At 39.6% G+C, this 105,052-nt stretch overlaps 2 protein-coding genes and 1 non-coding gene across 5 annotated transcripts; 1 reads left to right on the top strand and 2 right to left on the bottom strand.

Annotated features, from left to right (window-relative positions):
* Positions 1-2,394: 2,394 nt before the first annotated feature.
* Positions 2,395-46,407, bottom strand: CPHL1 (ceruloplasmin and hephaestin like 1). Its single transcript, XM_059889888.1, has 20 exons — positions 46,335-46,407; positions 44,803-44,908; positions 43,505-43,755; positions 41,618-41,830; positions 40,956-41,126; positions 39,434-39,676; positions 36,126-36,291; positions 32,674-32,804; positions 32,073-32,213; positions 31,584-31,795; positions 28,490-28,640; positions 27,690-27,902; positions 23,631-23,838; positions 21,495-21,634; positions 19,535-19,663; positions 14,005-14,111; positions 12,791-12,992; positions 10,251-10,390; positions 5,173-5,335; positions 2,395-3,114 (listed from the first exon to the last, which is right to left on the bottom strand). The coding sequence occupies exons 1-19, from the start codon at positions 46,405-46,407 to the stop codon at positions 5,177-5,179; spliced, it is 3,156 nt and encodes a 1,051-aa protein (XP_059745871.1). The 3' UTR covers positions 2,395-3,114; positions 5,173-5,176.
* TRNAS-AGA (transfer RNA serine (anticodon AGA)) lies at positions 18,777-18,848 on the top strand. The gene has a single exon. It is a non-coding gene; the product is annotated as a tRNA-Ser (tRNA).
* Positions 46,408-62,358: 15,951 nt separating the features above from the next.
* On the bottom strand, positions 62,359-87,110 carry TM4SF18 (transmembrane 4 L six family member 18). 3 transcript variants are annotated; one of them, NM_001184724.1, is given in 6 exon segments: positions 62,359-62,756; positions 63,520-63,700; positions 68,693-68,835; positions 83,378-83,467; positions 86,651-86,844; positions 86,944-87,110. In NM_001184724.1, coding segments are annotated over 5 exon segments (606 nt in total). In that variant the 5' UTR covers positions 86,828-86,844; positions 86,944-87,110; the 3' UTR covers positions 62,359-62,741.
* Positions 87,111-105,052: the final 17,942 nt, after the last annotated feature.

The following is a 105,052-nucleotide window of genomic DNA, read 5'->3' as shown; positions in this document are numbered from 1 at the left end:
CATGGGATTTTCCAAGCAAGAATGCTGGAGTGGGTTGCCATTTCCTCCTCCAGGGAATCTTCCTGACCCAGGGATTGAACCCTGTCTCCTGTATGAAGGTGGATTCTTTACCACTGAGCCACCCGGGAAGCCTATAGTCTACTCATAATTATTAGATGGTTGCTGTATGCCAACACAGTGTAAAAAAGCCTTATACATTTTATCTCATTTAATTTTCACAGCAACCAATTAGATAGATGTGTAAAAGTTTTTTATTGCTGCGTCACAAATGGCCATAAACTTAGTGACTTTAAACATATACATTTATTATCTTATAGTTCTGTATGCTGAAAATCTGACATATGTGTCACTGGACTAAAATCAAGGTATCAGTGGGCCTGTTTCTTTTAGGAAGTTCTAGGGGAGAAGCTATTTCCAGTCTGTTCCAGTTTCTAGAGGCTGCCCACAGTCCTTGGCTAATGGCCCCCTCCCATCTTCAAAACCAACAGGGGCAGGGGTGTCTTTCTTTTTTTTTTTTTAAGAAAATTTATTAATTTTTAATTGGAGGATAATTGCTTTACAATGTTGTGTTGGTTTCTGTTGTACACCAACATGAATCAGCCATCAGTCAGTCAAGTTCAGTCGCTCAGTTGTGTCTGACTTTTTGCAAGCGTGCCAGGCTTCCCTGTCTATCACCAACCCCCAGAGCTTGCTCAAACTCCGGGTGCCTTCTCCAGCACCATGGTTTCAAAGCCTTTTAGAACTGAATTGCAAGTAGTGCTAACCAGGTAATTCCAGATCAACTGGATTAAAGTTCCATTCTTGGGAGAAGCCAATGCTTTTATTTTCAGTATTAAGTCCCAGTTTGGTGACATAGGGCTTAGCATATGTGAGTCAATTTGGGGCCTATTCTCTTTCTCTTTTTTTTAAACATCAAGAATATCTTCATTTTAAAGATAAAGAAACTATGGATGAGAGAGATTTTATACTTTGCCCAAGATTCCATGGCTAGTGAGTGGCGTAGCTGGAATGCAATTACAGGCCTGCCTCCCAGAGCTGCACAGTGGACCTAAGGGCATGAGAGCCTGGCTCCAGACTGTGTCAGGCTGGGCCTCCAAGTTGCTCTGCCCTTTGGAAGAATTCTGTTCAGGGTTTTGATTGGCAGTTGATGGATTCAGAACCTTCTTTTTGTCGGTTTACATAAAGATGACCAGGTTCAGAGGGCTAATTGATTTTAAACAAACTTGGAGAATATATCAATATAGTAATTTATACATTGAAAAGTAAAGCAAGATGGGCATATATTATTGGCCTCTGAAAAACTTTGTTTATAGACTTACTCAGAAAATATTTATATTTATACTCAGAAAATAGACTTACTCAGAAAAGTTGTCTTAGTAAATATAGAATTTGAGCAAAAAGGTATATTTCCTTTTTTTGGCTTTAGCACGTGGCTTGCAGGATCTTGTTTGCTCAACCAGTGATCAAACCCATGGCAGTGAAAGTGCCAAGTCTTAACCATTCGACCTTCAGGAAGTTCCCAAGTGTACTTTCTTAAAGCATGTTCCTTTAGTTTTTTAATTTAAAATTTTTCTTTTGTACTAACAGTGTTTCTGTTTAGATACGGTTAGGTACTAATTGTTAGAATAAGAAGCACCTTCCAATAACTGTACAGGAGACACAGCCCACTGACACATTCTCAGTCTTTGACTCTTCCCTGTTAAGACTGCATTGCAGAGACTTCCCTGGTGGTCAAGTAGCTAAGACTCTGCCCTCCCAATGCTGGGTGTCTGGGTTCGACTCCTGGTCAGGTAACTTGATCGCACATCCTGCAACTAAGAGTTCACATGCCACAACAAAGATTGAAGATCCTGAATGCCACAACTAAGATCTGGCACAGCCAACTTAAAAAAAAAAAACAAAAAAAACGCATGCAGACATTTACTCTTCCACTCAACTCCAGTCACTAAATCACACTCCACATGTCCATTAAATCAGGGTTGATTTTAATAGACTATGATTCCTGTCCATCTCTGAATCCCCAAATCTAAGATTATGCTCTTAAATAAATGAATGAGTGCATGAATTAGGGATTATTCTTGGTGAGATCTGGTCAATACTTTTTGCAATTTCTTAAAGAATATTCTAGTTTTATCAGCAAAACTTTTAAAAACTCTGAGTCTTGGATGTTTCTTGGGGTGAGTGGGGGGTTCTAGTTGCCTCTAAGCTTTACATGTTCTTATTAGTTTCAATATCAAAGAGTAAAATAATATTGTCAATTTTGTTTCATGTTACAATCACTTTATTAGTATATTAATTTTTAAAGTCCTCTTCTGGAGACACATATTGGAGTATTTTGTGGTGAAATGATATCACGTCTTGGATTTACTTGATAATATTCCATGTATTCATGCCTTACTTATGAAATTCAGAGGCAAAAAAGTGAAAAGAATGAAAAGTGATTTTGGTTTCAATTCTCATGTTGAATGCTTTTGTTTAACTAATTCCTGCTTGCAAATATTCTTACTTATTTTCTAAGGCAGAGACTTGTTAGCCAAACCACAAGAAATTTCTAATTCCTTTTCCCTGTTATTTACATTATAGAGGCTACAAAGGCTTGTTTCCAGCCTTTTTTGCAGTGAAGAGTAGCCAGATAATAGCTGTTTGACCAATGAGATATAAGCAGAAATTGGCTGGGTCTCCTTGGAAGATTTTTGCTTTGTTGATAAAAGGAAAAGGTGTGGTTAGTTTTCCTTCTTCTCTGTCTTCAACCTAGAAGTAATGTATGGAGTTATAGCAACCATCTTGCAACCATGAGGCAACAGTTTTTTTTTCTACCTGAGCTAGACTTTTATTTGCACCTACCCTTTTTGTCCCGCTTGCCCACTTCCACTGCTATTTATTAAAAGCCTTGTTACAGCCCTACAGATGCTATTCCATGGACAGAAAGATGAAGCAGCTCATACACAAAGTTTACCAAGAAAACTTTTATTTGTAGCTAGTTTTCCTGGCACATTGCCATGAACATCTTTAGACAGCCCCTCCTATACTCCTTCATTCCTAAAGTTTTTCTTCTTCATCAACTTTAACTCTGCTCCCGGACTTGTCAACATTCATAGCAGGCAGATATTTGTGCTATAGAAAAGAAAGTTTCACACAGTTTCAGGGTGGAATGTTAAACTAAAATGGTTACATAAATTTAAGGAAAAAATATTAAGTTTGAATAAGTCTTAAGAACATCCTTAAAATGACTACCAGTGCTTTTGCAAGAAAAGTTTACTCACCAAATCAATAGCAACATCACTGTCACTCTGCCATGTGGACAGAAAGACCTGAAGACCCAACCAAGTTTTGCTTTAAAGTATTCGTAACACAAAAACCTAGTTTCCCAGAGAAACCACGTTAAAAGTGGGGGGTTTGTTTCTTGGACAGCACACCAAAATATCGTTTATTAAGGATGAATATGTTGGGAGTTTGGAATTAACATATATACACTACTATACATAAAATACATCACTGGGACTTCCCTGGTGGTCCAGTGTTTAAGACTCAGCACTTCCACTGCAGGGGACATGAGTTCGATGCCTAGTCAGGGAACTAAGATCCCATAAGCCATGCAATATAGCCAAAATAAAAATAAAATAAAATAGGTAACCAACAAGGACCTACTGTATAACAGAGAACTATATTCAATATTTTGTAATAACCTATAAGGGAAAAGAATCTGAAAAAGAATATATGTATATTATATATATATAATATATATGTATTAAATATATGTATATCTGAATCACTTTGCTATATACCTGAAACTACCACAACATTGTAAATCAACAATACTTCAATTAAAAAAGAATGAATATGAATGATTACAGGAATAAGAGTAATAATTACTATTACTGTGTTAATAATATTATTCTTGATGTTAATATTTTATTGTAGGTAAAAATTATATTTGGAGCTAATACATCTTTGGTTTTGTAAGAAACGTGGTCCTTAAATTCAAAGAGGATCCCAAAGAACTCAAGAGTGGCACAGCATATTTTAAATAGTGTATTACATATATGTTCAATAGTGTTCCTGATTTTAAAAGTAATCTGCTTTTAAAAGTAAAAGCAGAAGTAGAAGCATACAAGAAGAAAATAAACCTCACTCAGAATTTCACCACCTAGAGAAAGTGACCATTAACATTTCTGTTAATGTACATATATCTATTATATGTATATATATATATATAAATTTGGATTATATTTCAAATACTATTTTGTAGACTGGTTTTAACCACTTAGTATTGTATTATAAGTATTTTCCCATTAAAATTTTAAGGCATGATTTTTAAAATGGGATAATACTTCAGATAATAAATGTAGCAAAACTTATAATAGATCATTTCCTAATTTTCAGTTTTCCACCAGCATAAAATTACATAGTGACAAATATTTTTCAGTATTGCTGATAATTTTCTGAGATCAACTGTCATGTAAAATTACTGAGTCAAAATGTTAGAATCATTCTGTCAAAAGACCAAAGGATAATGATTTCATGAATAGTCTAAGTAACCAAGGAACTGATAAAAATCTCAGTAACAAAGACACTATTTTCATAAAAAGTTGCTAATAAAATGTATCGGAGAAGGGGGAGATGGAAATGAGAGAAAATAAAATGTCACTTGAATGTGAAAATGAAATTATTAGAATTGTTACTTATCAATAGTTTCTTACCAGAACTGTGAAAACAGTATACACTTCCACCAAAGTATGTGCAATTACCCTCTCACCACACTGTTATTGATACTATCAGTGAAAAAAAACCTTGCCAAATAGATTGCTTTCTTATTCAAAAGTATCTTATTGTTGTCTAAATACAATTTTAAGTGATTTGATTATAAGCAAGTTTATATATCTTTATAGGTTCAGTAGTCACTTGTATTTCATCTTCATGAACTATCTGTTCAAATCTGGATGCAGATATTATAGGAATCTAGAAATTACATTTAACTCTAAAATATCTTTTATCAGGTTAGACACAATTTACCTAAATTTATAAAGAAAATAAGCTAGATTATCTTGGTCACATCAAAACAGTAATCTTTGATTACTGTAAATGTAAATATTCAGTAGATCAGATATACTTATATAAACATTTTTATATGAATTTATTTAAATATCAGCACTTCTAATGAATTTCACATACCTTTTCACTCGATTACAGTGTAAACGCTTTCCATTCCTGCCCCGATGTGAACGTTGACATGGCAATGAAATAACCATATTCCAACATCTTTTGGATACATTTTTACAGTTTGATAGCTCCCAGGAGGAAGGTCATACACATCAGAGCGAAACGCTCCCATGTCCTCAACAAAAAAGGCAAAACACAATTAAATAGCTTTTAAGAGATATCTGTCATTTACACCTTTTGTTGTCATTCAGCCTCTAAAGCATGTCCGACTCTGCAGCCCCAAGGACTGCAGCCCCAAGGACACCAGGTTTCCCTGCCCTTCACTTGTTCCTGGTTTACCCAACTTACCGTTTGCTATAACTCCTCTCTTGTATGTACTTTATCAGATGATGATTAGAAAGCATTAGGTGCCACTGAGCCTCTCCTCTGAATACAATTGAGAGTTTGGCGAAGGAAGTCCCAGGGCTTTTTAGCGAAACGCCACAGGAGAAACATCTCGCTCTAAAAGGGTGCTTGTGTGAGTATAGGTTTTAGATACCTTGTCAGAGTCTCATACAGAGTGCTACAGGTTTCAGAGAACATCAGTTTCACAAATCCCAAATGTTCTAACTGTAACTAGGGATGTTGGTGACATGAATATGACCATTTCTCAAGATGTGACTAATCAGGAAAAATCACAGTTTCAGGAAAGAGAAGAGCCACATCTCTGCTCTCTGGGGTTGAGCCTGAAGGCTGAGGGCTTAATGGCTAATTTCTCCCCTAAACAGAAAACCTGAGGTTTAGCAGACTATCTCGTCTATAGGCTACTTTGATTTTGATAAATGAAGTGCAAGGCCTGGCTTGGATGGATTAGAAAAAGAGTAAGAGGGATTGAATTTCTCTGTATCATATTGATAGATGGGAGGTGTTTGGAGGGTGGGGGATGTGTTGGAGAGTGCAGCTCATGATGGGGTCCAGAATAATTTGAGGAGAAGAGAGAAGAGAGTCAAGAGAGGAAGAATGCAGAGAAAGAAGTGTTGAGAGTGACAGTTAAAAGCAAGAGAGCCAAAGGTTCATGGTGGAAGGAAAATTAAAAACAGTGACATTTAATGTCAACTGATAACAACAATAACACTTTCACTGTGTAATAATAATAATAAAACCCCTCTAACTCACCCCCAAAATTTCACTTGAACTCTATGACCCACAATGTCCTTGATTTTATACTTGCACAGGTAAATCTTAAGTAATGGGGGTGTATTCCAATTTGGAGCTGCTCAGAGAGATGAGAAAATACCAGCCACCGGAGTTAGGGGAGAAGGCAGAAAGCTGAGCAGATGCAGGAAGTGAGAGTTGTAAATGACTAGAAGAAATTTAGGCTGTTAAGACTCTCTGGAGAAACTGGAAGGTAGAGAGGAGGAAGGCTGAACTATTTCCCACTAAAGGCAGAGTGGGGCCTTAAGTCATTGCTATTTAGGGAAATTAATTTTGCATCAAAGGTGACAATAATAAGGATGACATTAGATACATTTCTAAGATGTCAGAAAATTTAAGAAACAATTTAAATGAATTGACAATGTCAGGCGGTAAAGCATCTGTCTACAATGCGGGAGACCTGGGTTCAATCCCTGGATCAGAAAGATCCCCTGGAGAAGGAAATGGCAATCCACTCTAGTACTGTTGCCTGGAAAATCCCATGGACAGGAGCCTGGTAGGCTACAGTCCATGGGGTCGCAAAGAGTCAGACACAACTGAGCACATTTTCACTTCAAGGCGTGCACAAGGTACTGGGAAATGTACCATATATACCTGGAAATGTATACGAAGGAAATCATAGCTTTAGGGAATAGGAGGTGACTGGCTGGTTTGTCCCAAGACCCAGTTAGTAACCCCAGAGGGCTGCTCTTCTGTCCCTAGATGTCCCAGAGAGTAGATTCCAGCAGCTGGATCATTGCTGGAGTAATTAAATTCAGCCTCAGTACCATTTTTCTAGATTCCATATATACGTGTGTTAATATATATTTGTTTTTTTCTTTCTGACTTATCTCACTCTGTATATAATTATGACTGATTCCTGTTGTTGTATGGGAGAAGCCAACACATTATAAAGCAATTATCCTCCAATAAAAAATTTTTTTTTAAATAAAGATAAATTCAGCCTCAAGAGAAGGGAAAGACTTCTTGTATCCATCTGCGATGAATTTAGAATGGGCGGCTAGAGTTGATAACTGGTGGTACTAGTCTGCATGGTACAAACTGGATCATTCTAAAGGAAGGCAGTTTTGTGAAGAGGTTGAGTGACGGGCTCTGGAGTGAGAGCCAGGGGTTCAAATCCTAAGTTTAACACTTCTTGCTTGTAGGAAAGTTCTTTATCTTGTCCATCCTTCACTTCCCTGTAAAATGGTGATAAAATAGTACGTCTTTCACGGGAAAGTTGTGTGGGTTCAATGAAAAATCCATGCAAAACTCTAAGCATATCATCTAGCACATAAAAACTCAAAGGTTAGCTATAATCACCACTATAGAAGTGTTGCCATAAATTCCACTTAATATGACACCTTATACTGTGATCATTTATGTAAATGTAGCTCCTGAAAGATAAGTCTGATTTCATCTCCACATAGCACTTGGCATGGTTATAGGAATATCACAGGCATTGCTGAACTGAACAATAAGTACACTGTAAAAAACTGTACCTGGGTTTTAATCTCTTTTATTCTAATTTTTTGGAGAAGGCAGTGGTGACCCACTCTAGTACTCTTGCCTGGAAAATCCCGTGGACGGTGGAGCCTGGTAGGCTGCAGTCCATGGGGTCGCTAAGAGTTAAACACGACTGAGCAACTTCACTTTCACGTTTCACTTTCATGCACTGGAGAAGGAAATGGCAACCCACTCCAGTGTTCTTGCCTGGAGAATCCCAGGGATGGGGAAGCCTGGTGGGCTGCCGTCTATGGGGTCGCACAGAGTTGGACACGACTGAGGTGGCTTATCAGCAGCAGCAGCATTCTAATTTTTAAAGTCTAATATAAACATCTAAGAACTTAACAACAACCCTAGGTTTTTCCTTAACAAATATGAGGAGTGTAGATGGAAGCATGGAAATGTCAAGACTGCTGGACCTGGGCAATGGATAAAGAGATTCATTATATTATTCTGTGTACTTTATTATATAAAATTCCCTATAATAAAATTAGTTTTTTAAGCAAAAAAAATTTACAGGGAATAATTTTTTTATTAAAGGAAAGAAAGCAACACACAAATAAAACTTTGTCTAAATTAAGTTGTACATAATAATTTATTTCTATGATAGATCCAAAGCATTAAAGAAACTATGAACGGAATGCATCTAGAATTCAGGAAAGCTTTATGTGAAACTTCTATAAATGTGTAAAAGATAGACTGTATCATGCCAAGCGGTTAGATTGGAAGTTTGAGGTGTCGAATGCAAAAAATATAATTGATCCTGCATTGCACATTAACATTTATATAAGGGATTAGGATGAGGAAATAAAGAGAAAGCTCTCTACGTAAATAAATGATACTAACTTGGAGACAGAGGAAGGATAAAATTGAAAATACTTATAATAAACTAGAGAAATAGCCAGCAAGAATGGTCAGGAAAAACAACTGTAAAGAAGTATGACAGGTGGAGGGATGGGAAGCAAACCAGACAGAAGCTATAAGGAAACTAAGAAATCATAAAGTAGAAAAAGATGGCAATATAATAATAATAAAATAAAGGAACTGTAAAGCCACTTCACACCTAGTTCCATATTTTAATTTTATAGCAAATGTTAAAAGAATGGTAGAATTGGAAAGTCACCATTTGGAATCCCCATTAGAAAAACTGAGTCAGGCAAAGATCATCAATGGATACTTTTTAAACTGTAAGATGAAAAACTGTTGTAATAAACCACATAAAAATCACCTCACAGATTACTTATTAGTTACAATAGGAAAATGATACTTTCAAAATGGGGAGAATGGTACCCATCACCTTCAGAAACTTATCAAACTTTAACCTTCACAGTATTAGGACCTGTTGACACTGTGTACCTCTTGATGTTATATACGAGAAATACACAGCATCCCCTAGGTAGTGTTCTTGCCAAGGGGTTTGACATGGATCCAATCACACGGAAATGATCAGAACAATACAGAATATGGCACATTCTACAAAACTGGCCTGGACTCTTCAAAAATGAAAGATCATGAAAGATCAGGGAAATAAACGTCATATGGTATCCTGATTTTAGGAAAGATATTCAGTTGGTAAAGAATTTGCCTGCAATGCAGGAAACCTGGGTTTGATTCCTGCATTGTGAAGATCCCCTGGAAAAGAAAATGGCACCCCACTCCAGTATTCTTGCCCGGGAAATCCCATGGACAGAGGAACCTGGTGGGCTATAGTCCATGGGGTCGCAAGACTCAGACACGACTTAGTGACTAAAACCACCATGACAATGACAACCAAATGCTAAGTATAAATGGTTAGATCTGGGATTAAAAGAAAAACCATTACAACTAGCATTTTGGGGCCAACTAGTGATATTTGAATGGACTGTATGTTAGATTATATTATCAATGAATGTTAATTTAAAGGGTATGATAATATTATTGTGGTTGAGGCAGGATTGTCTTCATTCTTAGGATACACCTGCTTTAGTATTTAGGAGTGAATAGTCGTGATGTTTGCAATTTACTTTCCGTTGGATTCAGAAAAAAAAAAAAAAAACAGAGAGAAAGCAAATGCAGCAAAAATATATAGGCGTGTTCAAGGTATTTTTATTTTATGTGACTGAGAGTTTGAAAATTAAAAAGATAAGTTGGGAAAGAGGGGTAAAATTAAGATGATTATAGATGTTTTATTTACTTAATGAGAAACATCAGAATAGAGGAAGAAGTGCAATTCATGTATTCAGAAGCATTCATTGAATGTCTGTAGGATACAAAGAGCTAAATGTATAACTATTGCATCAGACATACTGCAGATTGTATGTAATGAACTTGCGTTCTGGTGTGGTCATTTCCTTTCTTATCCTGTTATCTTTCTATGCTACTCCAATAACAAGGTACTTTAGTAATTAAGAGGAGCTGCCCAGGCCTCTTACCGTGAAGACAAAGCTGTGGCCGTGAAAGTGAACTGTGTGCAGGCCAGACTCATCCCCTATGCCAATCAGATACCAATTCACTTCACTCCCCACGTGAAATACCAGGCCTTGGTTATTTGCAAACATTCTTCCGTTAATTGCTGTGGGTGGAGAGGGGGACACAGTTTGTTATATTCGACCAGGATTTGAAATAATGTTTTTTAAAAAACACCTTATAGAAAGCACCATGATGTGTTCAGAGGCCATGAGGGTTTTCAAGCTAGCCTAAGGACGCTGTTAAACATGACCAAGCCACCCTTTCATGGGTGTGTCTGATGCTGGAGAGTTTTTCCTTGCCCGAGGAAATGAGGCACTGACTTTAACATAAGTGGGTTGTTCTAGAATAATTCACAACTAAGGATACTTAAGTTAGTGGATACTTGAATAGGTCTATAAATTTAAAGCATACTTGAAATTATCTCAATAGGCTCAGAACATTAGCAGTGTGATCCCATTTCCTTCATGACCTGTCATGAGTATGACTGGAATGGCCATTTGTTGTTCAGTCACTAAGTTGTCTTGTCTGACTCTTTGCGACCCCATGGACTGTAGCCCGCCAGGCTCCTCTGTCCATGGGATTCTCCCTGCAAGAATACTGGAGTGGGTTGCCATTTCCTTCTCCAGGAATGGCCATTTGCCTGAGGTCTTGTCTTGCCCCCGCTTTAATCCTCACCAGATATGGCTTCCAATGGGTAATAGGAAGAAAATATTAAGATAAAAAACTATATATCCTTCTTTTTCCTTTTCTATTTTGTGTCTGTCTTTGGAAATACATGGAATATATTATCACAGTGACACAAATATATAATTAATTCAGGAAGCCCTTTCTTTGGGCTTCCCAGGTGGCTCAGTGGTAAAAGAATCCTCCTGCCAGTGCAGAAAACACAAGAGACATGGGTTCCATCTCTGGGTCAAGAAAAGCCCCTGAAAGAGGAAATGGCAACCCACTTAAGTATTCTTGCCTGGGAAATCCCATGGAGAGAAGAGCCTGGTGGGCTACAGTCCATGGGGTCGCAAAGAGTCAGACACGACTGAGCACACGGGCACACACATATCATATGTAATTAATAACCATTTATCTGTGGAGGTTGAGCTCTAATGCTTTTAGCTGATGGAGGGAAGTAACAGGAAAAAACTAGGAGACACTGACACACTGCTTTAGATCAGTGCTTCTCAAACTTTAGTGTGTGCATGGCTGGGAATCTTGTTAAAATGCAGATTGTGATCCACTGGGTGTGTGAAGGCTGAAATACTGCATTTCTAACAAACTCTGAAGGGCTGCCACTACTACTGGTTCACGGGCCACACTTGGAGCACAAATGCCAGAATTGTTCGGAACACATACATCTATTTCTATTGTTCTCTAGCTCACTGCTCTTGAAACCTTTAGCATAGTGGTTCTCAACAGGATCTTCTCCTCTAAGGGAGGCAGTGTCTGGAGACATTTTTTTAGTTCTCACAACCTGAGCAGAAGGGCTACTGGCATCTAGGGGGTTGGGAGTATGGCTCTGCTAAACATCCTACAATGCACAGGACAGCTCCCCCACAAGGAGTTATCCAACCAAAAATGTCAATAGTGTCAACTTTGAGAAACCCTGGTTTAGATCAAGTTTAAATTCTTAACAGGGTATTCATTCCCCACACTGATGGCTTTTTCTTTCCAGGTGCTCTGTGACCTAGCTTACCTTCTTCCATCCACCCGGAAGGTCATTCCCTTCGTTTTCCACTAGAGAGGCTCCTAGGCATCTTTAAATACTCAAAGTTCTCCTCACCTTCATGAAACCTTTCTTGACCTCCCAAATAAGAATTTAAAACACAGTGCTATTTATAATGCTGTCACAGCATCCCTTTGAGTCAGCCTTTTACTGTGGAAACACGCTGAACAACTTGAGAGATGATCCACCTTATGGCTTTTGTATCTCCTCAAGGCCTCAGACAGTGCTTTAGAGCATGTAGTTAGACCTTCAAGGAATGTTAGCTGATATCCTCAGTTTTACATTGTCCTCAGGGCTCCAGGGACATTAGAATTCACCACGCTGCTAGGACAGTGGTCTACAGCCTGAGTGCCAGCTCCAGCTCACTCGCTGTCCTTTACTGCTCATGAGCAAAGACTGGTTTTTAAACTTCTAAACAGTTGAACAAAATTAAAAAAAATATTTCCTGATGTGAAAATTGTGTGAAATACTATTTCCAGTGCAGTTTTACTGACTTGAAGCCACTTACATTTGCGTGTAAATACTCACTTACATGTGAGTGTTTTGGTGTCACAAGGGTTGAGTAGAAGAGTTCAAGGCAGAAACGCTATGGTCTACAAGTCTAAAGTCTTTACTATCCAGGCCCTGATGGAAAAAGTTTGCTGGCCCCTAGTCTATGTGATCTGCACCCCAGCTCTATGGATTGCGTTCTTTAGACTGTGCTGAGAGTGACAGATGCAAACCTTTATCTGTTCCCTTTGGGCAGAACCACCTGTAGGCGCCAGTGAGTTAGTGAATGGACATTACCATGCATTTTGTTGCTTCGTTTAAAAGTAATATCATTCCTGTGTACTTGGTTTGGTTCTTGAGCATAGGTATTGATGTTTTCTTCAGTGTACCAGGATTCATTCTCATCAAAAATCAGGAAGAGGAGAACACGGTGAACTATGTTTTCTTTGGTGTCTTTTCGACATACAATCAAAGGACCTACCAGTCCACTATTAAGATCCTGGAGAGACAAAGCAAGATGATGAACTGTGTCCACAGCTAAAAAACTCCCCCAGACAAGGAAAAGAGTGGGAACAAGTTTTTGTTTGAGTGAGGTTAGATCCTGAGTTTTGAATGATTAGGGTTCTAACTCTGAGCATAAGGAACAATATTTGACTTGCTAAATTCTCTTCCTTTTTTCTTTTTTTCAAATCAGAATTTCCACAAATAACTTGCTAAATTCTTGATTGGAAAAAAAAAATCATCATCTCACTCATTAGAGTTGAGGTCCAAAGTGAACAACAAACTCTTGAAAGGGATTTTAGATACATTCCTGAGTAGATTTAGCTTTATCTTTGAAATTTTAATTAAAAAACAGAACTTCGGTTTTAATTAGAATTCCCTTGCATTGGAGTTGGTTGACAGACTTGTCTAAAGGTCATGGATCCTCCCCCACCAATGATACATTTGTTCTTGCAGCCACTTTCAGTTGGGATTCCTGGTTCGTTTGTATTTATTTTCTTTGGGGTTGAATGTCTGTGTCTGCTCTTGGTTTTGGTGGAAAGCAGGCCAAAAATAACTAAAAGGCCAGAAAATGAGCTCTTTTTTTTTTTAATACAAATGAACTGGACCTCAAGTTGAGAGTTTTTAAAAGATAAATACTGTGTGTCCATTAATTTGTAACTAATTACAGAATTTTAAAACTTCATCCTTAATTTTCTGGAAACTAAATCTTATTCAATGAAACAAAGAAGAGGGTATTATCATATAATTATACATATATATGTGTTTATCCCATATATATATATTCCATATATATATATGTACTTCAATCCACAGTAACATGTTGGAAAATATCCTAAATCTAAGTAATCATAATGTAATAATTTTTTGCTCTTGAAAAATGCAAACTTGTATAGAATTAAAACCTAAGCAGTATTTAGAAAGTTTACATAAAACTGAGGTTTTAAAGAAAAATAAAACCTTGCTTTTGTCGTAATTTCTAAGTATAAAAACTGGAATTTGAAGCTTACCTTAACCATGTCCACGGTCGAATAGTAAAACCAAGGTATGCACTCAAAGTCATTTGAGGTAGGACCAGATCTTTCAGGAACCTGCCAAACGTATGTTCGGATCTCTCCTGAAATAGGTAAATGCAATGGGTTTAAACAGAATCTTTTAAATCGCATTTCTTTATGGAAAACCAGAAAATGAACAAACCCTAAAGCTATACAGATATTAAACAGCATAGTCCTCGTTTTCACTCCTGGCTCCACAGCTTCTGGCTTTGTGATCTTAGTCAATGTGTTTACATGGTTTAGACTTCTGTTTCTTCATGCTCAGTCAGGAAGATCCCCTGGAGGAGGATGCAACCAACTCCAGTGTCCTTGCCTGGATGATCCCAGGGACAGAGAAGCTTGACAGGCTACAGTCCATATGGGGTCACAGAGAGTTGAACATGACTGAGCGCCTAACACTTTTACTTCACTTTGCTTTTCCTCATGCACATAAAATGGGAATTTAGGGATTAGACAAGACGGTGAAGGGAAGCCCTTGGTGTTATGTCATCTGACCCACAGGGCAAGGTTGATGTCACTGTCAGGGTTGGTTGTTAGATTCTCAGCATTACAGGATCAAAACTTTATAATGGGGGCTTCTCTGATGACTCAGCAGTAAAGAATTTGCCTGCCAATGTAGGGAACATGGGTTCAGTCCCTGGTCTAGGAAGATCCCATGTGCCAAGGGACAGCAAAGTCCATGTGCCACAAATACTGAGCCAGTGCTCTAGAGCTCTAGAGCAACAAGAGAAACCATCGCAATGAGAAGCCCGCGCACCGCAACTAGAGAGTAGCCCCTGTTCACTGATACTAGAGAAAGCCCAGCACAGCCAAAAATAAACAAGTAAACTAAAAAAAAACCTTTATAGTGATTCTGCCATTGAAAAATATCAATTGTTAAATCTAATTCACTTGTTCAACAAATACTTACTGTCGTGAAGATAACTCAGTCTTTGAAATGTGACAGAATTGTTTTGAATCACAGCTCCGAACCTTCCAATCTGAAGATCACATGCACCTCCTTCCCCTCCCGACCCCAAGGCTGTTTGCATTAATTGAATCTTCTTGACTCTTGCAGGAAAGTTCTTTTGGTCCCCACCCTCACCCCTTGCTGTATCATTCTACATCTCTCCCTTCCAGAGGTGTTTCCAAGCACCTGTGACATAGTCTTCCTTCTCTACTAACCAACCCCATCCTCAGCCTCCCCAGTTCCAAATCTTGAACAATCATCTTAGTATTAGCCCTCTCCTTCCAGCACACTGCACAAGTCCAGGGACACAGCAGGTACTCAGAAGTGTTAGTGAAATGCATGTAATGTGATCCTTTCCTGGCTAATCAGAACAAAGTGCTGACTTGCAAACTCCCTTGGCAGGAGATTCATCTTGGTCCCATGGTAGGACTGTCTACTTTTAAAATCAAAAGGGAATGTTCCACCTATCATCAAAGTCTATCTTTAGTCTTTCTGCCCCACAAATCTTTTTTTTTTCTTCTGAATTTGACTCTTTCTTTGATACCCTTAATTCCCAGAACTACTTATTGTTATGGGCACCTTTAGAGGACATTCTGCTGCTGCTGCTGCTAAGTCGCTTCAGTCGTGTCTGACTCTGTGCGACCCCATAGACGGCGGCCCACCAGGCTCCCCTCTCCCTGGGATTCTCCAGACAAGAATACTGGAGTGAGTTGCCATTTCCTTCTCCAATGCATGCATGCATGTTAAGTCACTTCAGTCGTGTCCGACCCTGTGCGACCCTATGGACAGCAGCCCACCAGGCTACTCCGCCCATAGGATTCTCTAGCCAAGAATACTAGAGTGGGTTGCCATTTCTTTCTCCAAGAGGACATTCTGGATGCCTCTTTTATATCCCCCTTGAAATATACTCCACCAGGTATCAACAGCCATGTCCCCCATGCCTGCATCCAATGACTGAGCAGGGATACAAAGGTGTCAGTTCTCTTACCCCAACTCAGGAGAGCTGCTGCTGCTTCTGCTAAGTTGCTTCAGGCTACCCAATCTTTGACATTTCTCAGAGTTGTGGCTGTGACTTCTGTTGAGGTTACATCTCTGTTAAACCTTTTTTCCCTGTCCAATTTTGCTTCTTTCTTTTTTTATTCCCCCAAAGTTGTTTATCCCAAGACCACTGTCTGCACACAAATCTTCATTTTAGGGTCTCCCTCCTGGGCATTTTTATTAAAAAGCATTCATTTCCTTTGAGTTTAGAATGCTGAGTGGCATGCTGTACAGGGTGATGTCACGATGATTAGCACATGAGGTTTCTCCCTTTTTCTTAGCTGCTCAACTCTTTCCCTTGCCTCCTCCCTCACACACTGCACCTTGTACTCAACTCCTACTTTGGCACTTGAGTTGCAGACATTGAACACAGCATAAATACCTGACAACTGGACAGGTAAAGAGGTGGGAGAGCTGCACACAAATTGTATACACATGGTGCCCTATCCTGGAAGCAAACTTCATTTGCAAAAGCAACTTCTCTCTCAAACTTGTTCTTCAGGCCCTTCTTGCTGTTGTTCAATTGCTAAGTCAGGTTCAACTCTTTGGGACCCCATGGACTGCAGCACTCCAGGCTTCCCTGTGCTTCACCATCTCCCAGAATTTGCTCAAACTCATGTCCAGTGAGTCAGTGTTGTCATCCAACCATCTCATCCTCTGTCGCCCCCTCTCCTTCCTAGTCCACTAATGTCTCTCACCTGGAACTATAATTCTATTTAAGAAAGAACATTAGCCCCACAGTCTTGCATAAAAGCTTTGGGGCTTTTCTTTTCCCCAAAGCAGTTACTTGGCCGTGTTTGTTTATTTTTGGTGGGATAGTTTGTTTTCATTCCAGGAATGGAATATCTTTCCATCTGTTTGTGTTGTCTTCAAATTTTTTTCTCAGCGTACAAGAGCTTTCTGTACTTTCTGAGTACAAGTCTTTTACCTCTTTTGGTTGGTTTGTTTCTAGGTAGTTTATTCTTTTGGTGTGATTGTGAATGGGATTAATTTCTTAATTTATTCATTAATTTCTCTTTCTGATATCTTGTTGTTAGTGTATATAAATGCAATAAATTTCTGTACATTAATTTTGTATCCTTCAACTTTATCAGATTCGTTGATGAGCCCAAGGAGTTTTTTGGTGGTGGCTTTAGGATTTTCAGTGTACAGTATCATGTCATCTGCAAACAGTAAGAGTTTCACTTCTTCTTTTCCAGTTTTGTATTCCTTTTATTTCTTTTTCTAGTTTGATTGCTGTGACTAGGACTTTGAATACTATGTTGAATAAAACTGGTGAGAGTGGGCATCCTTGTCTTGCTTCTGATCATAGAGGAAACACTTTGAGCTTTTCACTGTTGAGTTTGATGTTAGCTGTGGTCTTGTCATATATGGCCTTTATTATGTTGAGGTATGTTCCCTCTGTACTCAATTTGTTGAGACTTTTTATCATAAATAGTTGTTTAATTTTTCAAAAGCTTTTTCTGCATCTATTGAGATGATCATATCCTTTTAATCTTCAATTTGTTGATGATTTGTTGATGTGATGTATCACATTGATTGACTTGTGGAACGAACTATCCCAGGTGACGCTAGTGGTAAAGAACACATCTGCCAATGTAGGAAACATAAGAGATGCAGGTTTGATCCCTGGGTCAGGAAGATCCTTTGGAGATGGAAATGGAAACCCATTCCAGCATTCTTGCCTGCAGAATCCCATGGATGGAAGAGGCTGGCAGGCTACGGTCCATGGGGTCCATGGGGTCGCAAAGAGTCGGACACAACTGAAGTGACTTAGCATGCATCCCTGGGATAAATCCTACTTGATCATGGTATATGATCCTTTTATTGTATCATTGGATTTAGTTTGCTAGTATTTTCTTGAGGATTTTTGTATCTATGTTTATCAGTGATATTGGCCTGTAATTTTCTTTTTTTGTGGTATCTTTGTTTGGTCTTGGTATCAGGGTGATGCTGGCCTCATAGAATAAGTTTGGAAGCATTCTTTCATCTGCAATTTTTTGAAAGAGTTTGAGAAGGATAGGTGTTAACTCTTTTCTAAAAGTTAGGTAGAATTCAGCCATTAAGCCATCTGGTGCTGGACTTTGTTGTTTTTTCAACAGATTCAGTTTCATTTCATGTTTTCAATTTTTCTTCCTGATGCAATCTCAGAAGATTGCATATTTCTAGGAATTTATCTATTTATTCTAGGATGTCTATTTTATTAGCATATAATTGTTTGTAGTAATCTCTTATGATAATTTGTATTGCTGTGGTGTCAGTTGTAAGTTCTCTTTCATTTTTTATTTTATTTACTTGCACTCTCTCTCTTTTTTTTTTGATGAATCTGACTAAATGTTTATCAATTTTATCTTTTTGAAGAGCTAACTCTTAGTTTCATTGATCTTTTATATTACTCTTAAAATCTCTATTTCATTTATCTGTGCTCTGATCTTAATGTTTTCTTTTCTTCTGCTAACTTTGATTTTGTTTGTAAGTTGGAACAACCCATTATGGACAACAGTATGAAGGTTCCTCAAAAAACTAAAAACAGAACTACTATATGATCCAGCAATTCCACTTAAGGATATACATCCAAAGAAAATGAAAACACTAATTTGAAAAGATGCATGGACCCCAGTGTTCATAGCAGCATTATTTATAATAGCCAAGATATGGAAGCAACCTAAGTGTCCTTCAACAGATGAATAGATGAAGGAGATGAATATATATATATATATATCACTACTCAGCCATTGAGTCCCTGGTGGCTCAGAGGTTAAAGCATCTGCCTAGAATGCGGGAGACCCAGGTTCAATCCCTGGGTTGGGAAGATCCCCTGGAGAAGGAAAATGGCAACCCACTCCAGTACTCTTGCCTGGAGAATCCCATGGAGGGAGGAGCCTGGTAGGCTACAGTCCATGGGGTCACAAAGAGTCAGACACGACTGAGCGACTTCACTTCTCTCAGCCATTACAAAGAATGAAATTTTGCCATTTGCAACTACACAGATGGACCTGGAGGGCATTATGTTTAATGGAATGTCAACTACATAAAGACAAATACTATACTATCACTTATATGTAGAATCTAAAAATAAAGCACTAGTGAATATAACAGAAAAGAAACAGTCATAGATATAGAGGACAAACTAGTGGTTACCACTGGGGACAGAAAAGTGAGGAAAGGCGAGATAGAAGCAGGGGATTAAGAGGTACAAACCACTATCTATAAAATAAATAAGCTATAAGGATATATTGTACAGCATAGGGAATAAAGCCAGTATTTTATAACAAATAGAGTATAATTTATAAAAATTTTGAATCACTATGTTGTACACCCAAAACTAGTATAATATTGTAAATCAGTTACTATACCTCAATAAAGAAATAGGCATGGAATATAGTAGGTATTTCACAAAAGAAAGAAACAAACAAAAAAGGGGGAAAAAAGAGCAGATGTTATCCTCACAGTCCTGCATAAAAGCTTTGGGACTTTTCTTTCTCCCAAAGCAGGTACCTGGCTGTGTTGCAACAACAGTGGGGTTGTCTGTTTTCACTCCATGAGCATGAATAGAATATGGTCTTGAGGCTTTATTTTTGAAGACAACATAGATTTTCTCACCAGGGCTGAGAAATATTATAGGACCTAGGAAATACAAAAAGAAAAATGGATGGATAGTTGTTATTTATTTTAAATTATGAGTCATCTGCCCCCTTAAGATATACACAGTGACTTATTATATTCCTTAACATGCAGCCAAATGAAACACAAACACATTTAACAAATGGACCATTGCTGTTTTATGACACATGGTTTTTGCCTGGAAAATTTAAATCATCTAGAATTTTTATAAGCTCCAGTTCTAGAAAACTTACTTCAATGAGCATTAGTTAATGCCTATGAAAACACACAATTTAGAAATGGAACATTTTCTTTCTTGACCAACCTCACCATTTAAACCTTTTGTTCTGCAGCCACCCCCCTTTACCCTAGTGGAAGACTGGGAGAAACTGCAAGGTGTTTTCATTGACCCAGGGCTATTATCTCTCACAAATTGACCCTTCATTTTACTCTCTTTTTTATCCCATGCTAAAAGCTGGAGGTATATAATTCATTATAAAACTTCTATTTGAAGGCAGATAGAATTTGTGGCTCTAAAAATTCTGAAACAGAGATGGTTTTGAGATGAACTAAGGCTTCCCTGATGGCTCAGTGGTAAAGAATCCACCTGCCAATGAAGGAGATGCAGGTTTGATCCCTGGGTTGGGATGATCCCCTGGAGGGGGAAATGGAAACCCACTACAGTATTCTTGCCTGGGAAATCCCATGGACAGAGGAGCCTGGGGGGCCACAGTCCATGGGGTTGCAAAGAGTCTGACACCAGTTAGTGACTAAACAACAATAAAGCAGACAGAACTCTCCTTAAACACGTGCTATAACTATTAATATCAGAACCCCGAAGAGACATGGTAGATACTAGATACTAATGAAGTAAAGCACCTCTTTGCTGCCCATGGCAATTCTACCATCTCAAACACTATGCTTGCTTTTCCTTTTCTAAAAAGTGGGGTTTGTGTGTGTGTGTGTGTGTAAATAAAGGAATCTAGAGGGTCATATTGTGTTATTTATCTTAGTGCATTTGGCCAGAATCCTAGAGAAAACAAATATAATACTGTTACTTTTTTGAAGGGTCCATTCAAAAGCACTGGAAACTGAATACCACAGACCTCCCTCCAGGGGTTGCAAAGCCCAAGAGGCTGACGCGGAGCCAAGAAAAGTAAAAATTCCTCCTTGTCAGCATGCACATCCATCTTCTCAGGGTGCCATGCCAGAACATGGCCTCCAATAGACACACAGATATCAAGACAGAAATAAGATCTGGACGTATGGATATGCCTTGTGACCTCTGGAAATATTATGCAATGTATGGACATGCCATTTGACATAACAAGTGAATACATTGTGTGACTTATGGAAATGCTGTGTGACTTATAGAAATGTTACATGTGGGTGCCTGGGAGCCACTTACTAGTTTTTTAGCTGATCTGTCAAAGGTGGGCTATATTTTTCTCACTCCTAGACAGAAGAGGAAATTAAATCTTGAGCAATTAACTGTTTTAACACTTAAATTTAAACAAAGAAGGCCCACTCCTAACTATATGAGGGTTTCTGGGATTTGTTTTAACTTCAAAGAAATTATCTTTAAATGTTATTTCTAAGGTCCCTCCCAGAATCTTGGGATTCTGTGTGCAAGAAGCCAGATAATCTGAAACTAACCGTATTCATTGTCTATGATATATTTGAATCACTTTTCTTTTCCCAATAAAAGTGTCTACCAGCAAACAAATTAAAGTTAGAATTATAGGCACTTTTCTCCATTGAGGTAGAAGTTGACAATATCCTTATGTAGACAACAATTTCCAGTGGTTGAGGACAAGATGACAAACCCCAAACCAATCTTCTAGTGTATCAATACCTAGTATATCCAGATGTATTTCATCTTCATTTCGTACTGTTTGATTTGTGAATGTGATGTCATCATATTGGCGGTATACGACCTTCTTGTATTTGGACCCAAGATATGTATCAACTCTATCCAAGTATATGTTTGTTTCGCTTTGAGAAAATAAAAACAAAAAAATACAGTTAATTAATTTAACCATTAAATTAGACAAATTCTCGTATGGAAGAACTTATTGGAATAATGAAATTTATTAATATCTAGAGTCTATTACATGAACCGTGAACTTCCAGATGTTCAAGCTGGTTTTAGAAAAGGTAGAGGAACCAGAGATCAAATTGCCAACATCCACTGGATCATCGAAAAAGCAGAGAGTTCCAGAAAAACATCTATTTCTGCTTTACTGGCTATGCCAAAGCCTTTGACTGTGTGGATCACAATAAACTGTGGAAAATTCTGAAAGAGATGGGAATACCAGACCACCTGACTTGTCTCTTGAGAAACCTATATGCAGATCAGGGAGCAACAGTTAGAACTGGACATGGAACAACAGACTGGTTCCAAATAGGAAAAGGAGTCTGTCAAGGCTGTATATTGTCACCCTGCTTATTTAACTTACATGCAGAGTACATCGTGAGAAACGCTGGGCTGGAAGAAGCACAAGCTGGAATCAAGATTGCCGGGAGAAATATCAATAACCTCAGGTATGCAGATGACAGCACTCTTATGGCAGAAAGTGAAGAGGAACTAAAAAGCCTCTTGATGAGAGTGAAAGAGGAGAGTGAAAAGGTTGGCTTAAAGCTCAACATTCAGAAAGCTAAGATCATGGCATCTGGTCCCATCACTTCATGGGAAATAGATGGGGAAACAGTGGAAACAGTGTCAGACTTTATTTTTTTGGGCTCCAAAATCACTACACATGGTGATTGCAGCCATGAAATTAAAAGACGCTTACTCCTTGGAAGGAAAGTTATGACCAACCTGCTGCTACTAAATCACTTCAGTCGTGTCCAACTCTGTGCAACCCCATGGACAAGCAGAGACATTACTTTGCCAACAAAGGTCCGTCTAGTCAAGGCTATGGTTTTTCCTGTGGTCATGTATGGATGTGAGAGTTGGACTGTGAAGAAAGCTGAGCGCCGAAGAATTGATGTTTTTGAACTGTGGTGTTGGAGAAGACTCTTGAGAGTCCCTTGGACTGCAAGGAGATCCAACCAGTCCATCCTAAAGGAGATCAGTCCCGGGTGTTCATTGGAAGGAATGATGCTAAAGCTGAAACTCCAGTACTTTGGCCACCTCATGCGAAGAGTTGACTCATTGGAAAAGACCCTGATGCTGGGAGGGATTGGGGGCAGGAGGAGAAGGGGACGACAGAGAATGAGATGGCTGGATGGCATCACTGACTCGATGGACATGAGTTTGGGTAAACTCCGGGAGTTGGTGATGGACAGGGAGGCCTGGCATGCTGCGATTCATGGGGTCGAAAAGAGTTGGACACGACTGAGCGACTGAACTGACTGACTGACTGATTACCTTAGAAATTAATTTCATTAAAAAAAATATATTTATTTTGGTAAGATTGTTGGATATTCATCCTGTACCTTAAAACATGTTTTTAGAATGAAATTCAGTTTTGATCAAATGAATAAATAGTAAGAGAGAAAAATCAGAGACATATCAAATTTTATACAAAAAGAAAAATTAGTGTCTTCAATTTGAGGTTCAAAGAAGAATAGCAATAGCCGGAAACAAATGAAGACAAAAAAATTCTGACTGATTCCAAATGTTAAATGTAGCTGAAATTATACTTATTATACCTAAAGTGGTGAGATTGGGTAGTAAAATACATAAGGAAGAGAGAAGACAAGAAATGAAAAGAGAGACAAGAGGAAACAGCAAAGAAGAATTATGTTAATATTTGGAAAGGTTAGAAGTATTTATAACTGAAGACATCACACACACATTTTGAAGTTATTTTAATTAAATGTGTCCTAAACTACACATGCCATACACATACCACACACAAAAAAAGGCACACACCACACACACACACACACACACACACACACACACACACACAAGACTGAAGGGAAAGGGTGGAGGACTACAGAATAAACCCTGCCCAATTAGAGACAGAAGTCACTGCCATACTTATGTCCTTGGAGACGATGCAGTTCTCTCTCCCACTCCCTGCTCGGAGAATAATCCCACACAATTTCCTCAGCTGCGATATAAATAATCTTCGCCTCCTGGTACTGTGTTTGATCCGGGTTTGGCTCTGAACACTTCCTTACTTGGTATTTATGTTTCATGCCTCCAATATAGTGCTCTGAGGTCATACAAACCACATCAAAAATGCCTAGAGGGGAATAAGAAAAGAATACTTAAGGCATTGCATTCAGATTTCTTTTCTCTAAGTCATCTATAAGATATACATCCCCCAGAGAAATACTATAAGATGGTTCATTCATTCTTTCACTAATTTGACAAGTATTTATTGAGTATCTTCTTTATGCCAGGCATATTTCTGGGCACTTAGGAAACATTAATGAATAAAATAGGTAAACATTCTTGCCCTTGAGGTTTATATTGCAGGGTGTTGTAGAGACAGATAACCAACCTAGTAAGTAATGTTGATGTGGGTTGGAAGGTGATAAGTGCTATGGATTAAGGAAAATGTAGGACAGTGTAAGGAGTATTGAGAATTCTGGATGAATATGTGGAGGGAGAGGGCAATGAACAATATTTTATAGGATGATCAGGGTAAGTCTTGATGGGTGAGTGACATTTGGGCAAAGATTCACAAGAGGTAGATGGTGGATCCAGAGGAAGGGCAATCCAGCAAGAGGAAATAGAAAGCAAAATTCCCTGCCTGAGGGTCTGCTTGGTGTGTTTGAAGGCCATCTAAGAAGCCTGGGGGTCTGGAGTAGTGTGAGCAAGGCTGAGGGTACTAGGAGACAGGATTGGTGGGGAATGGAGGACAAAGTCACATAGGCCCTGTGGGCCATTGAAAAATCTGTAGCTTTAACTCTGAGTCTATGAGTGACATAGAACATTCTGGCAGTTGTGCTGAGAATAGACCAGAGTGGGCAAGGGAGGAAGGAAGGAGACTTGTTAGAAGGCTATTACAATAACCCACAAGGGATGATGATGGTTGGAGCACAGAGGTAGTGTGGAGGTAGTGAAAGGAAGTTGAAGGAAATCAGAATAATATGCAGAGTACATCATGAGAAACGCTGGACTGGAAGAAACACAAGCTGGAATCAAGATTGCTGGGAGAAATATCAATAACCTCAGATATGCAGATGACACCACCGTTATGGCACAAAGTGAAGAGGAACTAAAAAGTCTCTTGATGAAAGTAAAAGAGGAGAGTGAAAAGGTTGGCTTAAAGCTCAACATTCAGAAAACGAGGATCATGGCATCCGGTCCCATCACTTCATGGGAAATAGATGGGGAAACAGTGGAAACAGTGTCAGACTTTATTTTTTGGGGCTCCAAAATCACTGCAGATGGTGACTGCAGCCATGAAATTAAAAGACGCTTACTCCTTGGAAGGAAAGTTATGACCAAACTAGATAGCATATTCAAAGGCAGAGACATTACTTTGCCAACAAAGGTCCATCTAGTCAAGGCTATGGTTTTTCCAGTGGTCATGTATGGATGTGAGAGTTGGACTGTGAAGAAAGCTGAGCGCTGAAGAATTGATGCTTTTGAACTGTGGTGTTGGAGAAGACTCTTGAGAGTCCCTTGGACTGCAAGGAGATCCAACCAGTCCATTCTGAAGGAGATCAGCCCTGGGATTTCTTTGGAAGGAATGATGCTAAAGCTGAAACTCCAGTATTTGGCCACCTCATGCGAAGAGTTGACTCATTGGAAAAGACTTTGATGCTGGGAGGGATTGGGGGCAGGAGGAGCAGGGGACGACAGAGGATGAGATGGCTGGATGGCATCACTGACTCGATGGATGTGAGTCTGAGTGAACTCTGGGAGTTGGTGATGGACAGGGAGGCCTGGCGTGCTGCCATTCTTGGGGTCGCAAAGAGTCGGACACGACTGAGAGACTGAACTGAACTGAACTGAACTGAATAAGAACCCAAAACAATGACCACAATGAAAACAAATCACCTCAACAACAACAAACTCCAGCATGGATCAGACCAGAAAATTCCACCTAAATTCCAGTTGCCTTTTATTTTGGTAATTGTATGCCCTTCGTGTTCTGACTTAGTTTCTATTAATATTTATATCACCTTCATCAACATCAGCATACTCTTTCAACTCTGTACATATTTCTGTGGTTATTGTTACTTATCATTACACTGCCGTGTGTTTACTGTGGTGGATACTGTTTAGGAAAGAGGAAAAAAAGCAGACTACTTTTTTTTTTTTTTTAAGACCAGGGAAACATCTACAGAGGAAAGGAGAGGAAGAAGTGGGAGGGGAATGGGTGATAACTTGCTACTAGGTGAATGACTACAGCAGAGAAGAGAAAGTAGTGAAGAAAGACCTTTCTTTTCTTCTTGTGATTACTTCTTTTTGGATAATCTTTTTAAAATATTATTTTTAAAGTGTAGTTGATTTGCAATGTTTCTGCCATACAATAAAGTGATTCAGTAATATGTATGTATATCTTTCAGAATCTTTTCCATTATAGGTTATTACAAGATACTGCATATAGTTCCCTGTGCTGTAAGTAGGTCTTGTTGTTTATCTATTTTATACATAGTACTGTGTGTTTATCCCCCTTTCCTCTTTGATAAACATGAATTTGTTTTCTATGTCTATGAGTCTACTTCTATTTTGTAAAGAAGTTCACTTGTATCGTTTTTTTAGATTCCACATATAAGCGATATCACACGATATCTGTCTTCCTTTGTCTGACTTACTTCACTTAGTATAATAAAGTCCATCATTGTTGCTGCAAATGGCAATATTTCTTTTTTTTAAAAATGGCTGAGTAATCTTCTGATTACTCATAATCACCAGCACTGTTTGTTTGGAAAGTAGAATAAAAAAATTTGAAATGTAAATATATAGTCAGATGAATTTGTGATATCACAAAGAGTTAAGACACAAATCCATGGTATTTATAGAGTAATTTGTTTATTGCAGTGCTTCCCGTATAGCTCAGTTGGTAAAGAATCTGCCTGCAATGTAGGAGACCCCGGTTTGATTCCCGGGTCGGGAAGATCCACTGGAGAAGGGATAGGCTACCCACTCCAGTATTCTTGGGCTTCCCTTGTGGCTCAGCTGGTAAAAAATCTGCCTGCAATGCAGGAGACCTGGGTTTGATCCCTGGGTTGGGAAGATCCCCTGGAGAAGGGAAAGGCTACCCACTCCAGTTTTCTGGCCTAGAGAATTCCATGGACTGTATAGTATAGTCCATGGGGTCGCAAAGAGTCAGACACGACTGAGCGACTTTCACTTTCACTTGTTTATTGTATAGCCAGTATTCAACTGGTGTCAGTACTTTTTGACCAAAAAGAGTTTTGTTTGCTTGTTTATTTTATTTTTTGTTAAGGTGGGATGAAAGAAAATACTAAAATTTTAAGTCTAACATATACCAGGCCCTTCACTACATTGCATCTATCTCATATGATTGTGTTTATTGCTTTTTATGGATTGTAAATTATTACAATCCCTGTTTTATAAACGAGGGTATTAGATTCAGAGGAAAGGGGAGGCTCCTCTGATTCCCTTAACAATTTTCTATACAAGGTGCTTTTAAAAAACTGCCAGAAGTAGTCAACCTCGTTGAAGTAAAAATATTTCCCAAGGGAGCAAAACTAGCAAGGAGAGGGATAAGAAAGGAAGGCGAAAAAGAGACGGGTAAAAAAGAAGGGAAAGGTTGATGAAGGAGGAACACCTGGGAAACAAATGGACAGAAGAGTAAGAAATGCAGCAGATAATAGAATGAAAGCAAATTAAAATGCTTCAGAGCATATTCGTTGCTTTTGAAAAGTATGGGTTGATTTAGAGCCTGATACCTGGGAAGAGAAAAATGGAAAGGGCTGAGAGGATTTTTGTGTACGGGAAAATGATATACTAACACTCCTATAAATTAAATGGAGCAGGGCAAAAGTATTCTTAAACATTATTTGGATAGCTTCCTTTTTTCCTGTACAAACAATATTCAGTGCATATGAAGACATTGCTTTTTCATAGTTTGGGCATATTTCAGGCTGATGGAGAAGATCCACAACTTACCTGTGGAATCAGGGGTCATAAGAAGTGTTTGGGAGTTATGGGGATTCACAACTATGGTGTCATCCCTTGATCCTAAGGAAGTGAAGGTATTTCCTGAAAAATATATCCCATGTAAGTCTTGACTTGATCCCACACTAAGAACTTGCCATGAAACATTGTCTCCCAAGCACATATCTAGTCCAGGCAGATTTCCATACATGTATCCATTTATCGCTGCAAGATATTGTGACAAAGAAAAGATTGTTTAATTTATTGGTACTTGACATCTCTTGGAGTCAACCAAGGACTATTCATTAAGCAGTTCATTCATGTAAGATATCAAGATTACCCAAGCCAACCCCCTTTTTTTAGATTTGATGAAACTAAGGTCAGAGAGACTTGTTCAGTGTCATGAAGCTAATGAATGAAAATGTTGAGACCAGAGTCCAAGTCTCCAGATTCTAGACCATTCTTCTTTCCCTCCACACTTAAAAGTCTTCAGAAACCAACCAACCAACTCAAGAAACACCCCACCTATCCACTCCATTACTTTGGCAATAGAGAAATATGTCTTTTCTGTATCATATTTAGTAATAGCTAAAATAATGTATTGCACCAAAAAAGCATTGGTAAACATTTGATAGAATGTAACATAATCACCCTAGTAGGCACTATTTTTATTGGGAAATTATATTTAAAGAAAACATGAAACATATTAGCCAACCATTGAGGGGAAAATATGTTTCTCTTAAAAAATCTGTAATTCTTTAGGCCTAGTGAAATTAAACTGCTTAATACATTTAAGTTAAGTGTTCTCTTACAATACATCTTGTTAGACTCTTGGAAGTTTGGATCCTCTGTATCCACATTTTCAGGCTCTGTGGTAAATATCCTGATATTTTTATCTAAGAGATAACTTCGATTTTCATCAAATATTGTGGCAAGTAGGTAAAATTCTTTGTCTATTCCTTTCTGTGGATGAGAACAGAAAAAATAAACAGACACAAAATATGCATAGTACATATCCAAAGTCTAGTCAAATGGTTGGTCCTCGTATAGGATTTCCCATGCAGTGGGATTTGTATGTTCTTGGAAAAACTGATCAATTAACTTCCCCACTTATGGACTTTTTATACAAATGTATGAATCCCAGTGAATAGATTTATCGCAGAACTAAGAAGTTGGGAGAAATCTCTACCACTGTTTTCATGTAAAGCTCTTACTCTAGGGACCCCCTATATCTTAACTCCATAAAACTAAACACTATAATCACAGATGTTTATAGTGGCTTATCTTGGAAGCTTTGTAAAAAGTAAGTTAAATAAAATGTTTTCAATTCTAGAAAGTCTGTATTTTAGGGTTTCTGAAGAAATATATGTATATATTTATATTTTTGGATAAAATAGAAAAATTATATGTACTGTAAAAATATGAGGCTATATAATTTTGAACTGTGGTGTTGGAGAAGACTCTTGAGAGTCCCTTGGACTGCAAGGAGATCCAACCAGTCCATTCTGAAGGAGATCAGCCCTGGGATTTCTTTGGAAGGAATGATGCTAAAGCTGAAACTCCAGTACTTTGGCCACCTCATGTGAAGAGTTGACTCATTGGAAAAGACTCTGATGCTGGGAGGGATTGGGGGCAAGAGGAGAAGGGGACAACAGAGGACGAGATGGCTGGATGGCATCACTGACTCAATGGACGTGAGTCTCAGTGAACTCCAGGAGTTGGTGATGGACAGGGAGGCCTGGCGCGCTGCGATTCATGGGGTCGCAAAGAGTAGGACACGACTGAGCGACTGATCTGATCTGATAAATACATAGCCATATTTTAAAATAAAATATACACTCAATTTTATATATTTACACTGGGGATTTATAAGGCTTTTTTGTTGTTGTTCTTTAGTTGCTAAATTGTGTCTGACTGTTTTGTGACCCCACAGACTGTTGCCCACCAGGCTGCTCTTTCCATAGGATTTCCCAGGCAGAAATACTGGAGTGGGTTGCTATTTCCTTTTTCAGGGCATCTTCCCAACTCAGGAATCAAACCTGTGTCTCCGGTATTGCAGGAGGATTCTTTACCAACTGAGCCAGCTGGGAAGCCCTTATAAGGCTTTCCAATACATGAATTACAAAAGAACTTGGATATTACTTCACTTGTGAGTAAAGAACAAGGGAAATTCACTCATTAAGCATTTATTGAGCACCTACTACATGCCACAGAAGGACTAGGTTTGTTACCAAAAATTTAATAAAGCCTTATCTATGGTTTCAAGGCACTTAGAGTCTAGTGGGAGAGACAGGCCAGTAAAAATAACTGCCTGGGGACGTGCTCTAACAGGGCTTCCCAGGTGGCTCAGTGATAAAGAATCTGCCTGCCAATACAGGAGACACAGGGTCAGTCCCGTCGTCAGGAAAATCCCCTGGAGAAGGAAATGTCAACCCATGCCAGCATTCTTGCCTGAAAAATCCCATGGACAGAAGAGCCTGGCGGGTTATGGTCCATGGGGTCACAAAGAGTCAGACACAACTGAAGTGACTGAGCACAGTGCTCTGACAGAAACCTACAGAAGGAACTGCAATAACCTGCGGGAACTTGAACTAACTTTAGTTGCAGAATATAGTTTGAAGAAAATGAAGGGACTCTCAATCTGAGTTTTTATTAAAAAGTCTCCCCTTTTAGCAGGTAAAACCGTGAGGAAAGTCCGTTCCAGACAGAGAGAAGAAGGGCAAAATCAAAGAGATGTGAACTAGCCATCCTTACTCAGGACTAACAGGCTAACTTTGCAGTAAGACCAGAATGGAGTGTGCAGGGTTGGGGGGCGGGGGGTGGGGGGGAGCATGGATCTGGAAGGATCCATGGGGTCTGATATGTTGCCTTCTGAGCCAACAGACTGTAGGGTGATTTTTAGGGTTGAGAGTGCTATAATCTGATTAGAAAGGGAGGAATGTGGAGCTATACTGAAGCAGAATGGAAGCAGGGATAGGAGTTAGGAGGTTACAGGAATTCAGAAAGAGATGATGCTGCCTCAAATAAGGCAATGGGATCAGAGAGCCAGTGACCAATGCTGGAGATGAGAAACAAGGATTGTTGATCGAAGTCCTGGGCCTGGTGGTGTCCTTCTCTAAGACACAGGATAGAGGAAAAAGAGATGACTCAGAGAGGGGTGGGACACGCAGTGGCTGTCTAGAGGAAGACAAAGAGTTAAAACAGTCAAGTGGGGACTTCCCTGGTGGTCCAGTGGTTGGTACTTTGCCTTTCAATACAGGGGATGTGGTTTTGATCCTTGGTAGGGGAGCTAAGCGGGGAAGGCAATGGCACCCCACTCCAGTACTCTTGTCTGGAGAATCCCATGGATGGAGAAGCCTGGTAGGCTACAGTCCATGAGGTCGCCAAGAGTCCCACACGACTGAGTGACTTCACTTTCACTTTTCACTTTCAAGCATTGGAGAAGGAAATGGCAACCGACTCCAGTATTCTTGCCTGGAGATTCCCAGGGACAGAGGAGCCTGTTGGGCTGCTGTCTATGGGGTCGCACAGAGTCGGACTTGACTGACTCGACTTAGCAGCAGCAGGGGAGCTAAGATCCCACATGCCTCGTGGCCAAAACACCAAAACATAAAAAACAAGAAGCAATACTGCAAGAAATTCAATAAAGACTTTTAAAATGGTCCACATAAAAAAAAAATCTTAAAAAAGTAACAGAACAGTCCAGCAGAATTAAAGGTGTTTGGAACATGCCCAGAGTTCACTGGGCATGAGAAGACACAGGTCTGAAGCTGAGGAAAGAGTAAAACTGAGAGACACCAGCACACAGAAGTTGAAGGTGCTCACTGCACACTGCCTTTCCCCTGAAGATCCGTTTCAGGCCACCTCTCACCAAGGCATACCCAGACATAGGTCCCATCACTTAACCTGTTTGCCATCCTCTCCAAGACTTCCATTTCTGCACACAAGAAGAGGCCCTATAAGGCCGCTGTTGATGTCTGTTTTAAAATCTACTGAGGAGAAGTATGACCAGGTCAGGCAGTTGGGGTCTGTGGAAGTGGGTCCCACATCTATTGGAACTTCCCATGTATAAACGAATGTTGCACCAGGATTTACATACGAGGAGGGCGACGGGGTACCTAGTAAGAAAGAAACATTTGTGAAATAGGACCTAAGACCCAAAGTACCCTAGTCTAGCTTGTGAGATCTCTGAGATCAAGAACTGTGTCCTGCTCACACTGTGGTACCTTGGGTGACAGCTGAACAGGGCCAAAGGACCCCCTCTGCCACCGTAAGTACACAGATCTGTGATGATGTGAAAAGTAAGCGGCCCAAGGATTTTAGGAGGAGTCTGATTTTCTTGCCACTGTATTGCTGTCTGCCTTGCTTGCGCCTGGGTTGAGCTGTGGTACTTGCCTCCTCCCGGTGTTCTGTAGAAGGAGCCCTCGTTGTTCTTGTTGTAAAGCAATCCATGGGGATGAATGCTGAGCGGCAGGGAAGCATTGTTATAGAAAGTGACCTGGATGATCTGCCCCACTTCTGCCTTAATGACAGGGCCTGGAAACCAACAGAGTTAGGAGTTGTCCTTGGTGTTCATAAATGTCATTGTCAGGTTGTGTTACTTGGGTGAGGTTCTTCTAGGAACAAACTGAAGGGATGATGCCATGAACCAGAAATGTGTCCAATGAAAAGAAGTCTAGGTGATTCAGTATCTTAGAAACTCACATGGATTTGCAGGGACAAAAAAAAAAATGTAGTTTCAAATTGGATGAATCCCACCAGACTCCTCTGTCCATGGGACTCTCCAGGCAAGAATATGGGGGTAGGATGCCATTTCCTTCTCCAGGGGATCTTACCAACCCAGGGATTGATACTGGTCTCCCGCATTGCAGGCAGGCTCTTTACCATTTGAACCACCAGGGAATCCCAAAAACTGTGAGTTGGTGAGTATTCTTTTGATGGCACAGAATATGTATAAATTGTGTTTATAATCCCACAAGCTATGAAATAATTTTACCAAGGAGTCCAAGGTGTGTTGCTTTTGCCTTCTGAGTTTGGAAGGAAGCATCTGTGTATTCAAAGTAAACTAGTTTTTTGTAAGTTCCTCCGATCCTGGTTGGGCCTTGTTCAAAATAGAAGTGGGATTCACTGTGCAGAGAAAGTAGAAACAGAGAACTTTTACACTTACAATAACCATGTGAAAAGAAAGCAAGAACCTACATGTATCTTTTAAGGTATTTGTAATCTAGTACTTGTAATCTATTTGTGGAAAACTCAGCAGTGGCCACAGGACAGGCAAAGGTGTTTTTGTTCCAATCTCAAAAAAGGACAACGCCAAAGAATGTTCAAACTACCATACAATTGCACTCATTCCACATGCTAACAAGGTTATGCTCAAAATCCTTCAAGCTAGGTTTCAGTAGTACCTGAATTGAGACCTTCCAGAGGTACTAGCTGGGGTTTGAAGAGGCAGAGGAACCAGAGATCAAATTGCCAACGTTAGTTGGAAAATAGAGAAAGCAAGAGAATTCCAGAAAAACACCTGCTTCGTTGACTACTCTAATACCTTGGACTGTGTGGATCACAACAAACTGGAAAATTCTTAAAGAGATGTGAGTACTAGACCATCTTACTTGGCTCCTGAGAAACCTGTATGCATGCCAAGAAACAACAGTTAGAACCATACATGGAACAACTGACAGGTTCAAAATTGGGAAAGAAGTACGTCAAGGCTGTATATTGTCACCCTTTTCTTGTTTAACTTCTATGCAGAATACATCATGTGAAATGCCAGGCTGGATGAATCACAAGCTGGTATCAAGACTGCTAAGAGAAATATCAACAACCTCTGATATGTAGATGATACCACTCTAATGGCAGAAAGTGAAGAGGAACTAAAGAGCCCCTTGATGAGGGTGAAAGAGGAGAGTGAAAAAGCTGGCTTCAAACTCAACATTCAAAAACTAAGATCATGGAATCACTTCATGGCAAATAGAAGGGGAAAAAGTGGAAGTAGTGACAGATTTTCTTTTCTTGGGCTCCCAAATCACTGTGGATGGTTACTGCAGCCATGAAATTAAAAGATGCTTGCTCCTTGGAAAGAAAGCTATGACACACTTAGACAGTACATTAAAAAGCAGAGACATTGCTTTGTCGACAAAGATCCATATAGTCAAAGCTATGGTTTTTCCAGTAGTCGTATATGGATGTGAGAGTTGGACTAAAGAAGGCTGAGCACAAAAGAATTGATGCTTTTGAATCATGGTGCTTGAAAGACTTTTTAGAGCTTTGTGGCTCAGCTGGTAAAGAATCTGCCTGCAGTGTGGGAGACGTGGGTTCCATCCCTGGGTTGGGAAGATCCCTTGGAGAAGGGAAAGGCTACTCACTTCAGTATTCTGGCCTGGAGAATTCCATGGACTACAGTCCATGGGGTTGCAAAGAGTCGGACACGACTGAACGACTTTCACTTTCACTTTTGGACGGGAAGGAGATCAAACCCTTTAGTCCTAAAGGAAATCAACCCTTTGCTTTGAATATTCATTGGAAGGATTGGTGATGAAGCTCCACTTGGCCATCTGATGTGAAGAGCTGACTCATTGGAAATGACCCTGATGCTGGGAAAGATTGAAGGCGGGAGGAGAAGGGGACAACAGAGGATGAGATGGTTGTATGGCATCACCGGCTCGATGGACCTTAATTTGAACAAACTCTGGGAGACAGTGAAGGACAGAGGAGCCTGGTGCACTGCAGTCCATGTACTGCAAAGAGCCAGACATGACAGAGGCTGAACAATAGCAATGTATTTATAAAAATAATGCATGCTCATTGTAGAGAATTTGGAAAATAAAAATATATATAACAAAAAATTTAAGATCCTCATAATTCTACCATCTCTATATAATCACTATCAACATTTTCCATGGATATCTTTTCAGTCTTTTGTCTGTGCGTGTATACAAGTCTCTGTCTGATCTATACATTTTTCTTTTGGAATAAAATTTTAAAAACATTAAGACTGATTTTTTTTAAGGCAGGTAGTAATAAACATTGCTTTTAAAACAACTGTGCTGAGATGCTAGAGTACTGAGATAAGAGATGTCATTCTTAACTTTTTAATTCTATTGTAATAACGTAAAATGAGGACAATTGTTTCCTAGGAGGAAATAATGGCTTGCAATGCTGAGACAGCATCAAATTTCATAACCAGAAGAATCATGTGAGCTGAAAGAATCTATTAATTCATACTTATTTTAGTCAATATAAAATGAGAGTTGAATCTAATTTTTGTTCTAAGCCCTGATAGGCTTTTCATAATTAACACAAAATTTCCATTACACAGATTGAATAATTTGTTGATGAGCGTTAAAGTAAGAAAATATTCTTAAATATTAAAGTAAGAAAATATTCATTTGATAGAACATTCTCAGTTTTCTTAAATTTTCTATGAGTAAATTAAAAAAATAAATACTATGGGAATATTATTTTTTGGTGGTAATAGAACTTAATATTTTCTGACATAAAACTTTCATTCAATAGACCAAAAGAATTACAACTCCTGTAATTTTCAAGTTGGTAAATATATTTAGCAGTCAGACTACAGCAAAACTTTTTGTGCACTTCTAAAGGCTGATACCACAGTAATGTATTTTAGTCTTAGTTTTTGGTTATCAAAGAAATAATTGGTAATAAATTCTTAGGTGTTATTGAGTAAATATATATATATATACATACACATATAAAATATGATTTAAGGATGACACAAGAAATGATTGACTATACCCTCAGATCTTAGCAGGAAAGTACAAATTACATGTGAGGAATATTTTTTAATTTTTGTAAAATTGCAATTGACAACATGATTCACTATGTTTTTAAGTAGCTTATAATTATAAACAAATCCATTTTAAAATTTAATGCTAAGAAAAAGATGAGAAGTGTGTTTTTCTTTGCAGTGGCTTCCAAGGCATTTAGAGAAAAATGCTATATAGCAAAGATTCTTCGGCTGAATATTTTCCAATTATTATTATAATTATTTTCCCATCTTTATTTTTTTTTCAATAGCCTCCAGCTGCCAAATGCTAGATTTAATTATTTATCAGGACCAGCGTGTGTTTAGACATACTGCTTGCAGTATAACACGTCAGCATTATTAAAATTGAAATTAGAGATCCAGTAAGACTCCATAAAAGCCAAAGAATGCCAGTATTTGGGGACCTTGGAGATTTTCATTCTATTTTGTTTTTTTTTTTTTTAATTTAAATTTATTTATTTTAATTGGAGGCTAATTACTTTACAATATTGTATTGGTTTTGCCATACATCAACATGAATCCGCCACAGGTGTATACCATCTTTATTTTATCAGTATCTTTTTATTATAAAATGCTTAAGTCCTTTTAGGAATAGCTAGGTTATGAAAAAGTCCAATTATCTTTATTTAACCATGAATATTTTAATCACTGAATATTACCTTCCAGCTTCTGTTAAACTATTTCCACTGAAGAAATCTATGCCAGATGGCGCATAGTCCCAAAAAATTTCTTTAGCAGCAATGTAATAATGAACAACTTGTGTCCCTGTAACATCTGCTGGAGATTTTTGGCAATCCCTTACATTGAAGAAAGCCTGCATACTCTCTGAAAAATAGTAAATCCAAGTAGAGAATGTTATGAAAACATTAAAACATTTTTCTTAGTCCATATATATATTTTTTAAAACTGTAGCCAACAACATTGCAACTTCCCTTTCTTTTCAGAAATTTGAGGTATTTTATTTAAGGAATCCTGAAATGTATGAAGCAAGTATAAGACTCAGGATGCCAAAGTGAATGTTGAGGAGTGGATATTAGTGGAGATTAATAACCAGCACTGGACCAGCTCCTAAGGAATATGGTACCTGCCGACTGAGAGGAATTTGAGTCTGTTTAATCAAAAGTATCTTCCCTTATGGTTCTGAAGTTGTTACCATTAATTACTAGATTAACTAGTTGGCAGGCAGGAAGAAAACCAAGGCAGGTACGTTTTCATAAGAGCATAAGTCCTGTGTTTTGATTTAAGAGCAACATAGGTGGGAGTGTAAATTCATACAGACTTTTTGGAAGATGATTAGGCAGCCTTTTTTAAAATTAAGAACACTTCCATTAAAAACTTTCGCTTCTTTCGGTTAGGCAAGATAAAAATTTGCACATACATAAAAAGATACAAATAAACAGTGGCTAGCTATAACACTGTTAGTGACTTAAATGGGAAAGAAATCCAAAAAAGAGGGGATATACATATATGTATATGTATAGCTGAATCACTTTGCTGTACAGTAAAAATTAACACAACATTGTAAATAAACTATACAATAAAATTTTTAAAAATAAAACACAAAATAAAGGAGTAGCTTTATTTTGGGAATGTCATGGAAAAGATTCTTGCCTGGAGAATTCCATGGACATATTCTTGCCTGCAGAATTCCATGGACAGAGGAACTTAGCAGGCTGCAGTCCATGGGGTCACAAAGAGTCGGACATGACTGAGCGACTAACACACACATACACACACAGTGAACCAAGAAAGTGAAAGCAATTTAGATATCTATCAATAGCGGAATGGTTAAATAAATTAGCCTACATCTCAAACAAACACAGAAAACTATACAGCCATTTAGAAAAGTAAGCTAGACAAACCTATGGATACTAAATGGGAAAGGAGGGGAGAGGGAAGATTGGGACTGACATATATACACTATTGATACTATGTGTAAAATAGATAACTAATGAGAACCTACTGTATAGCACAGGGAACTCTACTCAGTGCTCTGTGGTGACCTAAATGGGAAGGGAATCCAAAAAAGAAGGGATATATATATATATATATATATATATATATGTATGTATATGTATAGCTGAATCACTTTGCTGTACAGTAGAAGTAACACAGCAACTTAAGATAAACATTTTAAAAATAAAACTTAAAAAATAAAAGAGTAGCTTAGAAGTATAGGGAATGTCATGGAAAAGATTTTGAGATATAAGGATGAGTAAAGAAAGCAAGCAGCAGAAGATAGAAAAACCTATTATATACAAATAATAACCTATTTTTTTAAAGTTAATAGTTAAATAAAACCTATTATATGGGGTGTGATCTCCTTATTTAAAACAGTACCTGTGCATTTTTATTTCTAAGCGTTCATGTATATTGTATGAAAATACATAGTAAACAGCTAAATACACATTTGTGTAAACACAAATGGCTTACAGGGATTATTCACTGGAGAGGAACTGGGATGGTGGTGGGGTAGGGTTGGACTAATGGCACATTCTTAAACTATTTCTCCAAAGATGAATGCTAAATCTGATTGTGTGTGTGTGTGTGTGCGCGCGCGTGCACTAATTTTGGTGGTGTAAGCACTTTCCTGTGGCCAAATTTGAAGCTACCACAAGTTTATCACCTGGCTTATTTAATTAATAAGTAGCTTAGAAGCTCTCTGGAGCTCCTAAGAGGTGGCTGTCATATACCACACTAGACTTTCGCTCTTTCTGCCTGCTGCCTTCACCAAATTCTCCCCTCCCTCCACTCCTTCCTCTTTGCTTTCTTCCTTTCTTTCCAGCAAGTCTATTCATGCATTCTTATAATTACTAAAAACAAAACATACACAAAAAAGCCAAAACAACAGACAAACCAAAAAACACCCCAAACTACACCATGGGAAGAGAAGAAACACAGGGGAAAGCTGTGTAGTCCACTAGCCAAGCTTTTTTCATTGTGTCCAAGGTTGACCCTATCTTTACTGCAGAGTTGAAGAGGAAAGACCTGGCTTAAAGGCAACATCTATAAATGAAGTCAAGAGGAGAAGTAGGTCTGGTGTACATTTTAACCTTTAAAACATATTTTAACCTTAAAACATATTTTAAAGCATTATTCCTTTCTAAGTGAGAACTTTTGTATTAATATCATTAAATTCTGTCCTTGAGTTACAACAGCCGTGTGTGGGTCTCCCTTTTCTCACAACCCTGGGAAGGAGGGACACAGCACACGGGAAATCCCAATAAGTACGTGTTGTTTAGTTGTTGTTGTTGTTTTTTTTTGTGTAGTTGTTTAAATAATTAATTGAAGTATGGTGCTAACCAAAGTATTGGACTTAGAAATAAGAAAGGTTTTGATCAGAGAAGTAAATCCCATTTTTGTAAAAAAGGGAGAAAAGTTAAACTCTTCAGTTCAAGTAACAATTGTGTTTTCTGACTGAAAAATAATACAAAACATTTTACATGATTGCATGCAGAGTTTAGTCAGATTTAAGAATAGAGAAGATCAGTAATTTCATAATGGGCCTTTCTATTATTAAATATGAAGTGTGATTGAAGAGGGAAATAAACCAGGAAACCATTACTGGGTACCGGTTCAGAATTTACATAACACTTGGACCTATATAATTTCTGACTCTCACAGGGTTTTGGATTAGTGTTTCAACCTCTTGGAAGTTGTCTTCTCAATTTAAAATAGAAGAGTAATTATATGAACTCTGTCAGACACTCAAGGCTCACTGGATAACAAATATATACTTTTTTTTGATAAAAACAGCAACAAAAATAATCCTATATGACTAAAAGTGCTTATTACCATAAAGTTAAAAGTGTCAGAGACCTGAGTTCTGGTTCTGACTGTATTACTGACTTTGCAAAAGGCAATCCTGTCACCTGCCTGATGGTGACATCTTTCCCCATTTGGAAGATGAGGCGTTTGTTATGGGAGTCCCCTGACCCTGTATTATGTAAAAGGAATAAATCCCTACCGTGTATCCGACAGTCCAGCAGCCACTCTCCAACACCTTTGGCCACCATGAAGGCATCATGCATGGAGGCAGGGAAGACGGTAATGGTGTCTTTTCTATGATTCTGAGATATCAGAGTTTGTCCATGGAAGTAGATGGGGTGTATGTCCAACAGGCTACCCATGCTGATGAAATACCACTTGACCCTGTCTTCTGCACACATGGTGAGATCAGGTAGATTTGCATACAAGTATCCATTTATTGCTGAAAGCAGAAGTAAATTAACCTTTCAAGCAAGCATGTTGCCTCAAGGCCACATGGTATATATTCTATGCATTTCCTTATCACATGAATCTGGCAGTGCCATCATTGTTCTCATGCATAATCTGCAACAGGATTCGGTTTGTTTCTCCCCAAAAGGAGGCTATAAACATTATCTGTGATTAAAACTGAGGACAACACAAATTTAAAGGCAAGAGGAAGAAAAGTAAGCTGCAAGGCAGGAAGCAGTGAAAAGGGGAAAAGAATAGAAAGAAGCTAAGTCTGTGGAAGAAGGAGACAAAGCTGAGGGTGGCTGAGATAACAAGAGCACCTTTTCTGAAAAGTTCTGTGTAGAAGCACATTTCCATAAAAGTTCTGCTCAGTTATGTCTTTGTTCTTCCATAATATTTTATTACCCTAAAATTAAATATTTGGGGACTTCCCTGGCAGTCCAGTGGTTAAGAATCCACCTTGCAATGTAGGCGACATGGGTTTGGTCCCTGGTCAGAAACTAAGATCCCACAGGCCATGAAGCAATGAAACCCTGGTGCCACAACTACCAAGTCCCGTGCACCACAACAAAAGATCCCATCTGCTGCAACTGAGATCTGACACAGCCAAATGAATATGTAAAAAATTACATCTCTCTGTCGTCACCATCTATTTTTATCAATATCAGATGTTAGGGAAAAAAATGCATCTATCTAACTTCACTTGCTATGACACTTTGGAAACCGGCAGGATTTTCTAGATGCCTTCATAGCAACACTGAGCTTCCCTGATAGCTCAGCTGGTAAGGAATCTGCCTGCAATGTGGGAGACCCCGGTTGGATTCCTGGGTTGGGAAGATCCGCTGGAGAAGGGATAGGCTACCTACTCCAGTATTCTTGGGCTTCCCTTGTGGCTCAGAGGGTAAAGAAACCGCCCACAATGGAGGAGACTTGGGTTCATCCCTGGATTGGGAAGATTCCTTGGAGAAAGGAAAGGCTATACACTCCAGTATTCTGGCCTGGAGTAATTCCATGGACTGTATAGTCCATGAGCTCGCAAAGAGTCTGACATGATTGAGGGACTTTCACTTTCACTTTCTTTCACAGCAAAAATGGCATGTTCGTGTCTGACTTTTTGCGACTCCTTGAAACATAGCCTGCCAGACCCAGAATGAAGAACTGGGAAACAGAAACTCATTAAAGCAAACTTAAATGAAAGGAAATCACAAAATAAAGTCATAGAAGTTAGAACCATAGGATATACGGAATGAGAAATTTCTTCATAATCTTACAGCGCATGACATTGCTCTCCTCGAAGTCAGGATCACTGGCATTAACTTGACCAGCTTCAGTGTATGTACGAATGTTGTCATCGATATACCAGCTATGTTTTTCATCAGTTATAGAAAACACCAGAATGAAATACTCATCGATAGATTTTTCCATATCTCCATCCAGGGTTCCTAAAACAAAAACAACGGCAAAACTTACTCTTTGCGAAAATTATTTTTGCTATGAAATAACCTAGTGATTCTGATTCTGATATTCAAAATATAAAAGGTAAACCTTTCACCTCCATAGACAGAACCCTAAGGAACTAAGCGTGCAAGGAACAGGCAGTTTCTCTTCTCCCTATTTCCCCCCACCCTGTGGGTTCAACACTTCTCTATAGGAGAAATGTGGCGGAATTTTGTGTGAGGGTGACTAGGATGAAGATTACTGGGTTTGGCTACTGGCTAGTGTCCAACCTGCTCTATTGGACTTGAATGGAGACATTGGACTCAAGCGCGCCATCTGGTGCTCAGAGGCCAAATGGCAACGTTACTTTTCTGATTGGAGAATCAAGGTCAAGACCGGAAGAGAGTTTTTTAGCAAAATTCTACTAGGAGAGTGAGGCAGACCCTACACATCCTAATTGGCTCTATTTGCTACAGTGAGATTTTTTAAATGTTACCTCTTTTACAAGTCAGAATTGGTCCGAGAAGTCCTGAAGACACATCTCTTAGAGTGTCTATATGGGAGTGGTACATCCGTGTCACGCAGTTACTGTCACTGGGACCAGGCCCCTGATTTTCTTCTACAAACCACGTGTAAGTGTATTCTGCCCCTGGCTCTAGATGGTCGTCTTCCTTTTGCAGGCCCGTAGTGTTGTCTGGATAGAGAGCGCCTAGAAAATGGAACTTGCACTGTGGTCACAGCAACCAGTGGACAACATTTTTCTTAACGTGACTCATGCTTTCTGCATTAAGCCATGAAAGTGTGTTAATTTGTATTTTTAGAAAGTCTGTGTTTCCCCCTTCCTGTCTCCTGCCTCCTGTCTCCCTAGATTCCCCTTAGTTGGTTTCTACCTGAATGCCCAGCTTGGCCAGTTTCCAGACTTAAATTGAAATGAATCAGGCAGCCTATGAATGAACTATCATCACCTTTATCAATAGATTCCACAAATATTCACTGTGCACCATCTGTGTAGGTCTTAGATACAGAAAGTTCCTGAGTTGCACTCTGTATCATCTTCATTGCAAATCAGATTTGGGAATGAGGGCATCAAGAGCATCCAAGCTACTGTTGTTGTTTAGCCGCTCAGTCGAGTCCAACTCTTTGCTACCCCATGGACTGCAGTCCGCCAGGCTCCTCTGTTCATGGGATTTTTCAGGCAAGAACACTGGAGTGGGTTGCCATTTCCTCCTCCAGGGGATCTTCCTGACCCAGGGATCCAACCCCAGGGATCAACGTCTCCTGCTTGGCAGGCAGATTCTTTACCATTGAGCCACCTGGTAAGCCCCATGACCTGGCTTTACCTGAACTACATCTTCCAGAGGGCATCAAGAGCATCCATATTACTGTACACACTGCTATATTTAAAATGGATCACTAACAAGGATGCAGTGCATAGCACAGGGACCTCTGCTCAACATTATGTGGCAGCCTGGATGGAAGGGGAATTTAGGGGAGGACGGATACACGTATACATATGGCTGAGTACTTTCGCTGTTCACCTAAAACTATCACAACACGTTAACCGGCTATGCCCCAACACAAAATAAAAAGTTTTTTAAAAAGAAAAAAGAGCATCTGTGTTACCTACAAGCTGCCCACTGATGCCAGGAAGTGGTCTTCTGCATAGACGACATTACCCTGAGCTACTACCTTTGTTCTGAATCTGGGACCTTGCCCTCTTCTTTTTTATTATCCTGGAATTTTGCCTCAGATCTCCACCATTTGAGGCTGGAATCTAATAAGTATGGATAACATTCCCTCATTCAATAGGAGACTTTGAAGCATGACCAACCTCTCGTCCTTTATCCTCTTTTGAGACCAACCTGCTCCGTGTAGAACACAAAACCCTATTTTGTGTTAGCATTCTCTTCCCTTCCTTTTCCCAACACCATCAAGCAGCTGTGAGTGTGGATGTTTAAGAGAGAAGATACTGTCTGGAAAATAGTGACTTCACCTGACACTGATGTTTTCTAAGAGGCTAACCCTCATTCACCAGAAAATGAGATGACAGGACATGGATATGAAATGGCAGGACAGTAGTTCTGCCAACTTAACACTTAGCTCATGAGTGTCTCCTACCCTCCAAACTTATGTATTTATTTATTTACATGAGAGAAAAGTGTGTTTTCTTTCCCAGAAGTTGAATGGGGGAGGGGGATTGTCATTCATTAATTTCAAATGAGAAATTGAAGAACAATCTGGGATATAAAAATTTGAGACATCTGAAGTAAAAATCTGTATTCACCCAAACGACTCCTTTAGTTCATGACTGCCTTGCTTTTCCTGAGGTTTGTACTCTTCATTAACAAAAACTCAGGAACCTAAGGAACAGGAACTCACTTACCTTCATTATCTTTAGTGTAGGTGAGTCCATGAGGATGGAAACTGTACTTTCTGGAAGCATTATTTTTCACATGTACATGAATGAGGTCTCCAGTCTCTGCTTTTATGATTGGACCTAAAAATCCCAACCAGGATGGTTTTTCAATGGTGGTTTGAAATGTATCATCCGTGTACCCAAAATACAAAGCCTTTTTATAAACAGATCCTATCCTATCTCGGCTTGGTTGGAGATATGTTTCAGATTGAAACTCTCTGTAAACAAACAAACAAGCAAGAACTTTAACAAATTTTGACTGAAAACAAAGCAATGTCAAATCAGCTGAAACTAGGAGTAAGAATCTTTCCAGTCTAATTCTGCAGAGAAAACCCAGACACTGGTGAAAATCTAGAATGAGTCAGAAACAATACCATAGGCAAGGAGAAGCCTGGAAAGTCTGGTGAAGAGACGAAATGCATATGTATCAAGTCATAGGCATGGCATTTCGGTTCTAATGACTTAGAAATTCTTTGTACTGAACCATGTATGGAGGAAGGTTTCTGACCCTACTTCGAGGTTACTTTAGCTCTCAAACATTAGATCAATGTTACAATTTAAGATTCTTTACACATTTCAATGATTCAGGGATTTGTTGGTAGAATTGGGGGCATTTTGGCAGACAAACAGTGAATCAGAAGCCCTGCATATAACCTTTAGATTTCTTTGTCCCAATCTTCTGAACAGAAAAATCAAGAAGAGAGCTGCAATTTTACAATCTCTGCCATAGACTCCATACCAGAAGGAAAAGCGTTGTTTCAGCTCTTGAGTACCATTCATACTCATCTCTGATGCGGGAAAGACTGAAGGCAAAAGAAGAGGGCATCAGAGCATGAGACAGTTGGATGGCATCACCAATGCAATGGACATGAACTTGGGTCAACTTCAGGAGGTGATGAGGGACAGAGAGGCCTGGTGTGCTGCAGTCCATGGGGTCACAAAGAGTCAAACATGACTGAACAACCGCAACAACAACCACTTATACAAAATTGATGATAAATACAGGATTAGAGATGATCCCTGAAATATGTATCGTGAAGGCAAGAGTGGCAGGAATCCCAGGAAGGAGCAATTTCTGATTTATATTAATAGCTGGCTTCCATGTTACGCTTATACTAAAAAACTCAAAGCAAGCAGTTCTAATAGCAAAATGTGCCCTTAAAGAGTCTATCATGGAAACTTCTTCAGCAGCATTTTATCAGTGTATAACAATTACCAACATTTGTGTCTGATAGCAAATTTTTCAACGCGAAGGTATCACTTACTGATCGTCCGAAAAAGGCATTCCATTGAGCATGTTTTTACCAGTAGGAGCATAGTTCCAAGTAGTTTCTTCAATGCCTATGTAATAGTGCCTATCTATTGTCCAACCTAGAGAACTAATAAAAACCAGATAGGTCAGTGAAAAAAGGATCTTCATTTTCAAACCTTGCACCTGGAGAGGCTAACTGAGTTATGTTTCCCTTCCTTTTATAATCCACATAGTCTTCCTTTATTTATTTATTTATGTTTGTTTACATAAGTCAGAGTTGCATAAGAGTTCATCAAGTGCTACGTCTACATATATGTCATTTCCATTTCAAATGCATTTAGTTTTCGCGAGTCAGCTCAGGTGAAATGTTGCACAACACATAGAGAATGCCGGTTCTTGACCCCGTACACCTTACCAATTAAGAGCTTGCTTGAATTACTGAGTAGATGGGCTACACAGATTATTCATTAGCCCCTCAAGATTGTTACCTATTTCTGCATGATAGGAATCACCTCCAGTTTAGTCTAGTCTACAGATATACCTCTCTTTCTCAATTTACTGTGTTACTGAATCAGGTTTATTTGTCCAATGGGCAGCAAGTCAAACACAGAGATGCCAAGGTTTGTGGCAAAGAAAAGATTTTTACACAAAGAGGAGAACAGGTCTCACATCTGTCTCCTCAAAGCTGGGATACCTATGAGTTAAAGAAGCAGAGTGGTCTGAGGCGTGGGGAAAGGTGATTGGAGGTAAGAAAATGGTGAAGTAACTGCTGTTCTGCATGGGTGCAGAAGCCCCTCATTTATTTTTTAATAATACACAAGATCAAAGTATTTTTTTCTGGCTGTTTATATAGATAAATATGCATACTTAAGGACATAATAAACTAAATACAGCTCTGAGAGGAAGAGAAAGGATTATTATATTAAAAATGTTTTTTATGAGAAGAGTACATTTCCATATTACTTGATTTTAAAAATCAACAAAATATTTGCAATTTTTAATCCTTTTTTCATTGAAAAATAATGAAAATATAAGTATCTTCCTTATAAGCAACAATTACTAAATTCTACAAAGGCTAAGACATCTAGGCTGTCATATTACTAAGTTTTTCACATTTGTGAGTGCTCTGGTTAGCTTTAAGAGGAAACTAGGAAAACAGACCACTGCTTTGGGAGATTTATATGTCACCAGCAGATACTAGAAGAAATTCAGAAAAGCTAGGCCTGGAGGAACCATGGTGGGTGGAGAAATCAGCCCCAGGAGAGCAAGCACCCTTTGGGAAGCAGCTGAACAGGGTTGGGGGAGGACCCAGGTCATGGATGATGGGTTTCATGAAAGAGGAGCTAGGGATGGGCTCTCTGGCCTCAGTAAGGAGATCCAACTTGGTTGGAGCAGTTGGATGCCGCAGTCATGCATATTCCTCTGTGTATGGAAAAACCTTACAATCTTCCCTGCCACTGTGTCTTAGACTAGTTGCCATAGAAGGGGCCACCTATCAGGCAGGGGGCAAGATGCCCTTAAAAGGACTTTCAGATGTTCTTTTACCTTCTATTACTTCTTTTCTCTTTCTTTTAGGCACATTAATTTTAGTCTGGAATGTAGATAATAGAAGAGCCATTGAGCTGGCATATTTTTCCCTCAGTAAGTTACCCCAGTAAGTTCAAAGACATCACTTCAAACAGATCTATCTCCAGTTCCCACTCTGCCGTTTACTAGATGTGTGATTGGGAATGAGGTGCACACTCCTTCTGAACTCCCATCCTTTCCTACTTGTAATATGAAGGTTATAATAATTAAATTTCAGGACTCCTCTTCCAGCCTGACACAGTGTACGCATTTAAAGAAACTTAGCATCCTCCCCTGAGACAATGAAAATGATGTTAGTAAATGTCCATTGTTTCTTTGTTTTCTTCTCAACAAATGACTAGAACTGACTTCCATTTTGGGAGTTGGGGTGGGGAACACTTTGTCTTGGGTAATATACTTTATGGCTCATCCATAGAGGGAGAAGGCAATGGCAACCCACTCTAGTACTCTCACCTGGAAAATCCCATGGACGGAGGAGCCTGGTAGGCTGCAGTCCATGGGGTCGCTAAGAGTCAGACACAGCTGAGTGACTTCACTTTCACTTTTCACTTTCATGCATTGGAGAAGGAAATGGCAACCCACTCCAGTGTTCTTGCCTGGAGAATCCTAGGGACGGGGGAGCCTGCTGGGCTGCTGTCTATGGGGTCGCACAGAGTCGGACACAACTGAAGCGACTTAGCAGCAGCAGCAGCATCCATAGGGAAATTTGGCTTCCCAGGTGGAGCTAGTAGTAAAGAACCCACCTGCCAATAAGAGATGCAGGTTCAATCCCTGGGTCGGGAAGATCCTCTGGAGGTGAGCATGGCAGTATTCTTGCCTGGAGAATCCCGTAGACTGAGGAGCCTGGCTGGCTATAGTCCACAGGGTCACAGAGAGTCAGACGTGACTGAAGTGACTTAGCACACACGCACCCATAGGCAAATTATGTTTGCAGTCCTGTCCTTCTCTTCCTGCTTAGCCCTCAGTAGGTCAGTTTTTTGGCACAGCAGGATTTGATGTTAGTCATCATTATTTGACTATATTCTTGGTTGGTAGCCCAGGAACATAATGTGACTGATTTAGAGAAGCTTCACTGAATTTTGTCCCAACATGTGAGCACAAACACCTTGGATAGAATTTGAATTCTCCTCTGGTTTTCCTCTTTCATAGCTGAAAATAAGTTAAAGAAATAAACTGAGCACACAAAACTATGCATAAAGACCCAATGATAATGGAACTTTATGTTTGTAAAAAGCTTTACAATATTTAAAATACCTTACAGAAAAAAAAAATTACCCAATGTAATCTTCAAAACACTGTCCCCTAACTTCCACCCCTCATACTTGTTTCACACTTGAGGTATGGACAGCTCAAAAGTTCAGGTATGTAGTTGCAGGATGTAAACTCCCCAGTTATGGAGCCAGGATTCAAATATAAATCACTGGATTCCAAGTCAAATGTTTATTTCAAGTGACCTTACTTGTCCTCATAATTTAGCTCAGTTGGTAAGGAATCTGCCTGCAATGCAGAAGACCCCAGCTCAATTCCTGGGTTGGGAAGACCTGCTGGAGAAGGGATAGGCTACCCACTCCAGTATTCTTGGGCTTCCCTTGTGGCTCAGCTGGTAAAGAATCTGCCTGCAATGCGGGAGACCTGGGTTCAATCCCTGGGGTGGGAAGATCTCCTGGGGAAGGGAAAGGCTACCCACTCCAATATTCTGGCCTGGAGAATTCCATGGACTATTTAAGTCCATGGGGTCTCAAAGAGTCTGACACAACTGAGTGACTTTCACTTTCACATACTTCTGTATTATTAATATCAACAAATGTTAAGTTTTGCTCAGAATGTATGATGCTAACCATATCTTCCAACAAGGCAAACAAATGGAATATAAATGGTGTGGGGACAAGATGAGGAGTTTAAAAACAAGAGGAATGTGCCAGCAACTTTCATACCCATTTCTATTTTTTCTATTACATTTACCAATAATTACTATTTGTTGAAACGGCCATCAGATTTTCCTTAGCTGCCTTCTAAACACTGGTTCTAATTGTGTCGGCCAATCCGGAAAGGGAAGTTTACTAAGGTGTTTTTCTAGAGGAGGAAACTGAAACTTGAGTGCTTTAAACAACTTTCCAAAGCAAGTAGGTTTTGGGTTAGCCAAAAAGCTCATTTGGGTTTTTCCATAAGATGTTTCTGAACAAACTTTTTGGCCAACTCGATATTAAAGCTAAAATTTAAATGAAGGCCTTAAAGGCTGGTGGATGGTTTTACTACTAAATGTTCTGCCTTGTAATCTAGATTACTCTGTAGCAAACTATCAAGTAGGATATTGATATTAGAGGAAATTCTATAAGTAGAAGAGCTAGGAGCCAGGACAAATGGGTGCATTTGAGATAAATCCCTGTGTCCTTTTTGGGTTAAGACTATAGAAATTGCAAGCTTTCACAATATGTTCTAGACTCCATGAAGGACCAGATGTCCACAAAACAAGGCATAGAAGGGCATAGAGGTAAGATATGGAGGGCTGATGAGAAAGAGAAAAGCAGCCCCTGACATCCAGAATTGGCCTGGCATTCACAGGTAGGCCTGGTGTTCTGTTGGACGTAATTTCTAGAGCACCAATATCAGACAACACCACTGGTGACCAGGACAGATCAAGATGAAAACAGGACCATTCCATAATCATGTCTGAACACACACGAGGGAGCATGAACATTGTCCAAACCTTTACAGTAACCAAGCATTCCCTTATTCTGGCCAGAACTGAAGGCTACCTCTTTACCAACTACACCTTTGGTTTTAACCCTCTTGCCTCATAGACAAGATTTATGAAGACATCCAATGGTAGAATTATCCCTACTTCTTTACTGCATTCAATCCAGAGCAAGGCCTTGTTTCCTTCCACACCCTCTTAAATCACTTAATGCAAGCCTTAATCCTGTAACCCAGGGCAGAGGGTCCTATCTTGCTTATTTCCCAGGCTTATTTCTAGTTTTGTTTTTTTTCCCTCCCCTGGATCTTTTGATAATAACTTTATGTACCCCAAGGCCAAGAGAACTCAGTAGTATTCAATGAGTAGGTTTCTGTATTCTTCATCTGCAGGAAAAAAAACTCAGCTCCCAGCCTTAAAGATCTCCAACTTCAGTGAGTACCTTCTGCTGTGCCCTACGTTAGATGCTGTGGTTCTGCAAGTGGAAAACCAGAGTCTCATGAAGATAAAAGGGTGGAGGGAGAGTTCAGAAGTTGCTTTCTGAAGCTCTCAGGCCTCCAAGTTGGTCTACAGACAAAAATAAATTTCTCCAAACGTGTCTCTGTGTGGATTTAGTTGCTTCAGTCGTGTCTGACTCTGTGCGACCCCATGGAATGAAGACCCGCCAGGTTCCTCCGTCCATGGGATTTTTCAAGCAAGACTACTGGAGTGGGTTGCTGTTTCCTTCTCCAGAGGATCTTCTCAACTCAGGGATAGAACCCATGTCTCCTGTGTCTCCTGCATTGCAGGCAGATTCTTTACCCACTGAGCCTTGGGGGAAGAGCATTGCTCAAATATATAAACCCTAGTGTCTAGAGTGACAAGTTATAAACTCTACTACCACCAGAGCTCAAATATCTGAAGCAACATGGAGAGAACTATAGGACTAGATCTGGGTTACACAGACAAATTTTGGAGAATATGAGATCAAGATCTCAATATTATTGTGAATCTCTGGATGCTGTACTTGGGGGTTTCCTTGAACTAGAATTTCCCAAGACTTTCAGTGAAACTTTTTTTTTTTTTTGCTTTGTAATCAGTATATTAAAGAAACATTCATAAATTTCAAGAATTGCTTAAATTTTGATACCATATTTAAGCTTGTGAACATATGACTTTAAACATACAATTAAAGCTATTCATCATAATTTTCTATACTATCAACATTAAGTTACAGTTACTCTGGAGCATAAGTTAAATGGTTTAAAGTAAGCCTGTAACATACCTACAAAAACACCTTCCTATCCCATATATGCAAATTACTTCTCCATGTAAAGTTCTCATCACTCTAACCTCTAAGTTTCCCTGTTCCAGAAGTCACTACTCTAAGGCTTACTGTGGTCCAAAGAGAAGAGGTCGGGGGGAAGTAACCAGGACCAATAGTTATATATATTAATAAAAGATGGCACAGCAGAAGGGAATGCAACTCTACAAGTGCAAGCCCTCAAGAAGCAGCATATTATGATAAACCCCTTCTTTAGAAAGGTATCATCTCTATCACTGATACCACAGGCTAAATTAAATTATACAGCAGGCCATCTTCAGGTAACAGTTAAGGCAATAGAATAAATGCAGAAGCATTATAATGAATCCCACTTAATACAACTATACAGACGAACACTTCTCTACAAATTAAGTTCTTTGTCTGACTGTCAGTTAAATACAGTTTTAATTTCATAGCTTAGTAATTAAGGGTCATACACTGAAGTCAATACATATACCTGGCATTTCAGTCTAAGCTATTCCATATACATAGCTGAAATCAATTACAAAGTATGGCCTGACAAATGCTAGGGGAAATTTTTTAAAGTTGTTTTCACTAGTATTAAACTTATCTTGCACATTGAAGTCATCATACCTACAGGGCAAAATCAGAGCTTTTATATTCGAGTTTATTCTTCATTTAACTTTAAACACTACCAATGGCACCCCACTCCAGTACTCTTGCCTGGAAAATCCCGTGGACGGAGGAGCCTGGTAGGCTGCAGTCCATGGGGTCGCTAAGAGTCAGACACAACTGAGCGACTTCACTTTCACTTTTCACTTTGATGCATTGGAGAAGGAAATGGCAGAAAAGCTTGGTGGGCTACAGTCCAAGGGGTGGCAAAGAACTGGATATAATTGAACGACTAACACTTTCGCTTTTCACTTACTCAGTCTATCACAGTAAGTATCTATATTTTCCTCTTGTACTGGCCAGACTCCTGGGAAAGAGACTCCAGCTTGGAAAGCAAAATAATGGCTGCTGTTCTAAGATCTTAGTGGGATGAGAGGGCTTGGAGATGGGTGTGCCTTCATAGTCATCATTAAGGATGTACCAGTCCCTTAATCTCTGATTTTGGTGTAGTAGCCCTATCTCGGGTGAACCTGGTTCTCCAGTTCAGAGACCCTCTGTTTGACCATTTCCAGAGAATATACTTTAAGATGTCTGCCCCTTCCCAGTGGCTTGGGGAGCAGAGGGGACATAGGGAGGCACCCAAACCTTCTTGTTTTAGAGGTCTTCCTCTACTCTCAGTTTCAGAGGAATCTGGTGCTATCCACTTGGGAGTATTTTGAAGATTTCAAGATATAAGTCAGGTTTTCTCAGTTTCCCCAGTGATAGCTCAGGATTTTCATGTTTTTTGAGTTGTTTTTTCAGTTACATCTCATCAGTATGCTTCATAGCTTCCAAAATTTTATTGCTGTTGTCTCCTCCCATAATTTCCCCATATTTGTTGGCTTATGTCTTTTTTTTAAAAAAAAAAAAAAAACCTCTTTATTGTAAATCTAATGTAATATTAGGCAGGAATGAAATTATATGTGTGTCTGCACGTGTGCACTTGTATGCATGTGTGTGTTTTCATATTAACCCATAAAAGTCTTTTATTTTGAATTGCTTGTGTTCCTTGGGTCAGGCATGGGTTGGCTCTTACTTGGGTGGCCAGGTTTACCAAACCTCCCCACCTGCCCCATTACACACCCTCAAGCTTGACTCTTTGCTTAGGTTTCCTGCCAAGACTGGAATCTTGTCCCTAATTCCCATTTTCATCTCACAAAGCAGGAAGCAGAACTGGCTGGAGTCTTGCTGAATATAAATAGTGTTTTCATAATACTAAACTTGAATTGCCTCTACTCCTTATCGTTATTCTTGTGTTGTTGGAAGAGGGTATTTTACTATGACCATTGTGTTCTCTTGGCAAAACTCTGTTAGCCTTTGCCCTACTTCATTTTGTACTCCAAGGCCAAATTTGCCTGTTACTCCAGGTATCTCTTGACTTCCTACTTTTGCATTCCAGTCCCCTATAATGACAAGAACATCTTTTTGGGGTGTTAGTTCTGGAAGGTCTTGTAGGTCTTCATAGAACCATTTAACTTCAGCTTCTGCAGTGTTACTGGTCAAGGCAGAGACTTGGATTACTGTGATATTGAATGGTTTGCCTTGGAAACGAACAGAGATCATCCTGTCACTTTTGACATTGCATCCAAGTACTGCATTTCAGACTCCTTTGTTGCCTATGATGGCTACTCCATTTCTTCTAAGGGATTCTTGCCCACAGTACTAGATATAATGGTTGTCTTAGTTAAATTCACCCATTCCAGACCATTTTAGTTTACTGATTCCTAAAATGTCGATGCTCACTCTTGCCATCTCCTGTTCGACCACTTCCAGCTTGCCTTGATTCATGGACCTAACATTCCAGCTTCCTATGCAATATTGTTTTTTACAGCGTTGGACCTTACTTCCATCACCAGTCACATCTGCAACTAGGCATTATTTTTCTTTGGCTCCATCTCTTCATTCTTTCTGGAGTTATTTCTCCACTCTTCTCCAGTAGCATATTGGCACCTACTGACCTGGGGAACTCATCTTTCAGTATTATATCTTTTTGCCTTTTCATACTGTTTATGGGGTTCTCAAGGCAAGAATACTGAAGTGGTTTGCCATTCCCTTCTCCAATGGACCACATTTTGTCAGAACTCTCCACCATGACCTGTCCATCTTAGATGGCCCTACGCAGCATGTCTCATAGTGTCATTGAGTTAGACAAGGTTGTGGTCCATGTGATCAGTCTGATTTGTTTTCTGTGATTGTGGTTGTCTTCTGTCTGCCCTCTGATAAGGATAAGAGGCTTATGGAAGCTTCCTGATAGGAGAGACTGACTGCCAGGGAAACTGGGTCTTGTTCTGGTGAGTGGGGCCATTCTCAGTAAATCTTTAATCCAATATTCTGTTGATGGGTGAGGCTGTGTTCCCTCCCTGTTGTTTGCCCTGAGACAAACTATGGTGGAGGTAATGAAGACAATCACCCTTATGGCAGAAAGTGAAGAACTAAAGAGCCTCTTGATGAAAGTGAAAGAAGAGAGTGAAAAAGTTGGCTTAAAGCTCAACATTCAGAAAACTAAGATCGTGGCATCCGGTCCCATCACTTCATGGCAAATAGATGGGGAAACAGTGTCAGACTTTATTTTTTGGGGCTCCCAAATCACTGCAGATGGTGACTGAAGCCATGAAATTAAAAGATGCTTACTCCTTGGAAGGATAGTTATGACCAACCTAGACAGCATATTAAAAACCAGAGACATTACTTTGCCAACAAAGGTCCTTCTAGTCAAGGCTTTGGTTTTTCCAGTGGTCATGTATGGATGTGAGAGTTGGACTATAAAGAAAGCTGAGCACTGAAGAATGGATGCTTTTGAACTGTGGTGTTGGAGAAGACTCTTGAGAGTCCCTTGGACTGCAAGGAGATCCAACCAGTCCATGCTAAAGGAGATCAGTCCTGGGTGTTCATTGGAAGGACTGATGTTGAAGCTGAAACTCCAATCCTTTGGCCACCTGATATGAAGAGCTGACTCATTTGAAAAGACCCTGATGTTGGGAAAGATTGGGGGCAGGAGGAGAAGGGGATGACAGAGGACGAGATGGTTGGATGGCATCACTGACTTGATGGACATGGGTTTGGGTGGACTCCGGGAGTTGGTGATGGACAGAGAGGCCTGGCATGCTGCAGTTCATGGAGTCACAAAGAGTCGGACAAGACGGAGCGACTGAACTGAACTGAACTGAATGAAGACACTGGCAACCTCCTTCAAAAAGTCCCATTTATCCACTGTCACATTTAGTTGCCCCTGACCCTGCAGCAGGTCACCACCAACCCATGCCTCTGCTGGAGACTCCTGGACACTCACAGGCAAGTCTGGGTCAGTCTTTTGTGGGGTCATTGCTCTTTTCTCCTGGGTCCTGATATGCACAAGGTTTTGTTTGTGTCCTCCAAGAGTCTGTTTCCCCAGTCCTGTGTAAGTTCTGGCAGCTCAATGGTGGGGTTAATGGTGACCTCCTCCAAAAGGACTTATGCCACACCCAGGTCTGCTGCACCCAGAGCCCCTGCCCCTGTGGCAGGCCACTGATGACACTCAAACACTCAAAGGCAAGTCTGGCTCAGTCTCTGTGGGGTCTCCTGGTGTGCACAAGGTTTTCTTTGAGCCCTCCGAATGTCTCTGGTGGGTATGGGGTTTGATTCTAAACACGATTTCACCCCTCCTACCATCTTGCTGGGGCTTCTCCTTTGTCCTTGGACGTGGGGTATCTTTTCTTGGTGGGATACAACATTCTCCTGTGGATGGTTTTTTAGCAGTGAGTTGTAATTTTGGAGTTCTTACAGGAGAAGATGTGCACACGTCCTTCTACTCTGCCATCTTGTAGAAGATGTCCTCTACAGATGGTCAATACAAAAATTAGATTGATTATATTCTTTGCAGCCAAAGATGGAGAAGCTCTATATAGTCAGCAAAAACAAGACTGGGAGCTGACTATGGCTTACCTTATTGCCAAATTCAGACTTAAATCGAAGAAAGTAGGGAAAACCACTAGACCATTTAGGTATGACCTAAATTAAATCCCTTATGACTATAGAGTAAAAGTGTCAAATAGATTCAAGGGATTAGAGCTGATAGAGTGCCTGAAGAACTATAGACAGAGGTTGGTGACATCGTACAGGAGGCAGTATCAAGACCATCCCCAAGAAAAAGAAATGCAAAAAGGCAAAATGGTTGTCTGAGGAGGGCTTACAGATAGCTGAGAAAAGAAGAGACACTAAAGGCAAAGGAGAAAAGGAAAGACATATCCATTTGAACGCAGAGTTCCAAAGAATAACAAGGATGGATAAGAAAGCCTTCCTCAGTGATCGGTGCAAAGAAATAGAGGAAAACAACAGAATGGGAAAGACTAGAGATCTTTTCAAGAAAATTAGAGTTACCAAGGGAACACTTCATGCAAAGATGGGCACAATAAAGGACAGAAATGGTATGGACCTAACAGAAGCAGAAGATATTAAGAAGAGGTGGCAAGAATACACAGAAGAACTGTACAAAAAACATCTTCATGATCCATATAACCACGATGGTGTGATCACTCACCTAGAGCCAGCCATCCTGGGATGCAAAGTCAAGTGAGCCTTAGGAAGCATCACTAGAAACAAAGCTAGTGGAGGTGATGGAATTCCAGTTGAGCTATTTCAAATCCTAAAAGATGATGCTGTGAAAGTGCTGCACTCAATATGCCACCAAATTTGGAAAATTCAGCAGTGACCACAGGAGTGAAAAAGGTCAGTTTTCATTCCAATCCCAAAGAAAGGCAATGCCAAGAATGTTCAAACTACCGCACAATTGTACTCATCTCACATGCTAGCAAAGTAATGCTCAAAATTTTCCATGTGAGGCTTCAACAGTATGTGAACTGTGACCTTCCAGATGTTCAAGTTGGATTTAGAAAAGGCAGAGGAACCAGAGATAAAATTGCCAACATTTGTTGGACATCAAAAAAGCAAGAGAGTTCCAGTAAAACATCTACTTCTACTTTATTGACTACCCCAAAGCCTTTGACTGTGTAGATCACAACAAACTGTGGAAAATTCTTCAAGAGATGGGAATACCAAACCACCTTACCTGCCTCCAGAGGAATCTGTATGCAGGTCAAGAAGCAACAGTTAGAATTGGACATGGAACAACAGACTGGTTCCAAATTGGGAAAGGAGTAGGTCAAAGTTGTATATTGTCACCCTGCTTATTTAACTTATTTGCAGAGTATATCATGCAAAATGTCAGGCTGGATGAAGCACAAGCTGGAATCAAGGTTGCCAGGAGAAATATCAATAACCTCAGATACACAGATGACACCATCCTTATGGCAGAAAGCAAAGAACTAAAGAGCCTCTTGATGAAAGTGAAAGAGGAGAGTGAAAAGGCTGGCTTAAAACTCAACATTTAGAAAACTAAGATTTGGCATCTGGTCCCATCACTCATGGCAAATAGATGGGGAAACAGGGGAAACAGTAACAGACTTAATTTTCTTGAGCTCCAAAATCACTGCAGATGGTGACTGCAGCCATGAAATTAAAAGATGCTTGCTCCTTGGAAGAAAAGCTATGACCAATCTAGACATCATATTAAAAAGCTGAGACGTTACAAAAAAAATTTTGTTGTTTTGCCAACAAAATTCTGTCTAGTTAAAGCTATGGTTTTTCTAGTAGTCACATGAGGTGGGTAACGGGCAGGAAAGCCAAGGGTCTCCAAAATGGAGGAAATAGGCTGCAAGTGTCTCTTAAAATTCTGTGTTTTCTGTGTTTCTCTTAAAATTCTTGGTTCTGTGGAACCATAATAACACCTGGTTCCACCAGAACTTAACTTTTCTCAAACCTTGGGCTGATAATAGCTCAACAACAGTATTCATATCAACTGTTTTATGGCTGGGGGATGACAAACCTCATGCCATCCTATCTCAAAAATGGATATTGTAGGAGAAGGGCCTGGTGAAACTCCATCAGCCTTGAGGTATCTCTCTTATCTGATTAATAGCTTTCTAACAGATAGAAAACATCTGGCTAAAGACTAGCAGAGGGGCACTCTCTATCCCCCTTCTGATGTCTATGTCAGAAGTTAATTCTGTCCCTTTTTCACTTTAAGAAAACCCTGCTACACAAAAGCTCTTGAGTGATCAAGCCTGGTCCCTTGTACCGAAGCTAAATCTTCTTCTTTGGAGATCACAAATCTGACATTGTTTACCATAAGCTATCACATGTTTGGATGTGAGAGTTGGACCATAAAGAAAGCTGAGCACCAAAGAATCGATGCTTTTGAACTATGGTGTTGGAGAAAACTCTTGAGAGTCCCTTGGACTGCAAGGAGATCAAACCAGTCTATCCTAAAGGAAATCAGTCCTGAATATTTATTGGACAGACTCATGCTGAAGCTGAAACTCCAATACTTTGGCCACCTAATGAGAACTGACTCATTGGAAAAGATGCTGATGCTGGGAAAGATTGAAGGCAGGAGAAGAAGGGGACGACAGAAGATGAGATGGTTGGTATTGCCAACTCAATGGATTTGAGTTCGAGCAAGCTCTGAGAGTTGGTGATGGACAGGGAAGCCTTGGCATGCTTCGGTCCCTGGGGTCACAAAGAGTCAGACATGACTGAGCAACTGAACTAAACTTACAGTTTTTCAGTGAGATGGAAGTGTATTGGCCAGAGGCTAGGGTTTTAGGAACCTGAGTACGATGGCTCTTATGTTCACAGTCTCAGAGTGGGCAAGAAAAGCTGGTCTCTCCTGCACTCTGTCTAGCCTAGCAATACCTTCTCTTACCTTTACCTGCATTCTCTCCCCAAACCCTGCACCCTGTGCTGTTCGTATGACTCTCTAACATGACTTCCTTCTACTCTTTGTCCCTTCTGCTGTTTTTGTGGCATTTCCAAGTCCAACAATTTCAAGTCTTCTCTAACTGCACTTGGATTCAGGTTTAAGTCACCATGGTTCTAAGAGCTTTATATGTACTAACTCAGTCTTTGCAACAACTCTATTATTATTCCTGTTTTACAGATTCAGAACCTGACACACAGAGAGGTTAAGTAAACTTGACCAGGGTCACCCAGCAAATAAGGCAGAGCCCAGATTTGAATCTGAGCTATCTCACTCCAGAGTACATCTTTAAACCACGATGTTTAGGCCACTTGTCAATCTCATCCATGTGTCAGACACCATTATTTATATATATGTATATATATATATGATATAGTTTTATATATAAATATATCATATGTTATATACTATAAACATACATATATAATAGATAAAGTTACTACACACACACACACACATATAATACTCATTTAAATCCTCATAGAAACTCTAGATCAAGAAAACAAAAGGAAAGATATTGAATATATGAACAACAAAATTAGCAGCTTACCTGATGGACACTTATAGAATCCTATACCCAGTTTTTAAAGAAGACAAAATATTTAAGTACATTAGAACACTTATAAATTTCAGCCAGAAAACAAGCCTTAAAATGTTCATAGTATCAGAATCATATATGCCACATTCTATGATCAAAATACATATAAAGTGGAAATCTCAAAAGATAACAAAAACTCATATATTTGGGAATTTTAAAGTACATTCATAGCTTGAGCAAGAAATTATAAAGAATATTAGAAAATATTTATAACTTAATAACAAGTTAAAGACAACATTTCAAAGCTTGTGAGATGCAGCCAAAGTAGTACTTAAATAAAAATGAATAAACTAGTCCCACCCTTGCCCATGGTTTCACCTTCTGCATTTTAAACTGAGGTCTGAAAATATTAAATGGAAAATTCAAAGATTTAATTAAATATGCTTTAAATTGCATGCCTTCTGAGCAGTGTGATGAAATCTTATGTGGTCCTACTCTGTCCTGCTCGAGATCCCCAACCATTGACATCATCCACTCCCCACATCTGATCATTATTGATATTATCATGGCTCAATGATCCAGATAACTGGAAACAGATGATCCTCTGTCAGAAGATTAGTAGTAGCCTAACTCTAAGTCACAATCCCTTCATCATTCACCTTATCGCATCACGTGGTCATTTTATTGTCTCATAAGCAGCAGCAGTAGAAAGGTAAGTACACTTCAGTAAGGTATTTTGAGAGAGATCACATTCACAAACTTTTATTACAACATGCGGTTATAATTGTTCTACTTTATTATTAGGTATTGCTGTTATTTATTTATTTATTTTTTACTGTGTGTAATTTGTGAATTAAACTATCGTTGGTTTATAGGTGCAGGAAAAAAAGTTAGGATGTATAGGGTTCAGTATTACCCATGGTGTCAGGCATCCAGTGGCAGCCTTGGAGTGTATCTCCTGCAGATAAGAGGAGACCACTATAGTCTTTTTTTTTTTAACTTATTTTTGACTGTGCTGGGTCTTTGTTACTGTACACAGGCTTTCTCTAGTTGTGGCGAGTAGAGCTTACTCTCTAGTTGCAGTATGCAGGTTTTTCACTGCAGTGGCCTCTCATTGCAGACCACGGGCTCTAAAGCATGTGGGCTCCAGTAGTTGTAGCATACAGGCTCAATAACTGGGGCTCATGGGCTTAGTTGCCTTACAAAATCTTCCTGGACCAGGAACTGAATCCATTTCCTCTGCTTTGGCAGGTGAATTCCTAACCACTGGATCATCAGGGAAGTCCTGGGACCACTTACATGCTTACATGCTTAAAAAAAGAAGAAAAATTAAAATTAATAAACTAGGCTTTCAATTTAAGTCAGAGAAAGTACAATGAGAAAGAAGCAAGGAAAATAAGAGAGAGATAATAAATATAAGAGCATAAATGAACAAAATAGAAATCATTCCCCATTAGGATTAATTGGCAATACTCAACCTGAGACTTAAAAAATGAAATAGGTCCCTTCTTAAAAGTGTAAGAAAAAGGTTATCATACACAGTTTCATGTCCAGTTCTTTCCTATTTTAAGGTCCTCAAATGGATTTTTCAGAAAGGATTAGAGGACAGTTGTTTTTTAAATGACATTTATTTTTTCTAATTCTTCAAGTAATGAGCAATATGAAGAAAAGAAATACAACCCATATTCTTGTCATTAGGTGATAATTATTAATTATTAACATTTAAGTATTTTTTCTATGTGTCTGAATGTTTGTACATGTCCACATGTAGTTACGTGGTGACTTGAAAATTTGGGTTCAAACTGCATAGAGAGATTTGTATACAGATGTTTTACTTAAAATTGCATCATCAGGATATACTTGTTTTTGGCCATACTGCCTGGCTTGTGGGATCTTAGTTCTCTGACCAGGGGTTGAACTCGGGCTAGGCAGTGAAACTGTGGAGTCCTAGCCACTGGACCACTAGGGAATTCCTAGCATATACTCTTTAAATATAAAAAAAAAAATTTGGATGGCTGGTTAATATTTGGTTTACTGATAGAATACTGTACTGACTGTGCCCTTCTTGTGGATTACCTGATGGCTCAGTGGGTAAAGAATCTGCCTGCAATGCAGGAGACACAGGAGATATGGGTTTGATCCCTGGGTTGGGAAGATCTCCTAGAGGAGGAAATGGCAATCCACTCCAGTATTCTTGCCTGGAAAATCCCATGGACAGAGGAACCTGGTGGGCTACAGTCCATGGGTCGCAAAGGGTTGGACACGACTGAGCAACAAACACTTTCTACTTTCTTTCTTCTTTCTTGTTGTTAGAGAATACTCCCAATTGGGAATATTAGGAAGTCATTCAGCTGACATCAACTCACTGTCCGCTCAATGTGTGGTACCATACTGAATCTAAACATGACTGAGAGAGTCTTACTGACAAATCTGGTGGTGCTGACCTGCTAGAAGTTCACTTCTAAGAGGAGTCTTTCAGAGACCTGAAAAACAAGACTGCTGGATATGACGAGCTTGTGGGCATGATAAAGTAATCAGAGAAGCTCTCTGATGTTGGCTTCCTTCCTCATCTTTAATTATTTTCCTGATGGCATTGTCTGCATTGCTTCATTTTTGGTTTTGCAATTCAAATTTTCAAGGAAAAATAACCACCAATCTCATTTGGACAGTGTTTGCCTTTAGTCTAAATCATCTGCCACTAGAGTAACAGTAGGTTGCCTATGACTTGGGTGCTGGTCCCAGTTCTGTTAGTTAGGTCCCAGGCATGGGGATCATGTGGTATCCAACACGCCTTGCTTTAGGATGCTCATTAGCTTCAGCAAAGGCTGTGGACAGGGCACCTTCTTTAAAAGAAGCTATAGGTTGAGCTATAGCTATTTCCATGGTGTCTCAAAGAGTCAGACATGACTGGGTGACTGAACAATGAACAAGAGGTTGAACAGGCACCAAGGAAAGAGCCATTCTCCAGACTGCTAGTTACTGTTGCACAGCTTTGGCATAGAGTAGGTGCTGGTAGAGCAACATTGACAGTGTCAATGGAGAAAGGCAATGGGGAAGTGACAGAAGTGGTAAGGCCCAGTGGGCCTATGATGGAGACAGATACTCAGGGGAGCAGCCACAGAGAGCAGAAGAGCCTGGCATGACTGTGAAACATTAAGTATCTCCTATGCCCACTTTGTGCTATGCCCTATGGATGATGGGAAAATATAAGACATGACTGCTGTCCTCCAGGAGGTTATATCAAGTATAGGTAGAAAGCTCATAAGTGTTTTACTTCTTAAAAAATTAAAAAAAAAATACAGTAGTGGTAACTTCCCATGACACAGGTATCAACTAGTCAGTCATCACTTTCTCTAAACCACTGAGCGTGTCCTCAACTGCTCATTCATTTAAGTCTACCTCTTGTACCCACCATAGTCACCACCAGGAGTGAGAAAATAAGGCCAAGGCCTAGTTAGAGTGTATAAGTTTATGTACAACTTTTTTTTGGCTAATCTATCTCACTACTTTCCCCACTGAACATTGACTCAAGTGTTATTCTGTGATGTTTACAGATAGTCAGGGTTGGAACACATTTGGAAAAAGCATATTCCTTTAAAGTTTGGGAAAATAGCAAAATTTTTACAGTAAAAATATGTTTTTTAAATAGTATTTGAATAGTAAAAAGTAATTAAAAAACATGAAAAATATAGAAGAGTAGGAAGGGTCACCTGTGACCCAAATCAACCACAGCTGACATTTTTGTGTAAATCCAGCTAGATTCAGTTATTAAAAACTATATTTTGATTGTTTGGTTTTGTTTGTTTTAGATAGTTATGCTTATACTGCAAATATAAATTTGTAACCTGCTTTTTCACTAGTACAACTCATAAGCTTTATTTATTTTTTGATTTTTTTGGCTGCCCCATGCAATGTGTGGGCTCCTAATTCTCCAACCAGGCATCAAACCCTTGCCCCCTGCCCTGGGAGCTTGGAGTTTTAACCACTGGACCACCACGGAAGGCCCCAGTACTCATTATCGTTAAAACATCATTTTATATCATATTACAAGGAATGTACCATGCTTTATTTAATCCTTTCCATAAAGTTTGATTTTCTGGGTATTTCTAATTTTCCAGAATATTAAATAATGTTCAAATATATGTGTTTGCATAAAGTTTTATCTTGTATTCTTATTTATTTTCAGAGTGAAGTTTACTGAAGTTGGATTTATTTTATTTGATTTGATCAAAAAGGTATGAACATTTCTGAAGATCCTGACACATATAGCTTTGAAAAAAATTTTAAAAGGAAGGACGGCATTCCAGTGAGGACAGCAAACACCATCTGGAGGGAAAAAAACATCATTTGAAAATGACCCTCAAGTCCATTCAGAAGACATAGGTAGATGGCCATATCTTGATGAAGAAAAACATTCTTGTCCTTATTCAAATGATTCCAGGCTACAAAAAATAAAGAAAAACAAAGTGAGTAAACTTGACTTGATTAATGATCCATAATCCAGGTAGCAACTTAAACTTATAGTATATATTCTAAAGGTGATAGAACAGGAAAATATCTATTTGAAATTACTAGGAAAGGTATTAACCATTATATGTTGTTAAACAATATGCAAGATGTCTCATTCTTGATTTCTCTTTAGTCTGAACTTGCTGAATAGTTTTAGCAGTTTCAACATAATTAAATTAACTTTAATATTTTAGCAGATGAAACAGAAGTACTGTCATTTCAATAGGATAAAGACATATTTCCCTTCTTCAAAACCACTCACTAATAACTCGATAATAAAGAAAGATTATTATGAATAGCTGAATGTAGCAGCATTCAAAAGAGAAATTACTTCACTGGGATTAGGTTGTGAGCCTTCGACAATTTTATGAACAGGGACATTCTTAATGAATGGTCAGATTTCTTTGAGCTTTGAGTTATTTCTACATAGAAATGTTGCTCATTCAAAACATTTGAATGAGCAACATTTCACCATGGTACACAGAAGATGATTTTATAATTATTCCTTTGGTTCAGTCCATTTAGACAAGCCAACAGACACACTGGAATATAAGGAAAAATTGAGATATTAGAGGCTGAGTAAAGATGAGGGCAGTAGGAATGGAAGGAAAATGATGCAATTCCAAAAAGTCTTCCAGCAAGACACATTGAATCCTGGACAAAGGAGGAGGTACAGGTGCCAGGGGGGTCTGGTACCTGGATGATGACTGAATAGGTTCCACAGAGACTCTTGGACAACTGAATGACCACTCTGATGAGGCAGACAATCACTTGAAGTCCACTGAGAGCTATGAGAATAGAAAATAAGATGATGTTCCATTCCACTACGTGCGCGGGTTCCAGGCACTGAATCCATTCTCTGGAATCTGTAAGGAAACTGAGAGAGAAGAAGGAGTTGGTCAACATGACACATGGCCAAGCTTAAAGACTTGGTCCAAGGAAGAAGGATGTAAGTTTTCATACGTTTGGGAAATTAATATATATATTTAATACATAATATTATTCAATATTAATTTATCAAATTATTCAAATATAAATATTGAACATGTGGTATACACAGCACTGGGCTATGTTTATTGTGAACATGCTTGCCTCAGACAATTCTAATTCACTTAGCAGGCAAGATGCATACTGAAGAATTCAACAGCAATGAGAAGCTGCACATGTCAACACCAAGAGAGGCAGAGATTGACCATTTCCTAGGAACCTGAAGTTAGCCTGGGCTCTCAGGGACAGGGCTGAGCTAGCATTGGATATAAAATAACAGGTGGTAAAACAGCAAAGAGAAATGATGCTAGTTATTCCTATACTCTGTCCCAAAGCCCTTTATAACAGTGGTTCTTAAATTTGAGCATGCATGCATGCATGCTCAGTTATGTCCTACTCTTTGTGACCCCATGGAATGTATCCTGCCAGGCTCCTCTGTCTATGGGATTTCCCAGGCAAAAATACTGGAGTGGATGCCATTTCCTTCTCCAGGGGATCTTTCCAACCCAGGGACTGAACCCGAGTCTCTTGCGTCTCCCGCTTTACAGGCAGGTTCTTGCTGAGCCATTGGAAAAGCCCAAATTTGAGCATACATCAATTATCTGGAAGGCTTGTGAAAATGCAGATTCCTGGGCCCCAGCCCAGAACTTCAGATTCAGAAGGTCTGGATGGGACTGGAGACTTTGTGTTTCTAAGTTCTCAGGTGATGCTGCTGGTCTGGGGTCCACTGTATGTTCTGCAGCTTTTAAGAAAATTGAGCATATGAAGGGAAAATGCAAAAGACCCAGCAGTTTGATCCATCTAGCTAAGCACAGGATTCTGAGGATTAAACCACCTTCCTTTAAGATAATCTTAAAACCATGTTGAATTATCCTGACTGACTTTTGCCCACTTCCAGGTCAGTTATGGCCATTAGAATTTCTCCAAATGTAACACTCTCTTTGTTGAACTAAATTGAAATAAAAACAGATCGCTTCAAAAAAAAAAAAAAAAAAAAATCCCCTGAAGAAAAACAATCAAGTTCGATTACAGGGTAGAGTTGTTTGTAAATATCTTGTTAATAGCAAGATGATTTTTTCCAAAGCAGCCATTCAGGCAACCTTGGTGCCAGCCAAGTGGCATGTAACTCTCCTTCTTCCCTTTCTTCATTTCCTTTTCTCTATGTTCTGGGACATTCAGAGGCACTCTTGAAAATTTCTTAATATTGCTAATGAATGTCTGAAGTGGTAAACAGTACTGAATATGGACTCAGAACTCCTGGATCTGTAGGATCTAGGGTTAGGAACTTTACCTCTTTGATCTGGACAATGGGTGTAAAATACCTAACCCTAGGATTATTGTGAATATTTGATGAGAAGAATGTAGAAATGCTTTGGAATCTATAAAGCATGATGCAGATGTAATTTCCTGTGATCATTTCCCAAGAGCCATTTCATACACCCTCCTAATCCTAGTTCAATCTCAGCCATCAGGAAAGATAATCACTTCAAGATCCTTTCTCTAGACTGTTCCCAGTCTATCCTTTGCACAGATCATCCAATACCTTAAAGGAAGACGACTTGCAAGATTTCTATTTTTATCCTAGGATATGGTTCTATTTATTTTCCTTGTATAAATAGAATGAGGCATGAGTACACTAGCAGGGTCTGGGAAGCAACAGAGAAGTTTGCCCTGATGTTCATTCTCTCCACAATCTCTATACACAGTTTAACACAGCATTTACTTCATTATGTTATAAATATATCCATAGCTTTGTCTGTGTATCTAGTTCCTCACTAAATGGTGTACTATGAGAAGACTGTAGTGATTTATCTATCTCTGAATGGGCACATCTAAGGCCTAAGGCAGTGCCTGGCACATTGCAAAGATCAACAAATGCTTGTTGAATGAGACTGATTCAGGATTCTCACTGGTCAGGATGCCAGAGGCTGAACCAATGGCTGAACTTGCCTGCCACTAGCAGATGGAAGACATCACATGGTAAAGAAGGTTATGCAAAGCCATGATTTTAATAATAAAACTTGGCATGTTGAGAGATTATTACATTTAATTTGTGCTTTACTTCTGTTTAATTTTCAATTGCGAGATGATTATTACCTCCAGTTTACAGAGTTTCGGAGATATCCAGACATTTGTCTAAGGCCATTCAGTTTGTAAGCAGGAGATGGGAAGACTTGAACCCAGAGTCACAAGCATAGAAGCGCTGTGCTCCAAGGGAAATGTACATTCTCAGGCTGTCATCTCAGCAGAATGTTCTCTTAGGTTTGTGTGAGTTTCTAGAGGGAAGTGAACCTGTGTGATTTATTTTTGATTCTCTAGCACCTAATCCAAGGCCTGGACATAGTAGGTGCTTAATAAATATTTGTTGAATAAATGTACATATGAATAGCTAGGCTGGGGGGAGCGTCCCTCGTGGTCCTAAGACTCCAAGCTCCTAATTCAGGGGGCCCATTTGTGATGCCACATGCCACGATGAAGATCAAGAATCCTGCGAGGCACAACTAAGACCTGGCATAACCAAAAAATACATAAAATAAAAATACATATTAAAAAAAGAACTGATTTGGGCAACTTTCACATTGAAATTGGAGCCTTATTTGGTTTGATGGTGGGGAAAACTTTAAGGGTTGACGGCATAAAAAATGAATCTTTGTACCCAGTGAGACTTTCTACATTAGGGCCCCCTTTCCTAGCCCCTTCAGTCCCAAAGGAGTGTCTCCTTCAAGTGTTCAGAAAAAACCTGAAATAATTTTCTAGGTTCTCAGACCTGAAGGAGAGCTCTGCTCACAGCATGTGGAGTCTTGAGGAAGCTTTAGAATAAAAGCAGCTATGGGCAGAGAAGCAGTTGTGCTGTCCAGCAGGATGAGGTGAGTATGTAAGGCCTGAAATGGATGTGAGCTTTGTTTTCCTTTTTAAAATATTTATTTATCTACTTTTATTTTTGGCTGCACTGGCTCAGTAGTTGGTCAGTTAGTTGCCCCAGGGCATATGGGATCTTGGGCTTCCCAGATAGCACAGTGGTAAAGAATCCACCTGCCAATGCAGGAGATGCAGGAAACTTGGGTTTGATCCCTGGATCAGGAAGATACACTGGAGAAGGGCATGGCAACACACTCCAGTATTCTTGACTGGAGAATCTCATGGACAGAGGAGACTGGTGGGCATGAGATTGCACAGAATCAGACATGACTCAGGATGTACCCATGTGGGCTCTTAGTTCCTAGACCAGGCATCCAACCTATGTCCTCTGCATTGAAAGTTCAGTTCAGTCGCTCAGTTGTGCCCAACTCCTGTCCATCACCAACTTCTGGATCTTGTTCAAACTCATGTCCATCAAGTCAGTGATGCCATCCAATCATCTCATCCTCTGTTGTCCCCTTCTCCTCCTGACTTCAATCTTTCCCAGCATCATGGTCTTTTCCAATGAGTCAGTTCTTTGCATCAGGTGGCAAAAATATTGGAGTTTCAGCTTCTGCATCAGTCCTTCCAATGAATATTCAGGACTGATTTCCTTTAGGATCAACTGATTTGATCTCCTTGCAGTCCAAGGGACTCTCAAGAGTCTTCTCCAACAACACAGTTCAAAAGTATCAATTCTTTAGCACTCAGCTTTCTTTTTGGCCCATCTGTCATATCCATACATGACTACTGGAAAAACCATAGCTTTGACTAGACAGACCTTTGTCAGCAAAGTAATGTCTCTGCTTTTTAATATGCTGTCTAGGTTGGTCATAGCTTTTCTTCCAAGGAGCAAGAATCTTTTAATTTCATGGCTGCAGTGCTTTTGGAGCCCAAGAAAATAAAGTCTGTCACTGTTTGCATTGTTTCCCCATCTGTTTGCCATAAAGTGCTGGGACCAGATACCATGATCTTCATTTTATGAATGTTGAGTTTTAAGCCTTCTTTCACTTCTTTCACTTTCAAGAAATAAAGAGGCTCTTTTGGAAGGCTCTTCCTGCATTGGCAGGTGGATTCTTAATCACTAGACCACCAGGGCAGTCCCATGAATGAGACTGAACAATAGAGCCAGTCATGGGGAATTGAGAAGAAGGTGTAACTTCCCCAAGGAAAGGTACAGACCCTCCTTCATTTATTCTGTTAGAATTCTGAGCACAGAATGAGACAGGGAGAGATTCAGTGGATCTCTCCCTGTATCTCTGTCCAGGCCCTTCTTCTCGAGCTGAAGGGCCTATAAGTCCAGTACAATGCCAGTATGAGGCATTCCGTAATCCAGGCTTGGGTCCCTCAGCACCTGACTGAACTACCAGCCTTCAGAGCAAGGCCACCCGTTGGAGTCTTCTTTGCGACACACTCAGTAAGCTCCTGGCTGCTTCCACAAACTCTTGCACCTACACTGTCCTTGGATCTCAGACCACACTTCGCTGCCCATTCTGCCTGGTTCTATCTCTGTGTGGCTCCTGATGGTATAGCTCCAGATGGCACTATTTGAGGGCACTGTGATGCTATCCCAGCCAAGCCATTTTACATCTGTAAGAGTCTACATGTCCAATGTGCTTTGGCCACAAAACGAGACTGATTTCTCAGAACAACTTAGATCCCCAAAGCTCCAGCAATTGCCAGACCACAATAACCATGAAGTTGTTCTGCAGTAGAGTAGAAACATGGCTTTCATCTGGAAATGCTAATGACAGCCTCAACATGCTGTCATGCATGTGGGATTAAAAGACTGGAGGAAAAAAAATATATATAAACAATGACTATGTCGGAACAAATTGGTCAGAATATCAGTAAACTATTAAGAAAATTCTGGACTAAGGTAGATGCACAGAACCACAAAGTGATCACGAAAAGTGAGTATGAGCATGAAGTCAGGTGTTTCTGACTTTCAGATATCCTCCCAAATCAGAGAATTATTCCTTACCGTCCTGCAGTGCCTTCAAAGGCATACTCCCAGCCATCAAGAGTACGGCAATACGGACCTTGAAGAAGGCCCAGAGCAGATATGACCAGGCAGTATCCAGAGAAAGCAATTCCAAGAGCAGAAAAGATCATCGACAGCACTGTCTAAATTAAACATAGAAGGAGGTTAGTGCCATAGAATGAGATAAGAGGATATTGTAAGCAAATAATCAGGTAGGTAACCTTCCCCTACTCATCCAAGCCTACTGAAGTCTGTGCAATACCCATGTCCACAGAAAAATAGAAACATTCAATCCAAACCCACTTGACCTGAAAAATAAGTTTTTAAATGATTTTTTTCCTTGGCATGTCACAGAGAAAATTAATTTCTTCCTTTTTTTTTCCTGGAAGTTTGATATCAAAATAATGATAAACTCATATATGAATACAATAAAGGGATGTGTATCAATCAATCTATACTTTGTTATTGAAGATGTTATTTTCTAGGTAGGGTGGATTCTCTAAGAATCAAAAGTTATGATCCTTGTATTTCTCTTAAGATCATAATTGAATATCTTCACATACAGGAATGTGCAGGGAAATAGCAGGTGTTAGCTTATATGGTCATGTTTATACTCAAGTGAGAATGGATTGATGAGGAGCAGGGTGTTTTCATTTGAGTAGAAAGAATGAGCAGTGTTTACTGATAGATCTATACAAGCTAAGTTGTGAGATTAAGTAGATTGGTCTGATCTAAAAGGGAATTCCACATCTCTACAAATGACCTAATTTTGTTTCTTTTTATGGTTGAATAATATTCCATATATAAAACAGATAGCTAGTGGGAATGTGCTATAAAGCACAGGGAGCTCAGCTTGGTACTCAGTGATGACCTAGAGGGTGGGATGGGGGTGCTGAGGGGGGCTCAAGAAGGAGGGGATATATGTATATATATATATACAGCTCATTCACTTCATTGTATAGCAGAAACCAACACAACATTATAAAGCAATTATACTCCAGTAAAAAGAATAAGAAGGAATTCCTGCAGAGGAGTAGAGGGGAGTTTATGAAGACCAAATGGGCGTGGTGCTGATACTGAGAAAACAGGGTCAATAGGACATGATCCAGCTTATAAAGTAAATGCAGCTTAGGAGATCCAGGCAAAAGATGCCTTGGATGCTGGATCAAGGAGATCAGACATCATCCTTCTGGGCAAGTGGCTTCTCTCCTCCCACAACCTTTCATTAAAAAATTTTCAAGTTTACACAGATGTTGAAAATATACTACCCTTTACTTGGACTCACCTCTTTTGACATCTACCATTTTTGCTTGCTCTTCCTCCCTTCTTCTCTCTATGTATATGTACATCTATACACACATCAATTTAAAAATACATTTATTACATTTTTGTTGCTTAACCATTTGAAAATAGCTTGCAGGTATTGAGATATCTCATCCCTAAACACCAGTACTTATCTTCCAAGAAGAAATATATTCTATTACTCTGCAATTGGTTTTCACTTTTTTGTACAGGAGCCAATGAAGGTTTATGCACAAGGCTACATCTCTTTAATTTCCTTTAATCTATACTATTCATACTGACTTTTTTTCTTTTAGGATATTCAATTATTTTTTAAGAGTCCCAGCCAGTTTTCTTGTAGAAAGTCTCACATCTAAGAATTTTCTGATTGTTTCTCACAACTGGACTTGAATGAAACGTTTTGGCAAGAACACTTGATCTGTGTGTGTCCATTATGAGCTTCTCACTGCTACTGATGATGCTAAATTTGATCTCTTGATTAAAGTGGTGTCCTTTGGATCTATAAATGGATATTTTCTACTTTTCAATTAGAAAGTAATTTGTAAGCTAATACTTCGATACTGTCATATCTTGTTCCCAAAAGACATTTCAGTGGATGGATTTGGCATCTACTGATCCTCATACTGGAAGAAGCACAAGCTGGAATCAAGATTGCCAGGAGAAATATCAATAACCTCAGATATGCAGATGACACCACCCTTATGGCAGAAAGTGAAGAGGAACTAAAAAGCCTCTTGATGAGAGTGAAAGAGGAGAGTGAAAAGTTGGCTTAAAGCTCAACATTCAGAAAACGAAGATCATGGCATCTGGTTCCATCACTTAATGGGAAATAGATGGGGAAACATTGGAAACAGTGTCAGACTTTATTTTGGGGGGCTCCAAAATCACTGCAGATGGTGACTGCAGCCATGAAATTAAAAGACGCTTACTCCTTGGAAGGAAAGTTATGACCAACCTAGATAGCATATTGAAAAGCAGAGACATTACTTTGCCAACAAACGTCCATCTAATTAAGGCTATGGTTTTCCCAGTGGTCATGTATGGATGCGAGAGTTGGACTGTGAAGAAAGCTGAGAACCGAAGAACTGATGCTTTTGAACTGTGGTGTTGGAGAAGACTCCTGAGAGTCTCTTGGACTGCAAGGAGATCCAACCAGTCCATTCTAAAGGAGATCAGCCCTCGGATTTCTTTGGAAGGACTGATGCTAAAGCTGGAACTCCAGTACTCTGGCCACCTCATGCGAAGAGTTGACTCCTTGGAAAAGACTCTGATGCTGGGAGGGATTGGGGGCAGGAGGAAAAAGGGACGACAGAGGATGAGATGGCTGGATGGCATCACCGACTCGATGGACATGAGTTTGAGTGAACTCCGGGAGATGGTGATGGACAGGGAGACCTGGCGTGCTGTGATTCATGGGGTCACAAAGAGTCAGACACGACTGAGCAACTGAACTGAACTGATCCTCATACTCACTGATCGCCAATTATCACAATCAGTGGTTGTATTATGTGCTGTGCTTCATCGCTCCGTTGTGTCTGACTCTTTGTGACCCCATGGACTATAGCCCGCCAGGCTTCTTTGTCCATGGGGAATTTTCCAGGCAAGAATCCTGGAGTGGGTTGCCATGCCCTCCTCCAGGGGACCTTACCAACCCAGGAATCAAACCCAGGTCTCCCGCATTGCAGACAGATTCTTTATCATCTGAGCCACCAGGGAAGCCCAATGCTGCTTTCTAATTCTATCATTTTTCCTCATTTGTAAGTTATCATTTTTCTGCACAGAAGAACTTCTATTTCTTGTTTCTCTTCTCTGCCTCTCTCTTTCTGCTTTATTGTGGACTCATGGATTTTCTAATTCATTGTTATAACTCATAATTGTTATTATTTTAGGTGCTCATATGGCCCAAATATGACCAGTGGGAACATCCCTTCAAGTCAATCCCTGTGCCCTTGGACATATGTCTGTCATTCTTGAGCCTATCCTTGCTTTCTGGCACAAGGTATCCCTAGACCTGGAACTAGTAAAGAATCCACCTGCCAATACAGGAGATGTGAGTTTGATCCCTGGGTTTGGAAGATTCCCTGGAAAAGGGAATGGCTATGCACTCCAGTATTCTTGCCTGGAGAATCCCATGGACAGAGGAACCTGGTGGGCTATAGATTATGGGGTCACAAAGAGTCAGACACAACTGAAGTAACTTACAACGTAGACCTGGAATAGCCCTTTTCCCAACAAGACATAGGATTAGCTTTTGGGCAACAAAGTGACATGAGCCAATAAATTATTTTGGAAACTTCTTATAACAAGGGTATCCTAACAACCAGAAGTGAGTGAGCCACAAAGAAGAATTCCAAGTAGAGAAAACTTCAAGTCGTGTTGACAAAGACATGCACTGGATGGAAAGAGACATTAAAGAGGCAATGAGTAGCTAGAAATGGGCTGAAAAAAATTCTAAAGTTTGGGACTTGAATGAAAAGGAGACAGAAACTGGGATGCCAAGAAATGTAGTTTGGTTAGGGAGAAAATTTAATTTAGTTTTTAAAATGTTGATTTCAAGTGAGAGTAGGATGGCCAAACAAAAACATGCAGAAGCCAGTTGATAAATTCAAAAGCTGAGATAATTAAAAATGAGAAGAAAAAACCTGTGATTTGTGGAACAAAAGTTATCTCAAATTATATGTCTTTGTTTAGAATTATTTAGATGTTAGATGAATGTAACATTGATATCAATAACCTCAGATATGCAGATGACACCACCCTTATGGCAGAAAGCGAAGAAGAACTTAAGAGCCTTTTGATGAAAGTGAAAGAGGAAAGTGAAAAAGTTGGCTTGAAGCTCAACATTCAGAAACCGAAGATCATGGCATCCGGTCCCATCACTTCATGGCAAATAGATGGGGAAACAGTGGCTGACTTTTTTTTTGGGGCTCCCAAATCACTGCAGATGGTGATTGCAGCCATGAAATTAAAAGACGCTTACTCCTTGGAAGGAAAGTAATGACCAACTTAGACAGCATATTAAAGAGCAGAGACATTACTTTGCCAACAAAGGTCCGTCTAGTCAAGGCTATGGTTTTTCCAGTAGTCATGTATAGATGTGAGAGTTGGACTATAAAGAAAGCTGAGCACTGAAGAATTGATGCTTTTGAACTGTGGTGTTGGAGAAGACTCTTGAGAGTCTCTTGGACTGCAAGGAGATCCAACCAGTCCATGCTAAAGGAGATCAGTCCTGAGTGTTCATTGGAAGGACTGATGTTGAAGCTGAAACTCCAATCCTTTGGCCACCTGATGTGAAGAGCTGACTCATTTGAAAAGACCCTAATTCTGGGAAAGATTGAGGGCAGGAAGAGAAGGGGACGACAGAGGATGAGGCGTTTGGATAGCATCACCAACTCAATGGACATGAGTTTGGGTAAAGTCCGGGAGTGATGGACAGGGAGGCCTGGCATGCTGCGGTCCATGGGGTCTCACAGTCGGACACGACTGAATGACTGAACTGAACTGAACATTGATACATGATAATTATGGAAAATTAGAAAGAAGCATTTTAAAAATGAAAGAAAGAAAAAACAATTATGCTTTGTTTTCCTATTTGATATTAGTGATCTCCTTGGTGGCTTCACATAGGATGAAAGCTCTTTTAAATTATGTTTCTCATATTGATTACAACAGAGTTTTGCCACCTCATAGGATGAAATAAATAGTTATTTTTTCAGTAGATTTCTGTTATACTTTGTAAAAAATATTACCTATTCATCAAAGCCATCTTTGAAAAAGGAAGAAGGATGTTTTCAAAAGACTGAGTTCTTTATTTACCAAATGTAGCCTTAAGCAGTTTGCTAAAAGGATAAGTGGAGAATTTTCTTATTTGGGGAAGTTGCAGCCATAGCATAATACATATATATGTATACATATATAGATTACACTCTAATGAGAGGATACAATTGGACAATCAAACAAAGTAGCTTCAAAATAAAGTGGGAATAAGACTCTCTGAGTCACAGTTTCATTTTCTATAAAATGTAGATGATGCAGATAGTTAGAGCACCCTAGGGTTGGTTCAAAAATTAAAGCATAGAAAAAATTATTTGAAAAGTGAACAATATAATCAAAATATTATCTATTATTTCAAGTGCTCTTATCTGGCCAAGATTTGTTTTCCAAAGATAATGACCCACAGAATGCTGGCAGAAAATGACACTCCACAGAGGAAATGATAGCAACCAAGAAGTTCATGGGGTTCAAGTCATGGTGCTCCAATATATGGCATCTTGGCATATTAATATCTTAAGCTGAAGGAGTTTGAGGAAACGGCAGAAGCAGGAAGTTCACTCTATCTGACCTCCCCCACCTTTCCACCCTTCTTCCTTGAAACGGGTCATAAAACTCCCATGTGAAAAGTACCCTAACTGCACCAGGAGGAAGGAAGACATTCCTACCACCAGACTGGAAATTTGGGGCCAAGAAATCCGTGTAAACCTTGTTAAACTAAACCTTACCTTCCAAGCTACTTTTTCACCATTTAGTACTCCTAGCCCAAACCCCTCTGACTTGCCAATTCTTTGCAAGTTAATTGTTGTTTCTTTGTCTAAAAGGTACAGAAGCTTCCTACTCTGCTCTTATCTTTGGATCTTCATTCTTTTGTGTAGACGCCTGTGGAAGTCTCACCAAAATACGGATATATTCTATAAAATCTGTATGCTTTTCTCAACTTGTCTTTGTCAGTTTAATTTTCAGACCTAGTTAGGGACCCTAAAAATGTGGAGGAAAACTTCATTTTCTTTCTTACAGTTTCTGTCACCACCATGGAGTGCCATTTCCTGAGGACACCCTGCTCAATTCTGAGGTTGCAGTCAGAGACCCTAGACCTCTGACATAAGCTGGCAGAAGAATTCTTGCTGAGTTAGTTTCTTAACTCTCTAAGAAACTGGGTGGGCCAGTTGGACGAAGGTGATAAAGATCCATTCCTTTCCAGATTCAGACTGGCAGGAGAAAAGCATTTGTAAGAATTAGTTTTTGAGATTGTGACTCTGATTACAATTTGGTTTGGGGGTACTCAATGGTTATTTTTAAAAAATATTTATTTTTATTTATTTATTTAGCCATGCTGGGTATTAGTTGTGGCACACAGGATCCTTGCTCTTCATTGCAGGATGTGGGATCTAGTTCCCCGACCAGGGATGAAACCCAGGCTCCCTGCATTGGGACCTCAAAGTCTTAGCCACTGTACTAACAGGGAAGTCCCTGAATTGGTTATTGATCCTTTCCCTCCCAAAAATGGGTATTGCTTTCCTGATTGTCTCTTGTTTTGTGTCCTCAAAACTTGGCTTGGCTTTCTGCCCATTAGGGCATGCAAATGTCAGTTCTTGCTTTAGCAGACAGCCAAACGTCAGATTGTAAGCCCTGTAAGGATGACTATACAGAAATGTGGTTGTGCCCCATTTGTGGCTAGCATCCTCCCAACTGCTCTTTGGAGAGATTGTCTGAATCTTTTTTCTTTTGGCTATTGTATAGTCAGGCCCCTCAGGATGGCCGCTCTTTTGCTGTCTGTACATATCCTGTTCAACCAGTGCCTGCTTCACTTACACCTTACTCACAAGACTGACCCTCCTATATACTTGCCTCAGGCCTCAGTTAATGATTGTTCTTATTAAAGGACCAGTGAGAGGTGTGCCCTTCTGATGGTTTCCCTGGTAACTAATGAGCCAACTGAAGTAAATTCACTATAGCTGGCAATCTCCCCCCACCACCACCCCAGGGAGTGAAGACTGCCACCATACCCTGCCTGCCATCCACTGCACGTGGATGGGGGTGGGGGTTGTCACTCCAGGACCTTGCTTCAAGTGTGTAAGGGCTCCCATCCATTAAATCTCTAATGTCTCAGTTGCTGACTCCAGGAGCTTTCATCTGTCTTGAAGCTTGAAAGCCTGTGGGGTGTAGCCCAACAGCTATCTTTGGAAGAGGTTTTGGATCTTAATAAGGCTGTATCTCTTATACCCTATTTAGGGACATCTTTTGTGCCCATGGGCTTCCCTGGTGGCTCAGATGATAAAGAAATCTGCCTGCAATGCTTGAGACTGGGGTTCGATCCCTGGGTTGGAAAGATCCCCTGGACAAGGGAATGGTTACCCACTGCAGTATTCTGACCTGGAGAATTCCATGGACTGAGGATCCTGGCAGGCGATAATTCATGGAGTCCAAAGAGTCAGACACGACTGAGCAACTTTCACAATTGTGCCCATGGTTAAGTGCTAATTTTGAGTCACTTGATAAGTATACCTTTGGTTTAAATACTTGAAACACTTTTTAAAGAGTTGTATGGTTAGAAGTTGGCTGAATTGGAGGTTGATATTCAGAGACTGATAGAAACCTTTTAAAAAAAGCTTTCTCTCCTAAGTGACAATAACACTCTACTCACAGGAAAAGAAAACATGCGGAAGGCTTTGTAGAATGATTTATGAAAATGTTCCAAACACACACAGATCTAAATCTAGAACATGGAGATATTTCCATTTGCATCATAGCTGGAAATCTTCTCCCCGATGTAAGGAAACAGCTTGAGGATAATGTAGTCTAATGGGCAGGTCAGCCTCTTGCCGTCATTCAGGCTACAAATCAGTTCTTAAAGGAATGAAAATACAATTGTCTGTCTTACAAATTGAGTCTTTACAAAACCAGAAATGCAGCTGTAAAAGCAAAATTTCACCAAACTACCAATCCCCAAACCTCTTCTAACACAAAATGTTGGAAGAAATTATAAAAAATAAGAAACAATTATAAAAGACATTATAAAAGATTGGAAACAGAACAGTTCTGCACTTAAGAAAAAGAAGAAAAAATTTAAGCAGGGTTACCCCAGTCCTCTGATAATAGACAAATCATTTGAGCTTGTTAGTGAACATGTCTTGTGCCACATTGAAAAACTGTATTAATATTATGAGGAAATGTATTCTTCCAGAAATTATGAAATAATATGATATATTCATAAACTTTCCAATCAATAGAATGTTGATATGTAACAGTTCATAATTGCTTACTTCTTAGTTTACACTAGAAATGAAAATTTCTAAAGGTTAAGAATTCTGATTAACATATATAATTAAAGTTCGGTTCAGTCACTCAGTTGTGTCTGACTCTTTGCGACCTCATGGACTGCCGCACACCAGGCTTCCCTGTCCATCACCAACTCCCAGAGCCTACTCAGTCAAAGTTACTAGAAGTAATTAAGGAATGACTCTGTATGGAAGGAAAGTAAGATGTGCTTTTGATTAAAGGTATGAGCTATAGAGATGAGTTTTTGTTAAGGGAAAAGAGTAATTCCAAATAAAATAATTGGTTGTTTCAGAAAGCGGAAGAGGAGAAAAAAGGACAAACTGGCTGAATATAGAGTTGAAAAAAGAGAGAGGAAATTGTATGCTGTCAGTCTGGCTTTAACATGAAAAGTTGTTGTTTCACTAATCATGTCTGACTGTTTGCAACCCCACGAACTGTAGCCCACAAGGCTCCCCTGTCCATGGGATTTCCCAGGCAAGAATACTGAAGTGGGTTGCCATTTCCTTCTCCAAAGGGTCTTCCCAAGCCAGAGATCAGAAACCTGTGTCTCCTGCTTGGCAAACAGATTCTTCACCAGTGAGCCACCTAGGAAGCCCTCAATGTCAAAAGCACATGGATGAAAAGCTAGAATGGGGTCTTATCACAAATTTTATTGGACTGTTGGTATCCTCTTGATAAGAAATCATGAAAGGTGTTTAACCTCTTGTGTAATCTACCCAGAAGCAAAGATTTTGTGTTTTATCAAAATAATTTCCGGGGCTTCATGTTGTTTTTACCACATCTTTGATTATTTAAGACAATAGAGTCTTCATTACTTAGAGTCAAAGGTTTTTGCTTATTTGTCTATTCTGTCTTACAATTATGTAACTTTCTGTATTTGCCTTTGAAACTGTTTATCTTTAGTGAAATGGATCACAAGTATTGTTTCACAGTTACTTGTGATCCTATTAATGTTTGATATTTTTGACAAAGTTACCCCCAAATCAAATTCTAAAGTCTTTTTGACCTCCAACTAAATTTGGGATTTTCCAGAGGACCAGTGAAACATCTCTGTAATATTTTCTCTTTCCTTAAAAAGAGAGAGAGAAGGAGAGGGAGAGAATAATTAGGTTTACTTGATATATTAAATTACATGGAAAGCTTTGTCAAATAAGAAGTGAATTTTAGCCTTTTTAGGTTATATTTGTAGGGTGCATGTTACTAATATAAATGTTCCACAAATTATATGGCATTCCTAGAAAAGTATGTCCTAATATAATGTGTGTGTGTGTGCTCTGTCACGTCTGACTCTTTGTGATCCCGTGGACTCTAGCCTGTCAGGCTCCTCTCTCCATGGGATTTCCCAGGTAAGAATACTACAGTGGATAACCATTTCCTCCTCCAAGGGATCTTCCAAACCCAAGGATCAAACCTGAATCTCCTGCATTGCCAGGCGTCTTCTTATACCACCAGTGCTGCCTGGGAAGCCCCAGTATAATGTTAACAGTCATAATTCTAGTTATTATCTTAAAATGTTGTAAGTCTCAGAAGTAATCAAAGTTTATTGTCTTTTGTATTATATTAAACTCTCATTAGGGCTTCCCTGATGGCTCAATGGGTAAAGAATTCATCTGCAATGCAGGAGACACAGGAGACGTGGGCTCAATCCTTGGCCAGAAAGAGTCCCTGAAGGAGAAAATGAGAACCCTCTCCAGTATTCTTGCCTGAAAAGTTCCACGGAAGGAGGAGCCTGGTGGGCTACAGGCCAAAGGGTCCCAAAGAGTCGGACATGACTAACTAAGCACACAAAAACTCTCATTAAGTCTTTAACCTCGGCCATCTTAAAGTCTTTTGTCATTAACAGAGAGTCATTGTTTTATTCTGATGCTTTTGCAGAAGTATTTATTTTCAAGGAGATTCATAGAAAGAATGCTAACAGGTACAGGTTTGTGATAACTTTAACAGCATATCACTGAACTGAGTAAAACTTTCCAAAACTCTTACAGAGAAACTGATGGATTCATAAAATGGTTAACACAAGATCATGCAGGAGAAAAATTAAGTACATGGAACTGATGAGTTACAATTCTTTATTACTTTCTCTTTAAAACACTGCTGGTTCCTTAGTGTTTTGCTTTCCATATTTAAGGAAACTGTTTTCTCTTTTCTTTTCAGCTATCTATATCTTAGAGCAATTTTGTAAAGTATACCTTTATGAACAAAGATGAAATAATTACTTTATCTTCCTACCTGATCCCTCCAAAATTTGAAAACTCTTAGTGATTATTTTTATTTTTCTGGCAATATAATTATTTGCATAAGTTCAATAAGAATCTGCTCTTCTTTAACATGACACAATTGGAAAAATTGGTTATATTACCAAGGCTTTGACTAGAATGTCGTATTTGAGAATATGCATGGAATTATATACGACCAGACAACTTTAAGGAACTAAGGTTGACTTTATGGAGCCAATGAAGTCCCTTGGAAAAAGTGGCCTGGTACCTTGCTTACAGGATTCCCAGCGGCTTTACCAGGTGGGTAATGAAAGTCACTTCCTGGCAGGTGCAGAAATCTCAGGATATTTGGGGGACCTAAAGAAGAAAGAAATTAACTGAAATCTAAGGGAATTTTACATAAAGTCTGATGGCAATCCTTGGCTTGTCTTTCTAGCCTGGGGAGAGGATTAGAAAAGTCTCATCTGAGATTCCTTATGAAAAGTTCCAGCAAAGAGGACATTAAAAGAGTCTATATGGTCATCACTATTCTTGCTGAACTTATGTAAATAATCAGGCCAAGTTTAATGCAACTAGATTTATTTCATAAATGAATTAGTCTTTGGCTATTTCTGGTAGAAATGAGGGTTATTGTATAGGAAAAAATATGGAAAATCATTGGAAAATCATAACACACTTTGTGGATATCAGATTCTAGTCTTATTCATTGTCTTAGGATCCACTGGACTGGATCCTAAATTCTTTTAGTTTCTTTCAATATCTGGCTACAATTCCCCAGATTAATGTTTCCAATTTTTCTTCCACCCTTCTGACTTGGAATCATTAAGAACTAAAACTTCCCCTTTTCTGAAACTGGACAAGCTAAAGCTAGGCAACTTGATATAAATGTTAGAGAAAACACCACCATAGCTCATGTTAGACAATCTGTTCCTGTTGCTGTGTGAGCCTTTCAGAAAGTTCAGCAGAACACCTGATGACTTTTCCAGAGACATTCAAGCTACGAAGCAGAAAACTCGGTTAGATTACCTTTCCCTGCTCTCACTCCATCTGACTTAGAGTTTCAACAACTAGAAGACTTCTCAATTAGAAACCTTCTCAACTAGCCACTCTCGGGACTCAAAACCTGAGTTTATAGTTCATTCTAGCTGTTAACTTTTTGCTTGTTTGCTTTCATGCGAATGTCCAGGACTGAGAGACTGATTCATTGGGTTATTGGACAATGTATGCCCTCATTTTCTGGACTGTGAAACTTCTTCAGGGAAGTTTCAGACAGAAGAAGAATGGGATTGAGGGCACACTACCCCAAAATATGGCACCTTGGCACATTAATATCTTAAGCTGAAGGAGTTTGAGGAAACCACAGAAGCAGAATGTTCACTCTGACCTCCCCTACCCTCTCACCCCTCTTCCCCATAAAACACCCAGGTGAGAGGTACCATCCCTGAACCAGGAGGAAACAAGACATTCTTACAGAGTCTGAAATTTGGGGTCAAGAAATCTGTATTAATAAACGTTTCTTTTCCTAGTTACTTCTTCACCTTTCTCTATCCTAACTCAAATCTCTCTGTCTTAGTCATTCTTCACAATTTTATTACTTCTTTGTCTAAAACGTTTAGAAGCTTGGTGTTCTAGTCATGCATTCGGGTCTTCATTCTCTTACGAAAATCACCATATACATGTAAAAATTCAACATAGTTTGTATGCTTTTCTCATGTTAATATGTCATCAGTTTAATTCTCATACCCAACCAGGGATTTTAAGAGGGTTGAGGAAAACTTCTTTCTCCTCTACAAAATAAATCTTGGCTGACCTAAATTTGCACTCCAGAGCTTCAGAAGTCACAAACTGGTGCAGGCCCAAATCTGGCCTGCACAGTGTATTTAAACGAGAATTAATTGCCAACATTTTATAATTGTAAAGTGTTACTTAAAAACTCCGTATTTCCACTTCCTATTGAAAGCTGAGAATTATATGGCTACCAATATAGTGGTAGCCATTGGTTGGATCTGAGTAGCGGTTCCCTCTCCTCCTTAAATAGAAAATTTTCTCTAATGTCTACAGCCTCACATATTTCATTGCTATCAAATATTTGGCATCTGGGAGTACATCAGCTGGGATCCCTATTCTAGATCATACTTTGAAAGAACCAAGCAGGGAATCCAAGGAATTCTTTCTCCCTTCCTCCTGCTCTTCTCACTGAGATGCCAGTTGTCTCATGCAATGTCAATTATAAGACAGTATCAAAATGCTACAATATTTCTAGCATCACTTTGTGCTGGAAATGCTAATAGTGAGTTAAGGCAAACTGAACACATGGATTTTTTTTTAAATACTTAATGGTATAAACATTTATTTTCTAGAAATTTCCTGAGTATCGTAAGTTAAAATTTACTTGAATCCATTGTTTCACCTAAACAATTTTGAAAACTTTTCTGTAGTATCACACCAGCAATTACTGAGGGCTGTTTGAGTCAATTGCTTAAAAAAAATAGACACACAGAGGGAACATATTTCAATCTTCTAACTCTTCCCCCACAAGAGGCACAGTGGTAAATTACACAACTAATTCAATCTTTCAAAAGCAACAGTCAAGGAAAGCAAGCCACACAATCCTGGCTGCACATTTAAATTTGATTGCACCTGGAACCAACCAAGTCAGGGTCTCTGGGGGTGGGATTCTAAGACCAAGCTCCCAGATCATTGTAGTGCACAGCCATTGTGTAGAACCACCGTTGCAAAGAATGCCTCCAAGACCTCTAAGCTCCTCCTAGTTAGTGAATCATATTCTCTTTGAGTCACAAGTGACTCATCTGTAAAACAGGAATAGCAATAATATAATTCACTGAGTAAATGTGAACCCACTGTGAAGTGTTATGCAAATATGAATAAGTGATAATGATCATGAGGAAGGGAAGTTGGATAATGATGGAAATACAGGAGCCCAACACCTCAAGGAGATCAGCCCTGGGATTTCTTTGGAAGGAATGATGCTAAAGCTAAACTCCAGTACTTTGGCCACCTCATACGAAGAGTTGACTCATTGGAAAGGACTCTGATGCTGGGAGGGATTGGGGGCAGGAGGAGAAGGGGACAATAGAGGATTTGATGGCTGGATGGCATCACTGACTCGATGGACGTGAGTCTGAGTGAACTCCGGGAGTTGGTGATGGACAGGGAGGCCTGGCGTGGTGGGATTCATGGCGCCGCAGAGTCGGACACGACTGAGCGACTGAACTGAACTGAACACCTACTTGTTGAGCATAAGCTTAGAAAATGTGGTTGTATTATTCTCTCTTGATTCTATTTTAATTATTTTTAAAGTTCCAATTTGAAAATGTACATAATATATACAGGGATAAATCTCACACTACTTGGAAGGAACTAGACACAGAAGACGAATTTTCTGTGATTCCATTTATATAGAATACAAACTAATCTATAATGATAAAAAGCAGATCAAAGATTAATCTTTTGGGGATGGTGGAAATGTTCCATCTCTTGACTATGATGGTAGTTTCATGCGTGGAGTTCACTGTCAAAACTCATGGAATTTTGCACTTTTAATTGAAGCCATTTCCTGTTTGTCGAACTTCCCTGTGGCTCAGAAGGTAAAGCGTCTGCCTACAGTGCGGGAGACCTGGGTTCGATCCCTGGGTCAGGAAGATCCTCTGGAGAAGGAAATGGCACCCCACTCCAGTACTCTTGCCTGGAAAAATCCCATGGACGGAGGAGTGCAGTAGGCTACAGTCCATGGGGTCGAAAAGAGTCAGACACAACTGAGCGACTTCACTTCACTTCACTGTTTGTAAATTAGCCTCTGTAAACTTGATAAGGGAAAAAATAGACTCACAGAAACCCAGTTAGGAAGAGGTAGTATTATATTCTAATTTCATGTATCTTTAAATCTTGAATTTCTAGAAGAATATAAGCAGAACAAAAGTGGAGGAAAACTGTATGCAAAATGGAAGAGAATTTTTGTGAAAGTAAACTCTTGGACTCTGAAATGAAAGGATCACGGAAAGGGTATGATAGTGCCAGTATTTTCGTGTTTCTGAGTGAGAGGAAAGAAAGCCAGAGCCCACTCAACCATCCTCAAAATACTATTTGCTCTTACCATGTATTTTTTGCTGCAGTTTTCACTCTGGCAACACTTATAGTTGTTGTCATTCTCCAATACAAGAAGAACTGCTGCTACTACAAGCATCTATTGTAAGGAAGAGAAACAATATAAGAAATGAAATACTAGTTTGCATTCAAGCTCATAACCAGAACTCGGTGTTTCAGAGCATAGACTCTGGGATCTCGTAGATCTGGGTTCAAATCCCAGCTCTTCCTCTTAATAGCTGTGTAAACTTGAGAGTCCTTTCCTATAAAATGGTGCTGAGAACTCACCTCTTTAGGTTATTATAAGGTATTGCATGTAAAATCTTGAATAGAGTGCTTGATTTATAACCAGTGACTGATAAATATTAGCTATTATTATCATGGTTATAAACTATGAAAGGCTAATGATTGGCCTGCCCTGGTAGTCTAATGGTTGGGAATCTGTCTGCCAATGAAGGGAACACGGGTTTTATCCTGGCTTTAGCAAGATTCCACATCACCCAGGACAACTAAGGCCATGGGTCTCAACGTGAGAAGCCATTACTATGAGAAGCCTATGCACTGCAACAGGAGAGTATCCCCCACTTGCCACAAGTAGAGAAAGCATGCTCGTAGCAAGGAAGACCCAGCACAGTAAAAAATAAATAACTAACATTTTTAAAATAAATAAATAAAAATTTAAAGAAATAATGATTAAGTAGGAATAAATAGTATAGACATGAGATGACCATTCTCTGTAGCAAACCTACACTTCTTACTGACTCGGTTGTAGAACAAAGGAAAACCATCCTCCAGACCTTGGCATTTTCCATCCTCTTTCCACTTTCTGCCCTCTGAGAAGGCAGGTGAAAGGTATGGTTAATCTGAAACTAAATCTCTTAATCCAGAGGCAAGTACATTCAGATCATCTCAGATTCAAATTTTCCAATGTATTTTGCCTGTATCAACAAACCGGGAGAACTCAGTGTATTCTACTTCCCTCTCTTGATATCTTAGGCAAAAGATTTAAGTTCTGGAAAGAACATGGATTTCTTTATGTTACAGTTGTTGGTTTGGCGAAGTATGAGTTGTGAATTGTTTCTGGCAAATTCTCCACCTACCCTTTTCTCCTACTGTTCAGTACTGAGTCCTGCAGTGGAGTTAGACCATTGTTATTTTACTGCTTGGAGTGAGCATTCCCAGTTTCCAAATTCCTTCAGCCCATCATTTATTTACCTATGTATTTAATTATTTATCTATATTCCTCTCTTTTCTCCTAAAAGGATTTGCTCTTGAAAGAGTATTTTTCAAGAAGTCCTAAACGGTAGAAAATAGAGAATAAGTTCTTTTCACAGTTTTAAATTTTACATGGACTATAAGCAAAAGTTAGTCCTACATTCCCCTCCTTTCAACACTGCTAGTTATCACCGTTTCAAAGAGATTCTGGTTTAACTTTCATAATGCCTTGCAAATCTCCTGTTTATTACAATTATATATTGAGAGAAAGAATGTCAAGATAAGACACAGTAAACTAGGTGCCGAAATCAGCTTCATTACAATACTGTTAGAAATAATTAAACCTAAACCCTAGAGCCCTGTGTCAAAGGAGAAACACAGGCAAGTTCTGTGTTGAAAGAGAAACTGCTTTCTCTTTTTGTTGTAAAGTATAACTGCAGTACAGAGGGCTCAAGAATAATGGAGGAAAACTACCAAAAATTCTACTACTTTCTCATGTTTTGACTATTTACTCCCACATGTGTGTATTTTACATAGCTGCAACCATAATGTATTAACAGTTTTGTTATATCTGTTTTCCTTAACACAAAATAATATGTCCATGTTGTTACATGGTCATAATCATAACCTTCACCAGTTATGAAATTAATAGACCATAATTTATTTGGCCATGTCTATACTATGATGCTTCTAGCTTTATGCTATTATAAATAATGCTGACGGGCTACAGTCCGTTGGGTTGAGGAGAGTCGGACACAGTTGAGGAAGTGACTGAGCACACGCATGCAAATAGTACTGCCACAAACATCTGTGTATACATTTCTTTCCTTATTTTGGATTATTTCCTCAGAATGAATTCTCCGATTTAGGATCACTGAGTCAAAACACATAAGCATTTTCATAGGTCTTAATATATCATATCAAAAATTTCTCCCAAAGGGTTACATTTATTTATAGTATCACCATCACCATCGATTATATACCTAGCATATAGCATGTGCAGTAGCACTGGGTATTAATAATTCAAAGTTTATTAATTTAATGTGAAAGCGGTAACTAAATGAAACCATTTTTCAACATAGCTGTTCTAATATTACAAAATTAAACACCCACAAAAGTGTAGAGATAGACTACAGTGGATTTTCTTTTCTGCTATTATTAGTGTAGGAAAGTTACAGCACACATGTGGGAGTTTTTAGAAATGATACAACCAGGAAAAATGTCTTTTCCTCTGAATTGCCAACATGATTTTTTATCAGTTTGTTTTTAAACAGCACAAAGTCATCAGGAAAACGTTCATTCGTGGATTTTTACTGTAGATACCTTGATTTAGTTTTCAAAAACACCACTATCATTAGGGGTATAATGTCAGACAATTTAATAATGGTATGGTCCATCCTTCAGTCAGTATTAATAATCACGATAGTCACTGGCTGCCTACATGTCAGTCTCTATCCTGGGCACTTCGTACATGAGATTTTATTTAATCCCCACAATTTCCCTCAAAAATAAATGTCATCATTCACATTCTTCAAATGAGGACACAGAGGCCCAAAGACACTGAGTAGCTTGCTTTAAAGTCTCATGACACAAATCACAGAGCTCAGGCTGAAACTCAAGTTTGTCTGAATCTTCAAGTTTATGCCTTTTCTATTGTCTTAATACCCCTCCAAGCTAGAGAAATCCTGAGTGTAAATAGAAAATCCATTCTGGAAAAGGGCAATGCTACTGGAGATTCAATAGCATAAGTTCACATACAACTTTCATAAGGACATAATGTTATGTCCACAGCTTTCATAAGGACATAATATTTCTACGTCCCATCAACTTTTAATAGGACTAACTTCCTGCATTGCTGAAGCTATATAAATAAGCAGTTTATTGAATACAAAGCTACCCTCCAAGTCCTCACTGACTTCCTGCCTTTTTATCCCCTTCCATCTTCCAAATCCCAAACCCAGGACTTGTAGAATGATTTTTCCATGATTCATCATTTTCACTAGGAACAAGTCAATTCTTAATAAAAACTCCCCTTCGGCAATCCCAAGTTCTCCAAAGTTACACTTACCATGATACCTGAGAAACAGATTCCTTCAAAATACCAGACGTAGTTGGTGAGTTTATTGCTGGATGCATAGGAAGCTTGCCCATTGGGGAAATATAATAATATGTTCACAATTATACTCCAAAGTGCAAGAGGAATCAGCAAACTACTCAGGCAGCTTCCACATTTCCGAGACCCCATTTTACCCTGCTCAGAACCTGCAGGAGATTTCAAGAGTGTAGAATTACATCAAGCCTGTTTTTTGTTTTGTTTTCCCCCATACCTGTCTTTTTTTTTTCTTTCTCGAGATTACCTACCACTTTCTGGGTCAGAGCCCTTCAGTTCATATTCATGAGGAGCCAGGACTCGGACAGAAATGCAGCCCAGGATCTTGTCGATGTGGAAATAGTGGTTTACTGTTTGGAGAACAATAGACAAAGATCAACTAGCTGAAGAGCTGAGCTGGTCTTCATCCTGTGCCAAAGGAATGCAATGCTTTTACCGCTTTTTAAAATAAGTCATTTTCCTCTGAGTTAGAGCACTCAAGACGGAACCCTGAGCGTGTTTGCAGAAGGAAGTTGGGGTGGGGGTTGGAACTGAGTCTGGCAAGTTTCATACCAAGCAAAGGACAGGGCTTCACAAGGAAACGACCAAGGGATCTTATACTGGCATGGGATGTGCAAATTGCTCAAATATTTTGACTCTATGTATCTGTCTTTTTTTTAGTATTCTTTTTGTTTCTCTATGCTCACTATTCACCAAGCACTGTTTAAGCTACAGAGGACACAAAAAGGACAAAGAAAGCGGCAAATCGGTGGCTGAAGAAACATTACAGTTGATGAGTTTATTGGTAGAAAACTGGAACAGCTTTCCTCTTAAGAGTTCACATCTTTGTCTCTACTTCTCTGAGAAATAATAACAGGAATTACATTCATATCTCTTACTGTTTAGGAAAAGGAAGTAAAAAAAAGTTGAGTGATTTGATTATCATTTTATGAGTAATAAGACTGAAGTGAATTGAGGAATGCTCCCTTCCAAATTATTGCCCTAAATTTAATGAGCCACTGTTGCTGCTGCTAAGCCACGTCAGTCGTGTCTGACTCTGTGCGACCCCATAGATGGCAGCCCACCAGGCTCTGCCATACCTGGGATTCTCCAGGCGAGAACACTGCAGTGGGTTGCCACTTCCTTCTCCAATGTATGAAAGTGAAAAGTGAAAGTGAAGTCGCTCAGTCTTGTCCAACTCTTCGAGACCCCATAGACTGTAGCCCACCAGGCTCCTCTGTCCATGGGATTCTCCAGGCAAGAGTACTGGAGTGGAGTGCCATTGCCTTCTCCGTAAAGACCCACAGACCCCTCTAATTCTGATGAGATAAGGAGAAGGTTATGGGAAGGAACCTTGGCTCTAATATGTTAAATATAATGTAGACAGTGGTTTAAAGAATTCAAGGTTTGGGAATTCCAATTGTTAGGACTCTGCCAAGGGCTTGGGTTCAATCCCTGGTTGAGGAACTAAGATTTCACAAGCTGCATGGTGCAGCCAAGCAAAATGAAAGAAAAGAACTCAAGGGTTGCCTGACCTCATTGCCACTGTTTCTGCTGGTAACCTCAGAACACTGCTTGACAACTTTCTTAAGTCTCAACTTCCTAACCTGTGAGATGAGAATTAAAAAATGGTACATTTCCCACAAAGATAAATGTGTGGGTTAAACAAGATTGTGTGTGCAAAACAGTGTCAGATGATAGAGAAGCAGCAAACTATAAATGCAAGTTATCATTAATAATAAAAACAGGAGTTATAGGAACATAACGGGAAAAATGGTACAGAAATCAGAAGTAAAGTCTGTTTATTTATTTTTCTTGATACCCAAAGAGTTTTGTATCATGAAACCTTAAAATGTTGATCCCAGAAGTATTTATGTTTAATTTATTATCTTTTGGAAAGTATTAATACTCTGCAACATATTTTCTTTTAATTCAAGAGAAAAAAACTTATTTTATATAAATATTTAAAATTGTACTGTACTTATACTTTTTAAAAAAGTCGAGCTACATGGAGCCACATTTGGATTCAAACAAAACAAACCCAGGAACTAGTTGTCTTAAACTATAATATTGTTGTTGTTTCCCTAAGTCATGTCTGATTCTTTTACGACCCCATGGACTGTAGCTGACCAGGTGCCTCTGTCCATGGGATTTCCCAGGCGAGAATACTGGAGTGGGTTTCCATTTCCTTCTCCAGGGCATCTTCCCAACCCAGGGATGAAATTCAAGTCTCCTGCTTGGCAGGCAGATTCTTTACCACTGAGCCACCAGGGAAGCCCCCAATATCAAAATTGCATCCAAGCTAAGTTGCTTCAGTTGTGTCCAACTCTTTGTGACTCTATGGACTGTAACCCACCAGGCTCCTCTGTTAATTTTCAACATTAATAATGTTTATTCTATAGACATTATTAAGTCATTGGCAATTAGTTGATATGTCAGTCTCCAGCCCCTTTCCCCTCCCCAGAGGCTGCAGGGTGGGGTTGAAATTTCTGACCCTCTAACCAGGTCTCTGAGATTAGTTTTGAATAGAAAAATGACTTGACATGTTTAAAGGCTCAGTCTAGCTGTTGCGTCATGATTAGGTTATAAAGGGTGTGGGTGAAAGAAAGAGATGAATTCTGAAGCCATTTCACCAATCCAGTGTTCCCACCAATGACAGTGGTTCAAGCAATGATAGTAGTATCAGAGATGGTGATAAAAGGCTGGGTTCTGTCTATATTTTGAAGATAGATCCAACAGTATTTGGTGAGACATTGGCTGGAAGAGAAGAGAGGAGTCAAAGATGACTATGTGGTTTGGGGCCAGAAAAACAGGAAGAATGAAGCTCTCATTTACTGAAATGAGCAAAACAGCAGGTTGAGCAGGATTAACAGGGGAAGAGAAGAGGCTTAGTTCCAGACTTCTCAAGTTTTGAGACACTTCTTAGAATCCAAGTGGAGATGCCAATCAGGCTATTGGATACACAAACATGAAGTTCAAGGAATAGGTCTGGGGTGGAGTATGAGAGTTGTCAGTGTATGGATAGTATCTAAAGGCACAAAACTCTGGGGGTGAATGTAGATTAGAAAAGAGGGTCAAGGACTAGGTCTTGGGGATTCCAGAGAATTGAGTTTGGGGATGTGAAGGGGGAGTCAGCAAAGGAGACTGAGAAGTGGCCAGTGAGTTAGAAGAACCAGAAACTTATCCTGGAAGTTGAATTCCTAAGTTGAGAAAGAAGTAGTCAGTTAGAAGAGTTAAGACTACCTATAGAGCAAGTAATGTGGGAGGACTGAGAAATGGATATTGGATTTAGCAACATGGAGGTCATCAATGAGCTTGATAAGAGGAGCTTTAGTGATAGGACAGATGTTGAGTCCAAATGGAATAGGTTCATGAGGGAAGAAGAAAAGAGAAATTGGAAACAGAAGAGATAACACTTTTTGGAGAGTTTAGCTAAAGGGAAAGTGGGAGTTAAGGGGAAAAGTTTAAAGGGAAAAATTATAGCACATTTGTATACTGATAGGAATTTTTTGTTGGGAGTGGTGGAGGGGAGGTGAGTGCAAGAGAAAAATGGGAGAATTGATAGAGTGGTGTTTATTTTTTTTAGTTTATTTATTTGGCTGCATCAGGTCTTAGTCATGGAAGACAGGCTCCTTGTTGCCTCATGCGAGATCTTTCACTGAGGTGCATAGACTCTCCAGATGCGGCAAGTGGACTCAGTAGTTGGGGGGCATGGGCTTAGCTGTTCCACAGCATGTAGGATCTTAGTTCCCTGACTAGGGATTGAACTGTGTCCCCTGCACTGCAAGACAGATTCGTCATCACTGGACCACCAGGGAAGTCCCTGGAGCAGTGTTCCTGCGTCAGTGGGAAGCAGCAGGAGTGTATGCACAAATGGAGGAACTGGCCTAAGCTAGCAGCCCGGGTAGTTCATGCTCAGTAACAGAAGTAAGATGGGACACATGGGATTGGAAGTGTGGGAACTTCTGAGGGCTCCTGTTTTTTCAGTGAAACTGGAAGCAGGTTTATTGGCTGAGAATAAAGATGGGGAGAGGGTATTACAGGTTTTTAGAGAGAGAAGAAGGTATGAAACTGTTGCCTAGGAAAGCAAGATAGTGAAAGGTCTAGAGAGAGATGGCAGATGCCAACAGGCATGGATGACCCGCTTAAGGTCAAGAGTTTATAGTGAGACTAGAAACATGGTCAAGTGCTTTTCCCAGGGCAGTGCAACTGCAAAGGCATGGGCAGAGAGTAGTAAGAAAGCTGGAATCAGCCAGGATTTGGACTTTGCCAAGCAAACATCATAAAGAGAGAGAGAAACGGGGGAAAGGAATCAAGAAAATATATGAGAGTGATTATAGTGATCAACTATGGAATCTAATCCAAGGAAGGAGGGAAGTAAGGACATGAAAGAATCAGAGCGACAGTGAGAAAAAAAGAGGGCTGGATTTATGTGTCCTAGTGCAGTTGAAGAATTATTGGTTTGGGGTAGCAAAGAGATAAAGAGCTGAAAAGATAGAAGGTAGTGATTTAGATGAAGAGATGATAGAATTTGAAATTAAGATGTTTCAGTATTCAGCAAAAAGAATGTATTTATTACTACTGAATTATATAGTTAGACAAGGTTAAAATAGTATGTTTTATATTATGTGACTTTTACCATAAAGAAAAGCTTTAAAAAAAAGATGTTTCAGTAATTGGTGAAGACAAAGTCTAGAGGTGTATTTTGGGTTGAACTGTGTTCCCTTGAAATTCATATGTTGGTGCCCCATAACCTTAGAACGTGACTATATTTGGAGAGAAGGCATTAGTTAGAGTGAGGCTGGTAGTGTGGACCTTAATCCAATCTGACTAATATCCTTGTAAGAAGAAATTTGAACACACAGAGAGATACCAGAAGGGCCTGTGCACAGAGAAAAGACCATAGGAGGATTCAACAAGAGGATAGTCATTTGCAAGCCAAGGAGAGAGGTCTCAGGAGAAACCAAGCCTGCCCACATCTTGATCTTGGACTTCTCGTCTCCATTACTGTGAGAAAATGCACTTCTGTTGGTTAAGCCACCTATTCTGTGCTATTTTGTCATGGCATCTCTAGCAGACTAATACAAGTTGTGACCATGGCAGTGAGTAGCTGAAGTAGGGTGGCTACTTTACCCAAAGCAAGAGAATTGTAAGAAAGCAGTGGAGACGATTGGATATTGCACTAATGCCTTGAAATGAATATTAAAATCAATGCTTATGACAATGGCAGTCTGGGAGAGAATGACTGTGAGCCTGGTACTAAAATCTTCAAGGAACAAAAGAAAGTAACTTTGATGGGAAGTGAACTGAGGTGGGGCAGAAGACTGCAATATCATCTAGCATTTAATTTACAGTCTCTCCAGCCAATAGTCAACCATCTCTCTCCCATCAACTTTAAAGCAAAAATGTTGAAAAAAAATGAAAATGCTTGATTTGGCTTTTAGTTTTAGAGTCTAACAGTCACTGAAATAAGGTGAACATGAAGGGGAGAACAGGATAATCTCTAAAGAGGGTAACTGGTTACCAAGAAACCCAGAAAGAATGGTGTTTTACCAGACTTATTTGTGAGGCTCTAAGAGGGTTTAGTTGAAACTTCATAAAAGTTCTTATTGCCAATATTTTGCCCTGGAGAGGAGTGACTAAGAAGACCTTTCAATAAAATTTATGGAGAGTGGAATCCTTGTGCCATTCCTACCTTGTTTCAGTGCTGTGGCTTCCAGGAATTTTTAGTGTCAGCAAGGTGAGCTCCCAATCAGAGCCCCCCTCAAAATTATCATAATGAATTGACATCCATTGAGTATCTTTGTCCTAGGCACTGTGCTAAAAGCTTTCACATACATTAAAAGCAATCACAAAATGAATTCTCACAGTTATACTGAGGTGAAGCCTTAACTCCATTTTGCATGTAAAACAATGGCTCTAAGAAACAGTTTTAAAACTTTGCCCAGGAACTAGAAGTTAAGCCCAAGACTTAAGACATAATCTTTGGACTCTTCCACCATGTTCACCTGATATACCTCTATATATTAAACCCCCTCTTCTTCATTGCAAATTATTTTCTTCTTTTTTTTAAAAAATGATTTTATTTAAGTTTACTTATTTATGTTTGGCTGCCCTGGGTCTTTGTTGCTGTGTGCAGCCTTTCTCCAGTTGTGGTGTGCCAGCTTCTCATGGCGGCAGCTTTTCTTGTAGTAGAGCACAGGCTCTAGGCATGTAATGTGTTTAATTGTGGAGCAAGGGCTTAATTGCCCCACAGCGTGTGGAATCTTCCCAGACCAGGGATCGAATCCATGTCCCCTGCATTGGCAGGCAGATTCTTAACCACCAGGGAAGTCCACAAATAGGTTTCAAGTTTGGATATTTGGATTCCTCCATAATGGCTGCCTACATTGCTATTTTGAAGACACGTTGGTTTCAATGGGAGAAACATACAGGCCAGATAGTTTGGCTGGATAGATTGCTGATGTCTGTGGACATGGGGTCAGGGAAAAGCAATGCGCCTAGCTACTATTTCCCAGTCTTAGTCAAGCCCCAAAAGATGTCTCTAATGATGCTTCCATGTCACAGATAGCTATAGATATTTTTTGGGGGTGGGAGGTGTAGGATCCATCACCATTTGGAAGACTGACAGGAGTGAATGAAGAGGGTATGAAAAACTTGATAAAATTGTGAAAAGGGGAGATGAATAAGCTTCTTGGCTTTGGTTATCTCATTAATGAGAGCATCTAATGAAGTCTCCCTGGACAATTTAAAAAGTTATTTAATTTCATTCCTAAGAGAGCTCATTCTTAACCTGTCTCCTTAAAAAAATATCTGGACTTATTTTAAAAGAACCTTCCTAAAGCCATGTGTCTCCAGCAAGATCCCAATTTTCTTGCCAAGGAATTCTTCCTAAATCAGGATTTTCTTGCTAGTCCTCCAGGAACCAGGAAGCATCACTGGTTTGCTGTGCTTACTGGCTACTTTTGGCTTTGGTTTCCTGTTCTCAACAGCGGAGCTGAGGAAATCCGCAGGATGTCTGCTATGAAGGGATGGGGTGACTCAGGAGGAAACACTCCACCTAAAATAGTCTTGGTGTGCAGTTTCTGAGTCACTCTGGAATCAGAATTAATATATGATCCTGGAATTAATCCCACAGGTGGTGGGAAGTGGAGAAGAAGGAAGTATCTGAAAGAAGTTTATCAAAGAGAAAAATCTGCCACCAAGATAAAAGCTGAACTGCAGAAAAGGCTAATATTCAGAAAGAAAGTTCATTCTGGGAGTTCAGAGTAGATGCGTTGGGATTTCCCTCATTTCACTGTGGGCACAAAGTTCTGGTCCCAGTCCAGTATAGGGACCCGCTGGGAATGGCTATTTCCTTAAAAGCACAGCAGGAAAGCAGCAGTTGAATAGCTGTGTAAACAGAAATGGACCACTGGAATGCAGTCCCCTTGATTTTGGTGTTTATAATTCTTTCTCTACAATTATCTGGTCCAAAATGTCTATAGGGCTGCTAGATTCTATGTTTATCACCAACTAATGATAAATATCAAGCCTATTGCCTCCTGAGAGACAGGAAGGCATATATTAATGCAATTTTTATCCACAGCTCCCCAAGCAATATTCTGTATTTGGAATGACCTCTCAGAACCTTGTTGTACTTCCCTTTACCCTCTTCTCCCTGGCTCCCAGCCCTGAGTCCATTTATTTACCCCAGCTCTTCACAGTGAAGAGAAACCATATTCTGTCATTTATTCCTTTTTTTAAAAAGGATTTTTAAAAGTCTTTTTTAAAGACCATTTAAAAAATGGACCATTTTTAAAGTCTTTATTGAATTTTTTACAATTTGTTGCTTCTGTTTTATGTTTTGATTTTTTGGCCGTGAGGCATGTGGGATCTTAGCTCTCCAATCAAGGATCAAACCCCCATCCTCTTTTGGAAGGTAAAGTCTTAACCACTGGACTGCCAGGGAAGTCCCAGGCCCTCATTTATTCTTTGAATAGATATTAAGCAAGTACTACACAGCAGGGAGACTACCAAGGCAAAGAACACTAGTCCTTGCCCTCAAGATGCTCTGCCCAGAGTCTGGTAGAAGAAATAGAAAAGTTCAACAAAACCTTTGTAATACAAAATCTTGGCTCTCCAATAGATTTACGCAAAAGCTTCTGGAAAGTACAGAAATTCACAGGAACCTGCCTGAATGGAGCTGGGAGTTCATAGAAGATTCCTTGGAAGGGCAGGGACAGAACTGAGTCATCTAGCTTAACAGAAGCAGGTAGCAGGGCAAACTGATACCCAATCCAAGATAAATGTTCACTGGTGGATAAATGCTATGTATAAAGCTCGATGAGATCTTGATTTGGAAAACAAACGTGATGAAATACATTTTGGGGACAATGGGGAAAATATCAATGTAAATAATGTTAGACAATATTAAAGTGGTTTTAAGCTTTTTGGGGAGATAGTGGAGATAGTGGAGGGGTAGTTATAAAGTAGGTTGTTCGAGTTTTTAGGGGACAGATATGCCTGAAACATATTTAGCAAGTGGTTTAGCAAAAATCTGAAATCTGAAATGGCTTTGCGGAAGAAGGGGGAGACGAAGAATGGATGCAATGCAGACAGACAAATGAAGCAAATGTAACAAAATGACAACAATTGTTGAACTGAATTTAGATGTTCATTGTACTAGTTTTTAACCTTTCTGAATTTGTGAAAATTTTCATGAAAAATAGTTGAAAAAAATAGTTCCCTGGTAGACAGTTGAGTAAATACCAGCACTACCCAAAATTCAGAGGGTACCTTCATCTTGGGAATACAAAATAAAGAACAAATGCTCTGCCCAAACAATTGCCTTCGGCTGCACAGAAGCACTGAATCGGGAGAGAGCATGGTCCATGCTATAACTTGGAGTCAGTAGAGCTTGGGTGTGGCCAGCTGCCCAGGTAGGACACAATGGATGTTGTTGGTGGAGGGGGTTGGTGAGAAGGAACTCAGAGCTAGAAAAGTCTGAGCTGTATGTCAGTCTGGAGAGCCTGAGAAAGTTGTCAGTCTGACTTTGACTTATCCTGAGAAAGTCAAAGTCACCAAAGAGTGAAGGACATTTTAGAAACTGGTTCTGGTTTCAATTTGAAGGATAAATCAGAGTTTGGAAGGCATGAACCAAGAGATCATTCCAGAAACTACTGCAGCAATTTCATCAGAAATAAAGAAGGCCAAATGCTGGTGAGGATGCAGAGCAGCAGAAACTCTCATTTTTGCTGATGGGAATGCAAAATGGTACAACCACTTTGGAAAACAGTTTGGCAGAGTCTTACAAAATTAAATGTACACATACCATATAACCCCAACAATCTCACTCTGAGATATTTATTCAAGAAAAGTGAAAATATGTTTAGGGATGTTTAGAGCAGCTTTTTTCATAACCACTAAAACCTGGAAGCATCAACTGGTGAACAGATAATAAATAAATTTTACATCCATGAATGAATACTATACAATAAAGATGAGTGAACTACTGATACCACAGCAACTTGGATGACTCTTAAAAGCATTATGTTAGATGACAGAAGCCAGACTACATGCTGGATGATTCCATTGATAGGACATCCTGAAAAACACAAAGCTATCTGCATAGAAATAAGATCATTGTTTTAAAGGGGCTGGTGTGGAGGGAGGAGTTGATTATAAAGAGGCACATAGAACTTTCTGGGTGATAGAAATACTTTATATAGCATTTTCATTGTGGTGGAGATCACACAGTTGTATACATTTATCAAAGCTGTGTACCTATAAAGTGTGAGCTTCATTATATAGAAATCATATCTCAACATACTCCACTTTAAGAAAAAAGAGAAAAAGAATAATAAGACTTGAGGAATGACTGAATAGAGAATAAAGGAAAGAAAAGCAAGATATATTTCAATGGTCAAGAAAACATAAATACTAATAAAAGAAGCAGTACCTGATATAGCCAGTTAACTGCTGCAAGAATGAAATGCTGAACTGAGTTACATTGAGGAGTATTTCAGAACGTATTAAAATAATTTCATCCATTCTTATGTTATTACTTTAGTGGCCAATTTGGCACAAGTCTGAGGAAAGTGTTACTAACTTTTAAAAGCATATAATGGATTCTTGAGAAGTTTATGTTCTGGGAACACACAGAGAAAGTTCTGTATATATAAACATGCATGCCCATGACTGTCTCAAAGCATCTGATGATACTTTTCCTTGGAATTTGTTTTTCACTGATTTTATGTTCTTTAAACAATTAAAATGTATCAAAATGCTTTATTACTTCTAATTAATAAAAGTACTAAATATTAATTTTAAAATGAAAAATGCCTATAATACAGTGACAGAAGTGGGCATGGAGATAGTTTGGAGAGAATTTAAGAAGGTAGAATCTTTTCCAAGAAGTGATTTTTCAGGTAAGATATGCTTGCACATGGGCATATGGACCAATCAAGTAAGAATACTATTTGTAAAGAGAAAGGACTGGAAATGATCTCACTCCCTACCAGTAGGAAACTGGTTAAATAAATTATGGCATAATTCTTGCCATATAATGGCAGTCTATATAATAATGGAATACTATACAACTGTTAAAGTGAGATAAATCTATATGTGCTGATATGCAATGATGTCTGAGTTAGAAAAACACAGTACGTTACATTACTATTTATATAACAAAAAGATATGATCTATCTATCTATCTAGATACCTATCTATCTGCATATACTATATAGGTGTAGGATATCTCTGGAAGACCATGACAAGGATCTGTTTTATCTGTCACGATCCATTCAGGAGACAGAAATTGCACAATAATTTGAGTAGTGAAGCTTTAATGTGGAAAATGATGAATAACTTACTAAATGTAAGAGAATTCTGAAGAAAACTCTCGGGCTTCCAACACTGAGAGGACTTAGCTGTGGAGTTTGCCTTAGGGCTGTAAGAAGCCAAGACGCCACTCTTGAAGAGTTTGCTCATAGCATGGAGGCAGTCAGTGGAAAAGTACCCGGGGTGCTGGCTTCGCTTGCTAGGATCACGGCAACAATGCTTTGTTTGTTTGTTTTTTGATCTGTCACCTCAGGCAAGGGAAACAAAAGCCAAGAAAAGCAAATAGGATGTAATTAAATTTAAAAGCTATCTCAAGAGTGAAGGAAACTACCAACAAAATAGAAAGAAAACCTACTGAATTGGAGGAGATATTTGCAAATGATATGTCTGATAAGGGGTTAATATATAAAATACCTGATGTGAAGAACTGACTCATTGGGAAAGACCCTGATGCTGGGAAAGACTGAAGGCAGGAGGAAAAGGGGATGACAGAGGATGAGATGGTTGGATGGCATCCAGGATCTCCCAGAGCTTGCCTAAGTTCATGTTCATTGCATTGCTGATGCCATCCAACCATCTCATCCTCTGACACTCTCTTCTCCTTATGCCCTCAATCTTTCCCAGCATCAGTGGCTATTCCAGTGAATTGTCTGTTCACATCAGATGACCAAATACTGGAGCTTCAGCTTCAGCATCAGTCCTTCTAGTGAATATTCAGGGTTGATCTCTCTTAAGATTGACTGTTTTGATCTCCTAGCTGTCCAACAAGGGACTTTCAGGAGTCTTCTCCAGCACCACAGTTCAAAGGCAGCAATTGTTTGGCATTGTGCCTTCTTTATGGTTCAGCTCTCATAACCATATGTGACCACTGGGAAGACCTTAGCTTTGACTATACAGACCTTTGTCAGCAGAGTAATGTCTCTGCGTTTTAGCATACTGTCTAGGTTTGTCATCGCTTTCCGGCCAAGAAACAATCTTCTGATTTCATGGCTGCAGTCACCGTCTGCAGTGATTTTGGAGCCCAAGAAGAGGAAATCTGTCATTACTTCCACATATCCCCTTCTATTTGCCACACAGTAATGGGGCCAGATGCCATGATTTTAGTTTGTTTGTTTGTTTAATATTTAGTCCCCTTCAAGGATCACTGCCTTGTTGGGGTGAAGGGGCTTGTGTAACTCAATGAAGCTATGAGCCATGCCATGGAGGGCCACCCAAGACAGACGGGTCATAGCAGAGAGTTCTGACAAAATGTGATCCACTGGAGGGAATGGCAAACCACCACATATATATGAGGTTGAACTATATAAAAAGCAATAAAGAAGACATACTGATGGCCAGCAGGCACATGAAAAAATGCTCAACATCACTAATCATCAGAGAAATGCATATCAGATCTACAATCAGATATCATCTCTGTTGTAATGGCTATCACCACAAAGATCACAGGTAACAAATGTTGATGATGATATGGAGAAAAGGGAACCCTAGTTCACTGTTGATGGGAATGTAGATTGCTGTAGCCACCATGAAATGGTATAGAAGTTCCTAAAAAAAATAAAAACTGATCTACCATTTGATTCAGCAATTCCATTCCTCGGTAGATGTCCAAAGAAAATGAAAACACTAATTCGAAAAAAAGTATGTACCCCAATGTTCATAGCAGCATTATGTGCAACTGTCAGACTATGTAAGCAACCCAAGTGTCCATCAGCAGATGAAGAGACAAGATGTGATATATATATATATATATGAAATATTAATGAAATATTATGCAGTCATAAAAAAGAATGAAATTTTTATCTTTGCAGCAATATGAATGGATCTGGAGGTTATTATTCATAATTAAGTAAGTCAGAAAAAGACAAATGTTTTATATTTCACTTATATGTGAAATCTAAAGTAAGAAACGAATGGATATAACAAGTAATAAACAGACCCATGGCTATAGAGAGCAAACTAGTGATTACAAGTTGGGGAGGGGCAAGATAGACGGAAGTGATTAAGAAGTACAAACTATTATGTATAAAATAAATAATATACAAGGATTAATGAATAGCACAGGGAATGTAACCATTATTTTAAAACAACTTTTTAAAACTTTTTTTGGGGCCATGCCATGCAGCCTGTGGGATCTTAGTTCCCTGACCAGGGATTGAACCTGTGCCCCCTGCATTGGGAGCATGAAGTCTTAACCACTGGACCACCAGGGAAGTCCCCATAATAACTTTAAATGGAATATAATGCATAAAAATATGGAGTTGCTGTGTTGTATACCTACAACTAATATAGCATTGTAAATCAACTGTACTTTGATTTAAAAAAAACAAAAAACAAAAAAACTGTGGCTCAGATGGAAAAGAATCTGCCTGCAATCCAGGAGACCCAGGTTTGAACCCCTGGAGAAGGAAATGGCTACCCACTCCAGTATTCTTGCCTGGAGAATTTCATGGATTGAGGAGCCTGGCAGGCTACAGTCCATAGGGTCACAAAGAGTAAGACATGACTGTGTCACTAACACACACTAGGGCTGAGAAAGGGTACCCAAGAAAGGGGTGAACTTGGAAGAGTGAGCTTCATTGGACACAGACCTCCTTGGAGAAGGGGCAGCTCCACTGATGATGGAGTATTTTGCTAGATTGCTGGATTGCTTGAACTGGTTCACAGTTGACAAACTTCAGGTCATAGGCCAGGCTGACAAGTGGGGAATTCCTCAACTGGGAAACCTGGAGGCTGAGGCTGGTGGGAAAGAAATCACTTGCCAGGGGGTAGGGTGGGAGAGCTGATGAAATTCAACTGGAAACTGCCTTGTGGCAAGAGCTGTGGAACTTGATGGGAAACTGCCTGGGCCACGACTGGACTCACCGGAAAGCTGCCAGGAAGCTGTTTTACAGAAGTGTCTCTGAGATGGCCCAGGGGAAGCCGACTGGGATGCCCACGGAACTTGCTGGATGAGATCCATTGTTGGGACTAGCCTAGCACCACAGGAGCAAGACCAGAAAGCCCACTAGAACCAGGAAAAGAAGCCTATTTGTCCTCCAGAGTCTCTCAGCGTCCTCTACTGGCAAAGTTTAACACTGTGTCAGCTGGCAAGGGAAAGATGTTTCATTATCACAGCAGAGAAATGAAGGGGGGATTTGGGACTAAAAGGTAATAAATTCATAAATGCCACAGCTGGTAACAATTGTACCTGGGGAGGAAAACTGGTTGATCAGGCTCAGATGTGAAAGAGAAATTTACGTTTCAATGCACGTCTTGCTACTGTTTGGTTTGGCAGAGGGGCATTGCAAAATTTCTTTAATGCATTATACTGAATTTCATATTGTAAAATAATAATGCTGTTGATGATAGTAGTATGCCAGTCATCATTCCAAATACCTTAACTATACTAAATCAGCTAACCTTTCCCAGAGCAGTTACTCTTATTAGACCCAGTTTTTATACTGGAAAAAACTGAGGCACAAAGAGGTTAAGGAATTTGTTCAAGATTAGCTGTCAAGTTGTCATGGTGACTGCAGTCATAAAATTAAAAGATGCTTACTCCTCGGAAGAAAAGTTATGACTAACCTAGACAGCATATTAAAAAGCAGAGACATTACTATGCCAAAAAGTTCGATCTAGTCAAAGCTATGGTTTTTCCAGAAGTCATGTATGGATGTGAGAGTTGGACTATAGAGAAAGCTGAGTGCCAAAGAACTGATGCTTTTGAACTGTGGTGTTGGAGAAGACTCTTGAGAGTCCCTTGGACAGCAAGGAGATCCAATCAGTCCATCCTAAAGGAAATCAGTCCTGAATATTCATTGGAAGGACTAATATTGAAGCTGAAGCTCTAATACTTCGGCCACCTGATGCAAAAGAAACCCTGATGCTGGGAAAGATTGAAGGTGGGAGCAGAAGGGGTCAACAGAGGATGAGGTGGTTGGATGGCATCACTGACTCAATGGACACGAGTTTGAGTAAGCTCTGGGAGTTAGTGATGGACAGGGAAGCTTGGCGTGTTGCAGGCCATGGGGTCACAAAGAGTTGGACACGACTGAGCAACTGAACTGAACGGAGCAACTAACACTTTTCACACTTTCATGGTGTAAGATAGATATCTAGTTTATCATTTTTGAAGTGGTAGTTCAGTTGTCCCTACAGCATTTTTTTAAAGTTAATGTTAATATTTTCCCTAGTGACTCCCTTAATCATTTACTAAATTTCCATATATACTTGGGTTTATTTTGAGATGTTTAGCCTTTTCCATTGGTCTGTACGTCTATCTAGTCATATATTTTTTAATTGAAGTTTAATTGATTTACAACATTAATATATGAAAAGCAAATCTGTGGTTATCAAAGGGGAGAGGAACAGAGAGTGGGACAAATTAGGGGTATGAGATTAACAGATATTGAAGGACAAAACAGACAGAGCTGGACTCCATCTTCGGCCTGTTCATGCTAATTATGCTTGGCCACCTCTCTAATGGACTCTGAACTCTGTGCTTAGAGCCTATGGAAACTACAATAGAAGGATAAGACCCCCTCTGGACAGGGGAATCCTGAAGCTCACATGCAGGTTACTCATGGCCTAAGAGAAAACATACTCTAATCACCCCTGCCTCCGGACAGGTCATAAATTCTTTCTGTATCTATCGGAATGTAACCGCAGGCTTTTGATTATTAACTGTTTGAACACATAACACATGAATGATGGGGTTACTGTGATTGTATTTACCCTTCCTTTGTTTTATGTAAGTCTCAAGGAAATTGGGTTGGTGGGTTCAGACACGTACACATGGGGTATAGAAGGTTTTCACAAGTGCTTGTCGGGGTCCTTGGCTAAGAGGAGACTCTGCCTTGGGCCCACCGGTGTAATAAACTGCACTCCACTATCTGCATTGTCCTTCTGAGTGAGTTTGTTTCCCAGAATGCATGGCTACAACAATATCATCTATTCATGATATATTTTAAAAAATCATATGCAAATGTTATTCCCCATTACTCTTGAAAATGAATTTTTGTAAAAGTTCAGTGTACATGTACCTGATGACTAGTGGAATTGTTAGGGGAAGCAGATTGATTGAAACTGCTCATCCAGGCCAGGCACCATGGTTACCATTGGCATGAGCTGTTTTATGACAGGAGGTCCTGGTAAGAAACATGGAACCACCAACTGGAAGAGTTCAGGAAAGGTCAAAGGGTGACACCACATGCCCAAACACCTCCCAGAATCCTTCTTGTTGGCGTCCATCTTGGCTGAGTAATGTGTGCACCACCAGGAAGTACTCTGAATTAGAATAATTGGCCAAAGACAACCCGGAAACTAATCCCATCACCATAAAACCTTGTGAGCCAGGTGGCAGAGCAGCTCTCCTGGGTTCCCTTGCCCTACTGCTCTCCACCTGGGCACCCTTTCCCAATAAAATCCCTTGCTTTGTCAGCACATGTGTCTCCTCAGACAATTCATTTCTGAGTGTTTGACAAGAGCCTACTTTTGGGCCCTGTGGGAGTTGAAATAGAGGAAAGTATCCAAGCTGACTCCCAGACTTCTTTCCTATTTGCCGTGAGTTGGTAGTAAAGCTGTTTGTCAACAGGAGCCAAGGAAAGGGTGTAAAGAAAGCAGATCAACAAAGAATGGAAACCCTGTATCACACCCAAGAGTATGCACAGGAAGAGGAAAACAAGAAAAGGACTGAGAATGCACAGTTGAAGAGATGCGTAAGAGTCTCCTAAGGCCACCATAACAACTCAGCACAAACTGGGTGGCTTAGAACAGCAGAAATCTATTGTCTTCCAGTTTAGGAGTCTAGAGGTCCAAATCAAAGTGCCAGCAGGTTTGGTTCCTTGGAGTTTCTGAAGCCGAATCTATTCTATGCTGAATCATCCAGCTTTGGTGGTTGCTGGCCGATCATTGGCATTCCTTGGCTTGAGCTGAATCCTTTCAGTCTCCGCTTCTGTCATCACATGGCCTTCATCTTTCTGTCTTCACATGGACTTCCTATAAGAACACTGAAAAGTGAAACTGAAAATCACTCAGTCATGTCCGACTCTTTGTGACCCATAGACTATACAGTCCATGGGATTCTCCAGGCCAGAACACTGGAGTGGGTAGCCTTTTCCTTCCCCAGGGGATGTTCCTAAACCAGGGATGGAATCCAGGTCTCTCGCACTGCAGGCGGATTCTTTACCAACTGAGCTATAAGGGAAGCCCATAAGAACACTAGTCATTGTATTAAGGCTTATCCTAATCCATCTAACTAACCATCTTAACCAATTACATCTGTAAAGATCCTATTTCCAAATAAGGTCACAGTCTGAGGTTCTCAGTTCAGTCGCTCAGTCGTGTCTGACTCTTTGCCACCCCATGAACTGCAGCACTCCAGGCCTCCCTGTCCATCACCAACTCCGGGAGTCTACCCAAACCCATGTCCATCGAGTCGGTGATGCCATCCAACCATCTCATCCTCTGTCGTCCCCTTCTGTTTTCAATCTTTCCCAGCATCAGGGTCTTTTCCAATGAGTCAGCTCTTCACATCAGGTGGCCAAAGTATTGGAGTTTCAGCTTCAACATCAGTCTTTCCAATGAACACCCAGGACTGATTTCCTTCAGAATGGACTGGTTGGATCTCCTTGCAGTCCAAGGGACTCTCAAGAAACTTCTCCAACACACAGTTCACAAGCATCAATTCTTTGGCGCTCAGCTTTCTTCACAGTCCAACTCTCACATCCATACATGACCACTGGAAAAACCATAGCCTTGAGTAGACGGACCTTTGTTGGCAAAGTAATATCTCTGCTTTTCAATATGCTATCTAGGTTGGTCATAACTTTCCTTCCAAGGAGTAAGCATCTTTTAATTTCATGGCTGCAGTCACCCCAGTATAAGAAGGGAGAAAACCAAGGGGGTAGAAGCAACATGAAAATCAAGGGGAGTCAATGTCAAGATTCAATAGGTCTAGTGCCTTAGAGACATCAAGTGAAACATGCCCAGAGAATCATCCCCTGCTGGCCATCTTCTTGCCTCCACTATCAACCATCCAAATTGCCTTTCAGCTGCTATTAATAAAAACTCAAGTGTGTCCTGCTCCCAGGTCCTATCCTTGCTAAAGCTCTGTCCTTACCTGTCCTGGCTCCTGGGCACCATCTCATCCTTCACGTCTCCTCTTGGAGCCCACAGGGCAGGATTCACACCCATCCTAGACAAATGTAGTATATCTAGTGCCTTTCACCATGCTTGGTGCATAGCTGATTCTTAATAAAAATTTTTTAATTAATGAATGAATGTATTAATTAAATGACATTGTGCAAAGCCCATTATCCAATAAGTTGCTTATTTGTTATTGTTATCGTTTGCCATATTTTCTTCTTACCAATAAATCAAACAGCTCACCTTCTGGTACATATTTACATAACAAAACTCAGCTCTAGCCTTCTGTGGAATGTGGACTCTCTAACTGGTTATTTCATTGTTAATTTCCCAAATAAAAAAATTTTCATATGAAAAAGTTTATTTAACACTTATAAGGTACTTACAATGTTCTGGCTGTTTTAGGCATTTTATAAATATTAACTAATTTAATTC

Source organism: Bos taurus, chromosome 1, assembly GCF_002263795.3.
Source record: "Bos taurus isolate L1 Dominette 01449 registration number 42190680 breed Hereford chromosome 1, ARS-UCD2.0, whole genome shotgun sequence".
Lineage (NCBI taxonomy): Eukaryota > Metazoa > Chordata > Mammalia > Artiodactyla > Bovidae > Bos > Bos taurus.
Note: the sequence above shows the minus strand (reverse complement) of the source record. Positions and strands in the feature narration are given on the sequence as shown.

Excerpts from the sequence above, each read along its gene's own strand:
- TM4SF18 (XM_005201790.5), bottom strand. The coding sequence starts at position 86,827 with ATGGGGTCTCGGAAATGTGGAAGCTGCCTGAGTAGTTTGCTGATTCCT. Across the intron at positions 83,468-86,650 it reads TCTGTTTCTCAGGTATCATG|ATGCTTGTAGTAGCAGCAGT; the intron begins GTAAGTGTAACT and ends TCCTTACAATAG. Across the intron at positions 62,757-63,519 it reads CCTATTCAGTCATCATCCAG|CCTGGAATCATTTGAATAAG; the intron begins GTACCAGACCCC and ends TATTTTTTGTAG.
- CPHL1 (XM_059889888.1), bottom strand. The coding sequence starts at position 46,407 with ATGGCTCTTCTATTATCTACATTCCAGACTAAAATTAATGTGCCTAAA. Across the intron at positions 39,677-40,955 it reads GGAGAGCAATGTCATGCGCT|CAATAAATGGATACTTGTAT; the intron begins GTAAGATTATGA and ends TTCTGCTTTCAG. Across the intron at positions 5,336-10,250 it reads GCCACAGCTTTGTCTTCACG|GACATGGGAGCGTTTCGCTC; the intron begins GTAAGAGGCCTG and ends TTTTTTGTTGAG.